This window comes from Gossypium hirsutum, chromosome D08 (assembly GCF_007990345.1).
Source record: "Gossypium hirsutum isolate 1008001.06 chromosome D08, Gossypium_hirsutum_v2.1, whole genome shotgun sequence".
Classification (NCBI taxonomy): Eukaryota; Viridiplantae; Streptophyta; class Magnoliopsida; order Malvales; family Malvaceae; genus Gossypium; species Gossypium hirsutum.
The window spans coordinates 1,563,165-1,671,776 of NC_053444.1; the positions used below are offsets into that span (position 1 = coordinate 1,563,165).

General features: G+C 32.3%; 13 protein-coding genes, 4 non-coding genes and 1 pseudogene across 19 annotated transcripts; 7 read left to right on the forward strand and 11 right to left on the reverse strand.

Moving 5' to 3' along the window:
* The first annotated feature begins 4,572 nt into the window (after positions 1 to 4,572).
* Positions 4,573 to 8,895, forward strand: LOC121220168 (polyadenylate-binding protein RBP47B'). Of its 2 annotated transcripts, none has more exons than XM_041099441.1 (8): positions 4,573 to 4,826; positions 5,829 to 6,312; positions 6,924 to 7,000; positions 7,070 to 7,200; positions 7,474 to 7,570; positions 7,861 to 8,019; positions 8,420 to 8,511; positions 8,606 to 8,895. In XM_041099441.1, the coding sequence occupies exons 1-8, from the start codon at positions 4,683 to 4,685 to the stop codon at positions 8,694 to 8,696; spliced, it is 1,275 nt and encodes a 424-aa protein (XP_040955375.1). In that variant the 5' UTR covers positions 4,573 to 4,682; the 3' UTR covers positions 8,697 to 8,895. The 2 variants fall into 2 exon arrangements, with proteins under 2 accessions (XP_040955375.1, XP_040955374.1); XM_041099440.1 differs by having other exon boundaries at positions 4,575 to 4,826; positions 6,921 to 7,000.
* A 796-nt stretch (positions 8,896 to 9,691) lies between these two features.
* LOC121220167 (origin of replication complex subunit 1B) lies at positions 9,692 to 17,061 on the reverse strand. The gene is made up of 16 exons (XM_041099439.1): positions 15,758 to 17,061; positions 15,533 to 15,668; positions 14,501 to 14,650; positions 14,259 to 14,399; positions 14,021 to 14,172; positions 13,841 to 13,940; positions 13,579 to 13,701; positions 13,318 to 13,479; positions 13,153 to 13,210; positions 12,870 to 13,048; positions 12,617 to 12,728; positions 11,852 to 11,922; positions 11,506 to 11,601; positions 11,157 to 11,233; positions 10,557 to 10,640; positions 9,692 to 10,001 (listed from the first exon to the last, which is right to left on the reverse strand). The coding sequence occupies exons 1-16, from the start codon at positions 17,044 to 17,046 to the stop codon at positions 9,938 to 9,940; spliced, it is 2,994 nt and encodes a 997-aa protein (XP_040955373.1). The 5' UTR covers positions 17,047 to 17,061; the 3' UTR covers positions 9,692 to 9,937.
* On the reverse strand, positions 14,513 to 14,590 carry LOC121220659 (small nucleolar RNA snoR28). The gene has a single exon (XR_005917878.1). It is a non-coding gene; the product is annotated as a small nucleolar RNA snoR28 (small nucleolar RNA).
* A 1,813-nt stretch (positions 17,062 to 18,874) lies between the features above and the next one.
* On the reverse strand, positions 18,875 to 27,494 carry LOC121220169 (GTPase Der). Its single transcript, XM_041099442.1, has 12 exons — positions 26,988 to 27,494; positions 26,375 to 26,442; positions 25,554 to 25,637; positions 25,142 to 25,435; positions 24,003 to 24,142; positions 23,556 to 23,643; positions 23,212 to 23,394; positions 22,844 to 23,005; positions 21,616 to 21,809; positions 21,316 to 21,466; positions 20,196 to 20,361; positions 18,875 to 19,317 (listed from the first exon to the last, which is right to left on the reverse strand). The coding sequence occupies exons 1-12, from the start codon at positions 27,355 to 27,357 to the stop codon at positions 19,250 to 19,252; spliced, it is 1,968 nt and encodes a 655-aa protein (XP_040955376.1). The 5' UTR covers positions 27,358 to 27,494; the 3' UTR covers positions 18,875 to 19,249.
* Positions 27,495 to 29,822: 2,328 nt separating this feature from the next.
* Positions 29,823 to 34,853, reverse strand: LOC121220170 (uncharacterized). Its single transcript, XM_041099443.1, has 5 exons — positions 34,655 to 34,853; positions 33,486 to 33,800; positions 32,389 to 32,590; positions 30,920 to 31,148; positions 29,823 to 30,238 (listed from the first exon to the last, which is right to left on the reverse strand). Exons 1-5 carry the CDS (start codon positions 34,751 to 34,753, stop codon positions 30,019 to 30,021), a joined length of 1,065 nt encoding a protein of 354 aa, XP_040955377.1. The 5' UTR covers positions 34,754 to 34,853; the 3' UTR covers positions 29,823 to 30,018.
* A 754-nt stretch (positions 34,854 to 35,607) lies between these two features.
* Positions 35,608 to 37,611, reverse strand: LOC121220055 (asparagine--tRNA ligase, cytoplasmic 2). The gene is made up of 5 exons (XM_041099204.1): positions 37,528 to 37,611; positions 36,594 to 36,658; positions 36,354 to 36,483; positions 36,211 to 36,269; positions 35,608 to 35,915 (listed from the first exon to the last, which is right to left on the reverse strand). The coding sequence occupies exons 1-5, from the start codon at positions 37,609 to 37,611 to the stop codon at positions 35,732 to 35,734; spliced, it is 522 nt and encodes a 173-aa protein (XP_040955138.1). The 3' UTR covers positions 35,608 to 35,731.
* A 5,980-nt stretch (positions 37,612 to 43,591) lies between these two features.
* LOC107926228 (uncharacterized) lies at positions 43,592 to 46,272 on the reverse strand. Its single transcript, XM_016857017.2, has 8 exons — positions 45,956 to 46,272; positions 45,722 to 45,824; positions 45,567 to 45,626; positions 45,108 to 45,170; positions 44,821 to 45,021; positions 44,583 to 44,694; positions 44,280 to 44,497; positions 43,592 to 43,985 (listed from the first exon to the last, which is right to left on the reverse strand). Exons 1-8 carry the CDS (start codon positions 46,054 to 46,056, stop codon positions 43,893 to 43,895), a joined length of 951 nt encoding a protein of 316 aa, XP_016712506.2. The 5' UTR covers positions 46,057 to 46,272; the 3' UTR covers positions 43,592 to 43,892.
* A 1,894-nt stretch (positions 46,273 to 48,166) lies between these two features.
* Positions 48,167 to 52,511, forward strand: LOC121220171 (protein sym-1). Its single transcript, XM_041099444.1, has 7 exons — positions 48,167 to 48,644; positions 49,710 to 49,797; positions 50,452 to 50,546; positions 50,899 to 50,971; positions 51,063 to 51,155; positions 51,289 to 51,375; positions 52,289 to 52,511. The coding sequence occupies exons 1-7, from the start codon at positions 48,286 to 48,288 to the stop codon at positions 52,367 to 52,369; spliced, it is 876 nt and encodes a 291-aa protein (XP_040955378.1). The 5' UTR covers positions 48,167 to 48,285; the 3' UTR covers positions 52,370 to 52,511.
* Positions 52,512 to 54,845: 2,334 nt separating this feature from the next.
* LOC107926320 (uncharacterized) lies at positions 54,846 to 57,829 on the forward strand. Its single transcript, XM_016857154.2, has 4 exons — positions 54,846 to 55,258; positions 55,406 to 55,963; positions 56,049 to 56,144; positions 57,267 to 57,829. Exons 1-4 carry the CDS (start codon positions 55,154 to 55,156, stop codon positions 57,300 to 57,302), a joined length of 795 nt encoding a protein of 264 aa, XP_016712643.2. The 5' UTR covers positions 54,846 to 55,153; the 3' UTR covers positions 57,303 to 57,829.
* Positions 57,830 to 58,983: 1,154 nt separating this feature from the next.
* Positions 58,984 to 64,942, reverse strand: LOC107926288 (glucosidase 2 subunit beta). Its single transcript, XM_016857105.2, has 16 exons — positions 64,693 to 64,942; positions 64,469 to 64,585; positions 64,269 to 64,364; positions 63,939 to 64,178; positions 62,770 to 63,002; positions 62,562 to 62,660; positions 62,367 to 62,486; positions 61,322 to 61,646; positions 61,137 to 61,241; positions 60,951 to 61,052; positions 60,804 to 60,861; positions 60,604 to 60,672; positions 59,934 to 60,021; positions 59,636 to 59,697; positions 59,501 to 59,552; positions 58,984 to 59,417 (listed from the first exon to the last, which is right to left on the reverse strand). Exons 1-16 carry the CDS (start codon positions 64,799 to 64,801, stop codon positions 59,355 to 59,357), a joined length of 1,938 nt encoding a protein of 645 aa, XP_016712594.2. The 5' UTR covers positions 64,802 to 64,942; the 3' UTR covers positions 58,984 to 59,354.
* A 3,564-nt stretch (positions 64,943 to 68,506) lies between these two features.
* LOC107926118 (uncharacterized) lies at positions 68,507 to 71,028 on the forward strand. Its single transcript, XM_016856921.2, has 7 exons — positions 68,507 to 68,847; positions 68,940 to 69,016; positions 69,541 to 69,675; positions 69,905 to 69,959; positions 70,169 to 70,256; positions 70,409 to 70,507; positions 70,597 to 71,028. Exons 1-7 carry the CDS (start codon positions 68,567 to 68,569, stop codon positions 70,738 to 70,740), a joined length of 879 nt encoding a protein of 292 aa, XP_016712410.2. The 5' UTR covers positions 68,507 to 68,566; the 3' UTR covers positions 70,741 to 71,028.
* A 1,731-nt stretch (positions 71,029 to 72,759) lies between these two features.
* On the forward strand, positions 72,760 to 72,836 carry LOC121220651 (small nucleolar RNA R12). The gene has a single exon (XR_005917870.1). It is a non-coding gene; the product is annotated as a small nucleolar RNA R12 (small nucleolar RNA).
* A 73-nt stretch (positions 72,837 to 72,909) lies between these two features.
* On the forward strand, positions 72,910 to 72,996 carry LOC121220548 (small nucleolar RNA SNORD24). The gene has a single exon (XR_005917762.1). It is a non-coding gene; the product is annotated as a small nucleolar RNA SNORD24 (small nucleolar RNA).
* Positions 72,997 to 78,424: 5,428 nt separating this feature from the next.
* Positions 78,425 to 82,979, reverse strand: LOC107926256 (CRM-domain containing factor CFM3A, chloroplastic/mitochondrial). The gene is made up of 9 exons (XM_016857056.2): positions 81,875 to 82,979; positions 81,025 to 81,514; positions 80,815 to 80,945; positions 79,833 to 80,183; positions 79,541 to 79,697; positions 79,158 to 79,450; positions 79,014 to 79,073; positions 78,818 to 78,916; positions 78,425 to 78,734 (listed from the first exon to the last, which is right to left on the reverse strand). Exons 1-9 carry the CDS (start codon positions 82,739 to 82,741, stop codon positions 78,615 to 78,617), a joined length of 2,568 nt encoding a protein of 855 aa, XP_016712545.2. The 5' UTR covers positions 82,742 to 82,979; the 3' UTR covers positions 78,425 to 78,614.
* A 1,223-nt stretch (positions 82,980 to 84,202) lies between these two features.
* Positions 84,203 to 86,522, reverse strand: LOC107926147 (ribosome biogenesis regulatory protein homolog; annotated as a pseudogene).
* A 3,528-nt stretch (positions 86,523 to 90,050) lies between these two features.
* On the forward strand, positions 90,051 to 90,128 carry LOC121220652 (small nucleolar RNA R12). Its single transcript, XR_005917871.1, has one exon. It is a non-coding gene; the product is annotated as a small nucleolar RNA R12 (small nucleolar RNA).
* Positions 90,129 to 91,059: 931 nt separating this feature from the next.
* On the reverse strand, positions 91,060 to 94,744 carry LOC121220172 (YTH domain-containing protein ECT4). The gene is made up of 9 exons (XM_041099445.1): positions 94,496 to 94,744; positions 94,031 to 94,107; positions 93,719 to 93,875; positions 93,552 to 93,625; positions 92,860 to 93,456; positions 92,150 to 92,734; positions 91,855 to 92,067; positions 91,626 to 91,769; positions 91,060 to 91,526 (listed from the first exon to the last, which is right to left on the reverse strand). Exons 1-9 carry the CDS (start codon positions 94,524 to 94,526, stop codon positions 91,392 to 91,394), a joined length of 2,013 nt encoding a protein of 670 aa, XP_040955379.1. The 5' UTR covers positions 94,527 to 94,744; the 3' UTR covers positions 91,060 to 91,391.
* LOC121220173 (lysine--tRNA ligase, chloroplastic/mitochondrial) lies at positions 94,497 to 104,077 on the reverse strand. Of its 2 annotated transcripts, XR_005917363.1 has the most exons (15): positions 103,569 to 104,077; positions 103,351 to 103,462; positions 103,140 to 103,248; positions 102,690 to 102,747; positions 101,662 to 101,730; positions 100,594 to 100,701; positions 99,939 to 100,031; positions 99,711 to 99,815; positions 99,375 to 99,581; positions 99,010 to 99,104; positions 98,816 to 98,906; positions 98,040 to 98,216; positions 97,160 to 97,255; positions 95,698 to 95,762; positions 94,497 to 94,828 (listed from the first exon to the last, which is right to left on the reverse strand). XR_005917363.1 is itself a non-coding variant. In XM_041099446.1 (14 exons), exons 1-13 carry the CDS (start codon positions 104,022 to 104,024, stop codon positions 97,163 to 97,165), a joined length of 1,773 nt encoding a protein of 590 aa, XP_040955380.1. In that variant the 5' UTR covers positions 104,025 to 104,077; the 3' UTR covers positions 94,497 to 95,762; positions 97,160 to 97,162. The 2 variants fall into 2 exon arrangements, 1 of the variants encoding a protein (XP_040955380.1); XM_041099446.1 differs by having other exon boundaries at positions 94,497 to 95,762.
* Positions 104,078 to 108,612: the final 4,535 nt, after the last annotated feature.

Here is a 108,612-nt window from a genome sequence, read left to right on the forward strand (position 1 = left end):
TGACTCATAAAATAATTTAATATACATAATTTAAATAAATTTTATATTAAATTTTATTATTTAATAAAACAAATTATTGGAAAATTATTAATTCCCTTGCGTAGGGGGCATTATCTCAAATAAAAACAATACATTATTGACGGGATGTAAGGGTTTAGAAATATCAAAGAAACCTTACAATTATTTTTCAAAATTACTTTTTATTTTTATTTTCTTTATTTTTTTAATATTTGATAAATTTAAGGAAAAAAAATTTGATACACGGTAAAATAAAAATAAAATTTTAGGTGATATTAAGTAGACATAGGTACAGTAAAAAGAATAATTATTTAATACAAAATCGAAATTAATAGACTGTCACATCCCTCGCTTTTATTTATTTATTTATTTTTTGTAAGTATTGATATTTGTTTGTCTTAATCATAATCATAATGTTGAGTTAGAAAACTTCATCATCTGTGAATTAAATAATTATCTTAATAAAAAAATTAATTAATTATATGTTACACAATAAATTTTAAAATCTATTTATGGGATTAAAAAAATAAGGTTGACCAAATATTAATATTAATTGAAACAATAACTTATTAGAGGTTGGGTCCATGAATCATAAAAGTTGTCCACAAATTGAATGTGAAGGTTTACTTTGAGTTGTAACTTTAATTATATGACAACGCTTTTCTTTAATTACGGGAATTGGGTGAAATGGTAAGGGTTTTTTTTTAATTTTAATTAGTGGATATAAAGCAACTTTAAAACTAATGGTCAATATTTACCCCTTTAATGAGCCTACAGAAGGTAGAAAATTAGTTATTGGACTCATTTCGGTAGATATCTTGAGAAATAAAAAATATATATTTTCTTTAAATGAAATTGCAAAATTATTTGCATGTGTCGGAAAAAGGAAAAAAACCCTAATATTTTACTTCGAACTTGATTCGGTTTTTATGAATATTATATTATGACACACTTATAAATTGGGAGAAAAAAATTTATATAATATATCTTTTAAATTTTGATATGAAACTAAAATTAAAATCAAATGTGATTTTAATTAAAATGATAAAGTCCAGATGAGAAAAATTAGGTTAAAATATGCCATAAGTTCATGTACTTTTCAAAATTTTGGAATTTAGTTCCGATGCTTTTATTTTCAGGAATCTAGTGTTTTTACTTTTCAGATTTTAAAATTTAGGTCCAACTGTTAACATTATTATTATTTGTTAAATTTGTTAGTGTGACGTTTTGAAATTTAAAAAGAAAAAACTCACCTCGGTAGCCAGGTAATTAAAAAAATAGCGTTGTAATGAACCTGAATTTAACAATGTTAATAGATGGACCTAAATTTTGAAATTTGAAAAGTAGATGAACTAAATTTCAAAATTTTTGAGAAGTACATGGACTTATGACATGTTTAACCTAAAAAGGTATGAGGATTTGGGTTCATATCTCATGATTCTCATAATATGTATATATTTTTCTACATTTATCAAAATATAAAAAAAGACATAAATACTATCAAAATAATATTTGCTTCTTTGTAAAACGAATGAGCTTTTTAGTAAATTCATAATTGAGTTGGGACCTTGCTGACGAGTATCATCGTTTTCGTCAAACTCTTAATAATAGTAAATAGTATAGATTAGATGTATTTGTGGGCTAGGTATGGGTCGAGATTAAGCATGATACTAACATAATTTATAATTGCCTTAGCTTAAATTGGTCCAACACATGGGCCTACAACTTATATTATTTTTAATTTAATATTTAATAATTTATTAAAATTTTTATTTAGACATCTCAATATTTATTTTTAATGTTTTAACATTATAGTATTATATATTACGATAGATCTAATTTTTATATGTTATAAATTTTTTAAAAATATATAAATAACATAATATAATATATTATAAATTTAGAATTTGAGTTGGGTTTAGGCCTTAAATGTTTAAACCCGAGCTTAGTCCATATTTTGAATAGGCCTATTTTTTTTTTCAAAACCTTCCTAAAATTTGGACAGACATTCGGGCTTGGACGGGTAGCTCGACTTTGAACAAGTATAGTATAAATTGATAGATAGATATTTGAATATATTCCTTAGATGCAAGGCAAACCAAGAAAAAAATAGGGAGTAAATTTGAATAATAAATTTTTAAAAGACTAAAAATTAAAATTTATCATTGTAACTTAAGATTTTATAAATTAAAAGAAATTCAACTGAAATATAACCATATTTTAGGGGTTAAAATGTAATTTTAACTATTAATTGGCTTGTAATTTTGTTATTTCTAAAAAGACTTATTTACAATTTTATCAATTTTTAGCGGCCAAGGCTCTTGTGTCACACTAAGTGCTCCAAAGAAGTAGGTAGAGTGCATTAATCCTACATCTGAAAAGAAAGGAAAGGTCCTTAGTTGTATAAGTGAGTGTACTGAACTATCTATTAGAAATGTCTTCTGAGAATAGGACAATGGTTCATTGACAAGTGGTATCAAAACAACCATTGATCATACAATTTAATGTCATTTGAGTAGCGATGACAAAACTTGAACCGTCTGATTGATTTTAATCCACTCCAAATGGAGTGAATTCTTTTTTAAAAAAAATAGTGGATGCGGTGAGGGACTAGATGAGATGGATTTTTTCTTTTGCATAGTGAGTATGGAGCGGTTATAGTAATTGCTTGCTCGATTTTGTCCCGCTCTACTATATAAAATTACAATTTTATCATTGTCTATATATAACTATTAAAATGGCAAAAATGTAATAATGTATTATAGAAAAAAGATCCATATATTTTATGCTTACATATTTTTTGAAGAATTATTTTTAAATATTTACTTGACTTAATATTGAAAATATTAAAGATATGTAGCAAAAATTAAATCGAAGTAGAGCAAGGTGATGAGATGGGGATGAATGCATTCTACATCCATGGAGGTGGTAGTGGATTTCAAAATTATACATCCATAATAGAGCGGGACAGGTGGTGGAATAAAACATGTCAAATGTGGAGCGTTGGTGAGTTTAACAACATCCACCTCTAACTCGCTCCATTGCCATCCTTACATTTGGTTATATTAATCCAACATTGAAAAACAAATTTGTGTTGCATATCCTATTAGACATTTCTTTTGGGAAGAGGGTAACAGCCCCATGATACTTGCATATCATTTTTTTATCACTAAATATGTATAATTAAAAATAAAATTTTATAGACATGATTATTGTAAATATTTTTTAAAATTTATTTATAAAAACATTTTCATGTATTAATAATGTACTAAAAAATACATAAAATTAAAATATATCTGGAGGATAATTCATACATGACATATGCACATGGTGGGGCTCAAACTTGAGTACTAAATGTTTCTGAAACTCGATCTCTATTAACACATTGGCAAAAACAAATTCTTATTAAATAAAGGGATAAAGCAACATTTAGTTCTTGAATTTGATCATTTTTTTTCAATTTGGTCCCTAAACTATTTTTATTCACATTAGTCTCAAAACTTGTCAACTTTTCTCAATTTAATCCTTGAACTTGAATTAAGTCCACGATCGATGACACGACACTATGATATTATACCACCCCATCACCTAAACTTTTTAAAAAGATTATGACCGTCAGTTTGATTTCAATTAAATAAATTATTAAATTTTTTTATAAATTAAAAATATAAAAAATAAAAACCTAGTTTAACCAACGACTCAACCATTTTTTTTATCTTGGTTCAAACAATTGGTACTGATTAGCGGGTTAATCGATTGTTTCCCTTACTCTAGACCGGTGTACTGATCAATTCACAATCTAATCAGTTTGGATTATTAAAAAAAATCCCAAATGGATTTGAACTGTGAAAATTTGAATTGATTTCATTTTAGATTAATTTGAATAAAACCAAAATATTACACAATAATTATATTTTATTTTTAAAAATTGAGCCGGATAAACTAAAGGGTAAACTATACCCAAGGTCACTAAACTATTACTAAGTTTACATTTTGGTTACTCAACTTTAGAAAGTTACAAAATGGTTATTGAACTATTCGAAAGTTTCTATTTAAGTCACTAAATTATTCAAAATTTTTTATTTAAGTCATTGGATTGTTAAGTTTTTTTTTAAAGTCTGACCAGTGATTTGGAAATGACGATTTGACGATTGGTAAAGTGGATCAGTACCCATCGACAAGTTAAAGAACATACCTTAGATCCAAGTCAATCTAACAGTTACTGCTGGTGATCGAAGAAGAAAGTTGTTTGGATTTTGATTCATAAATTTGTGATGTTCAAAGCTATTTCATGAAAAAGATTAAACCGCAAAAGAGAAGGGTAATGAGAACTTTCGATTGGTGGAGACGGTGCAAATAGAGAAGGCCATATAACAATGGTTTTAACAACCCAATAAATTAAATGAAAACTTTCGAATAATTCAGTAACTATTTTGTAACTTTTTGAAATTGAGTGACCAAAATGTAATTTATTAATAGTTTAGTGACCTTGACTGTAGTTTACCCTAAAATAAACCATTCAAGTTTAATTGGACGGGCCCGAATCGACCTTCAAAGCCTCTGTTCCAAGTCCAAACGCAAAGCTTTTATTTATTTATTTTTGTATTCGAATTGGGGGGAGATTTGTGGAAAATTCGTAAAAGAGCGAAGAGTTTCTTCAATGAATGGCAACCGTAGCAGCGCCACAGCACCACCATCACCACCACCATCCGGCGTCGCTAGAGGAAGTCCGTACGCTTTGGATAGGAGACCTCCAGTTTTGGGTCGACGAGTCCTACCTTAACTCTTGCTTTGCTCATACCTGCGAGGTTCCCATACTTTCCTCTCTCACTCTTACTTTATATATAATACACAAATTTATGTATGCTATCCATAATATTTATGGTTTTATGTCTTTCGGGGATTGGAATAGATTTGGGTGTTCATCGTTGCTTAATTTGATTTGAATACTGTACATCGTTGTGGGAACTTTTATGTAATGTACTTCGTTGCTTAATTTTGGGTGTTCATCGTTGCTTAATTTGATTTGAAATCCTAATTCGCTAGGGATAGTCTTCTCACTTGAACATAAAACGTTTTATTGAATTTAAATGTATAGTTTTTGTGTTTACATAAATACATAATTTCAAATATATAATTTCTGAAGTTTGTGAATTATTTTTTTTAATGATTTTATGGTAAACTATAGGCTAATGGGAATAATAGTTTTACTGAAACGGAGTGCTAGTGTTCCCTGTTTCGGAACATGTGTAAGTTGTAACAATTTGAAAATGGCAAGGGAGATGGCAATTTCTGGTAGCAAAGCTTTTATGTTTTAAAAAAAAAAAAAAATCTATACGATATATATAAACAAGGATGTTGATGTTGGTGAAGTATTAAGTTTTACCATGTTATTTGAAATTATCCTTTTTCACATAGTTTTAATAGAAAAATTATTACTTGAAAGTATATCCTATAAGAGCTCGAGTTCTATATCGAATTCTGTCAAATTATCAAATGAGTAGGGGTTATGGTGTATAAAAGCAATTTTGTACGTGTGTATATATTATATATATTAAGTTGTTTAGACCTCCCTTGTGTGCATTCCAATTGTTGATTCAAGCAATGATCGAACTTGTGAAAGCTCTGGTGATTTTTCAAGCATTGTTGCGAACATTCACCATATTTTGGTAAATTTAAAGGTCGGGTAGTATTCAATTTTATCATACGCTAAAGCTTGACAATGTACTCTTTTTTTGTTTAACTAAAATGTTGTAGAGTTTTATTTGATGTTACATTTGAAATGAGCCATTGTTTCCTAATTTCTGCAGCTAGTCTCGATAAAAATTATACGCAACAAGATCACTGGACTTCCCGAGGGTTATGGATTTGTGGAGTTTGTTTCTCATGCAGCAGCGGAAAGGATATTGCAGACATACAATGGGACACCAATGCCTGGAACTGAACAAATGTTCAGGTTAAATTGGGCTTCATTTGGTGCAGGAGAAAGACATAATGACCCTGGCCCCGATCATTCTATTTTTGTAGGGGATTTGGCGCCTGATGTTACAGATTATCTATTGCAAGAGACCTTTCGAGCTCATTATCCATCTGTTAGAGGTGCCAAGGTTGTGACTGATCCAAATACTGGACGCTCGAAGGGATATGGATTTGTTAAATTTTCAGATGAGACTGAGAGAAACCGTGCTATGACCGAGATGAATGGTGTCTATTGCTCAACTAGAGCTATGCGCATTAGTGCAGCAACACCAAAGAAGACCACTGGTTTTCAGCAGCAATATGCTGTGGCGAAAGGTCTTATTCCTTTATTAACTTTGACCTAAAGAAATCCCCAGCCAGATTAATTTATGTATTTCCCATCCTCCAAAATTATGTGCTTATTTTTTATCCATTGCTTTCATGTGGCTGCCCTCTGCTTGAATGTCCTATCGTTTGTTGCCATTTTGAATACAAAGGTGCATAACAAAAAAGAGACAGAACTTGATAAATTTATCGACTTTTAGAACTGGTATTTGGTTCCTTTTCTTCTAAGGTGGGCTTGATGAAGCAGTAAAGAAAGGAAGTAATATTATTTCGTACACCTTGTAGATCACACCCCTGATATCATACCTGTTTACAATTGAGTCTCCTTGCAGCTTTCTTGCCAGTTCCATGGCGATTTAAGATTTTTTATTCATATTCTCCTTGTTTGTTAGTTTAGACGAGATGTGAGCATGACTTAATATCAACAAGGTACTTATTTATGCTGGAGCTTGAATATCTGTGCCTATATCTGCAAGTACATTGCTCTTTGGTACTGTATCTGCTTTAGATATTAGATACATCATACTTGTATGTATTTAGACTTACAAGCATGCAAGAAGGTGAAAAATTGTAAAATGAATTTATTCACGGTTTTTCAGCAGCTGTATATCCAGCTCTCGCATACACAGCAACAACCATGCCGGTGCTTCCACCAGATAATGACCAAACAAATACCACTGTAAGTGAGGCATACACAAGTTGTTTCAGATTATTTCTTTCTTATTGACTAACCATCCTTCCTTTGCAGATTTTTGTTGGCAACTTGGATCTAAATGTCACCGAAGAGGTATTGAAGCAATTTTTCTTGCCATTAGGAGAAATTGTGTGTGTCAAGATTCCTGCCACCAAAGGATGTGGTTATGTACAGTTCACGAACAGGTAAAGAACAAGTGAAAAACATGATTACGCTAGTGAATTCTTGAAGTGTTCTCCACTTGGTAGTTGGTAGTTTTCAAAGGGTGGGTCTCCACTTATTATATAGCTGGCCTGTCAATGTTCTATTTCTCCTTTGACAAGATTTGGCGGACGAATATAAATGATTTAGCAGTAGAAATAGTCATGTTCGACTGCCTTCTTTTCCTCTTATTACCTCTTCCCTTTATCCAATCTAATGCCTAATGTTTTTAACATTTTATTTTTTTCTGTCTGCAGGAATTCTGCTGAAGAAGCCATACGGAGGATGCAGGGGCAAATGATTGGTCAACAAGTTGTCCAAATTACTTGGGGTAGGATCCCAACAGCAAATCAGGTGGTGTTTCTCATATATCAAATTCACACTGCGATCAATGTTATACGGCTAACTGGTTTTAAAATTTTCATGTCCCAAAGCATAAATTTTGGTTTGAAATGAAAATGGAAGAAATGCTGGTATTTTTTTTGTTAAAAATAGGATGAAATGGACAGTGGATAAATTCATGTAGTAAAAGCTCAATTGTTGTCATGCATGCATGCATGTATGTATTACGTATGTATGTGCTGGATCTTCTTATAGGTAGTTAACATACTTTGCTTGACAATATTTGGCATTACTTATTTTAGGACCTACCTGGTAGCTGGGGCGCACAAATAGATCCTAATCAGTGGAATGCTTATTACGGTTATGGACAAGGCTATGATGCTTACTCTTACGGGGCTACCCAGGATCCCTCTCTGTATGCGTATGGTGCATATGCCGGATATGCACAATATCCTCAACAGGCAAGTGATCTAGGCCTATCAGCATTAGCATTGCATCTAAAATATATTGTTTGTTACATAAAATGTGATATTTCTTTAGATCTTTAGAAACAATTTTGCATTGTAGGTTACTACACTTTCAATCATTATTTTCCTAGTTTGTCCTTGTCGGTAATTACATTAGGAATGAGCACTGCTTTATTTACGAAATGACATCGTTCAAAATTTTTTCTTTTTCTTTGGGAATCAAGAGACTTTTTCCATTTACATTACCGAGAAGCTTTGTAAGCATATAACGTGACTTGCCAACACTGAATCCGAATTAGGAACTTTCTTCAGCTATCTACTTTTCTAATTCTGAACTTAGAGATGTTACTATAGTTTGAACGAAACCTTAGTCTGCTTACAATGAATTTTACAGGTTGGAGGTTCTCAAGAAATGGCAGCTATGGCTGGTGCTGTAGAACAAAGGGAGGAACCATATGATCCGTTGGCAACACCCGATGTCGATAAGTAAGGTTTCTCACCCCTAGTTCTGTAATAAATTGTGGGTTGAAAATGGTTTCCTGGATAATTAATTTCAAGTCCATGATTTTCATTGCTATAGGTTAAATGCCACCTACCTCTCTGTTCATGGAAGTGCCATATTAGGCAGGCCCTTATGGCAGAGAACTTCCTCTATCACGCCACGAGCTTAACCATCAACTTTCCCGCCGTTGTTGTTCTTGGATTTAGTTGGTTGAATCTTCCCACAAGAGGTAAAAGAGGAAATGACAGATTTTAAAAGCTTGATGTTTTTCTTCCTACATATATGATACAATTGTAGTGCCCTTAGGAATGAATATTATTGACACATAATTTTGATTGTAGCTTTATTTTATATTTTGTTTAGCATTATTGCAGTGTTGGTAGATATAAGCTAATCTTTGCATGGTTGCATATAAGTTATTGTTGATTGAAGTTGGTGTTTCTTTCTTATAGAAAACGTTTTAATGTTGCAATGGTTGTACCATCCATTTTCGGTTTAAGAAGAATCATAAAAAGGGAAAAAGTTATAAACAAATGATAATAGAAAAATTAAAATAAATATTTAAATTAATTTGAATGATTCAAACAGTTTCTTTTTACTCGAGTCAATTGATTTTTTATTGGTTGGATTAGTTTTATGTCAATTCAATCTTTTTTTGGTTAAATTGGTTTAATTTGATTGGTCTAACTCGATTTTGACAATAATAAAAAGGAAAAAAAACCTGATGCTAAAATTAAAAATAACTTCAGATTTTTAAAATAGGAAACTAGAGCATGAACCGGGATGATTTAAAAAAAAACCTCGGAATAATTTATTAAAATATCATTTTCTTTTAAGAAAAACTTATTCCGCCTCAAAATATCGTTCCTTTGTTCAGCTCAAAGTGCAATTCAAATATCCTACTATCAATTACAACTAAATTATATCAATTAATTTTTAATCAAAATCATTATAAAGAATAATTTAGCTTAAGCTAATCAGTTCAACTAGTTAACTAATCCACATAATTTTTACATGACAAATCAACTTAAAATATCCAAATTTAACTAAATAAAGAATGAAACCAAGTTTTTACCAAATAAATAATCAATTCAAACAAATTTCAGTTAATCTAAATCAAGCTTTTAAAAGAAACAAATTCAAACCAAAATTCGAACCTCAGAATTGTCCAAACTATTTTCAGAATGTATATATAAATAAAAATTAGAAAAATGTTTCAGTTCATATCAGCATTTTTCATAATGAAAAGTAACAATGCCTCAAATTGGAACAATCTCCTCTTCCAAAGATCATAAGCTAAAACATTGCAACGACTGTGACTTAAATATAAGGAGGATCTTATAATGAAAACTGGGTCAAAACCTGTAGCTATATGTTTAAGAATTGAAATGTAATTGCAGGTTTGTAGAATCATAAGTACTTGGCCAACCATGGCAGATCCTTGCTGTCTTTCAGTGCAAAAGCAACATCATCACTGCCACATAACAAAACGAAATTGGGCTTAGATGACAGGCCGTTATTTGGTCGTGCAATGTCAGTAAACATTGTCGAAAACTAACTGATGATACGCTAACCGGTTGTCAAAACAGGATGAAATTGCATCAGATTATGAGGAATAACAAGAGATGCAAATTAGTAAGCCATAAGCAACTTGCTAGAGTGACAATATGCATATTCAGTTTAAATACTTCATCCAGGATATTTCGGCTAAAGGTAAGCACTACTGTATTATAGAACTACGAAGTCGAGCATTAAAATGGCCAATGAATTTGGTTGCGGGAAAGATATCCTTACTATTGTAAGTACAATCATGTCTAACTATCTAAAAGAAAATACTAGTGATTTGTTTTAACAGTCTTCCAGTGGTGCCTGTGGCTAAACGCTCAAGTAAATAATAACCCCACCATCAAATAATGTTGAGTTGCAGGTTCAAAATGTAGGAAAGATATAATTTGGAAATTTTTCAATGATATTTGATATCAGGAACATGGTCTAATTGCTTTTCATGAAAGTTTGCTAGAGAACTAACCTGGGAAAATTGAGCTGCAGCTTCTGCACCATGTGCCTATCACCGGCTTCACACAGAATAATTCTGCATTCTCCGAGCTTGCAGCTGCCATAAAGAAAAAGGGATTAAATATACATATATGTGTATATACATATATATATATGTGCATGTGTGTGTGTGTGTGTAAGACTTCAGCGCACAGATTAAGCCATTCTTTATCTTAGTTATTTAAGGAACATACAATATTGCAAAACAGTTGGTACGTGTATTCGACCAAATTCATCAACAAGCTTGCTTGTATTGTTAATGGTGGCAAGAGAAACAAAATCATGGTATCGAAAACAAAACTAAATAACTTTCAGAATTTCAACTATTAGGGTTAGAAACAGGCTGCTAAAGCGAATCGTAAATGGTTGCATCAATCTTCCTAAACAAAACCTTAAATGCCATGGCTTACATCATCAATGCTTAATACTTCCTCAAGTATCCCAGAGATGGATATGGAAGTACAAATATTGTCTGGCTAGTCACAGATGTTACAATATAAAGCTACCATTTTATAAACAAAAATACAAACCATATCTCTCTATATGCCTTAACAAGTCAATAGAAGATGCTTACCCAACTTTCAGAAGTGTGTCCCAACCAGGAAATGCTTCTCCATTGCTTGTGCAGAGACATGAAAATGTCATTGCCAACTGCAATATGGAGAAAAATCTTTAAGAAAATTTGCAAACATAGAACTTAACCATTGATCAACTAAGAATAGTGACAGCAGATCAACAGAATTGATGCTAAACCAGCTAGCTATATATACAAACAGTTAGATATGCTGGAGGGTTGAAATTAATGATACTTGCTATACTTGAGGAATGGAAGCTTCTAGTATCAAAGTAAGGTGTAAAGATATAGAACTACAATATACCAGCACATAAAAACATCACAGGATAAATAAGCTTTAGGCATGGACCTTTTCAAATGTGGTTTCCCCCATCCCTGTTTTGTATAGCTCATAAACCATTGCAGTTAAGAAGATTTTACTCAGTTTAGAACAGCTTTTCATTACCTGCAAAGAAATATGATTTTAAGTTATTTCATAATGATATAAAAACAGTGATGGTATCCATGAATAGAACTTATAATCTCTAAATACTATCTATAACATATATAAATCCACGACGAATTTGGAAAATTTTTTGAATAGGCCAACATACCTCTGTTGTTATATTATTGATTTTGCTATTTTAAATATTTTTTGGACAAGAAACAAAAAGATCACTAAAATTGTAATTTGCAGATGTACAACTGCAACTTACTTGGACATGAGGTGCCTGGAACATTTCCTGAATGGCTGCATCGACATCAGCCATAGTAACAACGTCTTTCACTGGAGAATAGTAAAACATATATTTATTTATTTATCAGATCCACAGCTGTGATAATGCTACTTATGAACTGACATGTAAGCTAAGGGTAAATTTAGTCATTCATCTAGAACAAAAGTTGTGCAGCTGCAAGAGTAGCAGAGTATGTACCAATAAGGCAGAAGAATTCATGTAAATATCGAGCAGTAAAAACACCATGATGCTTAAAGGCTAATAGATTTTGCATAAAACGTTCACATATGGTTCTGCCAGTCTAGAAAGATAAACTATCATCTTTTCATAAATATTAGAATCTGAAAACAGTATAATGAATTTCTCTAATAAATTTTTACATGCCAAGATAAATCTGAAGGTTTCAATTCTCACTACCACCACAGTTCTATGGGATTATGCTCATTTCTATAACCTAGTGACAAAGAACAAACTCGACACTCCAAAGATTTTCTGGTGCTATCAAAATAACCATGTCCACAATCTATCTTCTAACCATTACAAAGCAAAATCATAGGCTGTGAATTTACCTATAGTTGTAGATAAAGGTGGTACTTGACCATTAAATATTATTTTCATATGCCATTATATGACTTCATATGATTAACTGTAAAATAATCATGTTTGTATGCATGTGTAATAAGTATCCAACACCACAGCAATGGCTTTACATTACAGTTCTAATCTTTCTAGAAAGCTTATTACCTCTAGAAGAATTCACACTTGAAATTTGATTCTTCATATTATAATCTGCAATTTCAGCTGCACGCCTGCATATCTCTAGGGCACGGCGTGCATCCCCTGAAATGGCTGCTACCTGAAATATACATGTAAACTTTAACATCAAACTTACACAAGTACAATATGATTAACGGCAATAATATTTTTGGCATCAATTTTAGTAGATGAAAATAAAGAATGAAATCCAACTTTCATGGGAAAACATATGGTGACTAACCTTTCTTGAAGCAAATTCTACTGCTTGCTTTTCAAACGCATCGATTCCTTTCAAACGACTTGATATAATTTCCTGTAGCTGCTGATAATTGTAGGGACCAAAACAGAGTCTTTGAATACCCATTCGGCTTGAAATGCGAGGAAGTAACTTCTCTGGAAGATCCATTGTATTTGCTATTCCTGAATTCAGAGATCAACAATTCATATTGAGTTTTTATTCTTATCATCACCACTGTAATTGGTATAGGTCATAGTTTCAAATGCCAAAATAGGAAAAACTGTACCTATCACAATTAACTTGGAATGAGGCTTAGTAGGCCAGTCAAGAATGTTGTATAGAACCTGTAATTGAGAGAAATGCATGGTTATGGAGCTGCAACCTTTTTCAATTAAAATGAATATAAACAGAAAAGGAACTGTTAGCTTGTATCATAAGCTGCACAAATTACCGATTGGTTTCTGGTTACAAGAAGATCAAGTTCATCAATAAGTAGAATACAAGGTCGGTCATCCCCCTTAGAAATTTTCTTTCCATCTGAAAACCGTTCATTCAGTAATTGCAGAGCCTTTTTCCAACTAACCCTATGTCCAGTTAAGGCTTCATAAATGACCTATAAGAATATAGCATTTAAATATAAAAAAGGCAACCATCAAAACATTTGTATTAAGGTGAAACCATATAACTTCACAGTTAGCATATTTTATATTACTGTGTAAATATTCTCTGGTGCAGCCAACTTTAGACCATTAACCTCCACAAAACAGTAAGGTCTTATGCTTCCTGCATCAACTTCTGACTTTATGTTCCTCATTACTGCCAATACACTCATTGTCTGCAAATTCATGTGGGGGAAAAAAGAAGAAAAGACCAAATAAGTCTCCTATTTAAATAAGCTTCAACGGCAGATCCTATCAGCAAATTTGGAATGAAAAGAGGGAAAATTCTCTATGCAGAAAGGCAATGAGCTATACTTTGCCTGTTCCAGGAACACCATGAATATAAAGGCAACGCCCAAGGCACTGATCATCACATATGGCTCCTTTTACAAAAGTTGTTATCTCCTCCATTTCTCTGCATCATAACATCTTTTCTTTTCAATGTATCATAAGAAAAGTAAAAATAGAGCAAGATAGCTAACAAGTTTCACATACTTATTCCTACAAGGTAAAGACTTTGGTAATGTTGCCAACAAAAGTGTTGCTTTTGCCCTTTCCAGCTCAGTCTGCTTGTGGCACCTCACATGCTCTGGGATCATTTTTGTCCCTACTTTTTGAATACCAAAGAAACGGCCCTTCCGAGAGTTCTGTATCAATCAAATAATTGTCTAAGAATCTTGGAAGCTGCCAAACACAAAGTTAAGAAAATGAAATAACTAGAAAATATCCCTACTGCAGCCAATTGATGAGTTGTGGATGGTCTAGCATGTACATTCCTTTCATTTTCCTCTTCATATTCCATATCTTCATCTGTACCGGAGTCATCTTCCTTGCAAGAATTCCAGTCTTCATCACCGTTAGCACATTCACCATCCTACAAACAGAAAATATACGAATTAATTTCAACAGAATATTGACTCCATTTTAGTAAAGAAAACGCCACTATAATGAAAATTCAGATTTTTGACTGCTTACTTCATCATTATCAATCACAGCTAGACGCTTGAAACTGTGCCATTGAATATCATATTCATATTCACATAGGAAAACATCATCCCCTTGATCATTGGCCTTGGCGTATTCTTTGGGGCTCATGACATTACAATGCCTAATGATGGATTCCATCTGTTGTGCCAAATGTTAGAAACTTTAATTTAACAAACTCCTTAGCAAGGTTTTAAGAATCATACAGTTTTCAGTTAGCTGGAAATAAAAATCCTAGAGAGAAGCCTAAGAAGAGGATGATCCCATTGAATTAATTAAGATGTAGAACCCTGCAATGAGAAATCTCTTCAATGCTTTCATTTTATGTTTCCCTAAATTTAACTGCAGGCTCTATCTTATTTAACGAACTGTTCAAATCTTAAACCGTAGGCTATTTACTTGATGAATGACCAAAACTAATTGGTATGGCTGCTATCTTATCTGTTGAGGAAATTTAGTACGAGAGAAATCTAGGAGCTGGTTTGAATAATAAGTCTTTAGCAGAAGTCATAGACCTAACTCAACTAAGCCCTTGTGTCAACTTGACTAAACTGGAAATTGGACTGGTCCTATCATATATAAGGAGAGAATTTCATACTTGATTTTGGAAGTTTGATTCCTTGGGTTTGTCAAATTCTAGTTTTACTATAAAGGCAGCTAAGAATATACAACATTGCATACATAGTAGAGGATGACCTTTTTATTGTGGATATTAACACATGATTCTTATCTGCTTTGAAGCAACAGCATCTAAACCTTATTGGTAACCAAAATAAGATTATAAGAAGCATGTATATTGATTGAAACACGACTGCAACTCTAAAGTCATACTCAAGTAAGAAATTTCATCAAGAACAAAAGAAAAGGTAGTGATCATTTTTCCTATCATATAATCAACCAGTAAAAGGAAATTCCCAAAAGACATCAAACCATCCACACCTTCCCACATATACAATCATAGATGAACATTTCTACTCTAATAATGAATTAACATTAACAATTCAAACAGATGTTATCCATAACCTCTATGTCGGCAAAATCATTTGTCCGATAAAGCTCCCTTTTCAAATTATGAGGTTGTCTCCCACTTGCAGTCTCTTCTGGTATAATATACCAACGTCCACGGAACCAATAGCTACCATCTACTTCTTTCCACAAACTGCAAACTCCAACGAAAAAAAAATCTACCTGTTTTTATGACAGACATGAATAACCATAAAGATAAATGCAATATGTTTGTAAACAAACCTCTCAATACGGGCAGCCCATAAATCACTGGCAAGCAGCTTTTCCCTTAAAGTCCTAACCCTCTTCTTCCCCTCCGGAGGCTTCGGAAACTCGACATCTTTGCCTAATTTCCGAGCCTGGCAAAACCCACAAACCCAATCACCATCAGGAACCTCTTTCAATGGCGGCGTCAAGCACTTCAAGTGAAATCCACCTAGACAATCATCACACTCGATCATCACACCCCTCCCTACCTTGAAGCAAACTCTACACTCCTCCATTTCAGGAACCTCATCATCTGAGCTCGCGTCCTCCCTTCTCTTCACGTACACATCATCTCCCACCTCAAACTCACCCCCATCATACACCACTTTCTTATAATAAACCCGCTTCCTCCCCTTCTTCTCCTCCTTATTTACCTTCTTCAAACTCCTTGTCGCCATAGCTCTAGTTACCGCTCTTTTCTCTTCCCCCTTCTTCCTCTTCTTACTCTCCAACGCCTGAGGTGACACCGGAAAAAACGTAGCCTCACCCAATTTACCCAAATCTGGGATTTCCCTTTCCTCCTCACTGAGCTTACATCTCAAGCTTTTCCGCGTCTTTACACTCTCCTCGTTTCTCAACCCCTTTTTCCTCTTCTCCGGTAACACAACGTCACCATTCCCCTCACCCAATTTACCCAGATCTTCGTTGAGCTTACATTTAGGGCTTTTCCCCATCTTTACACTCCCCTCCTCACTCAATCCCTTTTTCGTCTTCTTACTCTCCAACGCCTCAGGTGACACCGGACAAAACGCATCCTCAACCACACCATTCCCTTCACCCACTTTACCCATTTCTGGGATTTCCCTATCCTCCTCATTGAACTTACATTTCGGGGCTCTCGGCGTCCTTACACTGGATCCCTTTCGATTATTCCCAGAACACTTCCCAATTCCATCCAAACCTTCCAAAGCTTTTCGAGGCGTGCTTAGATCTAGCATTTCATCTACTGTTTTTGAAGTGAAAGGTTGAAGAGACCGACGTGAAGATCTACGAAGGGGAAGTTGTGGGGTTTGAGGGGATAGATGAATCGAAGGAGAGGATGATTGTGATTTGACATTATTAGGGGACTGCTTGGGTTTTTTGGGGGATTGAAATTGCTTTCTAGGAGTTTCGGTTGGCATTTTTGTGTATTGTTGTTTAGTGAAGGTGACAGATCTGGTGGCGATTTTCGATTTTTTTTTCAGGGTTTTGCAGATGGGGAGAGGACGATGGGTGGTTTTTAGAGGGTAAGTGAATTGGCGGGAAACGTTGTCTTTCCCTCCCATTTTTGTATGCCCTTTTTTTGCCGTTGAAACGGTGCGTTTTGGCTAGTCGGCTTTGCTTTGGAGATTCCGTTTTGAGTTGTATTATTATTTTAATTAGTTTTGTTGTATTTTGACTAGTTAAGTGTATAGATAACCATATGGTAATAAATTAATACTGAACTAGCTGAGTTTTTTCTTTCTTTGACTACTATTTCTTAAAATTTCCTTTTGTGTGTATTGTGTTGTTTTTAGGGGTACCCCATAAGTTTAGATAATAATATTTCAACAAACCTTTCAAGTTAAATTTAGGTCAAATTGGGTCAATTCAGAGACAAAAAATCCTTTTCTATACTTATACTTAATAGATCACCCATATTGATAAGTTTTAATCACTAGAGATGTCAAATTCAACCCGGTTTTTTGAAATTTTTAATATTATTTTACAAAATTTTAAATTTTTTTCATAAATATTTTAAAAGAAAACAAGAATTTCAGTATTTTAATATAAAACATTTATGTTCATATAATAAAAATTAAAATTAATATAAAAACTTAGAATTAATTATATATTAACTAAAATATAAAATTCAATTCAATTTCAATAACCTACTTACATTTTATAAATCATGCAAATATCTAAGTTCGAGTTGATTTTAAATTTTTCTTCCAAAACCCTACTAATTATTTCAGACAATCATATTTATCTCACTTTATTTTTTTTTCTTTTAGATAAACTTTAATAGTTGTAATAGCCAGTGTGTTTTTTACGTGGGGAGTTCAAAACCATCCATTTCTTACTTTTCTTAGGGTCTGTTTGATTGATGGAATTGATTTTCCGAAAAATCATTTCCAACTTTTCCAGCGTTTGATTGGCGAAAAACATTTTCCATTTGGAAAATGAACTCCAAAACAAGGGAAAATGAGTTACATTTTAAGGAAAATGTCTTACACTTTCAATTTCCGTAAGACATTTTCCGTGCTCTCCTCTCTATCGCCTCCTTCATTCCTTCCTTCATTTCCTGTAGAAAACTGCTTCTATTTATCGATTTTCCAGTAACTTATTTTTTTAATTATTCAATACTTGTTTTTTTAACACAATTATGAATAATTTATTTGATATTAATTTTTTTCAATTTATAACGATTAATATTGTAGCTTAATAATTGAGTATTATTATAAATAAATCATTGCAATATATGTAAAAATAATTTAAAATATAAAAATTTATTAATATATATTAATATATGTAAAAACAACTTTTTCAGAAAATATTTTCAGGGAATCTGCCAAACAGCAGAAAATATTTTACACAGATTCAATCAAACACCAAAAAATATTTTCCAGTAAATCATTTTACAGAAAAGTAAAACATTTTCCAAAAATCATTTTACAGAAAACATTTTACTATCTATCAAACAGACCCTTAGTCTCCCCTACTAATAAATCCAACCGATATTATCTTTTAAAAAAAATCATAATAATTTATTTTATAAATGATGGATTTAATTATATTGATTGAACATTAGTTTAGTTCTATACGCTTTTTTTTTTTGGTAAAAAATCACAAGATTTATATTATTTAATCAATTTTTGCATTTCACAATATTCACAAACAAATATAAAAAAATAAAAATTTCAGACCATAACCAAAACACTCACTAATAGATCTTGTTTTAACAATAATCGACTTAACAAAAAGGAAAAACAAACAAAAGAACTCCTGTTGTTTGGTAACCACAAACCCTTGACCAAATCTGAAATCAAACAATATAAGGCTCCAAATTATCCCGATTGTTATTTTTTCATCCATAAATCTCGAACTTAAGACTTTACTTAAAAAAGATTGAGCTGCTTGTTAACTACGTATTGTACTGTCGCATTCTTTCGTAATGAAATAAATGCAAAATAGTGAATAATGTATAGCAACAAAGCTAACTCATGAAAACAATAACAATTGACCACAACAATCTCATAATCACTTAGCTTTTAAAATATTGTTTATATAAGATTTACAACAAAATCTGGATGTAAATACCTGCGGGTATTCAGCTCTGCATTCAAGTTTGGAAACTCATGGGGGAGTTGAGAGTTGAGACTATCTCTTATTGCTGCCATAGAGGCAAACGGATTTAGATGCCCTCCGATAACTTCTTCGAACAAAGCTCTCGAATAGATTGAAGGAAAACCCTGTTTATGTTTGAGAGGAAGAATATAATACACCGGTTCATGTTGTTAATGCTACGTTTCCTTCACGTGGAGAGAGATTCGATCTTGTTCTTGTTGCGGCCTTACCTGAAAACCATTCGAGGAAAGTGGGTCGAATCTGTTAGTTACATGATGAACTTGATAAGAAAGATACAGTATTTCAACTCTGTTATATGAACCAGGAGCAGGATCAACCAAATATTTTAATCGATTAATAGAAATCTTCTCGGTGAAACCAGATCAAAGAATTTAGGCTTTGAAAGAAACACATCAGCGTAAATATACCTAGCTTACAACTACAAGATGATAAAATCCACAAAAAAACAGCATAATCCATCTAAAATATGGAACAGTTATTAAATAGTTTAAGAATTTGGTTATCAAGAAACTGTTGATCATGTAGCAGAAACGAAAATAATCAGACTTGTTGCTAGTTGCAGCTGTAAAATAATGACCTCGTTACTGGCTAGATGTCAATAATGGCTTCTTGAACGGAGATTAGTTAGACCTACAACCTGGTTTTAAGAGTGCCTATGGCTGGATTAGGTTTTTAACATATAGAGGTTCCTTTATGGACTCAACCAATCACTAAGGGCCTGGTCTGGGATGGGAAAAAGAATGCTCAAAGAGTTGGAGCCCTTCTTAAAATCAGCTTTTCAGCTATAAGTGAGTTCTCTGGGCAAGGCTTTCTAGGCTCACCAAATATAAGACTTGTAATAAAAGCAAGCGAAGTCTACGAAGGCATGCAGGTGACAAAATCGGGCAAAGATATGAGCAAATGCATGAAATATTATACCAGCAGCTACCATTGTGCCACCAGCCCATGGTCAAAAGTGCACAGCATAGAAACGGCCATTGTAAGAAAACACAATCATGCAAGAAGGTAATTTAGCAAGCTATGTTGATAAATCATTTAGTCACACATAACCAAACACATCATCACCGTTAATGATAAGAGAACTGACCTTCGTCTTTTTCCACTTTTCTTCTACTTCGCCAAAGAAGTCGGATAGGAGTACCAGCGAACCCAGCATCTGAGCGAAGTTGCTTCTCCATATAACGTCGGTAGGTCTCCGGGAATAGTTTTGCATCATTGACGAAGAAAACAAATGTAGGTGGCCTAATAGCTGCCTGCAAAAGGAGAGATTATTGGATTCAAAGTGTCACATAAACTACATTATTCGAGTTAAAGATTTAGAACTGCAGAAGAAAAGAATTGCTCCACCAAGAAAGGGCAAGTATGCTAAACCGAAGTCCAGGGCACAAAAAGTGTCCCTAGGATGTGCTATAGGTGATTAATTGTTATGAACCAAACGGAAAGAGGAATCCGACAAGTGCATCTTCATCTATGTGCTTTTCCCATATTTAATTATAGATACTACAAGTGGTTTAGATTTTATATTATATTTAATATTAAATAAATAAGAACTAGAATTTGAAAAGGAAGAACAACATTTCTAAAAGACCAATTCCCCAATAGTAATGTATAAACGAAGATAGCACTTGAACACAAAGCTGCTTATTGTGATTCACAAACAGGTGCAGTCCTTGCAAACAACTGATAACAGCCATAACGTATGGAAATTATACAGACTAAGCTCCGTTTAAAGAATAAAGATTTCAGTCTCTTGAAACGTTGAAAGGTTCATTTGCACAAACAAATAATAGGCTATCTCATGTTGGCAGCTCCCTAGCATAGAAATGGGCGGCAAAATATTCATATCTAATAGCAGCTAGAAATCAGTTTCAAACAACTTAACAACAAAAAATCCCATGGCATTATGGTTAATGGATGGTTCAATCTGATGTAAGACTGAAACGAAATAGTTTCAAATGTTGGCACCAAGAAGAAAAGCTGAGAAAGTGGAAGTTTCTGATAAGGAAATGGTGGCAGACGAAGAGAAGATTCAGGAAAAGAATAGGTTTGTAAATGAAGCAGCTAGCTTTAGGAAAGAATGAACTGCAAAACAGCTCAAATTTGAAGAAGGTGAATCGGCCTTTATAAACATATACAGATAACAACAGAACAATCCCAATAAATAGCACCATGATATAATTGATTATTTTGCTAAGTAACAAAAATACCTGTGTGCAATAATAAACACGTCCTCTCTTGCCACCTCGTGTCCTAGGAGGGGGTTTGAATGCTATTGCTTCCCGAATCACTTGATTCAATATTGCCGTGCTAAGTCTTCTTGCTCTCTCCTTTTCAACTGTGCTAGCTGCAACAATTACCCTGAATCCAAAAATACAATTAGTGCAAAAAAGATACGAGATAATGGTTAATAATATGGTCTTACAACATCTTAACAAGTTAAGGATCACGATGCTCATAAACTCAGTTGTAACAATAAAATGATAAGATATGGCAGGTCAAACACATACTTTTCAACACTCTGACCGGTGATTGCAGTAGAATAAACAATGGGAGCCCAATCAAGCATGCGCATCTTCTCTCTAACATCTTGCTCGTAGTATGTTGCAGTTTGCTGGTTTTTATTTGGTATTGTATCCCATTTGTTTACAACAATCAGACAACCCTTTCCTTCTTTCTCTATTCTCTCAGCAATTCTAGTATCCTAGGACAAGAAGACAAAATAACACAACCGTTAACAAAATAATCAAGAGGACAATTAGGGGGCAAAAATTCATCAGATTAACAGGTCAAGACACATACCTTGTTTTATTATAGAAATATCAATAAGTTAATATGAAAAATATCTCAAAGTTTGGTTACCACTAAATTTACTTAGTACTGAACTTCCTAAATCAATATTATCTTCAATCAACTAATAGGCGAACAATTCAATTATTTATAGAAAGATTTGAAGATAAAAGAAATGGAAAAAGCATCCAAAAAGGAGCAAGAATTTCAAATCCAAGCCCATATATTGTATTCTTTTTTTCACTTTTGCATTTTTCCCCTTTTGTAAACCTTCGGTAAGAATCCATCAACCTTAATCTTTGAATTAGGAAAGGCTAGAAGGATTATATTAGTGAATATACCAGGGGTTGTACCAAAAATGAGAAGATGCACAAAGATTGACTCAAATACAAAAACAGAGTATATTCCATGATCTTCCTTGGACTTTTTGCTGAAAATTCAAAATTTCCATTGGCACCAAGGATTGATGGCATTATAAATCACTAGACTTTACCAAGAACTTTCAATTTCAAGAATCAAAGTAAGGCAGCAGCAGCAGCCACAACAATATTCTTTTCCAGTACATATATCACTGATTTGTTAATTTCCACTTTCTTCCAAGGAGAAGTCAATGATTATAGGACTAATTGGATCTTGCTTACGCTTGAATTGTTTATTGAGAAAATCAAAGCTCATGTGTCCAATTGTTGCATTGATTTGCCAGTCATTACCATTAAATGGATGACATTAATTTTCATAAGATCTCTAAATTGTTACATCTAAATCAACTTGGTATAACTTGATTTACCAAATACAAAAATCTATCATCATATTTCCATTCTATATGTTCAAGCACTGCTTAACACTGCAATATGGCTAACACTATATGCTGATAAAGGATGACAGACCAAGCATCTTGAATCCATAATATTAGTAACATGGCTTGTCTAGAAATCACCGATAGAGTACCTGTTCAGTTATGCAAGCCATGGCCTCAATGACTAGAGCAACGACATCAGACCGACGGATGGCACGGAATGCTCTGTTCACTGATAAAGCCTCAGTGGTACTACCCGATGAAGCTACAGATGCCCTTCTTCTGATCCCAGCAGTATCGATAAGCCGGAACTTCTGCAAAACGATGACCCGGGTATTAAGTTTCAGAAAGAAACTGGAATACAAAAGCAAACAGAGCTGGGGACATTATTTTTTCTTTTCTACTCATTCTTTATCTCCGGTCCCTTCAAGCATAAAAAATTTGATCTCCCACTCATAGAAGCGGAACCAAGACATGCAGGCTATCAGCTGTAATAAAGGTATTTCTGAACTAAAGAAACCTGGCCATCAGGTCCAACAAATTCTGTATCAATTGCATCACGAGTGGTACCACTGATGGGGCTCACAATTGTTCTATCCTCCCCAAGCAAAGAATTTAGAATGCTGCTTTTACCAACATTAGGTCGACCAACAATTGCAATCGAGGGGACATAATTCTCTTCCTTGTCCATATTTTCTACATCCTACAATACAATCAAGAAGCCACGTGCTTAGCAGAGAAAGCAATTGAGATTATCATTAAGAAATATAAAAATTAAGAACAGTTCCACAAAGTAAATGGAAAAGTTGAGCACAAGAAATTAAACGAAACTGTTAACAAAGACAAATCATAAAGCAAAATAACCTCAGTCTTTTTAAGCCCTGAACAAACAAGATCAAGAAGCTCCCCAGTTCCAGTCCCAGATAAAGCAGAAATAGGAATCGGAGAGAACCTGGTTTTATGGTTGAACGAATTCATCAAAAGTTAAGCAGAAGGGAAATAAAATAACAGCTTTCCTAGGTCTACCAAAAATAAAAAGAGATAACTTGAGATAACAAACATCTCCAAATAAAAAGCAATAGTCACCAGCCGAATCTTTTTTCTCAGTGGTAAAAGTAGAAAGAAAGAGGAAAATTGGAAGTGGCATGAGGTTGAGGGAGAGAAAGAGAAAGGCAGAGACAGAGCTACTCCAGTAACATCAGAGCTAAGTTTTAATGCCATGCAAACTGTAAGCTACACTCAACGCATAGCCAATAAGCATTGAGTATTGAAAACCAAAAAAATCCCAGCAAAACAGAACTTAAGAATTACCCCAATGACCAAAACTCTGACGCTTGCATGACTCCTTTCCGTGGAGATTCACACTTATTCACAGCAAGGACAATATATTTACTTGAGTAGCTCTTTCGAAGCCAGTCTGCAATCTCCACATCAGCTGCCGTTAGACCAGCCTGTTTAGTATCATACAAACAAGAACTTGGCAAGTTGAACTCTTCAAAAGATAAAGAAGAATGTATAGTTGGTTTCATTTCATATAACCAAAACAGATTGCCACCAAGATAAACAATTATCAAGGTAGATAAAATATCCTTTAAGTTATCCACCATACTGATGCATAATTTTCCTAGATTTTAATTCCCAAGTTTTTCCCTTCTCAAAGCATCTAATCCTGACATACAGGCAGCCAGCTCTCAAGACTATTTCTTCATAGCTTCTTCAAATTTTAGTTAAGAAATTTTCTTTTATTTTGCACATATATATAACATAAAAGAAAAACAGTATAGCTACTTGCACTCGGGTCAATGCTTAGGACCTTCCTTGCCTATGCCAGAAGAGATGGAGCAAACATGTAAAAGTTTACAATTCTTTGGCTAGGAAAACAAAGTCATAGTGCCTTTTTTTTGTGCCAATTCAAACAAATTGGCAGTTGGAAAGCCCAACTTCAGTATAAGTCTATGAAAAACTATAACCTTATACGTAAAAATGCACATAATAAACTTCAGTTCTCCAAGGCAGAGTTGTTTCCTAGTCACCTTTAGTGTCTAGTTAAGTTCCTTGATGCCAGCAAGCACTCAAGGCAACACATGATTCAACTTGAATGTTTATTCACTGTCTTGTTTATTTTCAAAACATTTTCTAAATAATTATTTAGCCACTCAGTTACTCCAACAACTTGGAACGTTTTCAATATTCAGTGATTTTATTTCATTAGATTGCAATTTTAAGTAAATTTAAGAATAAAATACTATCATTCCTTTTTCTATTCAGCTTAAAAGAGATCCTAAATCTCTTTTTTTCTTTCTTTCTTTTTTGATAAATCCAAAACTCAATCAAACATCACGAGTAACATGATTCAAATGTGCTAGATAAACTTTCTCGACCTTTTGTATTATTAGGTCAAAGTTCCAAAAGAAAACAATGATGGCCAACATAAGAAACAGGAAGTATACCTGCCCATCTACAAGGAATATAATGACAGATGCTTCTTCAACAGCTGCAGTAGCTTGCCGTTCAATCATAGAAGGCATCCTTGCAACAGCTGCCTCTCTAGAGAGTAATGAAATCCCATCCATGCCAATAGTTGTTGAAATAGCCAAGTCTTCCATTACATTAGCCTGTGACTTTGACACATTTAGAACTCCTCCAGTATCAACCACCACAAATTCATGATCTCCCCAGAAAGATCTACCATACAACCGATCCCGGGTAACCCCAGGTTCATCCACCACAATCGCCCTGTTTCCCTGTAAACAAAATTCATGAAAGAGTGACATTTTTGACAATCTAAAAGCATACACTTAGTTACACGTTGCCGATCATTTGGTCACTCATAAGAATTAAAGAAATATTTGTGGACTATACCCCCACAAGGCGATTAAATAATGCTGATTTCCCAACATTTGGCCTTCCAACTATTGTGACTTTTGGAAGAAGATGGTCAGGAATCTGCAAAAGGATTTAAAATTTTAGGTAAGTAGTAACAAAATTTCTAGTATATCTTAATAAGGAGAGTCCCTATTTACATCCTAAAAGATATTTATTGAACTACATCACAATAATCATTGGTTCAAAAAGCTATTTGTAAATTTAAGTATTTAACAGACACTTCAAAAATGAAACATAAGTTCATATGCCTACGCTCTCAGCTTTTCAATATGTTTCCGCCATACATATTTCCAATCTTTCAAAATTTTAAGCTACAGCATCTCAAAAATTTGAAACTGGGATAAGGCACATAGATAACTCAGAGCAACTAAAAACAGCCACGAAATATCTCAGCTTGCAAAACAGTTAAAAGCAACAGACTGGTACAACAATATTCTTTCAAGTAATGTTAAAACAGAAACAAACCAATAAAACCCTTGCATCAGTATTAATGCATTGACAGTATGTACATCATCATAAAATGGAATTCCAACCAATAACACAAATTTTGCCATGCTGCAAATGTTTTTTCTAAGCACTGAATTTCCAAAGAGCTTTAAAACAATTCACTAACAAGTAAAGAAGAAGCAACCCACTGTGACAAAATAGAAAGAAAAAGAAAAATGAAGCAAAGATAATCAGTTCTCTCTTGCAAGTTACAATCATATGGTTTCAAGTCACCCCTTCAGAAACTAATTAGCACGGTAATCATCATAATCAGGAGACAACAATAACTAAAGATAGTACGCTTTACTTACAGTTTTGGTAGCACCTTTACGCCTCTTCTGCTTTCCTTTAAACCCCTTCAGATCATCTGTCTCGTCCTCTGAGAAAAATATATATAACAATAATATAATTTTGGGAAGAATTAAAAAAATAGCAAGCAGTCAAACACAATTACGTGAGAACAGTTGTTATAATTTAACTACTGACTTAATATTTAACCAAATAAAACACCTTATTTGGCAACTTTTCGAAAATAAATAAATAAAAAAAAGTCAAGATATATGTTGTCAGGGCTCGTACTTTTTTTATTTAAAACTTCTAATCCAATAATAATTTGCTTACTGATTTCGTAATAATTTACTTACTCTGCTCATTAGTTCATAATAATTTGCTTCTGAAATTACTATATGATTAGATAAATATATTGATATTTAGATTGTCAAAATTTTGGCAGAAAATAAATACTATTGCACTAGGATTCTTAAATCGAAAAGAGAGAGAGAGAGAGAGAGAGAGAGAGAGAGGGAGAGACAAGATTTATTTCTTTAATTCAGGGACTGAATCTCAATTTTGATTAAATGTTAGGCACAATACAAAAAAGGATAATGAGAAAGGGAAAAAAAGGAGTAACGAGAGGTAAATTACCAATGGTTAATTGGCGAGATAAGGAAGTCGAATAGCTACGAACGGCATCTTTGGCTTCGGATTCAAGTGCTTCCAAGTCCAAATCATCGTCCTCATAAAATTCTTCTTCGTCTTCCTCCTCCTCCTCCTCCGCCGCCGCAGCTTCTTCTTCGTCGTCGTCTAGAAAACCTATGAATCCGTCGGAGTGAGGAGGCGGAGAAGTGGCAGAGGTGCAGCGGCAGATAAACGGAGAAGGGAGGGAGGAAACCGGCGGAGGAGAGAAATTAGAACGAATAGGTCGAAGAGGAAGAGAGGAAAGTGTGGAAATGGGAGAAAGGAGAGTGAGTGATTTAGCGAAAGGGAGCAATTGGATACTACAAAAACATGCCATTTTTCTTCTTTCGAGCTGTTTCAGACTTTCAGTATTTGAGTGTTCAAAGAAAAAAAAAAACGAAACTTCAGTGGAGGGAGGTTTGGCTTTTGGCGGTTGAGACTTTACAGAGGTTTATCCTTTCTCCCGGTTTAATTGCACCAGACATACTAAACTATAAACTTCATTTTAAATTGGTCCCTAAATTTTAAAACATTCTAATTAAATCCTAAACTATCAATATTATATCAATCAGGTCCTTCCATTATTAAAATCATTAATTTAACTATTAAATGGCACATAAAATCTTATGTGACTAAAATGAATTTTTCAAAGAAAAGAAAAATGTTTATGCATAACTTTTAAAATTAAAAACTAAAAATAAAGTAATACCGGAAAAAAATAGAGAGTAAACGATAACTTTTTTAAAAGCTTCGAAAACTTTAAATCAATAATTTTACAAAATTCGTATTCAGAATATTCATTTCTCTTTAATTTTTTTTCATTGTAAATCATGCCACAAGAGATTTGACTTTTTATTTAACGATTAAGTTAACGATTTTAATAACGAAATGATTTTATTGAGATATCACCGATAATTTGAGTCAATTTTAATTTTAGTCTCTCTTTTCTACTAAAATTAGAGGTTTAATATTTAATCTCTATAAATTGATATAATTTAGTCATTTTTTTAATATTGTTGATAATCAATTGAGAAATAGCTAAAAAAAACCATGTCTTTTACTGAATAAGTTATATTATTATAAGAATTTTTTTTTGTCTTTTTTGTATAAATTTAATAAAAACTCACATACGATAAGATTTAAACCTAATACATCATAATATTTAAACCAAAACTTCATTTGATTTATACGTAAAATTTTAATAAATATATATTTTTTACATCATTCACATCATGGTATGCTACAATCTAGTATTTGATAATATTATTAGTTGTTGCTATTAAAGTGACTGACATATGAATTTTTTTTACAATTATTCGACCACGGGCAAAATGAAAAGCCTAATAAATTGTTTAACTAATAATAATTTTGCATTTGATCAAGCAGACAGGGGGAAATCATAAAGTTAATTTTTTTTGTTTAAATAATTTTATTATAAATTTTGATTATATTTGTTATTTTTGATGTAATGCTTAGAACTACCCATAGGCCTTCCCAACCTATATATAGGAGAATAATATATTTTTACGTACTCGAACCTACATATTCCTGCATTGACAACAATACTCATATCAGCCGAGCTAAATAAAAGTTAATCAATCATATTTTATCCATGATAAATTTGCATTTGACCATTCCATCAAACTCAAGTGAAAATTTAATCAAATACATTGGACAGTAATAAATTTATATAACAATTGAATACTGAAAATAACTCTTTATAAAAAATAATAATATTAATTTAAATTAAAAAATAAATTATTTTAAATTGAGATTAAAATATCAAATTATATCTATTAAATGATAAAAAAATTTGACGCTAAATTCGATACTTCTTTCTCTTATATTAAAAAAATAATTAAAAATATGACTAAATAAACCATAATTATAACCTTTTAAAATGCGCCAAAAGTTTGAAAAATAAAATGGGAAGTGATTTATTTTGTTTTAAAATAAAAATGTTTAGCTTTATCTTTAAACCGACAAACCTTTCTCTCTCGTCAATTTTAAACTTGTCCTTTTTTAAAAAAAATAAATTGCATTTTTTATATGTTTCATCTAATTTATTATTGTGTTGAACAAAAAGAAAAACTTCTAATTTATTATTGTGTTATCTTAAATTCAAGTTTGACATACATGGATTTAAATTCATCTTTATAAATTTTATATAAAAATACAAAAAAAAAGTCAGAATATGCCATTAGTCTTGTACTTTGTCAAATTTTAAATTTAAATCCTCACGTGATTAAAATTTATCAAAATTTTAAATTGGATTTTTTTTTTGACATTGTCAAGTTGGAATTTTAATCGATAAATTTTAATAAAAAATACTTAAAAAGTTCTAACCATCCTCATTGATAGGTAAAAAAGTAAACATATTAAATTGACAAATTTTGAGAAATAAAGACCATAATGATTGGGATTTTCAAATTGAGAAAGTAAATGGATTACATTTTTAACTTTAAAGGTAAAGAGAACAACCCTCAAATTCTTTACAAGTCTATAGACTAACATCACATTTTAACCAAAAAAAAACACTCTTATAATAATAATTGGTACTTTATAAAAAGAATCGGGTTTTTAATCTTTTCACAACTGAATTGATATCTAATTGACTCGTAACACCAACTCAGCCTTGAACTTTAATATAATAGATATATATATAGATAGCTATTTCTCATAAATTAATCTAAGATAATTCAATTCAGATTATATGGCTTAGGCCAAAAAAATAATTTATAGGCATAATGCATATATAAATGAAAATATGGAATCAATTTTAACCAAAGGTTACCAAAAACATAAAAAAGCAACATCAAATATTTTAATGTATAGTTATAAACCTCTCACATGACTTAAACTGTGCCCTAGAGTTAGTTCTTTTAACCTATATTTCAAAAAAACACAAATTTAATAACCAACCGCCCTTTATTTTTTCTTCAGTTGATATTACACTCATTTAGGAACTATAATCCATCTACCAACATGATCATCGTTATCATATGGTATTATTGGTCTGATGTTGATCGGTTTCGTCGGGATTTTCAGTTTCATCCGGGGGGGTTACAGTTTCAGAGTTTACCTTGCTTTCATTTGAAAATTTGTTGTTATCTTCTGTGGCATTAACTACTGGTTGTTTCTCCATCATCCCGGAGAGAGCTAGGCTAGGAGACCATTCGAGGACGTCGTCGATTATGTTCGACATCCGTTTTTGATATCTGCAAGAGTAGTATAAAAGGGTTTAGATGTATGATGACGAATGATTCCAAGAACACCAGTCCAGAATGATTGAAACTGTTTACGAAACACATGATGTATACACACATATGTAAGTGCTTGAAGACTACAATTGTCCTCATAAATTCTAGATCGAGAGTGAAGATGCCTTTAATGATGGAAATCATGAAGCACTGTATAGGCCTTTTAAAGCACTAATAGATAAAAATACCATGGTGGCCTTTGTACTAAGAGTAGGATTGCATTTTGCCCCATCTACTAAAAAATATGGGGCAAATTAGTCCCTATACGTTAAATCAAAAAGCAAACTAGTCCTTCAATTAAAATTTTCACCATTTCTATTGTTAAAAACAGATCCCTCTACGTCAGCATGATGTACATGTGGCATGCCACATATCATTGTTTTGTTATCCCGTTAGCTACGCCAGTTTTTAATAGTACAAATAGATGAAATTTTTAATAGAAAGCACCAATATGCTCTTTGAACTAACGTATATGGACTGATAACTGATTTGCTTATTTTTTGAGTAGACAGGGCAGAATGTAATCCAACTCCTAGTACAAGGGCCTCTGCGGTACTTTTACCGCAATAATATGATCACACTGCTTTCTGGATTAATAAAAAAAAAAATCTTATGACCAAGAGCAGATTTGGAACTGACCTTGCTCTAGCAGCCTCATCAGGAGCATGATGCCTCAGCAGCAATATAACCAAGACAGCCACAATTGCATAAAACAGTCTTGCTGTCCATTTTGGACGTTCTTCTTCATCTTTTTTGGGCAAAAACCGGAACAATTCTCGCAGCGTTGCTTCCTCAGCAAGGATGTTAGGGAAGAACCAAATACGCTTTCCCAGGACGATCCATGCAGCACCAAATATTGCAGCTCTCACTACAAAGTTTGAAGTTTGAATGAAAATAGAGAAAAGAAAAGCAAACATGCAATAGAAGAAAGGTACAGAAAAACAGAAAGAACCGGTGATTTGAACAACTAAAATTGATCATGCAAACAACCTTTTAAAAACCAGGATCACAGCCAGGCAGTTCAAGACACTAATCTGTGTTAACTCAACAGCAATAAGTGCAAACATAAGGGGTTTAGCAAGGTAGTTCCATTTGTCCCTAAATTTGACCGGAAAGTTGGTTCGTCCAACATGTATCTCTGGCTCACTATTTTACTTCCTAAAGGAATTTTTTGGTGATATATTACGCCGTTGGTAATTTAGTTTATGGGGAATATTAGTGGAAAGGAAATTAACATACAACATTTCCTCTTCCAGTATAAAGTCAGTTATAGCCAATATGAGTTTTGCTATATTTTTGTGTTCCCAAAGACCATAGCTCAGTTCAGTTCCCATGTCATACGCTATTGTTATTTCAGTAGTATACACACACACGAGAGAAAGAGAGATCGGAGAATATACAATCGCTACCAATTCATAAGTTTTATATTATCAGTGACTAAGACAGATGCTTACTGACAAGACGAATAGAAACGACACAACCTACATGCACATCTGTCTTGTATGTATCTATCTTATTGGCAAGACGGAAATAACAAATGCACCATCTAGATAGAAAGGGCGCAACCTACATGCACATCTGTATTGTATGTGCAGTAACCCAAGCAAGAGAGAATTAATGTAACTGCTTACATCAAGTGGCATTATTAGGCCAAAAGTTTAGTTGCATTAACCGAAATTTAAACCTGAGCAAAGAATTACACTAACATTAGATAAAACTGTAATGATATAGAATTACAATCTTAGAATGGCACACGTGACAACAGGGTTCAGTGCCTAAAAAACAGGGTTTAAAAGTAATGTAATATTTACTTAGCAAATAAAACCCAAATGGGCAGAAAAACCTTGCTTGATAGGCAAGGAATTGTACCAACATCATTTCAAATGCTGGTCACCAACCCCAAAATCAAACTAACAACTGCTTTCTTCGGCCAGCATTTACAAACGATGTTTCTACTTTAACATAGTAAACAAAAAAAATTTAGTTTTTAATAGCATTAAAATGTTCCTAATATTGGAAAATAATTAACCAAATTACATAGAAAAGGATACAATGAATATTAATATCAAATAACATCCAGAAAAAGAAATTAATACAGAAAAACTTACATAAAAGCAAGGAGAGAATAAGTAGAAGAAGTCCCGCGCATGAGTAGAGTATTAGTAATTTGCATCGATGTGGATATACAGGAAACAAGCAGATTGCAAGAGTCAATATGGGCCAGAAAAATGAGAGAAGTGTCTGCCATAATGGCCTTCGTTTCACAAACGTCCATGCAAAAAAGGCATCATTTTCAGAGAACACTCGCTCCTGCAAAAAGGGTCAGAACCAGATAAAAGCATTAGTTTGAGGAAGACAGGTGATTCTGCAAAATAACAACAATATGGATAAGAAAACAGAGAAAGCATAAGGCAAATAGCCATAGTCAATTGCAAGAGCAAATGAATGCTGTTTGAAATGCCAATGTCAGCATTCCGAAATGCAATAATTTAGAAGCTTAGTTTCATGTGAAAGCAGACTTTATATTGTCTTCCCAAATAATGGCAATGTGTCTGCTTTGGTTAATAGTGTAATTTTGTAATAATTAAATGGTTTAATGACGAATAAAATGAATAATGCAAGTTTAACCGAACAATAAATGCATATTACTTCAAGAGCAAATATGAAAACAGCACCAGAGCATTGAAGGCACAGAAATTAGGGGGCAGGAGGTGGGGCAGGGACCATAAAATAAACTTTGTACAGAAGCAAATGACAGTGAATGTTTATAACATATAACACCTTTTGTCACAGAAAAGCATCCAAGACCACATGAAACAGAAGTTATCATCTTAATCAGACCAAAAAGAGATTCCAACCCTTGATACATAGAAGACTTCAGGTTAGAGGATAACTCAATAAGATGGAACAAGCCCCTGTGACTTAGGTTGAGAGAACATAGTAGATCAATGTATATAAGTCTAGGCCTAAAGTATTTACAAATTGTAAGCATGAAATCTTCAGGTTTATCCAGAAAAAGTTTGGACAGATCTAGTCTGCATTTTGAGATAACTCTTTAATATATTAACAAAGTAAACAATAATACACATTACATATAGACATATAGAAATTTTTGTATAAGAATCTCAAGCAGCCATACTACCTAAAAGTGAAATAAGTAAATGATTTATCAAATATTTTAATGTTACACAAATAAAATACTTACAGGAAAGATTTCTAAATGTGCAGGCCAGGTAGACAACTTTTTCTTCCCCGGACGAACAGTTTTCACCACACGGTCACACCGCACCAAAAGATTTTTTTGTAACAAATTATTGGCAATATCTTCAGTTTCAAGATCTCTATCTGATTCCAGTATTTCTTTAAGCTCAGGATGATTTTTCATAAAGCTTACAAAATCCTTCCCCCTAAAATATTCGACACGAGTTTCTTGCAAGACAGCCCATCTAGACTTCAAATCTTTATGGTCTCTAACTTTCTCAGCAAACAATTGATATACATCCTGCTTGGCAGCTTGTTTCTGGGTAGAAAGGAAATGTCACAGAAATTAAACAACAATAACATTATAAAATTCACGAATTATTATCACTTATAAAAATTGGCCAGGACAAACACATTGGAACACAAGTAACCCTCAAATTCATGACACAAGTAACCAAATGTATGGGGATATGACCCTCCAATACATGGAAAACTTGGGAAAAAAATTGAGCATAATCGTATCAAACCCTCGCATTCGAGTAAAATAAGTCCAGTTGGTCGGGCAAACAAGTACAAATCACAAAAGCATCCTAGACAGTCCAGCAAAATATATCATCACAGGTTTTTTAACCATTAGTAAGTTAAAATGCAATCATTTTTCCACCATGGAAACAACTTTTTCCGAATTTGTCTGGCAAACTTATCGAAACTAAGCCATCATAATTTCCACAATTTTACCATATCCTCTACACCGAGCCTTTCCGGAAAAAGCATTAAACGTGATCATAATTTCCCTTCCTCATTTCCCCCCTTTTAATGCTTAATATAATAAAAAAGAACATTTCAAAAGAAATAAACTAGATTAAAAAAAAAAGATCATAGAATTTCTTGCCTCAATTCCCTCACATGAAAAATGGAATGCAATAATTAAACTAGTCCCAAAAATTAATACAAATCAACATCTTATGTTTTCTTAGCAATGCAAATAAAATTAGATTTTTGTCTTCGTTAAAAAAAACGATTGTAATATCTACACTAAATTCATAACAAAAATTTCAGATCAAAACCAAACGAAGTTTTTTTTGTAAATCTAAAAAAGAAAAGCGTCAATTAACAATTCAAAACAAAAACCCTAGATCGGAGAAAATAAATGAGAAAAAGAAAATGACGAACCCTAGGAGGAGTGTCGGAGCTGGGATCTCTGCCAACATTTTGTACGGACGCCGAAGATCTTCGAGCTTTCCTCTTCTCTGCTGCTCCTGATTTCTTCATTTTTCTTTTTCTTTTTCAACTTTTCGGATTTTCTTTCTTATTTATGGGTTTTCTTTTTTCCTTTTGAGTATTCTGTTTCTTTTATATTTATTTTTCTCTTTCTATGGGAAACGCCTATTGAATAAAAATATATATTATAAACTCATGACACTAACACCTTGTTTGGTTCGCCGTAATACCCAATCCATTACGCCCCGATTACGTGCGTATTACATTACGCCCCTATTCCGGCGTTTGGTTCGCTGTAATAGGTATTACGCGCGTAATCGGTTACGCCCCTAATCCCCAAATTCCCGTGTTTTCCAATCCCTTCCCTTTTCGGTGTATTAGCTATTACTTCCGGCCTCCCTCCCCATCTCCCTGTTTTACCCTCCCTCCCTACCCGACCCTCTCCCTAATCATTTTCGCCGTCCTTTCTCTTCATCTGGATTGAATTACATCGAAGGATCTACCACTAATTTCCCTTCTTTGATCCTCTCAATCAAGGTATTCTCCCGTTTCATTCAGTCCTTTGGCTTTTTTTTTTCCTCCGTTTTTTTCTTTCTTCTCTGTTTCATTGTTTTTTTTGTTAATTTTGCTTATGTGATTATGAACACAGTGAATTTAGTGTTGGGATAGCTTTGATGTTACTGGGTTTTATTTTTATTTTTATCTATGTGTATTTATCTGAACTTCTTGCTTGTTTTTCGGGTTCAGCTGGTAGTCCACAATAGAGAAGGCATTTGTGATATTGAGCAGGTGAAAATGATTTTTTGAACTCCATTTATCTTTCCATTTGATTTAATGGCACTTCATTTTGCACAACAATGGTGAATTGGTGATAGTTCATCCATAGCCAGTTTGTTTAAAGCATCTTTAGCTATAAGATTAAGATGTATTGCATTTAGAATATCTTTTTACACGAGTTTCTCTGTATCTGAAACACAACCAAGTTGAAACTATGATCTCTCTATTTTTATGAACTTTATAGACAGTTTCTTAGTTGTTGGCTTTGCCATGAGTTCGGGGAAAAGGAACTACATCTCTGACATCAGTGAGGCCAGTCATAAGAAGAACCATAAGATCGAACCCTAGTCTAAACCCAGAGTGCTTGACTGTTCCATGCTTGCGAAGATCTTGGTACCATTCGTACTGATCTCTTGACAAGTCAAATTCCTTCATTCTGAAATCAGAAAACCATAGCAAACAAGGAAAATAGGCTTTGGTATCAATAAGGATAGTATTGAGAATAGTTCAGTCCTCAAGAATAGACCCAAATTAAGATGGCTTTAAAGTGATCATTAGAAGAATTGAGATAAACCTAGAGTTTAGATCAGGTTGTTTTGGGTTCAAGTAGTTTTAGGTCGGTTCATTCACATTTGAGATTTGGATTTTTCAGATCGGATCGTTATGGGTTTGAATCATTTCAGACCATTTCTGGTACAAGTCATTTTGAGTTCGAGTTGTTTTGACATTACCTTGCACTTAGCATGTCAAGCCGCTCTTCACTTTGGCTACCCGTAATCACTGTTCCCATCTGCATTACCATTTATCCATCTTTCATAACCAACTCAAAACCACCCACTGTTTCAATATATTTGTTTCAAGTTTTAGGCTTTACCTTGGGTACAACCATATCAAAAGCGGCCACTGTTTTTCCATCATCATTCAAGCGTACATAAAATGGCTTAACTGCTTTTGGATAATCATAAATAATCACAGGTCTCTTATAGTGATCATCAGCCAAGTAGCTGCCATTGAGTAAATGGAAAATAATAAGAACATTTTGTAGGAAAAGTCTCGTATTGTTTTAGGATATTTGCATGTGATAGTTCTTTGTTAGTAGCCAGATTATATGTACCTTAGATGTTCAGCTGTTAAAGGGACTCCCCATCGAAGTTTTGTTTCGAAAGTCTTATCTGTCACCTGGTGTTGAAGAATGAAACACTTTGATCAGACATAAGTTGCTAAACATATGGCAGTCATGTTGGCCGGCTTAATGTGGGTTAATTGCACCAAACGTTCTTAAATGATTGCTTATATTATAAGTTGGTTCTTATTGTTGAAAATGTTCTAATTGAGTTTTTAAACTATCAATATTGTATCAATCATATCTTTCTATCAATCTAGCAGTCAATTTAGGCATTAAAGGCCAATTTGGATCTAATATGGAGCATATTTAGAATATGTGGATTAAATTATAAGTTCATGTACTTATTACATGAATGGATTTTATGTGTTAATAAAGAAGATAGTGCCAAGAGGTTTATTTATTAGTTGATTATGTAGTAGTTACACAAATTTTTTCAATTTGATTCACGTGTTTTAAATATGCCAATATGCTTCATGTTAGATTTGAGTTGAGCTGATATTTAACATTCACGCTAATGGTTCGACTGATGAAAGGGCCTAAATTATAGATACTAACCATGGCAGATCTTGGGATTAAATTTTGGGGCTTAGGAGTTTAATGAGAAAATTTTAAAAACTCTCATTAATCTAAAAGAGTTTAATTAAATTTTTTTAAAAATTTCAATAGAAAAAATATTTTTCCAATATTTTGGGGGCCAAGGCCCCCTGCCACCATTTAGCTCCACCTCTTTCTTGTTCCTTATTGCTTTGATTTGGTCGAAATATCCCTTTTCTTTTATGTGTTGGAATTGGTTGATCTACTTTGGAGATATCATGTCATTATGGTAGAAAGAATTGTCTATAAAAATTATATATTGTTTTGTTTATGGTAATAAAAATCAATTTTTCATTCCTTGCTCCAATTCGAACAACTTTTCAGCAACTTTAGCTCCAATATCCAGTGCATTAAAAGTTTTACAGGAACTGAGTAATGAACTCCAGATTCCAGCATCTGGTTCATCAGGCATTTCATTTACATGTCGACCTCACCCTATGTTTATGCATTTTTATTTGTTTTAGGGTAGCATAGATAGTCAATCTTGGTTTCAGTTGAATATTTTAACTTCAAAAAACAGATTTAATGTTGGAATTATTAAATGATTAAATTCAACAAACAAGTATCCTCTTTATTGATTTTTGTTGTCTCTCAACACTTAATCGATTTCCCTTTTATCATTACAGGTTCTTTCTTCCAACACTTCTTCATCGCAGTCGTCCCCGATTTGCTCATTACAGGTTAGTTTTCCATTGGTATTTATGGTTTTGTTTGTATGTTTGTATTGCTCATTACAGCCTTTGTATTGCTCATTACTTGTTTCTCGATGGCACAGTATTTGATATTTAGCTTTGTAAACTTGTAGTCATTAAGGAGGAGTAAAATAACATTTGAATGTTCATTGTCACGTGAAAATTCATTTCTTATGTATTTATATGTACTGTTTCTGTTTGAAGCTTTCCCTGCACCGGGTAGATAAATGAGTCACTTTTAAATGCTTTATGCTATTGTTCATGATTTCTATGCTATGCTATACAACTAAATGATGTTTATTTTTACTGATATTCTTTACTGTGTAAATTTTGAATATATTAATTGAGCCCATATACTAATCTTCTTATTAGTATTTATTTTCATGCATACTTTGATGTTTGTTAACTTGGTCGCAGTAGTCTCTGTGTTATTTTAGAGAAATTACATTTTAAGTTGATCTTTTATCAGCAGAAAAGTTTCCCCTGCTTCTATTTTAAAATTATAATTGTGAAAGTGTAAGGAAGTTTTTAAAATTAACGTATATATATTATGATAAATAAAATTATACAAATTTTACTTAAAAAGTCAAATTTGGCTGTTAAATTAATAAATTCTATAGAATTCTGAAATTTTAATAATAATAATTTTTTGATGAAAAAATGCTAAACATGTATTTTAAACTTGATACTAGACAGCTAAGTAACAATTCTTGTAAAAAATAAGTCCTCTTCAAAGTTAATTATATTTTTACAAAATGAAATTACCATTTAAAATGTTATAAAAGTTATAAAACCTTAATTAAACTAATCATCAGTAATTAAATATACTCTTTCATTATTATTTGGGTGATTGATAAAGAAATGAAATTAAAGTTGCAACGATATCATTTAGTCGTCTAATTTTTTGCTTCGTGTGTTCTAAATTTGTGCTGTTTATTTTTATTCGATAATGTGTAATTGCAACTTCAATTCTTTGATAGTGTGTTCTAATTTTAAAATGTTGCAGTAATGGCTCGTCTGCCTTTAATTGCACAAAGTGTGAGGCGTAAAAGAATTAGTATTGCTGTGACAATATGGTTGGAAATCTGTAGAATCGCGGTTTGGTTCTTATTTAGAATGGGTGCCAGCCTTAGCCTACATAGACCAAGGATTAGGGTTATCAGCCAAGTTCTCCGCAAGAGTTTTTTAATATGAAACATGCCTCAGCACGTAATGTCATTGAAAGATGCTTTGGCTTATTAAAACTTAGATGGGGAATACTTAGGAGTCCATCGTTCTATCCTGTAAGGGTGCACAATAGAATTATTATTGCATGTTGTTTGCTCCATAATTTTATTCGAACCCATATGAGTAGTGATCCCATTGAAGCGGAGGTGGGAGAAGGATTACCTACAATTAATGTGGTGGATGACGATGAACCGAATATCACAAATATTCATCCATCGGATGCTTGGGCTACTTGGAGGATGGAACTAGCCAACCAAATGTTCGATGAATGGCAAGCATCTAGAAATTAGTTTGTGAAACTTTTGTGAAACTTTTGTATTTATTTTTGTATTGTACTAAAATACAGAAATTATAATATAATTTCTTCTAATTCAGCTTGTGTTATAATTTTAAATTTTTTGTGCTATGGAACTTTTGATACTTGCAAATATTCAACTTAATTACTAGATTTTATAAAGTGTTGACCTTTTGAATCATGATATTAAAATAGTAATTAATATAATTTATTTTTTTTTTATTCTTAAGATCATTATGTCAGGTGTTCCAGAATCAAATGCTCAAGCTTCTCGAGGAAGCAAAAGAAAATGGGTTCCCGAGGAAGATGCAGCATTAGTTTCCAGCATGGTGGACCTGCACAATGTTGGAACATTTAATGCTGATACCGGGTTCAAAGCCGGTTATTTGAACGAGTTGGAAAGAAAGCTACAAACGGTTTTACCAAATGCAATGTTGAAGGCGAAACCTAATATTGAATCAAGGATTAGGTTACTTAAAAGGGAGTGGTCAATCGTCTACGACATGCTTAATGGCCAAAACAATAGCGGTTTTGGTTGGGACGAGCATAGGCAGCTCGTTGTTGCTGAAGATGCGGTTTGGGAGTCCTATTTAAAGGTAAGATTATTTCAAGTCTTTATTATATTATTTTTACCAAACTTACGACTAATATGATTTCCTCATTTTTTTAGAGTCACAAAGAAGCCGCCCAATTCAGATTTCGTACTTTCCCTTACTATGACCAGCTTACTACCATATACGCAAGAGATCGAGCAACTGGGAGAGATGCTCAAACAGCTGCTGATGTTCTTGAAGAAATACACGCTGATGATGAACGTACTACAGATCTGAATGAAGAGAGAAACACATTCTATGACTGCGAAGCTGACGTCTCTTTAGATGACATGGATGTTTCTGGTACGGATCCACGAGGAGATCGAGACCAAGGGGGTTCCTCATCTTCAAACAAGAGAAAGAAGAAATCTGATGCTCGTGATAATATGTTTTCTTCATTTAATGAGGCTGCCACTTTGTTCGGGGAGAAAATCCAGGCCGTTGGCGATCAAATCAGTAGGAGTTTTGCCTCCGAGGTGGTAGTTCAGCAGAAGTCAGAACAACATATGGAAGAGAGAGCTTCAAATTTATATTCAGCCTTATGGTCAATTGAAGGTTTAACCGACGATCAACGATATGATGCATTGAGTAAAATTCCCGACCATCCAACTCAAATGATCGTTTTCTTTAGTTTACCTTCAGTTGCCCGATTGGAATGGGTTAGGAGATTTCTTTCTTACCATTAAATATCAATGTTCAAACTTTTTGATGTTGTAAAACTATATAACATATGGATTTTAATGTACAATTTCATTTTCATCTAACCTTTTCTTAATATAAGTTAATTATGTTTATGCATAATATAATTCTCAAGTTATATATTGATTTTAGTAAATTCATATAAGAACATTTTATTATTAAGAATTTTATGAAATTATATATCACTATATAATTATATTAATATTAATTATTTTAAATTGTATAAATTCATATAAGAAAATTTTTATTATCAAGAATTTTATGAAATTATATATTATTATTAAATTATATGTAATAATTATTATTTTAAATTATACAAATTCATAAACTATAATCATATTAGTTATAATAATTTTAAATTTTATTAAATCATATATTTAATTAAATCATATTAGTTATAATCATATATTATGATTTGAGTAAATTCATATAAGAATATTAATTATTAAGAATTTTATTAAATAATATATTTTAATTATATTATATTTAATAATAATTATGTTATTTTATATTTTACAGTATCATATTTAATAATATGGTTTGAGTAAATTCATATAAGAATATTAATTATTAAGAATTTTATTAAATTATATATTTTAATTAAAATATATTTATAATAATTATGTTTAAATATGATTAAATTATTTATTATTGATATTAATCTTATTAAAATTTAAATAAAATAATTTACCAAAACAAATTTCTGCTAATTATTAAGAATTTTATTAAATTATATATTTTAATTAAAATATATTAAATAATAATTATGTTTAAATATGATTAAATTATTTATTTTTGATAATAAATAATCTTATTAAAATTTAAATAACAATAACAATAATCATTTACCAAAACAAATTTATGCTAAGGGTATTCTGGTCATTTTACTTTTCTCCATTATGCTATTACACCTCTATTACATTCAACCAAACACAGTTTTACTATTACGCCTCTATTCCATTACATTCAACCAAACAGTTGATTTGCTATTACACCTCTATTCCATTACACCTCTAATCCAACCCAATACACCGCTAATCCAATACAGCGAACCAAACGTGCTCTAATTTTTTATGCCCAATAAAGAGTATTTATTAGACTTCAATAATATATTTTTATATATTATAAATGATTAAAAATTAAATTAAATCATTCTTTGCCGGGTTAGTTTGAATTTTTAAAAGCTATTAATTAATTAAAATAATTGTCCAAATCAAAGTCGATTAAACCTTAATTGAGTCTATTATAATCGAAAATTGCTTTTTTATTTGATTCTTTTTTATCCATATATTGTATTTGGCCAATTTCTTGTGTTCTTGTTGTAGACTTGTAGCTTCTATTGTTTTCAACAACGTATTGATTTAGCTATGTATATGCCGACACTTTATTATTGTAAACTGGCATTTCTCAATATGGGATCCATGTATATCAAGGCACCTATTTGTATAGGTGCAAAATTAATATGATTTTATATTTTTTTATAATTAATTGTTAAATTTATTAATATAATTGTATTTATTATGTATGTAAAATTTCAAGTTAGCTCAATATCTCGATTATATCGATTTAAAATACCGTTTATATTAATATATATTTAAGGGTTGAAACCATTTTACATAAAACAAATAATTAAAATATTTTTTATTTAAAAATTGAATGTAACATGAAATTCAATAATTGGATTATAAAAAAAGTTATAACATTGTATAAGTAGATCCTTTCTTCAAGGATGTCCATTTGGTTTGTTTGTTTTTTAATAAAAAACCAAATAAATATGAGTTATTTATATTATTAAAATTGAACTTTCTTTTATCCGGTTAGGTCATTTTTTTAAATAATAAATTTATTTATTATAAAATAAAAAAATATCATTTTAATTGCTAAATTATAAGATTTGTCATTAACAATGTTGATTGATTTTTCGTTTGATCAATTATTAATTTATAAAATAAATAATATGTAAATTAATTTATTGTTTCAATTGGGAGAATGCATTCATGGCTACATTCGAAAACGAATCAAATGGTTACCTTTAAAAATGCACTAATTGAAATGCATTCGAATTCATAAGGAATGCATTGCAAGTGTTTGAGAATATGACCCATAGAACTGTTATAACTTGGACTGCCGTCATATCAGCACTGAAATGCATTGCAAGTTGTATGATCGATTTACTTGGTCGAGCCAGTTACCTAGCAGAAGCGCTCAAACTAGTTAGTTGGATGCCATTTCAGCCGAATGTAGCTAAATGGGGGTTCTGTTCTTGCTGCATCTAATACTCATGGTGATGCTGAGCTGGGAGAGTTAGCTTTGCTCCATTTGGTACAGTTGGAGCCTTGGAATAGTGGGAACTATGCAATTTTATCCAATATAAATGCTTCAGCTGGGAGAATGGATAAGTCTGTAATGGCAAGGAAGATGATGAAAGACAGGTGTTCGAAAGGTGCCAGGTCGGAGTTCCATTCAGGTGAGTAATAGAACTCATGAATTCATTGCAGGAGATACATCACACCCTAAGTTTGGTAGAATACATGGAACCCTATTCACCATGAATGAGCAGATGAAAACTGCTCAACATAATCCCGTAAACGAATTCGGTGAGCTTATGATGGAACTGCAATTCTGATATCGAACCACCATCGGTAAGTGACCGCGCTTCATTTTGATGACGTCCGTGTTCTCAGTTCAGAATAGTGAGCAGGTCGACTAAAGGAGTGTGCATCTAAAGCAATGTAGTTAGTACCGTATGAGCTGATGTATCATTTTTGCTTCGATACTGATATGTAACACTTAGAAATGAAACAACCCTTATAAACTTTAGATTACCTCAACACATCAAATAATTCAAAGACCATGATATTTTAAGACTAATATAAGAGACAATTGTTGCCAGAAAAGACTGAACATCATATTATTATTATTACTTCCTAGGACTACAAGATAATTCACATAAACCAAGAAATAAAATTTGGATGGAATCCTTAACATAGATGAATAAACAAACATATGGAACTGAGTTCTTAATCATATTGCAGAAGGAAACTACTTAGCTCTAGATGCCAAGCTTGTGGTGCTTGTTTCAGGTCATGGATGATCTTGTGCAGTTTCAAAGAACCAATTCGTAGATACCATAAGGACAGAAGCCTTATTACAACATAAAGATGCTAGGTTGTACCAAACAGACAGATCAATTTTCTTGGGGTGCCTCGAATCTTGTTGGAGTATCAATGCCCATCATGCAGCAAAGGCCTGATACTAAGATTAAAAGCAACACAATTCCCTGAAAATCATGCAGTGCGGCCACATAAGGATCCCTCTAGGCATAATATAAGCAATAAGATATGGACGGAAAAGACCAACACTGAAAGAAAAAACGCATATTGAAATCCATATGACCACATCACAACACTCGTGACTACAAAAGCATTCTGAATCCAAGAAAGGATTAGTAAACACTGAAACAATAAGAATGCATTTCCAAATCCATATAACCATATCAGAACACTCATAATGGAAAAGCATTGTTGTTAGATTAGAGGTAACAGAAATGTGGAGGGCAAAGACAAAGACTTACAACTAAAACTCCCTCAAGGAGTGATGATTTTAGCTTGCAAACCTCATCGCAGACTTTGGGACTGGCTGAACCATTCTTTGCAGTATCATCAGCAAGAAACCTTTCGAGCTCTCTATAACCGGGATAGTGGATGGACTTAAAGGGATCGGAAACATAAAGGGCTGCATATTTTGCCCCAGATTGCTCCACAGAACTCATGACTTCAGTCAAAATCTCACCTGCATATTTAAATAAAACAACACGTGAATACATTTTAGAGTAATCAGTCTTCACTAAGATAAGACATGTGCTAATATAGCATACTCTCTGGGAATGGTTGGTCAAGCTCTTTCAGAGACTGAAAGCCTCCATGGCATAGGACAACCAGATCAGTCTCCCCCTTTGTTCTCTTTTCCATCCTCGAAACTAGATGATCCTGTTTATTGTTTATCAGAAAATTGTAAAGGAATTAATAAGATGGAGAAGACAAGGTACTGATCATTTCCATAATACCACATTTTGTATTGATGCATTTAAAATAAAATTTTTGAAGTTGATTTACATGGACCGAATGCAAGTTTGCAAGTTTCTGGAAATCTCCACCCTCTATAGAGCACGATTCCAAAAATGCAACATTAGCAACTCCCAAACCGTGCCCACAGGCTTCCTTAAAACTTGAAACCAACAAATTCTCCATTGTTTCCTCCTCAGAAGTAGCTACATATGGAAACGCCATTGAGAAGTTGGTCTTGGTAAAAGAGTCCTGTTCAACAATATGAATCAGTGACGAAGAAACAGGGAACCGGAATCCAAAGTAATTAATACCCCAACTCGGTGAAATCTAGTCACCTTAAGCAAGTTCAAAAGAGCCGGATCTGCATGTTTGTTCCCTGCAACATCTGAAGAGTGCAACTACAAAGAATAAAAGCAAATATCATAAGTCACGTGGACATGAAAGTTAGCACCAATTGCAGCTTACCACAATGCAACAGTGAACTTCAAGAAATGAATAAATATTTATCAACATCATAACACGAACATCAACAAGAATTGTTGTATTCATATGCTAAATAGTTCCAACTCATTGAATTAGATTTTAGATTTCAATAAAATAACATAGCGAATCTATGCCACTGCAGTACCAAAAGAAGTAAACAAATTCACTCTGCAAAATACAACTGAAAAGGGAAAAAGAAGCAGCTAAATACAACTACTATTATTTTAATTTTCCATGTTGTGGGCAGAGGTTTGAAAAAAGGATGCTTAATTGTGAAGCTTATAAAATAATATACAAAATTCCAACATTACCTCTCTACCAACAAAAACAACGGCGAGATCAACAGGGCGCTCATTTTTCCTCTCGGAGCACTAAAATCGAAACGGATAATCGCAATTAATCAACAAAATCAACAAATTTCAAAAACCATGGCTATAATACTGAAGGGGAATAAAGCTCAAATTACCAGTAAGTCAGACCATCCCCCTTGAGAAAGAACAGAGTTAGCTAGATCCTTTGGAGACATGATCTGATAATTTACAGATTCCTTCGATTCAACGCTAGAGAAACTGCAAATCACAAATAAAAAATATTCGAAATAAATGAGATCCCAATTTACAAGAACCCTAAACTAGAAATTTTCAATTCTTTTACAAAATGCTTCAATGAAATCAAAACTATGAAGAAAAAAAAAACTTACCCAGGAGCCCATAGAAAAGCAGGCACGGTGGATGCTAATGAAATCTGAGCCGCTGCGATGAAACCCACCATCATCGCCACCACAAATATCTTGAAACCCATCGCGATTATTCCTATTGTGTATTTTCAAATCAATCTTTCTTTCTCTGTAATCTCCAAAAATTTGGATCCAAGAACAATCCAGTCAAAATTCACTAATTTTTTTCTTTTTCCTTTATAATCTGAATAATTTGATCTGATCAATTCATATATGTGAAGATGGTGAACCGGATTTTCTTTAGCACTAAAAACAACAAAAAAAGGAAGCTGCAGTTTAACGGTTCAGATGGGCTTGGTTCGGTTTAGTTAAGAGTTTAGACTTTGGGTCATCGGCATTTGGGATTTGGGATTTGGGCCGTTCATTTGTTCGGTTTAGTTTGACCCAATATATATAAAAGATAAAGTATAGGCCTAATTACGAATTTCATCCCTTAAATTATCAAAATTTGGTCCTCCTACTTTAGGAAAAATGTTAATACGGTATTTGGTAATTAAGTTTCACTTTAATGTTCAATTTGATTTGACGCATGAGTTTGACTTAAATATTCAATTTAGTACATGAGTTTTTTTTCTCGTTTAAATGTTCAATTTGGTCCTCCTACTTCAGGAAAAATGTTAATATAGTATTTGGTAATTAAGTTTCACTTTAATGTTTGATGCACGAGTTTGACTTAAATGTTCAATGTAGTACCTAAGTTTTTTTCTCTCGTTAGTACCTAAGTTTAGTTCAATATTCAATTAGGTATCCGGGTTTTTTTTTCCAATTATGTACCTATGTGGCTATTTTTTTATTATTTAACTATTGCATACCTTTCAAACATTCATTGGACCAAATTGTGTCATTCGATTTGTGTATCAATTTAAAAATTGAAGCTAAACTCATGTACCAAGTTGAACGTCGATGCTAAACTCTAGTATCAAATGATATATTAACGCTTATTGAGTAACCATGTTAAACCGTACTATTGAGTCATTGTCCTTGAGATTAACAATTCAATATAGCGTGTTTACCAATAATTAGACTAACATTACAAATTTCAGAAAATATGGTGACTAAATTCTGACAATGTAAAATAAAGATTCTAATTTATTAGCTTTTACAAATTTGATAAAATTCATTATTAGACATAAATTATAAACGAGAAATATAAATCATGAAATTAAAAATGTGATAAACCTTTAAAATTGCCGATAAATTTTGATTTAATATTGTGTGGATTTAAATTTATGTAATTATATATATAATTTTGATTTGATTTAATTATATATGATAAAAGTATTTTGATTTCAAGCAAATATAATTAATTGTATATGTAAGTAGGCAAAAGAGGGTAAATTAGCAATATATGTCGATTTTGGAATATAATGAGCGAAATAGATCGAAAATAGACTGATTTTAGAGAGAGAAATAGAAAACGCTCGCTGTAGAATGCGTTTTGTTCTGATGTGTCTGACCACACTATTTACAAAATGTTTAGATGCTTAAATATTGTTTTAAACTTTTTTTTATAAATCTAATTAATAATTAATAAATATATTATTTTCAAGTTTTTTAATTCATCTTTTTAATTAGTAACTCTTTTATTTATATAAATAAAATAATAAATATGTAATTATTTAATAAAAATATTATATATATTATGTTAAAAATAATTTTAACTAATAACTTCTTTATTTATATATATAAATTAATAATTATGTAATTATGTAACGAAATTATATATTTTTAATATTTATATTCGTGTTAAATATATTTATTCTTTAAATATATTAAATATTTATTTTTGGTTATGATGATTTTTAATATTATAAAATTAAATAATTATGGCATAATTTTTTTAAAATATTATATTATATTATATTATATTATATTAAATGTCTGAAGTTTCGTCAATTGAATCTTCTGATTAAATCAATTAAATAGGGAATCGAATGGATACAATTATTTTAAAAAATTGAACTGCAACCTAACCGAAGCCATGAAGAATTCTAGCATTTACCTTATCGAAACATGGCTTCAAATTTGTTGATGAAATTAATTGAAAAAATTACTCTGAAAATATACGTTTCGAGAAAAATCAAATTATAACAAAATGAACTGAATCAGTAAAAATTGAATTGTACAGGGATCTTTTATAGAATTTAACCATTCTGCTTCAGCTTAAAATGGACTACTGAGGGCACTCCACTTCAGTTTTGCCCGCCTATCCTTCCACTCATAGCAGAGGCACAGCCATAAAACATAATCCCATAGAACCAAAGTGGTCTGTGAATTGCCAGTGACAAAAAAAAATGGCTCTAAATTCCGCTATACTTACCCGTAAATTCCCTCACTTGTGCCATTTTACGGGTTTTTCTTCCCAAAACGCGTGCCTTCCTGCAGGTGGTACTAGGTCCCCCATTAGAGAGTCCAAAGACGGTTCCTATCCATGTCTTTCGAGTTCGAACCATCGAGCTGTTTTTAAGGACTGGGGTGCTCGCAAAACGGGAGCTGGGCAGTTGGGTTTGGATTATTCACGTGTGTCAGCAGTTTCGGACGGTGGGTCCGGTGGAAACGGTGGGTTTGGAGGTTCCGGTGATGGAAATTCTGGTGGCAAAGGTGATGGGACTGGTAATAATGGAGGAGAAAGTGGTTGGTCCTTGCTTTCATGGTAATGAACTAAAAGCCTTGCCTTGCTTTTTTAAATTTGTAATATCATTTTGCTATTTTTCGAATTTTCTCTGCTGCAAATTGATGGATGTTTTGAATACAATTATCTAAAATGCTTGTCATTAAAGGTTTCGTTATTAGGCTGCTCGATATACATGTTTTATCTGGCTTAAACTCACAATGCACTACATGTAGGATAGCTTGGTTTAGTGACGAATGTAAACAAGCTGTAGAACTAGAATGAAGTAGATTATTACTGCTGTTTCAATGCGATGAAAGTACTCGGTAATGTTTTAGAAGAGAAGAAGAAGAAGAAGAAGAACAATGAGAGGGAATGTTCGATAATAGGGTAAAAGAATTTAGTAAAACTCTAGTCATTTAGATCCTTCATCAGTAAGAAATAGTTTTACCATGTCTGATAACAAAATTGGTGGTACTTCATGTTTCAATTGTTCAGTAGCTTGTTCTAGCTTTGGTTCCCTAAGGAGATAGTATCTACCTATGCTATTGATAGGCTGCATAAAGTTAGTTTGATAAACATACTTGTTTATTTGTTGAATTGAGAATAGTTCTAAAGTGGGATGTTATGGAGGTAGATGATTGGAAGATTTTAGATAAAAACTTACAAAATCTGTTTAATTAGTAATTTACATTATTGACTGCCAATCATCTGTGTTTAAAGCCATCATTGAGTTTGCCTATATATACACATACACATACACATACATAAACAAGACTACCTATGTGTATGATTTAGGACACTTGGCATGTTGATTTTACATTCTGTCCGATTTTTGTTCTTAAAGGTGTTGCTTAAAATTGAATAACATGACCATAAGAAACTTTTAAGCTTTGTATTTTCCTGGACAAGATTATGCTGATTGCTTAAAGGTATAATACTTTCTCATTTATGAAGCATTTGTAATGGTTTCTTAGAAAATTTACTTCTTCTTGTGAATGCTGGTTGAGGAGTGTTTGTTATGGTGTTATGGAACTTTCACAGGACTAGTACTCTAAACTACTACTCTGGCTTGGTTCCAAAGTATTTATGTTGCTTATTTAACAGGTATTTGGCTCTTCTAGCAAAACATCCCGTGTTGACAAAAGCAGTGACATCTGCACTTTTGACTTGTGTTGGAGATTTGATTTGCCAAGTAAGTTTCTAAGTTCCATTTAGAATGACAATGCACTATGAGTAATTTCCTCCTTTTTCCTGGTTTTCCATCTGGTTTTCTAGTTTCACTTGATTTTATTTTCTTTGTTGAGTAAACACAACAAAACGATTACTTTTCCTTCTTCTTTTTTTTTTTCAATTCAAAGTGCCGTTTTTTGTTAAAAAAATGTATTTTTGAGAAGCAGTGTTAAGAGTATAGTTTTATCCATGTCAGAGCCGTTGTTGTTGAATAAAATAGGCAAAATTGGTGATTAGTAAAAAAGAACTTGTGCTATCATCTTGCTGGTTGAAAGCAATGGAAACAGTACTTTAATGTGTCTTCCCTAAGGAATACGATGGTTGTGTTCATGTGCTATTGGTTACGATGTAATGAAATAATAGTTTTAACCATTTGATAAGAATTAAAGCTGAAAATTAATCCGAAAGTGGAGGATATAAATAGCATGAGAATGTTTTCTGTCAAGAGCAAAATAGCAAAATTTTGGGTTTTCCTTGTTTTATTTTATCCTTTATTATTAAGGCAATTGTAGTTTGCTATGTTTGAGATATAAATCTCTCAGTTAAATCATATAGATTATTGTATCTTTTTAATGCAATATTAGGCATGACTTGACATTGAAAATTTTGGTTTCAGCTTGCAATTGATCATGCGCCATCCCTAGACGTGAAAAGGACATTTCTGTTTACACTATTGGGTTTGGTGTTAGTTGGTCCTACATTGCACTTCTGGTAATTTTCATGATCTATTCTTTGTTTGTTTAAAATGAATCTCTAGTGCTTTGTTGTTTTGTTAATGTGGCTTTTGGTTTTTTACTTATATTGTTTGCTTACATTTCAAAATCGGATGTCTTAATAAATCATCCCCGTTTTTATCGAAGTTATTATGGAAGAATTTTAATAAGTGGATGACTTGTACTTTCGGGATAACGCATTTTGGGGCATCATATGCAAAGTTCTCTTGTATTTATTATGTTTCTTAGACAGTTCATGATGGAACCATGCTTGTTTTAATTTAAAACAATTCGTTTTTGCATTTGAGATTATTTTTCCGTTTTTCATATATTACTCGGTAATTTTGCAGGTATTTATGTCTAAGTAACTTGGTAAAATTGCCTGGAGCATCAGGTGCTATCTTGCGGCTTTTACTGGATCAGGTAAGCTATCTTTCGTACTAAATCTGCCAAACGTTTCTATTAGTTCCTTTGGTTTAAGCGTTTCTACTAATTCGTATGCAACATAGTGCAGTTTATGTTTTCTCCTATCTTTATCGGAGTTTTCTTATCCACGTTGGTGACACTAGAAGGAAAGCCGTCGCAAGTTATACCCAAACTTCGACAGGTGGTCTTAATACATTGGCACATCTCTAACCTTAAAATATTTATACATTCTTTGAAGTTGGTTTTTGACATTTTCATTTACTTTCCCGGGTTTGCATTCTCTCTCTCACACATATTTAAACTTCACCCTGTAGGAATGGTTTTCTGCTGTTATTGCAAATTGGCAGCTATGGATACCTTTCCAATTTCTCAACTTTCGGTTCATCCCGCAACAGTTCCAGGTGATCTTTTTTTAAATTGATCAGAATCTATTACTATTATCATTGGAAGAAAAACTATTGCTGTGCTGTTTTATCACAAATGTCTAATACAATTTCAATAGGGTTATTAAACTCGCAACTTAACGTGCATACTTCGTTACATAACTCAAAAAATTAACATGATTTGTGTATTAACTGTTTATAATATAACATCAACCTACTAAATAGCTTCATGTTGTATTAATTGGTGGTAGCATTTAGTTATACTTAAGAAGAGAGCCTTTTAAGCAGTTTGTTATTTTCAAACAATTCGTAGATTTTAGTTGTGTTAAACTGTTATCGATGAGTTATGAATCACGATAAACAAGTTTAGGCAATATAATTGTGGTTGTCAATTAGGGTTAATGTGTTGAGAGGTTGATTATATCTAAGCATTTTGAATGCGACTCATGTTAGTGGTTCTCAGTACATACACTTTGAAAACTTTTACTTGATGTGCTCAATTCTTTTTGGTTTGATGTTTAGCTGTCATGTTAGTATTCCATGTTGCTCGGACTCTTCTTTTTCTTTGAAATACCCATGTCCGATCCTCGTGCGAGACACATGGATATGGAGATCTGACCTTCAAGGATCCTCCAAATATATGAAAAAAAGTCTAACCATACAAATGTCTGATACTCACACCTGTGTCCAAGTAACATAGGTAGTATTCATATTGTCCTAAAACAACTGTACTCATTTCGATCTTGATGTCCCATGAAGCTGAATACATTGAATTGACAAATGCTTGTTTGTTCTCTTGGTTTAGGTTCTAGTTTCCTTGATTCATTACTTTAAACCCTATTTTCTAGATTCAGTTTAAACATCTCTTTTCCGGCTGGTCAATTTCTTTTACATGTTCTAACTGCATTGTCGGTGGTTCGGAAATTTTCAGGTCCTTGCTGCAAATTTTATTGCTTTGGTTTGGAATGTGATTCTCTCATTTAAAGCTCACAAAGAGATATTAACCAAGTAAACTATTGCTTGAGTTACAAGTCATGGCTTATTGTAACGATAGAGTGCATGCAGGAGTTTAGTTTTCATTGTAGCCATGTAATACAGTACTGATTTTCAGTTGTATTATCAATTTTTTTGAGATAATAATTTGGATTGAGCAAGTTTGAGTTCGAGTATTTTAATACTTGATTCGAGTGACTCTTGATTGAGTTTTTCTTTTTTTAATATAATTTTATTAAGACCGAAAAAAATCAATTCAAACTCGAGTATATATACTTGAGTTTGTTTTTCACAAGTAATTAAGCATGGCTGAGCCTAATTTAATGAGCTCAAATAGTTTGATTTTATCTCAAATTGGATTTCAACTTTAAAATTAAAATTTTTAAGCGAAAATTAAAATACGTCATAAGTTTCTATACTCTTCATAATTCAAATTCACCGCAATGTTATTTTGTTAGTTATGTTGTTATTAATTGAGTTTTTTTTTAAATGTCACATTAACATTATATTGCTAATTTGCTATTAAGTAAATATTTTTTTATTTAAAATGTCATATTGACAAATTAAAAAAATGTTTTAATAATGTTAATATTTGAATTTGAATTTGAATTTTAAAATTTTGAAAGTACGGAACTAAATTCTTGAAAATAAAAATAAAAATATTAAATTCTAAATTTGTGAATAATACAAAAAGCTATGGAATATTTATATTTGAAATAAATTAATATTTTTAAAATAATTAATATAAATTAAATATTAAAAATACTATACAATGGTTCAAAAAGAATCTTATACAAGCATAATCATAACATATTAGATGTATAGTTAATGTACCATTTTGGTACTTGAATTTAGTTTTAAAGTTAAATTTAGTACCAAATCAAGCAACATTGAATTTAGTTTTAAAGTTAAATTTAGTACCAAATCAAGCAACATCTTGTGGCGTTTAACATTTGTGTTATTATTAAAAAAAAAGCTCAGGATCAAATTGAATGTCAAAGCCAAAGTTAGAGGAAATCATTTTATAGACTCTTCCTACCACATTATTCATGATCCCTTTCTAATTTTTCAACGACATTTTAACAATTTATTCTGTGTCATTGATGCATAAATTTGGTAATTTTTTATCCTGAATCTCAAACTCCGAACTCTGAATCTTGAATCCCAAACCTTGAACTTGGAACCCTAAATATCAAACTCCAAACACAAAATCTTGAATCCTGAATCTCGAACTCAAATCCTGTATCATAAATTCTAAACTTTGGGTTCGATGTTCAAGGTTTAATGTTTGGGTTCAAGATTCAATGTTCAAAGTTTTGGGTATGGGGTTCTATGTTCGGGATTTAGGTTTAGAATAAAAAATTATCAAAATTATGTGTCAATTACATAAAAAATTGTTGAAATATCATTGAGTAATTAGAAAGAGACCATGGATGATATAATGTAAGGGTCCATAAAATATTTTTTTTCAAACTTAGGCACTAATTCGAGGCCTAAAATCCTCAAAGATCAAATTGAAAAAATTCGGATAACAAAATGAATATTGAAACTAAACTTAGATACGAAAAAGAGTAACTTAAATATAAATCATATTTAATATAAAATTTAAAAGTATTAATATCCAATATAAATAGGGTAAATAGCACCCATGGTCACTTTTGTTTACTTCAAGTTACGTTTTAGCCACTTATGTTTGAAATGTTACGTTTTAGTCACTTATGTTATCGTGTTGTAATATTTTAGTCATTGAGCCATTAATTGTCGTTAACGGTATAACGGTAAGCTAATGTGGTGCATTAAATCATCATTTCAAACAAAAAAAATAGGTTAAATTATACAATTGGTCCCCATAATCTTTTTCATTTTGAGCAATTTAATTTTTTCTTTTATGTTATTTTAACTTTTTTTTTCATTATTTTTCATTCTTTTCTGCTTCTCCCTCTATTTTCCTACCTTCTCCATTTCTTTCAACATATCAGGAAGTCGAATTGACAGTAAAGAAAAAAGCATGGTATGAGTTTATGGGTTTTGGTTATAGGCAATGATGGTTTTCGACTTATTTCTTCACTGCCAATTTGGCTTCTTGATATGTTAAAAGAAATGGAGAAGGTAAGAAAATAGAGGGAGAAACAAAAGATAATGGAAAATAAAGAAAAAAATTAAAGAACATAAAAAAAATGCTCAAAATGAAAAAATATGGGGATCGATTGTATAATTTACCTTAAATTTTTTGTTTGAAATGATAATTTAACGTGACACGTCAACTTACCGTTATACTGTTAGCGACAATTAATAGCTCAGTGACTAAAATGTTACAACACGATAACATAAGTGATAAAAATGTAACATTTCAAACATAAGTAACTAAAATGTAACTTAAGATAAACAAAAGTGACATGAGTGTAGTTTACCCATATAAAATTACAAATGGCATAAACTGCAGCTTTGATTACTTTCTATTTAGATGGCAGATAAAAGAATAAAGAAAATATTAAATAATTAAATAAAGACTGTTCATTGCATCATTCGTCAACCAAAAATCAGAAAAAAAAACATAAACAAAATTAATTCCTTAATAAAAAAAGAAAAAGAAAAAAAAAGAAAGAAACGAGTTGAATCATTGAGTGTATTTGATCCAAGAAAAACATAAATTATTTATTTGGTTTCGATGTAGTCCCGCAAAAAACCAAAAAAAAAAAAATAGGGGGAAAGGAAAACGCAAAAGTTACAATCAGTTTTTATATATTTTTTCGTTTAGAATTTGTTGATTTTGGAGGCAATCAAATTGGATGAATTGCTGCAGATGATGATTTGTTGTTGCTCTCAGAATCTGAGAGATGCGTTTCAAGCTTGTCTTCGTGATTATGATAAGCTTCTTTATGTTGCCGTCATCCTCATTTACATCCAAGTAATTTTCTAACCCTAATTAGCATTTTTAGGGTTTTTTTTTTATAATCTTTGATGGGTTTCTTTTATTTATCTTTTTATAATCTTCGATGGGTTTCTTTTATTCTTTTTTTATAAATATTGGTTGATTTTTTTTTCTATTGATCAGATTGGGTGTGCCTTAACCGGATCCCTCGGCGCATTGTACAACGGTGTGTTATTGGCCAATTTGGGCATCGCCTTGTTTGCTTTGGTTGCCATCGAGAGTGGTAGTCAAAGCTTGGGCCGAGCTTATGCCGTTTTACTCTTTTGCGCCATTTTGCTTGACATTTCATGGTTTATCCTCTTTTCCCATGATATTTGGAACATGTCGAAAGAGACCGACGGCGGCGAAGAAGGGGAGAGCCGTGGAATGTTGTTTATTTTCTCGGTCAGGTTAACACTTGCAATGGAGATGGTGGGGCTTTTCGTGAGATTATGGTCGTCTCTTTTATGGATTCAAATATATAGACTTGGGGTTTCAAATGTAGGCAATCCTTCTGATCTAAGAGACCCTGATTTTGATTTGAAGAATGGTTTTCTAAGCCCTTCAACCCCTTCCAATCCCTTACTTAGACAGTGCTCTCATAATGAATCTGATGATGCTTTAGGAGGTGCCATTTATGATCCTGCTTATTACTATTCTCTCTTTGAAGATCGTCAGCAATGTAATCGAAATTCTTTTACGGTATATTATTAATGTAACCCTTTCTTTGCTTATTCGTTGACTTTTGTCTATCAGTTTTAAGTTTTCACTTTCTCTTCTTTGGCAGGGTCATAATAATGGTGTTGGTGGAAGTGGATCTGCTTCAGGTGCCGAAACTTCTCTGCTAAAGCCATCACCTGTTAGGACTCATCTGGGTATTGATGTAAGCATCTTTCTGTTCGTTTTCTTGGATATTTCTATGACATTGTCACGCGTTAGAACTATTCTATACTCTTTTTTCTAGCCATAGGTCCAGTACATTTGATTGTTATTATGAGTCCTTTTTCTGTGAGGACTATTTAGTTTTTACGTCCTTTCTTGTCAACCAAGGGACTTAAAGTTAAAGATTGACATTCTATTTGGTGAATCCTTATATAGAGAAGTTTTCTACTTATTTGGGTGTGATTGGTGAAAGTTATTGATGTTACCTCTCTTGATTGTCAGTTTGAAAAGGAACTAGATTTTGTCTACCACAACAATGTAAAAGAAATTTTACAGATTCTGTCACATATCTGATAGGATTTCATTGATTTTTGCCATCTATTCCATACCCGAGGAATGTTTACAGTGTTGGTATAATAGTATTAGTCTGGTGATGCTGGTGATTTTTGCGTGATGACCTTTGTTAAGAACTTTTAGTGGCTTTTTTTTTGGGGGGGGGGGGAGGCAGGGCATTTGTAAGGATGGGAAGGGGAAGGGGAAGGGGTTGTTCGAGATTTGAACCCTACACCTGATGTCAATCGGGACTTGGAACCAACACAAGACCTTTGCCACTACAGCAACGACTCGGTTGACTTAGTGGCTTGTTTAATCCCTTTAGTTTATTTCTATTATGCATCAAGAGAAACCAAAACGTAAATAAATAAAAATCCACTGCTTGGAACCTATCACTAATATTTCTCCATTCCATTCAGGACTGATACACACACATTCTAGTTAAATTATGCAGCTCTAACTATTAAATGAGTAATGATCTGTTAAGTTTGGAATGTAGTGAGTTACATGCTTGGATTTTGCACTGCTGTTGCTGCTTTTCTTGTCTGTTTTTCATGGATTTGGCTGTTTGCTGTGCCCTGTCCCATGATCTTTTTAATTTGTTTTCTATGGTGATCCGTAAAAGCTTTTTCATCATCAACTTGAATATGAAAGCTGTTAATTATGGATCAATAGCATGCTTCATCTTTGAATAGCATACTTCATGTGGGTTTTGTATGCCCATTGTTGGTTTCCTAATTACTATTCTGTTAAATCATGTACCTTTACCTGCCAAGCTCAACCATTGCAGGAGGAGAATGGTACAAAGTTGCCTCAAACTGTTTGAATCCGGGCATTATATCTGTGAAAAGCTGAGCTTATCACCATCACTCACATGAACAAGTTGTTTCGAGGCATCTTAAATTTTTTCGGCAGGGCAGGAATGGGATTTGTACAGGTTCCTACTTTGTCATTCTTTTCGCAGGATATAGCTGAAGGTCTTTCGAGTTAGAAAAAAGAAGGCGAATGGTGTGTTTAAATCCTGTAAGAAATAGAGTTAAAAAAGGGGGGGGGGGGTTTTTGAGAAATGTAGTGAATTTGTCATGTTATAGATAGGTTGGTTTCTTAGCACAAAAAGGTATAGAGTTGTTTGTAGGATTGTGATGTCTTTTGAACTTGCTTCTTCTTCTTCTTTCTTTCTTCTCTCTCTCTCTCTCTTCTTCTTCCCCCACCCCACCCCCCCTTTTTTTTGTTTTTTGTTTTGCATATTTGGCTTTTGTTGCCTGCTCTGCTGCTGCTTTAGGCAAATTTTGTTAAACATTCTTGAAGAGCCCAGATTTAGGGTATTATATAATAGTTGGTTCATATTCTTTACAAACCAAAAACCCATTGCAAAAACAATATGCAAAATATGATATGTGGCCTAAATTTAATGTTACATCGTTTTATATTTTTATATTTATTTTTTTTTAAAAAGGAAAAATATATTTGGATTTTTTTAGTGAGAAAATACTAAAAGAAAAAGTCTCCAAATTTTATGTTCTTTTAATAAGGTTTATATATATTACATCCAAACAAATGTTTATCAATTGCTTTTTTTTTTTGAATCAATTATCATTTGCTTTGTACATAAATTAAGGGGTTATTTTAGCTTAAGATGTTAGAGTATAAGTTAAAATTTAAGGGTGAAAAAATACAAAAAAGCATTTGATTTGTACTTAAAATGGGCTATTTGATTTGGGCCTTAAGCTTAATGGACTCAATATAATTGAATATAAACTTAACAATTATTCAATTACAATGCTCTATAGTGTGTGTATATATTTTCATTTTCGGTTAACATTCGACACACCGAGTGTGTCATGTCATCTTTTATATATATATTATGATGTATTATCACGAAAATCCTTTCAAATTTTCACTTGCATTATGCATTTTTTGGCCAGATGCATTATTCATTTAGTACCAAACTTTTTATGCCAACACTTGTGTTCCAAAACTATTCGAGTTCGATTGAACCAAAAAATGTGTCTGGCTCGAATAGCTGCTGAGCCTAACGCATTTTACTTTACTCGACTTGACTGCTACTTGTTCTGGTTGTTACTGGCTACTAGTTGAGTAACTACTGATTTTTGGCTGAATACACCATAGAAATGCTCCAATCCTATGTTCCTTCCAACTCCTTATTTTTCTTTTTAAGTATCCATATTTGGCATCCATATCCCATCACGGATAAAGGGACATAATAATCCAAAGACCGCCTAAACATATACAAATACTTGGAACAGATTGAACATATCAATATCTGAACACCGAGAAAACATATCCCCATGTCCTATTTAACCCCATGCTATTACTTGTTTTGCAGTTACTCCCTGCTTGCTAGTTGCTACCCTTAACCCTTTTTCACTCTACTCAAGAACCCTAACCCTACAAATACAACATTCTATTGTTCAAGGTGACTTTGAACCTCGTATTGCTGAAAAATAAAATCAATAATATGGCAATGAGATCATTTAGACAGCAAATGATCAAAGAGAAACCATAGGTCATTCAAATTAATGCCATCTGTTATCATTCTTATTCTTTTATGCAGAAATTCAAATAAGTATTGAGGACCAGTTAATTTTCACCATAGTCAGTTCAGCTCAACCTAACAAATATAATCGTACCTCACTTCATCTATGTGATTGTAATGTGAAGCATACTTCCCTATGAAAATTTTTTTCAGGAGGCTTCCTCAGATTTCAGATATCGCTTGAAAATCTTCTCTACTAGCTCGAAAAGGCCACATTCTACATCGCTTCACAACTAGGATCAAATTGATTAGTGTTCTAATGATAGATTTGTTATGGAGTCAACAACCTCTAACCATGTCTGAATCTTCTATCCGGGTTCCTCAAAGTTCATCATGTTCCTGAGGCTGCTCTTTGTTCGACAAATCTAGTTTATGTTGCAGCTCCTATCAAAGTTAAGATTAATCAAACTGTTTAGATTACGGTAGAGTATTACATCACTGAATCCATTACAGAATATATGTATTACCTTCAGCTTATCTTCCAGGCAGACAGCTGGAGTGGCCAATAAAGCAACGTATCTGCCATAACAAACTAATTGTTAGGAGGACATGTACATACATGCATGGATGCACAACACACACATAAAAGGGGAGAGACTTACTCGCAACGGCTTGGTTCATCAACATCGGTAAGCTCATTTTTCAAACCGCATCTTAATTTCACCTAAAAGGAAGAACACGTGTAAAGAATTCTAGAACAACTACATAAATTAGATAATCTTCACAATTCACTCTTGTACTACTTTTACGTACAACTACTTGTGTAATAGTCCATAATAAAATTGGAAAAATAGAACCATTTAATTAAGCAGTGCATTCATTTGAAAGAAATATATGTGGACATGAGTTCATCAATTAACAACAAATCAGAACATGAAAAAACATGTAATGTAACAGTACCTTCATACTTCGATCTGGACCATTCCAGCACTTATCTCCATTTGAAAATACCATCATCTTGTATGCGTCCTCAAATTTGTCCCAACGCCTAGAAATCCACCCCCCCCAAAAAAAAAAGAAAAGAAAAGGAAGAAAAGAGTAAATTAAGTGACATGAAACTTCTAAAATTCTGTTGAAAGAAACTATAAAAGGAAAAGAAATGCCTACACGCCGTCATCCATGCACACGGGGACAAGCACAATACATGATAGCTTATAAAACCTATATTACTTGTTGGGGTGAGTGTTAAAAACAAGTATATGTTTGACTTAGGTGGTTTCATTTAATTTTCTGAGTTTTTTCATATATTTGGAGAGTTGGAGCTCAATAATCATGTTTTCATATATTAGTAGGCCAAGGGAACTGCAAGGCAAATGCAATAAACATCTACCAATAGGATAACTAAACAAACAAGAATTCATTCTCCATACACTAGTGGGGAATATGTTATACTCCATAAACAAGATTAAGAAGATAACGGCAGGTGTTTATTTATGAATTAATTATTTTTTTAATATTCATAAATATATCTATTAGAACACTTGCCACCTTCTAAACCTGTTCATGGGGTTCAAAATGTAAGAATTTTCCTTATATCAATTACAGAACAAAATAAATGCAATAAACCTACCCTAAACGGGTTGTCATGTGGCCCTCCTCCTGAGAAGCTTGTTTGTATGGGCAGACTTTGTAAACATACCTGAAGCCAAAAGTCCCGGTCAAAAAAGGTGAAAATAAATTGGAAACTGTTACAGCAATAATTTTGTTTGACAAACTATATAATTGAGTATATGATAACTGGACAAAGTACTACAACAAGGAGTTCGTAACTTGTTCTGCTTGATCTCAAAACAACGATCATAGAATGCATAGAACTCCTTCTCCGGTCCTGTAATATTAAACACAAATTCAGTTTATAGAAGCGAAAGCAAAACGATTCATTTTCACCACTTGACACTGAAACAGTTCACTACATACCAAAATCATGTTTTAGCTTTTGTGTCAAACTTGATATCCTTGATTGTATTTTAGATAACTTGGCACTGGATTCATCATATTCCTTACGTACATGAGCCGCATCTGACAAGTCAAACATAAAAGGTTGCCCATTTCCATATGCTCACTTAAATTTTAAGTGGAAAACAGTGGGAGTTCAGCATGTACCTGATATATTTACTGGAGTTTTGAATATATTAACAGCATCGAGAACGTTCTTAACTGTCTTTTGTATCTTCTCCAACCAAGATGGATCACTTGAGGGACTTGTTTCTAACAACATATTTAACAGTAAGCTCAGTGATCGCAGTAGCCACCTTAAATGAAATATTGACCAGAAAAGAATTGCAAACCTGGCAAGTAAGGTTCATCATCTAAGTCATCTTTGTACGAAGTTGTATCATCGTGATTCTCCTCTTCATAACTCTCATCTGGTTCATCTTCTACATCATCATCTCTATCATCTTCATATTTTGCAGTGTCCTCATCACTATCAGAAGCATAGTTGTCGTATTCTTCTTCATCATGTTCATCCTTGGGCGTTTCTTCATGGATGTCATCAGTATCAGCTTTTGCTCCCCCTTGATTCTCAGTACCTTCTCCAGTCCAACGGGAAGCAACAAGGCGACCTAACTCTTCCCTCGACAGTCCTTCTGTAGTTTCAGATGCGTCACTCTCCTGCAGACACCAGACGGGAATTATGCAGACAAACAAGAAAGTACCTCAGAAACTTGTCAAGTTCATGCATCCCCAAACTTATACGAAATTTCTTGTGCTGCTTCTTATTCTAAAAAATACACCTGTTTTAATAAATGTACTCAAGTAAAGGCCTTAAGAGAAAACTATAGTTCACAATTCATGTACATTGAAAACCAAAAGTAGAATACCACCAACGGTTTTTTTCATCCTTTCACTCTTAGATCCTTTCTTTTATACCCTAGAACAGAAAATTATAAAAGCTGCTACTTGATATGTAGGAATAAAGAGTCTATAAAATAACCAAACATATTAGCTGATACAATGGATCAGAAATTAACCTGCCTCTAGCCCTCTACTTCAACTCTACCATAGAGACAATTAAAAGAAACAAATTACAAAGCCGGATAACATCTTAATAATTAAAACTGAAACGCCAGCTTAACCTGTTTCAGTGCACCGTCTTTTGTAATATAATTATTGTTAAATTTATTCTATAGTGCAACCATGATCCTTGGTAAGATAGACCAGCCATTCAATCAAATTTTCCAACAACAAGCTTTGATTTCTTATTTTCAAAAAGCAACTTAAGAGGGCTTATCCTCCAAACCCAATCTCATACCCATCGTTTTATTGAACTATAGCCTAATATCATATAAGCTTTTTGGCGAACAAGAAAGCCTAGGGAGTAGAGTAAATTACTGCTTTCTTGTCTTCATCAGGTGATACTTTGCTACCAGCATCTTGATCAATTTCAGTTGAAACAGTGGAATCATCATTATGTCTGGGTGAAGCAGACTCATGCTTATTTTTCACCTCATGCTACAAAACAACATAAGATTATGTCATTGTGGAACTAGAACCATGTGAAAACACCATTATATTGTTTTAGCATACCTCCTCTTCCTTATTAAGAGGAACTGCTTCAGTTTTGGAAGAATCACTTGTTTCAACTTTGCTTGTTGGTTCGCCTTCATTCTCATCTACATTGGGGTCCTGCAAAAGGTTGATAATGACAAAGGCAATGAAAAAACAAACAGAAGAAATAAGATGCGCACTCATGTAAATACACTTCAAGAGAAAATTAAAAAACAACCAACCCAACCTCATTTACAAAAGAATCCTCAATGTTACCAATTTTATCATCATCATCAGTACTTTCTTTGGGTTTGTCTTCACTGTTCGCTTCTTGCTCAACTTTTTCATTTTCCACCTTCCCTTCCTCCTCAGCTTTCCCATTTTCTCTTAAAGCTTCCTCTGCTTTTTGTTTCTCATTTTCTTCCTTCTCTTTTTGCAACCTTTCTTTCTCCTCTGCCTTCTCTATCTGTTCTTTACGTTCTATACAAGGTAAACAAATAAATTATGTTGCAATAAGCTCAAATATTAACAGGTATAAGATCAAGAAAAACATAGGCACAGTTTGTGGACACTTAGGTGAATTTTGAACAGCACATGGATGAAAATTTGATAATTTGAACCCTCAACAGACATACAATTTAAGTGCTATTTAAAAACCAAAAATTATATGGTAATAATGTTTGATATACAATTAAGTTCTGTACAAATATTGAATTGGTTTCATGAAAAAAGTGATACAGAGTCTCTTTCTATATAGATTGTCATTACAATGGTTTGAAAAAGAAAGAATTGAAGATATTTTTATTAGTTCAAAAATATCATGTTGTCAGACAATAGAAAAATTTGACAGCTTCTAACTACTTCACATTTTCAATACCTTTTAACTTAAATTATTCAATTATTCAGTACCCTCGAAATTTAATTTTAATGCATTATACATGTTAAGATTAAGGGTTGAATACTTTGAGTTGATTAGGATTTGGAGCAATTTATAAATGCACATTATAAAACTATATCCGCTTGTATCAAGGACACATAATATTCAAGATTTAGTATTGTCATAACATTTACTATACACAAATCCTTGATATCTTTTGCTTAACGGATAGATGAGAAATACAATGAAATAGCCAATGAGTTTTGGGAACAAAATCTTGTTTCAGGTAAGCACATCTCATGCCACATGTGAAACTACTTACCTTCTTCATATAACATTTTACCGTCACTGGTCATGACCATACTCACATTATAGACAACCTCAAGAGAAAAATACATTATAGACAACCTCAAGAGAAAAATAAACACAACACTTCAACAAACAAATGCAACCCAAATCAGACTAAGTATAATATTGTCACATCACATCCACAATGATAACACAACGGGTATGAAGGAATCTTCAGAAGTAAGTGTTACCTTTAAGCTCTTCAACAATGCCCTTCAGCAATTTCTCCTCGTTTTGAAGCTTTGTTAGGTCAGCTTCATCTTTAGCTATTGCTATCTTAGCCTGTTCAATTTCCTTAATTCTCAATGTAACCCCCTCCTTATAAGTATTGATTTTTTTCACCAGCCTATCTCTAGCCACTTTACCAGCCTCCCAACATGCATTGGGACACTTCACTCTTCCATCATACTCATCACTCCCATCACAACAATCTGGAAGATATATATACAATCAATGAAAAGTAACTCAAATTGAGGCATATAGAAAAACATCACCCATTTCCACTAATGCAGTTAACTTACCGCATATCCCATCATTGACTCTGGAAGAAAACAAGAACAGTGAAACATGTCCAGCATTTCTGCAGTAGAATTTTGCAGTAGGGCAAGCGGATGTACCTATGAGAAAGCAAATAAAGGTTAATAAGAAGAAGATAGCCCATATAACATTAAACCCATTAAAACAAAGGTGAACCCGAAAGGGGAAGGAACAAAAAAAAAACCAGGTTCATCGGTGCCATCAGGACAATCGCAGAAATCATCATTGAGCTGAGATTTGGTGAATTTCTTGGATCCGTCTTTGCATTTAATGCTATCTGATGATTTGTAGTAATCCTCATCTGGGTATCGTTCATAACAGCAATTGTTAGTATAATTAAGTAAAAGAATATGAGAATCAGTACTGGAAATTCATTGAAAAGATCATTAAAGAAAGATTGTTAAAGACCTTGAGGAGAAATTCCAAGAAAAGGGTGTTTGGGAGCTGAAGAAGATGATGATCTAATAAATGAAGCTATGCAAAACAAAAGGAGAATGAAAATGGAATATGATCTCATCTTTTTTAGTGATCCAATGCAAAAATGTTCTCAAATCTATCACAAAACCAGTCAGGGAAGCGCCACTGGTCGTCGTTTACAAGTTCCTACTGGGTCTGCCGCATTGGGATTTTGCCAAGGGCTTAAAATTAAAGGAGGTGATTTCCAACTTCAAAACGGCGCCGTTTAGTTCATTAAATCAGATGTTGTCTACCTTGGAAATGATTTAAAATCTAAAACAATTCCAATTTATTGGTTAAAAAAATGTTTCCAATTTGAAATTAATCCGATAATTTAATTATGTTAAATTAAGTATAATTTTGGTACAAGTCAAAAAAATTTTTTTTTGGTGAAATGAAAACATCAATTATATAAAGCAACCATTAATTTTATCCTCTTGTAGTAAATCTAAAATATCCCTAGGAGCCTCATCAATAACTTGTAAGCTAGATTTCCAATTCAAACTGAGTTTAGCAAGACGATCCGCTACCAAGTTTTGATTTCTTGGTATATGCTTAATCCTCCACTCCCCTTCTGAATGCAAGATGCGAAGAGTCCTCCGGAGTACAGTGATCCGTGAATCTTCCATATTCATATTATTTAAGATCTGGGTAACTTCAAGATTATCAGCCATGATAATAATTTGTTTGTAGCCCTTATTAAGTAAAATAAGGATACCATCTAGAATGGCCCAAACTTCAGCTTCGAACGGAGAACACACGCCTAGGAATCTGTTAAATCCCACTATCCAATTTCCATTCCGATCACGAGCCACGCCTCCTGTTGCAGCATAACCAGAATCTCTGGCCACAACTCCATCAGTGGATAAGAACACCCAAGTATCATCTAGATTGACCATCAAGGAAGAGCTCTGCTTGTTGTTAAAGTTGTCTCCAACATGAGAGATGTAGTTACGGCCCCAGCAGCTAGAAACTTTCACCACTTCCGATACTGTCCAAGAAATATGTTGGAAGATAAATAGGTTCCTGTTCTTCCATATACGCCAAGCAACAAGTCCAAACAGGCAAGACCACACGAGACCATAATCTTGCAATCTTTCATGAAAACAAAGGTTAAGAATAAGCCAATCCTGAAAAGAAACAGAGAAAAACCTTTGTTTTAGCTGATTTGGAATCACAAGTCGCCACACTTCTTTCGCAGGAGGACAATCCCGGAGAACATGAACCAAATCCTCAAATTCGTGACCACATATAGAATAGGAACTGCAATGACTGAATCCCCTTCTAGCTCGTTCCGAATTTGTAAGAAGTTTTTGTTTGAAAGCAAGCCAAAGGAAAACTCTTCTAGCTCGTTCCGAATTTGTAAGAAGTTTTTGTTTGAAAGCAAGCCAAAGGAAAACTCTTACTCTTTGATAGTTGATAGTTGATTGTCCTATTAATTAATTTGTCTAATTGATTCTTTTAATTGTTTATTTAATGGTAAACTATAAAAATAGTCACTTAAATCCATTTGGACTGACATGTCGGACTCTCGTTAGGGAGGTAATAGAGTTTAATGGTAGAGTGACCACTTTGTAACAAAATGATAATGTAAGTGACTAAAACGTAACATTTCAAACATAAGTGACTAAAATATAATTTGAGACAAACAAAAGTGACTAGTTTTATAGTTTACCCTTTATTTAAAAGTATTTGGTAAAACTTAGTTCATAGCTGAAAGCTGATATGTGTAAAATGATAAAGTATACCTATTTTTATTTAATGATATATAATAATTTATTAATATGCTTAAAATAATTCATTATTTTGATAAATTTATTTAATATTACAATTTTTCTGTAATAATAAATTTTAACATTATTAATAATTTTAATTTTAATTAATATTTCTAATATTTTATTAAAAATGGTTTATACTAATAATTTTAATAATAAATTTGTAACTTATAAATATTAAGTAATTAATGTTTTATAATATAATATGTGAATATTTTAGTAATATTAATATAAATATCAGTATAAAATTGTTTAACTTCATTCTAATTTCAATGTAACTCATCCACTCTCATTCTTAACTTTAAGTTTTAATTAGAGACTATTTATAATTAAATTTATATGAGATAAATTTTAGCTATGAAATGACAACTTGACTTATTCAAGGACTCGACTAACCTTAAACTTGAAAGTTCGCTTAAAATATAAAAAAGTTTAGACAAAAATACGAGGATAGAAAATAGGTTTGAGTAAAAAATTTAAGCTTATTTAAAATATAGGGTAAGGTTGAGTTTCACAATTCAAAACCCGAGGTCAGCTCAAGCTGTCCTATTTTGTATTTTTATAATATATTGTTTAACTTATTTTACATAGTATGTAATATATATCCATAAAATTATATATAATATAGAATGCTATCGTGTAAACATTAAAAAATATGTTAGTTGTTTATGTTTAAAATTTTAATAAAAAATTTATTAAATATTAAGTTAAAAATAATATTTTTTGTCGGTGGAGTATTAACTCGATTGGTATGAACATTGTTGCTAATACAGAAAGACATGAGTTTGAGTGCGTTGAAGCACACTATCCATCTATTTGAAGATTTGGAAGGATAATGAGTAGTTTTAGACAAAAATAACAATTATGATTAGAACTTATAATAATATTGTTTAATATATATTTAAAAATAATATAAGTAGACTCAATAGGATTTGATTTAGCCATTTACAAATATAAACTAATTTAGATAAATTTTTAAGCTCATATTTTGGCCGGGTCGGATCATGCATAAGCAAATATAAAGTATGTTGATATCATAGATAGGGTTTAGAGTTTTAGTACAATACGCTTTGATGATATTTTGTAACAAAATATAATTTATGTTGTGTTTTGCTTTAATGAGAACATTATTTCAAAATAATGTATCAAACAACATAAAATATTTTACTCATAATAATCTAAAACACATTTTTTTCTCCAAAAATCAATTTATTTTTTAAAAATAATTTATTCAAAAAGTTTTTTAGTTAAAAAAAAGCACAACCTAATATTATTCAATTTATTTCTCATATTTTAAATAGATTTTATTTTAAACATTCTATGTCACTTCTAGTATATTTTTAATAAGGAATGGAAATGGACGGTGAACTATGGGATATATTAGATATTTGGGCATAGGCTTAATCTTTAATGCTGAATTGTGGGGGTATTATTGACGGGTTAGTTCTCATTCAAAACAGGTACTATGATGGTGTGTTGATACAAATAAATAACTTGGAGATGATTAAAGCCATTCAAGATTTCTCTTCGTCGAGTTCAAACTCTGCCATTATTAGACGTATTCATCACTTACTCAAGCAAGTAACAACTCTGCTCATAGGATTATTATGTAGTTAAAGTATTTTGTCTGTTTTACCTTACCAAAATAAAAAGCACAACAATCAAATTATAAATATGCATTCGAGGTATCAACAACTTAAATCTTCTACGTTAAAAACAAATTTTTGAAGGACTATTTTATTTTCTGACATATTATATTCATGTTTCCCAGAAATATTTATAATTTAATCCACGTGTTACAAATCATTCTCAACTTCATATTGTAGCTAGCAATTAATGCTTGAGCTAATCGATAGTCGAATGATACTTTAAGGATTTAATTTGAATTTTTTAAAGTTTTGGACCAAATTTAAATATTGAATCATAATTTGACCACGTACGATGCAATTAACCCATAAATAAATACAAAGAGAAAAAAAATATCTTAAAGTGTAAACCAAAACCTTCGAAGTAGAAGATAGAAGAGTGAGAGCAGCAAGCAAAAGAGAAACATGGAGGGAATACGGTCTAGCAGCGTTTTAAGCTGTTACTACTCTTCTAAAACCCATTTCAAATTACGCCGTCAACCGTTGGAACATTGCTTTTTGAGCTTGCCGCCACCGCCGCCGCCGCCTCGGCACCCTGCAAGCCGCCCCAAAGTTCGAATTTCACTTCCTTCCATGGCCCTTCAGGTCCAAGACCAACAATCTTTTCATAAATCCAAAGAAATGCTGCCAAAAATAGACAAAAGTGGCCGCTTTTGCAGTCCCAGAGCCGCCCGGGAGCTTGCTTTGTACGCTTTCCTTCTCTTTATTTTTTTTCTAGCTTCTTTATATTATTTTTTCAAATTTCATTGAAATTGAGATTTGGTGTTTGTTTGAGCAGATTAATAGTTTATGCCTCGTGTTTGCAAGGGTCGGACCCTATTAGGCTGTTTGAGAAGCGAATTAATGCAGCCAGAGGTATGTATTATATGGGATACCGCCAGTTCTTAAAGGTTTCCTTTGGTAGTTTGGATTTCAAAGTTAGTGTAAATTGTGTGATCAAATACATGGAAATACAAGTATTATGAATTTAAATTTATGAATTTGTTATATTGGATGCTTATTTAGGGATGAATTTGAAATACATAGATGTTTGTGGATTGAGAAATTATGGCATCTTATCTCTAGCTGAAATTAGTAGTGTATCAAGGATCCACTTGAATTGAATTTAAAATTCTATTTAAGTACCCAAGTTCAAGTCTCACCGTGCGCATTTGTGCATGTGTGGGTTTCAGTCCTTATTGTTTTTGGTTCTTTGTCCTTCTGTGCGTTGTAATGATTTGATTCTGCTTTGTAGTTGCTCGGACATGGACTTGTATATGTTAACTAATTTATGCATAAAATGTGTAGTTCATTGTCACTCTTACAAGTTCATCATTTGGAACTTAGCATAACCTCGCTTTAGCATATTTAACACTTTTTGTCTTTGTTTGTATTCAAAGAACCTGGCTATGAATTTGACAAGGCTTCGTTATTGCAATACAACCACATGAGCTTCGGAGGGCCTCCGGTCACTACACATTCTGTTGAAGAAGCAGATGAGCTTTTACGCAGCGATGAGCAGGATTCCGCCATTGGTAATTAACCACCAAATGTGTTATATCTATGTTTTTATAGGTCCTTATGCTTTTCCTTTATGCGAAATGGCAAAATAAGCCCTCACTCTCACTTAAGTCTGTACTCTTTTGGTTGCAACCGGTTAATCACTCTAGCTATTATTTTGATTCACTTAAGCTGAATTTCAATGGATAGTGTTGATATGGCTAACCACCTGGTTTAACTGACAATTTTGCAATTGTATTGCAGAGGCAGAAGTTCTTTCAGCTCCTCCAAAGTTGGTGTATAGCAAGCTTCTTTTGAGGTAAACCATAGACCTCTAATTATCCAATGCATTATCATGTATTCCTCTGATAAAAAAAAATTGAGTTAGTATCCCAGTTCTTCGAAAACTATACTCGACAAAATAATAAAGTATTGGTGCTGGTTATTTGTGTCTGTGTGCCTGCTCATGGTTGCACAAGATCAAGAGAGACTGTGCTTTCTAGTTGACCTCTTGTTCCTTTGGTGTAGTTTCACAAGGAAGCTTTTGGTTGCAACTGTGGACAAATGGGACAATCATGTTCTTGCTATTGATAAAGTTGTGCCATCAAATTGGAAGGTATGCTTACGCAGGTGCTGCTTCTATTGTTGATATTTGTGTATATTCTGTAGGCTTTTGGCATGTAAATTCAATGTTTTAAAATGCCCGTAACTCCCCTCGCCCTTTAAATACCCATCGATCTTAAATCCGTACATATTCATTCCTTACAGAATGAGCCAGCTGGTAGGATTTTGGAGCTTAGTATTCTTCACTTAGCAATGTCAGAGATAACCGTTCTCGGAACCCGGCACCCCATCGTCATTAACGAGGTATCTCTCTTTTTCATTCCCCCATTTCCTGATTACTACTTAGGCATTAGATTTCATGCTTAAAAACATCCACTGCATGTTCTTCAAAGGCTGTTGATCTTGCGAAACGATTCTGTGATGGGGCGGCTCCACGAATAATCAACGGGTGCCTACGGACCTTTGTGAAGGATCTTGCCGGGACCAGCACGGCTCAGACCTCAAACTCAAAACTGGAAGTGCCACTTCAAGTATGAAAGTTAGTTCATTTAAGGCTATTTCTTGCTTCTTATTGATCTCTGGGTTGCCACATCACTATGGTTTAGTCTCTGAGTAGTGTAATCTTCAGCTCATTTGAGTGCTTCTAAGGTGGCTTGAGTTATAGCATAGAAAGATGGAGAGAATTAAAAGAACAGATAGATTGTGGCAATGATCAAAATATTTGACAGCTGAAGAATTTTGTATATGATTATGCTGTAGTTAGAATCTTTATATGTAAAACATAAAATGTTATGAAATATCATTCTTAAAAATGTTACTCAGAATTATTTCTTATTTATTTATTTAGTCCTTTTAACTCAGTATTGAGTAGTTATGGTTGGACACAACCATAATTTACAAAATTGAAATCTTATGTTATAAAATTAGACAATGTGATCTAACTTTTGAATTGATATTAAAATGAATAAATGTGTATATATATAAGTTGCAAGACTTTTTGAAAACGTTTCAGGTTCAAGACAATTTTTGTTCGGGTCATTCAAGTTTGAGGTTTAACTTTTTGGATCAGTCATTACAAGTTCAAATCATTTCGGATTTTAGTTACCACAGGTTCAAATACTTTCAAGTTATTTGTTTAAGTTATTTTAAGTTCGAGTTCGAATCAGTTTATGTTTATGTTAATTTAGGTTCTGATTCAAAAATTATATAAATTATAATATCATTCGAATTCAAAATTTTACTCTATCATTCGAATTCAAAATTTTACTCTATTATAATATTTTGAAATATTAATCCATGTGTCGTAACGAGTATGAATTACATATATTTTATCAAATAAAATGTTTGAGTTATGAGCGGCTGCCAAATAAGTCTGGTTCACAAAGTCGGGAGCATCATGGTGGTTCACAAAGTCGGGAGCATCGTGGTTGATGGACTAAATTGCAAAGATAATTATGAAGTTATTTTGCTAGTTCAAAAATTTCTCTAAACTCAGGCTTATATATATATATTATAAATTAATTTAAAACTTAAATCAAAAGAAAATATTTTAAAATTTATTTTAACCTAATGTCCTTGTAATTTGAGAAAATGCTTTTATTTGATATTTTCAACCCCATCAACTAATAATTATTAAATTCATTCAGTTAAGTTGTATTATTTTTAAAATTTAATGCGAAAAATTCAGTTAATGGATTAATTACTATCATTTATGTCAACTGAAAATTTAAATTTCGAAGAGTATATAAATTTAGAATGATTCAATTAGAGAATATAAACTAAAACTACAATTGTACACATAGTACGAGACCATCAATTGGATTTAACTGAATAAATATAACAACTATTGCTTGAGTCAAGATTAAAAATTTAAAATTAAAAAATATAAAAACTAAAATTAATCAAATGAAAATACAATTATTAAATCCACAATTTTTATAAAGTATAGGAATTAATAATAAAATTTAACCTAAATTAAATAAACTATAAAAAAAAAGAAAAACTTTTAAAAATAATTTTATCTTTAAGCTATTTTGAATTAAATAAAGGAATTTATAGTTTCTCAAAAAAAAAATACATATTTTAAAAATCAAGATAAAATTATGCGCCGTCATCCAAGCCCAAACAAAAAGCCCAATCAAAAGATAAGAATTAGGGTTCTCTGATTCAAAATTAGGGTTTTCCTTCTCCCTATATAACGCTTATACTCTGGTCATACCTCAACAATTCTTTGAGGGCTCAGTGCCTTGAACAGCTTCTCTCTTGATTTTCGTATTTTTTTTTCATTATTTCAGCCCAAGAATTATACAAAAAGAAAAAACAAATTTCTTGAATAGATTTGTGATGAAAGGCCTAATAATTGCAATCCTTTGATCTTTGTAAATGGGAATGGATCAAAGGATCTATCGTTAGGCCAAAGCGATGGCGTTTAGTATACGCAGCTTTCCTCTGTGTATACTCTCCCTTTAGCTCCGATTATTCTTCTTCCTTTGGGGTTTATCGGTGACAAGGTAGATACATCTTTTTTATTTTAAAAAAAATGGAGGAAAAAGAAAAGGAGGATGATGAAAACAATCAGACGGATTCCCATTGATTTTTTCTATGAGAACATAACCAGCTACTTCTGACTCTTTGAATTTTTCCTCAAATTTTATTCTATTTTTTGGTGAAAAATATGGTTTTATTAAATAAAAAAAATACAGTATGGCCTGTGATGTAAGAAAATATTTGCTACTCTTGATAGTGGTTTAAGCCATTATCTGATGATTATTTCCACCAAGATCTCTGAGGCCTTTTTTTTTCAATTAATTTTGTTTATTATAGTTGAAATAAATTTATTTTTTATTTTTTGATATGGTTTTTGTCGTGTGAAATTAATTTTATTAGATTATTTGATAATGAAAATGTAATGATGAAATTGAGATAAATTGAATTATTTATTAAATAATTTATATTTTTCTAACAGGTTCCATAAACCCTAAATATTTAAATAGGGTTCAATGGCATCTTTAATCCTTGAAAATTATATTAGATTTTTTATTATATATTTTAGGGTTTATAATTAATTTTTCAATAATGAAGAAAGTAGTAGATGTGATGTAAAATAAATCAAATTTGATACCTAAATATTTGGTTTGTTAATTCTTACCAGTTTTTCCTTCGCTTTTGGTAAATCAAAAAGTAATTTCTGACATTGCTAGAGAGGAAATTAGAAAAACCATGAACTCTAATGGTAGATGCTGCAAATTCCATTCCCAATTATCATATTTTGATTAGGTATGTCTATTAGGCGGGTGGGTGTGGGGTGCTTCCTCTGCATCCATCTTTGACAAGAATTTTTATGCCCATTTTGTCCTATGATTCCTTGTGGATACAAAACCTAAAACCATTTTTGCCTCGCGGCTTGCAAAAATAAATCCGTTCTTGTTTCACCACTTACGTTGGTACCTTGGGCCACCTAATCTTCGGTGGAGATTCTTTGTTATACTTGTTTGGCGACTAGAGGTGTTTATGGGTTGGACTCAATTAAAAATGTAGGCTTGTTTGTTAGGTCTTGGTTGAGTTTAGCTTGAAAAATAGGTTTTAAAATTTTGTCTGGATAAAAATATTAAAATTTAGATTTGATTTGGTCTGTCTATATTAATTTTTGTATAATTTTAAAAAATATATAATACATTAAAATAAATATTTTTCAAAAAATTGAAAATAAATTTTAAAAAATATATAACTTAACAAGTAAATATTTTTAAAATAATAATAAAATTAATAAATGTCTTTATAATAATAATAAAATTAATAATAAAATAAATTTTATAGAATATTTAAATAATATCAACAAAATGATAATATAATAGTAAAATAGTAATAAAATTATATTAAAAAGTAAATTGTTTTAGTGAATTTGAGTTGGGCTTGGGCTTAAAATGTCTTATCAGAGATCTTAAAATGTTTATTTTATTTAAACTTTCTCACATTTTGGCTGGGCATTCAGTTGGGCCAGGTAGTCTGACTCATGAGTAGGTTTATCTGTGATTCACTTCATATAATATATTTTTAAGTAACAGTTAAATAAATATAAATAATATTTTAATGAAAAAAAGTTTAAAATTTTAATTTTTAGATTCCCATTGTGATATTATTTTAATTGTCACTGTTTAAAAAAAATTGTTTTGGGAGAAAATAAAATAAAATTTTTACATAATATTTATATACAAATAATGTTTTAAATAAATTATAAATGTCTTCAAATGTAACACAAATGCAAAAATTAAAAATTATTAAATTAATAAAATAATATTAAGATAATTATTAAATTAAAATTTTATAAATATTTATTTTATAAATATGTTTATTATATTATGCAGAGTGGATGGGAATGTGACCGGTATAAGGTCATAGTTATGCTTGTCCTATCACTCATAGTAGGTCCTTATGAAACTTGTGCATTGATATTTTTAATTTTGATTGTGCCTCAAATATTTTAATTATATTTAAATTGTTATAAAATTGTAAGCAATGATAACATCATTATTTTCATTACTAATTCAAAATTATGAGATTTTCACCACTTATGATTTCTTGTGGGCTATAAATAGATTTAAGGACCGAAGTGTTTATTGTTACACTTAATTACAAGTAAATTAAAATTTTAACTTTTAACCTTTACATTATCGAGAGAGAACAGGTGAAAGATAATAGTTCAACTATTATTCTTGAACTTCGAACATGAAACTTAAAATATTAAAAATATTCAGATCAAAGAGTTTAATTAACTATTGTTGCTTGAGCACTACCCTTTTGTGAAAGATAATGATTTAGGGACAACAAAGTTGGGTGAAGTGAAGCTGCTGTGAAAGATAAATTATAATTAATGCAAGTCACAATTTATAAAGGAGCTGATTAAATATTTGTTAGTTATAAACCAATTTTCTTTAGTGCATGAAAAGGAGTAGGGATACACTTTAATGTTATATAAGTGGTTAAATATAAGTGAGAAAGTATTATGAATTGAATTATATTTGATGGTAATGAATGTCGATAATTTAATTGTTTTGAGTATAGTATAAATGAGTATGATATGAATTTTTATATATGATATGAGATGTGAAAATGGTATGAAATTTTGAGATGTGAATATGTAGATGGTGTATAAATGGAACATTGGTTACTCTAATTGTTCGAAAAGAGTCGGATATAGTTGACATGACATAGGATTAGATTGGGTACGAGTTGATACTTTGATTATGTTCCAATGATGCACTAAGTGCTAGTATAATATGATAGCGTTGATGCTTATATTACTTTGGTTATATTTTGATGATACACTGATGTGCCAGATTGGTGTGTTGTCACGTTTTGGGCTTTATGGTTTAATCGAAAATGAGCCTATCATGAAGGAATTAATTAGGGTGGGAATGGGCTAGTTACGTTTGTAAAATCTTACATGCAAGAGGTAAATAGTTTGGAACATGTATTGCCACAATTGTAATAGACATATAACATCATTTGGGAACTGCCAACAGGGGATTTAATGAAAGTAAATTTCGATGTTGCTTATAACCAGATAACAAAGAAGACAATAGTTGGTATAGCAGTCAGGAATAAGGAGTCGTTATTGATGGCAGCGGGGACTCACCCGTATGTGTGGCAAACTCAACGGCGGAAGAGGCAAGGGCGTGTCTTAGTGCCGTAGTTTCGGCAGGGAAGTTAGGTTTTCGGGAAGTAATTGTTGAGGGGGATGCATTGACTGTTATTAAGAAATTTCGATTGGAAAGGGATGTGATTCAAGGAAGAATTCGAATCCAGTAGTCGGAACGAGGACTATGTACAAGGATATGGAAGATTTTCTTTTCAAGATGCTAGGAGAGGAATTTCGATTGGAAAGGGATGCGATTCAAGTTCTCAGTAAACCTTCATACGAAATCATATATCATTGTTAATTGAATTTTAAGTCAATATTAGATTTGTTTAACTGCTAATCAAGTTTTATTTTTCAATATGCAGATAGATGTGGATACGACATGCAAAAGGTATGGAACTATGAACAATGTCCTCGTTTTAAAGGATCTTAAGTTCGTATTAAACAGATATGCAATTACTAAGCTTTGTTAGTGCAATTTATCGTGCATTATTTGGGCAAATTAAGTTTCTATTGTTATTTTATTATTGTTCATTAGCCTTTTAATGGTGGTTTACATTGCGAAATATGATAATCCTGAAGGTTTTCTTAACGTTTGTGAATGACATTTCTCTATTTACTATGGTATGTTTGAACTTGTTAGAACTGATGGATATTCCTTTCCTCTCTCTTGACTTATAAGAGCATGGAGAAGCTTCTTGACCGGTCGATGTTTACTTTATATGTGAATTTTAGTTTACCTTGTTTCGATGTTCACTTGCATATGAAGATGAAGAAGAAGAATAAGATAGTTTCCAGTTTCTTCGAAGAGTCGTGAAGGAATATAGGGCTACAATGAAGGAATATTATAAAGCTATAAGTCTTGAGTTTTCAAAATGTCAGTCCTTTGTATCTGCACAATGCCACTTTTCTCAAATGTCCGATGTTCTTTATACGATATCAATCCCCTTTATATTCTTAACTTCTATATGTTCATTGTCAGGTTGTTGATGCTTTTGTTAAGGGGGATCAAGATCAAGCAAACAAAATTCTCGAACAGGTAACATATATGCATGTTTCGTAGATACTCTTTGCTTCCAAAAGGATCGAGATACAAGTTAAATTAACCTATTTTTCCTAGGAACTTACGGATAAAGTAGATAAAGAGAAGTAAACTGAGTGAAAGGAAGTTTTTCCAATGCTAAGCTTTGGTGTTAGGTGTTCAACTTTGTTAGCAATGCATATCTAGCTGTAGGAGCTTTGTTTTTTAATTTAAACTTAAAAATACGAGTTTCGATAGGCATTCAGTGTTAGGTAATTGGGTGTTAATATATAAGTTAAATGACTCTAATAAAGGATTTTGGTGTGGCGTGGACAAACTTTTCAAGAAAAGGCTCACCAAGCAGATGAAGAATCTAATTACAGGAGTTTTGAAACTCGGTTAGCTTCTTGTTCTTCGACCATGTTTGCAGAAGAACCTTGTTGATTCTTTCATTCGCTTTCACTCTCTATTATCGTTTTCTCGGAACACCGAGATAGAAGAAGAAATGTTGCTCGAGTTGCACGATCATGGCATAAGGGACGCAATCCAACTTTAAGTATCACTTATCTTCACTAGCCAGCATCCTATGTAACTTTTTGATGCTGTAAAATTTAACATATAGATTATGACGTATAAGTTAATGACATCATGTCACTTTTTGTTAATGTATGAAATTATGTTTGGATATAAAATATAATTCTCAAGTTATTTATTACTTCTAATCTTTTGCTTTTTAGTTTAGAGGATAATTAAATTATTTGTTTCGCTAATAATATTCTAGCACATTAGATATGCATTGCAGTTTAAAAATAATAAAGTAGGTTGTATATTATTTTTTTTAATACTATATTAATTCATATTTTAATAATAATTATATTAAAATATAATTAATTATTTATTATTTATTATACAATTTAATAATAATCCTATTAAAATCTAATAACAATAATTATATTAAAATATAATTAAATTATGTTAAAGTACTTCGGTCATTTAAACTTTTTTCCATTATAGTGAACCTAAGAAAAATAAGTCGACCATTAACGCCTTGATAAAGTAAGTTAGGATAAGGGCTAATAATTTTCAGTCAATAGAGTTTAGGTTTGTACCCCACCAAGGGAATCAAATGGCGCACACACTAGCAAAGGAGCCTCGTGTTTGGGTAGAGGAAGCTCTGAGGTAGGTGGAAGTAGCGGTAGGAGGGATCAGAGGGCCATGCAAGTTCGGGACTGAGGTGGGTTTTTTGACGCTAGAGAAATGGTTCATCTTTGGTACTCTGAGGCGGCTAGATTAGCAAGAGCATGATAATCGTTGAGATGCCATCGTCGGTGAGGATGGGGAGAGGCGCTACTCGTTTTTTCAAACTGCTGGTGATTGTTTGTAGATTTTGTGGGGAGCCGTTTCATATAATTTATGTTAGGCTTCTTTTGTTTTTGTTTTTCAATCTGGTTAGTGTGGTTTTTCTTGCTTTTGTTGTCTTGTTTATTTGGTTTTTCCTTTTTGTTTCCTATAGCTGCAATTATGACACCGATATGCTTGACCAATCGGTTGCTTCGGTGGGTAGGTGTAATTATTTATTTTAAAAAAATTTGAAATAATAACCACGACAACTTTACCCTTAAATAGATTACATAAAAATATAACCCCAAAACTCACTTTATTTTTAACCGTATTACATTCTTGATTGTTGCTCTTTGACACCTGTTTTCACCGCTTCACCGGTTTGTCTCTTAGGGAACAGCGGATTCCATTCATGACTCCTGGTGTTGGTTATGGAAAGGGAAATTTGTTTCTAAATGAAGATCATCATTTTCTTCTTCTCCATCATTTTCACCGTCATATGTCCCAAGATATGCCTCATCTCCTTCCTCCTGTAAACCGCAGAATATTTTTTTTTGTAAGAAAAACAAAGCAGCAGAACAAGGCAGAGAGAGACAAAAAAAAAATTAAAGACCTCGGTGTCATCATCATCATCATCATCACTAGGATATGAAGAATCTAATCTGTCGTAGAATTCCTCGTCTCCTCGGGCATCCATACTGTGCATTTGATCCTATCAAAGCGCATGCAAGGTTAATGCATATGTATTCATGGTCACACTACTGAACCAAAGAAGAGAAAAAGCTAATATGCTACATAAGAAAACATACTATTTCAGATCTTAGTTTCTCCACTTTAGCCTGCAGAGCTGAAATATGCTTTACAAGAGCCTGTTGACAGAATGAGTCCTTTTACAGGTGTCTGCAAATTTAGAAGGTAAAGGTGGAATATCAAAAGCGTAAGGAACATGGTACCTCGCGTCTTTGAAGCTCAATTGAACGTGCCAAAGCCCTCCTCTTCGTTAAAAGATTCTTTGGCCTTATTGTAGAAGGTCGCTCATAATCCTTTCCTCGGTAAACAATTATGGCATATCCTTTGGAGATTTTATCAACTGAAACCAAAACTCCACCACTTTCAGCTTCGAGTGCTATTGCAACCTTTTTTACCTGATCAAAATTTTTAGCCTTCATGATGATCTTTACCAATTCCCTGTATTTCCAGTGCAAGTGCATGTTTTCTATAGTACCATCGAAAACTCCACGTCTACCTGAAGCAAAAAATTCAATTCCCATAAGAATCTTAAATTCTAAACAGGAAGACTATGAATCAGTGATAAATGTAGCTGAATGAGAGATACCAAGAAGTAAGAAAGCTTTCATCCTTAACCCGAGCTTGCGAAACATAAACCTTTCCTCATCAGTTATACTTTCTGGATCTGCCTGCCGGTCAGCTGGTTTTAAATAATCCTCAACCTTAGATAAAGCTCGTTCAGCTTTCAATAGCTTTCGCTCAGCCTGAAAGGCAAATATTCTTCATTCAAACCTATTTACCATTTAAATATACAAATTACAAGTAATGGTAGTACTCAAGAGTATAAATCTAAGAAAAAATGCACCAAAACATAGTGACTGAAGATTCAAGGAACTCACAAAAGCCAGGTTCTTTTCAAGTTTCCTGACTAGGTTCGCATGCCTCAAGATTTCTGCTTCCTTCAACACTTTTTCCTTATGATGATCATCCAACCTCTTTCCCCATCTAGCATCTGCATCCAAAGTTTCTCCGAGGGTACCTGCAGCTCCTGATTGCTCAGCTACTTCAGTGCTTTGTGCAAACAAAGCTGACGCTCTTAACCGTGCCTGCTCCTCCACATCTTGCAGGGACTTGGCCAATCTTTCCCTTTCCAATAATGCTTCAGCAACATCTGCAGACAAAAAGTTCTTTCCCCTGTAGAAGACCAAGAAGTCTTTGTTTCTAGAGAGAAGAATGCCCCCTGTCAATTTCTGAAGCCAATCAAAAGAAGTGCATTATCAACTGTTCAATCTGGTATTATCAGAATCCAAATAGTTGAACAAAACATATTTATGAAAACTGATATAAATGCCAGTAAATGTCCATATCACCATGGATTAATACCAGGATTTGTTTTCTTCTCAAAATATTTAAACAAATACTGTATTACTTATTCAGCCTCAGGCAAGTGTATCACTTATATATTCTTATATCAAATAATGATAGCCAAAACAGAAGAAATTAGGAAGTTCGATAAAGTTGTAAAGTACAAATTGAATTGTCATGCTTATTTCATATTTAAAACTGATTTTATTCCTCATGGCTCCAATGGAAGGACTTCAAAAACCAGACTCCTAACAACAGAAGGCAAGTTCACAGGATAGCTAGACAAGGTCCACTAACATATCCCCATTAGGCAGAATGGCTTCAACACATGCTGCGTGCTTGAAAAGAAAACAAAATAAACTCATGTATCATTATTTTGGGCATGATTAAGCACTTAATCCAATAAATATACAAAAAGCAAAGATGCTTTCCCTAAAATGTTCATAGCTCAGGGGACATAGACAAACCACAAAGAAATAGGATAGGGAAATGCTTGAGCAAATGAAGTTTAATTACCTTGAGATCTTCAGCCATTCTCTCACTAGTAGTCAGTTGTACTCCTCGTTTAAGTGCAATCTTTGCAATAGAACTTTTTTCCCACAATTTAGTCATGGCCACCGCCAGACCTTGGAGTTGCCTACTTCTACCTGTGAGATGTATACTTCATTAGACATTCAAAAGACCCATATTTAGATCACACGCAGTGACCCAATAAATGTAGCATACCTAGAGCAAAATGTGGAGGAAGAACTCTGGCAAGTCTCCTCAAAGACGTTGCTTCCTTTACCCCAAGAGAAGATCTTACTCCATAAGGAAGTACTCTAAATGGAGGCTGATATCCAGGAACTATTCCAGGAAGCAAATCAGCATCAACTGGTAACGGGTCACATCCTGGCCAATCTGCATACCTGGGACCTAAGCCCTCTAACAGCTTGTCTACTTCATCCTCATACTTTATTTCTGGCAATGGCTCTGTATTTTTATGCTCCTCAGTAGCAGTTTCGGAGTTAGTTTGAGGTGGAGCCACATCTTTATGAGGCACCAAGTCGGATGGATCCTCAGTTTTATCAGACACCAGGGGTGATGAATATGTAGACATCTCATTTCTCTTATATATTTGTTTGTTCAGGTGCACTGAAGGAACCTCATAACTCACACCTCTATATAAAGAAATGGACGTCCCAGACCTCCAAATTACCAATCCTCCAGTTTTTCTCTGTACAAATGAGAAGACAAAAAAGCCAAATTAGAAAACAATAGAAAACTAACTTTTTATACTGGTTCAGAAAGATGAATGATAACATTCATACATGCTATTGTCACCTAAAATTACACTATTATTTATACTTTATTTTTGCAAAACAATCAACATGAGATCATATAATTCCCCAACCAGAATAAGCATGGAGTAAACATAGCATTCAAAGATGTACATACATATTCTCAAAGAGGTCCATTAAGATTCAATTGTTGGTGAGGACTCAAAATATATACTTAATCTCATATTTCCTACAACTTTTACAAAAAAGAACAAAAAAAGTACAACAGAAATAATGAAAGTGGATTAGAAGCAAACCTCCAATATTTCATGCATCCTTTTCATATTAAGAGCAGGTGCCCCCTCAACCTTTAACCTCACAATTTCCATAGTCTTCCACTTCTCATGAATTGTATCAACCACTTCTTGAGTAACACCAGCACCCTTAATTCTCATTTTACTCTTTGTCCGAAATGTCAAGTTCCTTAACCTCCTAAGTTCAGACTCAGGCAGAGTTAATTCAGCCAATGAAGCCTTGTTATCTACTCTTGCTGTCCACTTCCCTTCTTCCTGTTCTTCCTTCCTCTTTTCCCATGGAAACATTATTTCCCCATCACTTCCAAATTCAGTTTCCATCCCCAAAGGTGACTCCTTTGAAAACCCACCTCTAGTATTTGGTAACATTCCTTCTTCCACATAAAACATATCCTCAATAGACCCTCTTTCAATCACTTTCCTTGGTTGTTCTTCTTTCTGCTCACTTTCCTCTCCAATGTACCCAAATTTCTTCAATTTCTCCACTATTTTCTCCATTGTACTGCTGCTGCCGCTCCCATTGTTATCACTCTTTGAATAAGATAAGCTCCATAAATTTCCATCTTTCCTATAATTGAACACTGTTTTCGGCGGTTTAGGCCCATTTCTTTTGTGGGTTTTGTTCCAATTATCTAACCAATTACTTGAAAAGGTGGGAAAAACTTTGGTTTTGCTTTCTGGGTTTGTGTGAATTTGTGCGTTTGAAGTTATGGCATGGTTATTAGCACAAAAATTTAGGGTTTTGAGAGGGAAATGAAAAGAACTGTACCTGAAAAAAGGGAGAGGGAGGCCATGGAACCTGGAGAGAGAGGTTTGAAATGAATCCAAGAAGGTTGTTTTCGTTGTTGTTGTTGGATGAAATAGAGTCATTGATTAGATGAAGAAACAAAAGGAAAAAAAAAAAAAAAACAAAGGATTGGGTAATTTAACAAAGGGTATTTGGATTAAAATTTTGAAGAAGGCTAAGGATTTCAAAGTAGTTTCATGGGGTCTCTGACTGGAAGGCTTAACTGCTGAAACATGTTATGATATATATTATCCATGGCTGGCGGGGAAGAAATATCTCAGGTCTGTTTCGTAGTTTGGGTTTCTTATTTAAAATTAAGTTTTCTTTTTCATTTATATATATTAGTGCTTAATATTATTTAAGTGGTTAAATATATTACTTAAAAATAAAATAAAAGAAATAAATTAGTTATATAAAATTAATATAATATATTTTCTAAAATTTAAAATGATAAATAAAATATATCTAAATGTCTTATATCAATCTCTTAATAAATAATTTTTAAATAAATAATTTACAAATAAAATAAATATATAAATTGATATTTTAATCATACTATTACATATATATTAATTTAAAATAAAAATAAAATAAAAATTATAAAATAATTTAATTTTTAAGCTAGTATAAATAAAATAAACTAATATAAAAGTTTTCCAAATAAACTTAATATATATTTTAAGATTTTATAAATATATATTATATATATTAAGAATAATATTGAAATCTAAAGTTCAAAGTTTTTTTATTAATAAAATAATTTTATTTTTATAAATGATTTTTAAAATGTTTTCAATTTATATATAGTTAGTATAATATAATTAGTTAGTGTTTGTATATCATGATTAATACTATTCATAGTTGATATTATTGTCTTGAAGTTAAACACTTGGTATTATTCTATCACGACTAGAGGTGTTCATGGGTCGGGCGGCCCGACCCGGTCTGACAGCCCATCCGAAATATGAGAGAATTCAGGTAAAAATGAGGCCTGTTTAAAAAACGGGTCGAGCCTCGGGCACCACTTTTTTTTGCCTGGGCCCGGCCCAAAATATAATAAATATATATTTTTTAATTTTTAATTTTAAAATAATTTTAAAATACTTTTTTTTATTTTTTATTTTTAAAATAAATTTTTGGTGTTTATTAAAAAAATGTGTCGGGCCGGGCTCGGACTTAAGAATTTTTTCTCGGGCCAGGTATGGACAAAATTTCAGGCCCATATTTTGAGTCGGGCCAGGCCCGGGCCTAGGACGCTGGCCGAAATTTTTTTCTAGTTTTGGCCTGACCCATGAACACCTCTAATCACGACATATGTTGTTTGCTTTTTCTCTTTTTTTTTTCTCTTATTGATTTTTTCTTTTATTGTTTTTGTCATTCATTTCTGGTGATTAATAAGGAAATCGAAAAGAATCCAATGAAATGTTTTACATGAAATGGGATTCTTTCAAGAATGAACTTAGGGAGGGGAGGTAGAGTAAAAATTAATATAATAAAAAATTCTGATAAGGTCATTAATAAAAAATACTAATAATTTTATTAGGCCTTGCCTTTCTTTGAAGATCCGGGTCCTTTCTTTGCACCCTTCTTATGAAGTTGCTTTTTGGGTTTCAACTTGTTTGAGGTTGATGATGATTTCCCTTCTTGATTCTTTCTATTTCTAGCTTTCTTCTCTTTTTTCACATTATGCATTGTAACATCATGAGAATAAGACTCAGATTATCAACAAATTGAATTTACAACCAAATACATGGCTCAAACCTACCTTGTCAAGGTTGAGTATCTCATGCGAATGCTCAGAGATTAGCTTGTTTAGAACATTCTCAGTTTGCTCCTTCTCCCTCGAGCCTATCCCTGACCCTTCAACAACTGGTAAGAACTGAACGAAAGAAGAGAGCATGATAATGTAGTTAATGAGAAATATTTACATTGAAACACAGGTCAAGAGGCCCAAGAGTTCAAACCTTGCGATGCTTTCCTTGCTTTTTAGCAGGCTTTTCTCCTGGCAATTTCCTATCAAATTTCCCACCACAGGCTGTAGATGTAGCAGCCATCCCAGCTACATTCCCCAATTCATCTTTAGTTACTTTCTTAGGTGGAGCCTAGGTTCCTGTTATGGACAGAGCCGTAGCAGCAAGCTGAACATGGCTGCAGCAAACTACTTATAGTTAAATCAACTTAACAAAAACATAACACATAGCCAAATTCTTAAACTGATATAAAATGATAGCAAGGAGTCTGGCAACAATCGGAAGACTCAACCAAAGATCTATTTTATTTAATGCAAGCTTATTAAAGCGTCCAAACATCCTCACGAAGAACTCGGAAGTTTGGACGAAAATGATGCTTATAGAAAAGAGATCGAGCAACCATCGACACCCATAAGCATGATCTGCAAAATCATAGGCTAACCTTTAAACTGCTAAAATGACATAAATATTAGGGTACAAGGGAATGCCATCAAAGAATGGGAATTGCAGGTTGGAATAATAGTTCTACATATATTCAAAGGATGGGTAAAACCTTGGCAAAGCACCAAGTTTTGCAGCTTGTTTCAAGTTCTGGAGGCGATTCTTCTCTTGCTTCTCAACCCGTTTCTTTTTATCATCTTGTCTTTTAGGAAAAGGATCCTCTCCTGGCTCTAGAAAAAACAACAATCATGGTCAACACAATCAAACATGTCCAATATGTTCTGTTAGATGCTTGTAAACTTATGAAGTAAAGGTCTACCTATTACATGATATGTTGTGTTTGTAGTAATTAAAAAGTCCATTCGATACTCCCCATCAGTCATCTTGGCCTCAAAGATGGGTATGTCTTTATCATCATTGACACTATCATAACCAAAGCGACGCTTCCATGTACCAGTCTGTTCATCCCATGCAACTTTGTCCCTTTTACGTTTCTTTATACCTACGGGATATTCCAAAACAATGGAAAATGAGTTTGCATTCTAAAAGAACCATGCAAGTAGGATAGGTGAAACGAATTACCTTTCTTTTTAGCAAACTCCTCCCATTTTGTAGGAGGTTTAGGCTTTGGAAGCTGAAAACACAAGCAAATAAAGCATTTCAGTTCTCATGGCAGCTTATCAACCAAATAAAACATTGCTCATATACACTAATATAAAATTCAATTTTCAAGAGAATTAAGTAAAAGGCCAGGCTTACAGGCTTCTCCCTTGGAAGCTTTGTAGTTGGAGGAGGCAGCTTAACAAGGGGCCCATCTACATCTTGGGATGAAGGTAATAAATTAAAGAGACTATCAGCAACTACTTGAACTAACTTGGTACCCTCTTGTAAACATTCCTTAACTAGTTCATACCTAAACATATAGAGCGGCAATCAAAATTCCACATCTTTTACAGATCAAATGAGCAAAATAAAAATCTGCAGCTCATGCTTAACCAAGTTTGAAGGAAATAAGTATCATAGTGCATAGCTATTCGATTTATTTTAGAGCTCCAAATCATCTTTGCCCCCAAGAAATTTCTCATCATTCCAATAAAAAAAATACCCAAAGAGAAAGACGAAAAATACCCATATAAGAGAAGATCTCAAAAATCAAACAATTACAAAAATAATAATTATTATTATGAAGGAACAAAAGGGGCAAGCCTGGAAGTGGGGAGGGAAGGAAAGTTGTGAAAATGGTTAAAAGCGAGGAGATTTCCCACTTCAAGTTGAAAAGGGTTCTGGTTCTCCTCCATCTCCATCTTCAGCTGGCGTTGGTATGTGTGGTACTTGTGTCGGAGAAATCAGATTAGTAAAACACAGCTGAAAATAAATTTAGAGAAAATATAGTTTTAAATCTAATTGTAATATCTACAATTTTTTTAAAACCAACTATAGGCTGGATCATCTTTAAAGCATAAGCCTTCACTTATATCAATTGATATGAGTTGCATATCTATAGTCAATGACTAGCTCAGTATTTAGGTAAATCACACCATCAACGTCTCAAGTAAATTAATTTACAAACGGATTTAGAATTAATTAATCTTGGATTTAGTCCAATATATATCATTCGACCAATGAATATATCTATGTATCTACTCGTGGAGTCAACTGCTCCAATGGCCAATACTAGTTATCTTTCCAATTGGAATTATAGACGACATAGTAATCCTTCTCAATATTTAAATCAAATGCTCACTTTAATTCTTTTACTGTATTATAGACTCCTTTAGATTATCTACTGAAGTAACTTGTTTTTCTCGCAATGTAAACGTTCTTATAATAGCACTTATCTTCAGTTTGAACTTAGACAGTCCATGAGCTAATATTTGTTTCTCACAATTTCGCTATGCATGCGAAATATAAAAGACAAAAAATATAAAAAAACATAATAGTGAAATGTGAAATTAACTTTATTTATTTATTCATCGTACAAATAAATAGAAAACAATTACATGTTTACTATTATATAGACACATTTTCTAGCAACCTTATGATAGATAGATGATGATGCCTATTGTTGTTGAAGCCTATTGTTGTTGAAACTCCACTAGCCACCGAAAGTTTATCTTGGAAAGTGGTTGACTTTTTTATTCTTCGTCAACTTTTTTATTTGTTTCTGTTTTGAGATTATTTCAAAATAATAACGATATCATGAGTCAATTTGGACCCATGTTACTTTTATATGTTTTTTATTTGTTTTCTATTGTTTAATAAGTCTTCACTTTTAAAAAACTTTATATGCTCTCATAACACTTTTTTTTAGTATTATTTTTGCAAGTGATTTTAGAGTTTCTGTCACCGTCATATCCAATTTGGTGAATGATTGGTTATATTGTCGATTTTTGCTCGTCATTTTGGACCATTCGAGATTGATTTTCTTATTGGCGTTAAGTTCTTGCGATCACTCTAGATATGCAATGCTTGAGTTGTGACAGAATCAATTGTCAACGTGTCATAATGTTCTATTGTTGGTGAGATTGAAGCTTTTGTTGTGTTGATGGAGGTTGTATTAAGTTTGTTTACTATTTATTTTTATTTTTTAAAATAATTTTCCTAATCTAACTATATATAGAAATTGTATTAAATTATTTTATTTGTATGGTGCGTTAGTTAAAATTCTTATTATACACATGTTTGGCACAAATTCAAATTAGACATGTTCATGGGTCGGGCTACCTACCTAGGCTTGAAGCCCACTCGAAATTTGGGAGGGATTGGGCAAAAAAATTAGGCTTGTTTAAAATATGGGTCAGGCTTGAACATTCAAGGCCTGAGCTCTGTCTAACTCGATCTATTTTTAAGTTTATAATACTTTATATTATATAATTTATAGCACATTAAAAAATCTATTAAAACAATTTTTTTAAATAATGTGAGTGGGCCTTAATTGGGCTTGAGTTAGTCTTTTGTAACTATGGGTGAGCTTGGGCAAAATTTTAGATCTATATTTTTGACCGAGCCGAATTTAAACAAGTATAAAATATATTAATATCATACTTAGATTCAACTTGAATTCAGCTCAATCCATAAGTCTCTAATTCAAACTGTGTTACCTCATTTTAAAAAATATATATATACATATATAAAACCAACATGAAGTAAATGTTTTATACCAATTTTTACATGATTAACCTTTTTAATACCTAATTTAAAAATAAAACAGTTATATAAGTTTTTTATAACATAAATAATTATATAAGTTGATACAAAAATTAAAATTAAAATTATGAAATAATTTTTTAAAAATTATTTGTTTTTTAAATTAAATGAATTTAAAGTTTCTCAAATAAATCTAAGTAAATATTTTTAAACAATTTTAATTTTTAAAAATAAATCTAAAGTAAATTAAATGAATTTTCAATAATTAATTATATTTTTAAAGCTATTATAATTTAAATGAATTTAAAGTCTCTTAAATAAATCTAAATAAATATTTTAGAAATCCATAGTTGAGGACTTAAATTTTTAAGCTAATGTAAGTTAAATTAATTTTAAAATATAAAATATAAAAAATAAAAATGAGTATTAAAGTTGTTATTATACTACTAGAAAAGCGCCATTATTTATAAAAATAATACAAAAAATAAAAAAATATCAAAATAATATAAAAATATTTTTATTTACCAAAATAATACAAAAAAAAACAGTTAAAAAAAACCAAACCTGAAAGAAGGGCCTGTCACAGGCGGCACCTTTGGTGCCTGTGGCTGAGGCGGCACCAATTGTTTGTATTTTTTTTCGGATTTTATTAATTTTAAAAAATATATTATTTTCTATTTTTTTATTTTACATTATTTTAGTACATTAGGTTTGAAATGTATTAATTTAGTGTGTTTTTAATAAATTTAAAAAAAAAACCTTATTTCAACCCTTTGTTCGTATTTTTTTCTTGAATTTTATTAATTTCAATAAAAATATATTATTTTCGTATTTTATTAGTTTACATTATTTTAGTACATTATGTTTGAAATGTATTAATTTACTGTGTTTTTTAAATAAATTTTTATTCGTATTTTATTCGTATTTTTTTCTCAGATTTTATTACTTTCAATAAAAATATATTATTTTCGTATTTTATTATTTTACATTATTTTAGTACATTTTGTTTGAAATGTATTAATTTACTGTGTTTTTAAAATAAATTTAAAAAACTCTTATTTCGGCCCTTTGTTCGTATTTTTTTCCTGAATTTTATTACTTTCAATAAAAAACAGACTAAATTAATTCATTTCAAACATAATATACTAAAATAATGTAAAATAAAAAAAATTAAAAAATAATATATATTTTTAAAAATAATAAAATTTGAAAAAAAATATGAAAAAATAGCCAAAATACGAACAATTAGTGCAGCCTATGTCACAGGCACCAAAGGTGCCGCCTGTGGCAGGCCCCTTCTTTCAGGTTTGTTTGTTTTTTTAACTGTTTTTTGTATTATTTTAGTAAATAAAAAAAATATATTATTTTAATATTTTTTTTGGTATTATTTTTATAAAATACCCGCTGAATTGTAATATTTTTTAATTAGTTGATTAAAACAAAAAAAATAAAACATACCCATAATTCAATAGTAATACAGTAATTACCTAATTTAAAAACAAAAAAAAATTCAAAACTGAAATAAATAAATAAAGATGATAAAATTTTTAGCAGTTATCCAAGCCCAAATAAAAAGATGAATATTAGGGTTTTCTTCTATAAATTAGTGCTTGTTTCTAAAGTTTATATCTCTTCTGGCTGGCTCGGTGGCTAGAACAAGTTACTCCTTTTTTTTTTTTTTGGTTCTTGATAATTTTTTTATTTAAACTCAATTAAAGAAAAGAAAAAACAAATTTCTGGAGATTGATCGCAGCTTTCCTCTTAGGGTTTATCGGTGACAAGGTAGATGCATTTTTATTTATTTATTTTATTTTAAAAAATGGAGGAAAAAGGAAAGAGGATGATGAAAACAATCAGACGGATTCCCATTGATTTTTTTCTATGAGAACATTACCAGCTACTTCTGACTCTTAGATTTTTTTCCTAGTCTTAGAAAAAAATATTTGCTACTCTTGATGGTGGTTTAAAGTTTAAACCACTATCTGATTATTTCCACCAACATTTCAGAGGTTTCTTTTTTCAATTAATTTTATCAAATCTGTATTGTTTATGATCGTTTTCTGGATTTTTAAAATTAACTACTTGGGTTTTTAATGAATTCGTTGGTTTACTAATTTTTTAATAAAAAATTAAGCTTATTTTTTGTGTTGAAATTAATTAATTTCTTCAAAGTGTCTTCATATAATTTAGTCAATTTTTTTAAATAATTTTATTATATTACGAGAGTAAATTATTATTAATTTAAAATTTTATAAATCCCAAAAGACGAATGCAAAATTCTATTTTAGAAGGGCTAGAATAGAAGATCCAATGACGAGAGTTTTGGCGGTGACTTTAAACTGCAGTCAAAACGTTGCCGTTTCTTCTGTGAATGATCATTCATTAAGTTTTGGTTTAGTGGTTTTTTTATTTAGTATGTTAATTTCCCAATTTAATTTTTTTCTTTTTTGATCTAAAGATCTGATTATTTTGCTGGTGGGGTTTTGAATTGTTGATAGTAAGTTTTAATTTTTAACACAAAATTAATACATTAGTTTTTAACACTGAATTATTGCGAATTTAATAATTCGGATTAAATCGGTAACACCAGTTGTAGCCTTTAATACGATATTTCGTATTGGATCTAGCTTTTAAAATTTTTACACTAATGTAAAATTCCCTTAGTTTTAGCATTCCACGTATGAAACTAGTAATGTATTATTGAAAATTACGTCTAAAAAAAACATATGAAAAGACGTAGAAAGAAGATCGGTATTTGCACCAAGTCTGTAATCCAAATTTTTTTTATTTTTCTTTTTTGAGAAATCAACATGCTTATATAATAATAATAATAATAATAATAATAAAGAAACCACCACTTGAAATAAATAAATAAAAACCTAAAACCCATCCTCCCTAAGAAGAAAAACGGTCAAAAGAAAAACATATCCATCATAAAATGACTTATGGATTCTTAGAAAACCCTACACCGCTTGCCTGCAACCCCCCCCCCAACCCCGCCTTGGATTATTCACTTTATATCCCCTTGAAGATGGTCCCATGGTACCGTAAAATCTATAATAAAATTCTAAAGCCAGTAAAAAACCACCAAGCATTCATTATATTTTACAAGACCACAAACACATCCCCAAGGGGATTCATAGAAAATGTCAGCAACCGTTTGACAAAAAGTTCTTCACTGTTTTGGGTATCCTGAACCATCTTCTGAAAGAAGGCCGTTCGAGTGAGGAATTGGATTGGCTTCTTTGATCAAATCACCATTTGTTGTTGTTATATCTTTCTTTTCATCTCCAGGCTTTTCTTCCCATACCTGCAATTTTGAGAATCGATGCGTGCAAAACGGATTAGTTTTATGGATGAACAAACATGAATTTATCAGTTGTAATTTGTAAGAAGATTCATATCATGCCTGCTTTTGCAACTGATGTTTAGCCTTTTTCTCCTGAATTGCTTTCTGGCGAATCTCGTAAAATTCGAAATCGTCTAAAATGCAAGTTTTGCTGGAATGCTCCTTGAAGATTTTGAGCAACTTAAGCCCTTGATCAAGCTTGATCTGCGCAAACCAAACAGAGATTACCCTCGTAATACGCAGTAAGTAGAAAGAGAAGGAAAAACTCTACTTAAAAAACGAAGAATACCTCTTGCGTATCCCTGCTATTTGTGACGGGCTTATTCTCATTGTTCTCTAGGGTAATGTGCTTCAAGGAATTATTAGGTACATCCTTAATAATGAGCCATCTTACTGGGAAACAGCCAGTCCATTTGTCTTGTTGCCAGAACTCCACATTCTTTTGAAAATCAACCGCCCCTACCATCTCGGCAATGCCGACAAATTGCCCACTTGTATTGACCTATAAGAAGTTCAAAGGAATTAAGCAAAGCAAAAACTAAGAATAAATTTACCCAATAGACAAGATGCAATAAGAGACCAACCGAGAAGAAAAGAAATATAGGGCAGTGACCAGATTTCTGCTGAGCTTCCTGGTAAGCTGCATCAAGCTTTTTGTTACCATTTGGTGTGCTCGCCCAAACATTGTACTTGATGCTTTTATGAACATCATCCTCGCTGTATGATTTAATAACAAAGAACTTGGCATCGTCATAATCCACAAGGAATTCTTCTAGGTTATACTGTTCACGGTCTGGAACAACATATGCCTTTTCCTCATGCTTGGTTCCATCTGAGGGAATATTTTGCCCCTTAGTAGATGCTGTGATAGGTGTTGCACCCTTTTGGTTCTTAGGCCCCTTAGCCCTAGGTCCCCTGTTCAATTCATTAAAACCGTCCATGATATCATTGCCTGAACCAAAATAACCATTGCCCCGTCCCCTTGGTCTGTACTTGTTGTCTGCCAACCAACCCCTTTCATTTGTTCGCAAATCATAACCATTAGATCCAAAGCCCATTCCAGATCTGAATGTGGTCCCATACTGGCCATATGGTTTGTTTGGGTACATTCTATTGACATAACCATGAGCTGTGCCCATGCCGGACATTGTCCCAGGGTGGTGCAGTCCCTTTAAATTCAAAAGTATGATGATTAGAAGCAAAAATTCAAAAGAATATAACACCAAGAGAACTAAGAAGATCGCATAACATAACAATACAAAGGAAATTCTTTGAAAAGCCAAATCATGCATACCATGTAATTAGAATTCGATCTGAAGTTTTGATTCCTTGAAGATGGAAAACCATTTGCTTTTGAAACCAAAGAGTTCATTGCAGGGCTTGAGACGGGCCTGTGCTGCCCATCTGAAAACATAGAGCCATCAAGCCATGGGATAGGAGATCGAAACCCATCAAAACTGTATCTTGGATCCTGATATCCGGAGGTTGGGACACTTCCAGGTGGAGGTCCCCTTCCATAAGAATTATTGGTATTAAATGAGCTGGGGTATGATGGTTTTATTGCGCCTGGACCATTATTCCCCTTCACACTGCCACCATTGGCAACTCCATTGGAATTTGAGTTCGGTGTTTCAACAGGTAACGGCTTCTGATCAGCAGCAGCAGAGGTCAAAAGCTCACCATGGGATGGAGCAGCAGGGTTTGGCGTGAACGGACCACTGGTTAGAGTCATCGGCTGGAAGAAGGGAGGATACTGGTAGTGTTGTGGACCATACAATTGACCATCATTCCCCAGAGTCGGAACTGGGGAAGCTGCAGGTGAATACGGTCCATATGGTGCATAGCTGTAACCATGATGATACATAAGAGATCCATTGTCCCCGTAAACCCCCTGAAAACGTAGTACATGGAGATTCAATAAAATTCATGAAAGATTTAGCAGTTAATAGTAACTTTGAGTACAAGGAGAACATGAAAAGGACTTACTGAAGTCATGTCAGCTCCATCTGGATTTAAATATTGTGAATATTCATCCCACTCATTACCGGTGCCATCAAAGCCTGCAATATAAATTATACATACATGAATCCAATTCTAGCCCTGATTAATTCAGCATAAAAGATGCAGAAACAAAGGAACTGCTCGTTTACTACCTCCATAGTAATACGCAGATGGATAACCACTAGGAATATAGCACATATTCGGATCCATAAAATCCTGTAGCAAAGGTGTTGTGGATCTGTCAAACGTCGGAATTTGGGTATTCCCAGTGTTGCCTGAATCAACAGAACCATACTGATAAACAGAAGGCTGCACAGAAAAATAAATCAGGCATTTAGATATCCATTGAAATTCTTGCAACAGAACGAACATAGATCTGCATACTTTCTTCCATGATTGAATCGTCCACATCATATACAATAGTTTTATCCATAATTAAAATAGAAGTAGTAAAAGGAGATTACCTTCTTAGTAGGCTCAGGAATATCGAAGGGCTTTGCCTGTGAATCTATAGTCAATTTCTGCAACAGCTCTGCTGTTTCTAAAAGGAGTAAAAGAATACAAACCTTGGCAACTTAGAAAAAAATTCCGAATCTATAACGTTCACAACTCAGAAATCGCCGAAATCGCCACAAATATTCTTAAAGATTGGAAAGAGCAACAAAGAACAAGTTAAACAACAAATTCAATCATATCAAATCGAATAACAACATAAAAGATAAATTACCAGAAACAACCAAGCAAAAGAAGATCAAGAACCATATAAATGAAGCAAAACAGCATCTATCTCATAAATTCAAAAGAATATGAATCGTGAAAGCAACAAATTCAAATCGAAAAGTGCAAACAAAGTACAGATCTAAAAGAAAGCGAAACCAAAAAAAAATTCATAGCCGCAAAAAGGAACATAAACGAATAATTAAGGATACGATCTGCAGGAGGAGCAACTGTAGGCGCCATTAACAACACTTAAAAATCTCTAAACCCTAATAAATCCCAAAATCTCAGATGTATGGGGGTTTTAGAAGACAAAAGAGAGAGAGAGAGGGATAAAAGAGAGGGCAAAAGGGAACAACACCAGTTACACTCTCAGCCTCAAACCTCAGCCACAGCCGCCGCCGCGTCAGCCGCCAAGAGAGAGAGAAAACAGAGATTTGGGGAATTAGGGAAAAGAGAGCAAAAGAGGAGAGAGTTTTTGAAAATCCAAATCCAGTGATTCAAATAGCACCACGAGGGCTTTCTCGATTTTCGCTTCTTCTCACCTAATCAAACCCCTTTTAGTTCACTGTTATCCCACGTGGCGTTATATTATTCGTTTATTTGCGTCATCGATTCGCATTCTATTGGTTAGTGCTATTATTATGGTGACAGTCGGGGACGATTTTTTTGTTAAGCAAACCGTGTGTCATTGGGGGACAAAATCCTTGTGAAACCCTAAATTAGTAATTACATTGAAAATCCTAATTGGAAAGAAAATCTTATCCAAAAAGCTAAAAAGTATACAAAGAATCAATTACTTTTATTATAAATTAATACATTTATATTCTTTTACATAAATTGAAAATCATTTTATTTTATTTTTAATTAATTAATTCCCATCTATTTTCTTGATCCTCAATCTCAGTTTGATATATTTTGATAACCAAATTAATTTCACCTCCACTATTTTAATTAATTAAATTTTTATCATTTTAAATTAAAAAAAAATACTTTTTTCAGTTTTATTATTTTTTGAAATGAACTTTAATATCATCAAAAGTCTTTCATAAGTTAAATTTATCTAAATAATTATTCTTCTACTGTTATACAATTATGAGTTCAATGTTTTTCAATTATAAATCATGAAAATTTTGAACATGTTAGGCTTATATGTTACTAGTTTTTTATTTGGTTACACCCCAAATAATATTTTAAAAAACCTTAATATACTTTCACTTAATATGTCAGTTATTTAATTAATTATTATATTTTATATATTGATTACGTTTTTCTTTGCTGACTTAATTTTTTAATCTTAATTAGTCTTCTATTTCTTACATTTTAAAATTCAAATTTAATTGCTAACATTGTTAACCCTTTTTATAATAAATTTGTTGACGCGATATTTAAAAAAAGAAGAAAAAATACTTACTTGATAGTTATTGTATTTAACGGTTGCTGACACTGTTAAACTAGAAAAATGATATTGTAATAAACCTGAATATAACAAAAAATCTGAAAAGTAGTACTAAATTCTTAATAAAAAAAATACATAAACTAATTTCTAAATTTACAAATAGTACGACGTTTGAGTCATAACTTATTTCGAAAGATAATCTCTATGAACATTATTTTTTTCATTTACAAAATTTAAACTAAAAGAAAAAAAAACATCATATTTCTTGCCGTTACCTATTTATTTAAAATAAATTTTATTGATTATTCAATTAAGAACAGAATTTTTTTTTACATATTTTTAATATTTCAGTTATAACATAATGACAAAAAATTCCAGTCCTAAGAATTTAATAACGTCACGTGTTAAAAAGCTAAAAAATCAACCCCAAAAAAAATCTGTTTTTTTCATCATTAAATTAATGTTTTCCATAGGACCAAAGATTAAAATTAAACCGACAATACAATAAAGGGTCTTAAATTGTGAAAATTATGATTTCCTGCCGTTTGATACTAATACGGGCCAAAATCCAACTAGACATGAAGGGAAAAAAATACTAAAATTACATATAAATTTTAATTTAATATATAATAGGTTTAATACATAAATTGGTACCTAAACTCAATATTTTTTTCTAATATAGTGCCTACTTTATTTTTTAATGCAATATGATATCTGTATTTGACAAGACTTATACATTTTGGTAGGTAAAGTGTTAACGTTTAGTGTTCAATTTGAATTTTGGAGTTGATTTGATGAAAAGTCAAAATTAGCTAATAGTATTAGCAATTTAAATACAAAATTAAACAAATTCACAATCAACACTAAATTTATTTTATTTTATTAACAAAATCATGAAAAATTCAAACCTAACAATATTAGGAATTAACTTTTCATCAAATCAAACTTAAAACCTATCGTCAGATATTTAAGTACCAAAATATGTAGCTATTGTCAAATACATGTACCAAACTGGACAAAAGAATAACACTAACACATTAGAAAAAAGCATCAAACTTAGGTACCAAATTATATATTAAACTTATATAATATAATACAAGAATTTAGATGTAATCCAATTATTCATATAAAACTTTTATTTTAATCTACTTTTCACGTATCATTAACACAATACGGACACCTACTTATTATAAACATAAACAATTATATTTAAATTTCAAGAGTTATTTCTTTAATGCGTTGATGCTTTTATAGGCTAAAAATTGCATAATAACACCTTTTGTTGTTCTTAATTAAGATTTTCATTTTAAATGTTTATTGTCTTTAGCTTTTAGTGTTCCTATGTATAATCGAATCAAAATTAAATTATCATTCCATAAACACTACACTGAATACTCAAATAAGGGGCTATAAATAAAAATAATATAAGAAAAGGGATGTTATTACTCTAGTTATAGTTCAAGTAGCGGCATCCTACCGGTTACTGTGAAATCTTTAAAACGGGAAAAGCAATGACGTCTCGGATGCTGGCGGAATCCGTCAAGAGCATCACCAACCTGTCGATTCCAAGTCCCTACAAACAACCATTTTCGAAGTTAGGTTTTGTCAGCAACACATGGTAATTATATATGAATTCCCCCACTTCTGAAACTCAGAACAACAGTGCAATAGCATATAAATAATACACATGGACGGACCACATTGCAACCAAAAAGCTCGTGCAGCCTGCATAGGGAGGAGCAGTCCAGTTGGTTCGGTTAAAAAAGATACAAAAACCGACTTGATCAACTTAGGTCTTAACTGACCTAACCAAACTAACTTCAACACCGATCAGTTAAAAAGGTTAAACCAAATTGGGCTGGCTTTGGGGTTTTGGATAAAAAAAATTATATATACATATTTCAATATTAGAAGCCGGCTATGTAAGTTGGTTTGGTTAAAAAAATTCATAATCGATAACTATGCACTACAAGACCACTTTAATCATCATAACCGACTCAAGCAAAAGCCAGCGGTTAAGTCGGTTTGAACAGATTTTCGCTCACCCCTACCCAGGCATAAGACTCCCCCTGTAAGCAAGGTCCGCGGAAAATCTCAATTTCCGTAGCCTTCCCTCCATTTACAGAGGGAACCCTGACCAACCGGATGGACCACAGTGCAACCATCTTGTGTAACATATATAAATGCATGCCAGCAACATGGAAAACTTATGAGCATGTGCAACAAAATGAATCCAATCCAAAAGTAGAGGTCATAACTCATAACCCAGCATGTGAATTGAATAGAACTGATTATTTTTGACAAACTCAACGACGAAAAATAAATGCCAATATCTGCAAACAAGAAGACGAGTGTACCATTCCTGAAGCCGGAGGCATTCCATATTCCAAAGCAGTAAGAAAATCATCATCAAGAGTCACTTCATACATGGAGTCCTCATCTATATTCTTTTTCTCTCCTGTGCCATCCGTGACTGAAACAGCTTCTGCTCTCTTCTTGTTATGTTGTCTTACTTGCTCTTCCAGGCGAGCTCTCTGCCGCAGTGGGAAACAAATGATGATATTTTAGATTTCAAGTTAAAACCAAATTGAAAGTCACTGTTCACAAGAACACTAGCAATGATATCTCATAAATTATGCTAAAAGAGACTTGGTAAGACTCTTGAACCATGCTTTTTATCTTCAAAGCCACTAAACGAACAAGCGTCTCAAGAAAGGGAAGTGTACAGGCTGTGCTATATATGAACCCGCGATGCACCAATCACATCACCTGTTCCAATCCATTCATTGCCTATTCATGTTACTTGTTGGAAGCTTATCACATAGAAATAACAATCTAGTAAATAAGATTCATAAGCGCAAATAGACTTTTCTATCATCAATAAAAGTATTTTAAAGTCGCATCGATTTTAAGGGGCCATCTTTATAGATTTGATGTCAAGTTATTGACACACTTGCATAATTTACACTATAAGTAGAAAAGAATAAATCATTACTACTTGCCCCAGACCAACTAAAAACCACTACCATGACTTCTGCTGATGGTTTAAATATCCGAATACAAAGAATAAGCATCTCTAGCATATTAAAGAAAATGTCATTCTCTAGCATATTAAAGAAAATGTCATTCATACCTGGTCCAAAGGATCAGTCAACTCCGAGAATGCATTGGCCAGTTCACGACCACATATGAAGAGTTCAAATCTCTCAGTCAAACCTGCATGCCTATTTTCCAGAGAACTTAGAGTAAGTAATTCTGAAAGTGAAGACAACAATATAAGCAAATTCCTACATAAAATTGCACCAGTTCCTTGTAAAACTTCCATACCTCCGGTGAGGTTTGGCAAGAGGAGATATTTCAATGGGATAGTCCAAAACAAATGTAGGTTGCAGGAGCTTCGGTTCAACAAAAATTTCAAAAACCTGAAGGCGAATAAATAAACCAAAGGCTTATTGCAAGTTGAAACTAGCAGTGAAACTTAGGTTGCAAGCTGAAGAAACTCTGGGCATTACTTTATTGTATTTTTCAACCTTAGGGTGAAACAGGAATTGCATTTCCTTGTGTGAAATTTATTCAGTTTTTCAATCGCTAAGAATACTTTCATTCCTAATGTGCAAATAATTTTCTGTTGCAGCATTTTGCAATTAACTCTATAAGGAACTAACATTCATGGAACATTAATGAAGACTGACCTCATTAAGGAGGTGGCCAAGTGAAGGGCAAGCTTCAATGGAAGACTTGTCCTTACTATCGAGACCAAGCCCAACTGCCTTCAGAACAACATCTTTAGCAACTTTAAGATCATCTTCCAATTCAGTGAAATCAACCCCAGTGACTTCTTTAACAAGATTGTGCATGGTTTCCCTCCGCCATGGCCGCTGCAACTGTATCTCAGTCCCCTGTATAGAAGGCATACATTAGTAGTTTCAATCTGTTCCAGACAGATAAAAATTTTTTGAAAAAAAAAAAGATATTTTGAACTTCCAGAAATGAAATTAACTATTTTTATTAGCCATGAGATGCACTACCTGGTAATCAATGGTGAGCTTTCCATTAACTTCAAGAGCACATTGGGTCACAATTTCCTCGGCCATGTCCATCATACTCTGATAGTCTGAATATGCTTCATACATCTAAAACCAATTAAAAAGATGATGATTATCAGGGTTCAAAAATACAAATTTTAATGCTTAAAATCATATGAAGCAAATTTGCACTACCAAGCACACATCAGCATTTGATATTTTTATAAATACCTCAATGGTAGTAAATTCAGGATTATGACGAGTAGAAATGCCTTCGTTTCTGAATATCCGACCAATCTCATATACTTTTTCAAATCCCCCAACCTGTTATTAGAAGATAAAATATTGTTAGCAGTATAAACTTAAAAGCCAAACAAATATCAGAATCAGACGTTAAAGATGAAAGATAAAAGAAAGGGGGAAAAACAAAAGAATAAATCAGTATCATCAAGGGTGCAAGCCACTCTCTAGGCATTAGAACCCTTGTATTCCCCAAGGCACAAGGCCCAAAAAAATTATTTAACTCAGTGAAGGCACAATATGTATACATGTTCGTTTTTCTCCGTCTGTTTGTGTATCTATTATAAGTTAATGTTTTAACTTGAAAGAGTGGTCTGGTTTATTCCACAAAAAGATAAAAATTTACATTTTTTTCCACTTCTGTATGACCCTATGCCTAGTGTTGAACAACCAAGTATTGCAAAGTAGAGAGTTTGAAGTTATTCCCTTTCCTAATAATTAGCACAAACTCCTCAGTCTCATCCTAGGGTTTAAATACCTGAAGCTGCAAAGCCTTTTTTATTATTATTGAGGAATCAGGCCGGAGGGGGGGGGGAATCACCAAATTTTGCATGGAAAATGGTAACTAAAATGTTTAGGATCTCACCAGCATTCTCTTCAAGTGAAGTTCAGTTGCAATTCTTAGATAAAGATCCCTTCCAAGGGAGTTATGGTATGTCACAAATGGTCTTGCTTCAGCCCCACCAGCTGCTCCCTAGTTGATCAAATTAATTAGTTGAGTTCCCCGAAAACAGTATTGCTTTGGCACCACTAAACAAAGTAGAAGTAAATATATAATGCATTAAGTACTATAATCATAGATTTTATGTATCGAAAAAAATTAGTAATATATAATTTTCAGACAAATGCAAAAACTTAAGTGACAACTTTTTTGAGTGTCTTCTGAAATGTTTCCTATATGAAAATGAAGCAAAATGTTTGCATGAAAATTAATCACATGGAAAAAAGAATATCTTCAAAGCCTCTAAGAAGAACTCAGCTCCTCCATAACCCTGAACTTCAACATAACTTTTTAGCTCAATCAGTTGACTTCCTCTCATTGTCCCACCTATCATACTTGCAGCAATATGGTTCCATAACAAGAAAGGCATTGATCGAATGCTGGCTGCTAATTTTAGTGCCCATGTGCTTCTTGATTTGCATTTGCCAATTTTTGTAGATCATAGATGAAAGAGACTTTCACTTTTTACTGTTTTTGTTGTTTTCTCTATGCATTCCTCAAAGCAGTAAATACAAATTTATTCCAGCAAAACATTTTATATGTTAACAACCGCACAAATTTAGACTGCCAATTCTTTTTTTATGAAAACGAAGATGTAAATTATTTCGTTTTTCAAAAACCAAACAAACCAGTCAATTTTTTCCTTTGGAGACGTCTGCAAATTAGTTTTACATATTGCTCTAAAGAACAGAGAAGAATTTAGCCTTTTCCTAAGTAGGCTTTTGACATTAAAGATAGAAATTTTAAAAGATAAAGAGCTATGTGAATTCACATCTCCACCTAGAAGAACTCACATTTCTTTTGCCTAGTAGTGTTCAACAAGAAAAAGCTTGAAGAAGTCAGATGAAAGGTGATTCAGTCAAGAATCAGCAAAATATGAACCACAACAAAGAAAGGCAACACCCAGGAAAACCACGAATTTTATTCACAAACCTGCAGAACTGGAGTTTCAACTTCAACAAAACCTCGAGATTCTACTGTCTTTCGTATCTCCCTCATGATCTACTATAAGAAAGGTTATTAAGAATACAATTTCAAAGTGTCAAAGCTCAAATCACATAGGCACCAGAAAAACAAGACCTACACACACATGAACATACATACATGTCAAGCAATCCATAACTTAAAGCCATTTAATCAAGTTCATACAGTTCTAAATAGACAACCAGATGGTTCAAATATTTTTCAAGTCAATAACCATCATTAATGAGGAAAAAGAATCGTCACAAAAAAAGTCAGGAAGTAAATGCTTTCCTCCAAACAAGAATTAGTATTTTACTAAAGAAACAAGCTTGCTCAAGAATAGAAAAAATCAGACAAAAACAATAATTATACAAGTGGTAAAATCAGAAAGCTAGGCTACAGTAGAAAATTGGAGAAAAGGTTTAGGTTTGGATCAACATCCATCTATGACACTTACTATTCATTTGTTACAAAAATTCGAGAAATGTTAGTGCACATTCAAAAAGCAAGGGTCTCGGTATAAATACCTGGTCCACCATTTATTGCTCAACAAATCAGGCTATTAACAAAATATTACCACCTACTAAATTTTTTGACAAATTTCTGCTAAAACCAATGACTATATGATTTTCACCATGACTAAGACAAAATTCTGCATGGTTTACCTAAAGCAAGAAAGGTAGAATATTTGAAGGAAAATGAAAAATGCACAGCATAATAATTCCTTCTACATAAGAATATAAACTGATATAATGAAAGAGACCAACCATGTAAACCAACTTATATGTAGTTTTATTGAAGATGAAATACAATATACCCTAAAAGAACAAGAAATTCTTCCATGGTTCAATGAGCAACCAGATGGTGATTAGAGTGTAAAAGTGACTCCATACAGTAGAGACACAATAACCAAATGATTAAAATGTCACAAAAACAACCTGATAGCAAGAAAAACAAAAGGTAATTTCAATATCATTCTGAATGTGGAAATACATCACCTTTGCTCGTTTCCGGAATATGTCAGCTACTTCAGGATTTGCAATCATGTCAACATACCTAAACATGGGAGGAGGAGGAAATAATGGTCAAAGGGGTGAAACATTCCATCAATATCAAAACAAACGCCAAGAATAAAACATATAAAGAACAAACAAATCCCAATGGGTTATATTCACTTAAGTAAGAGTTATGATTTAAAAAAGCCTCCTTGATGCAATTACTAATGGCTAAATTAAGGATATTAGTAACGCAATGGTATAAAAAAACTACTGATAATTATGCTTAATAAAGACAAGTGAGGGGGGGGGGCAAATATCCAGCAAAATAAATTGAGGATCTCAGTAGGACGAGATAGATAGGAAATATATGTTTGACCGAGTGCGTTATAAGATGATTCAACATGAATATCAATAAACATAAAATAGAAGATGAAGTTAACAAGAAGTCACCTTTGACGGTATCGCTTATCAATGTCGGTTAAACCATGAAACTTGTCCGGCAGTGGAAGTAGTGATTTAGTAAGGATTGAAAAAGAATCCACCTTAACAGAAAGCTCCCCTGAACAGTGGAGCAGAAAAAACTATACAATAAAATACACTGATAGAGATTAAAATAGAAGCAACAATGAGAGTAAATTCACTGTAAATGAAGTAAGCTCACCTTTCTCAGTCCGCTTGATAGAGCCAGAAGCACCCAATATATCACCAATATCAACAAGTGTCTTTAACTGCTCAAATTGATCATTCAAAAGCCTTTCTTTCTCACAGTATAGCTATAATCATTTGATAGAAATACAATAATCTAACAATGTTAATGAATTATAGCAGAAACACGACAGATTATAACTCAAAAAGGGGAAAAAAAAGAGAAAAAAAAACCTGAATAGTGCCGGAATCATCTCTTAAAGTGAGAAAAGCAAGCTTCCCAAAGGCTCTACGAGCCACAATTCGGCCTGCAATAGAAACATGGTGGCTCTCACTATCCAACTCTTCTCCATTGTTTAGATCCTTGTATATTTCTTGAAGCTCCTTAGCACTGTGACTCCTATCCCACTTATAACCGTACGGCTCCGTCCCTTTGCTCCGCAATTGCTCTACTTTTTTCAGGCGGATCGCACGGACGGCTTCACGGTCCGAAGTGTTAGTGGAAGTGGATGTGGAGGTGGAAGCGCGGCGGTTGCGAGAGGGAAACCTTGTGTTGGTGGCGTTGGCGGCGGCGGCGCCATTGTCTAAGCAGCGGACTAGGCCAGAGGAAGTACCTAATCCAAATAGTTGCCTCAAATTCGAAGGCCTTGCAATGGATGAAGATAACCTCCATACCTTCAAGCCCTCCATCTTCAAATTGCGTTATGCTTTTTGCTGTTATTACCAGTTTACCACTACTACCACGCTTCTTCCTCGTTTTATCTGCTATTCCATCTTCAAACATTTTCCTTTTTTCTTCTTGGTCAAATTTCCCATCAGTCCCTGAATTTGAATGAAGTTTTAAATTTAATCCCTACACTTAAAAAATTTAATTTAATCATTCGTGTTTAAGTCTCACCATTTACAATTGCAACCTGTGCGATGATGAATTTTGTCTTATTCTTTTATATTCTTCATGCCTTGTATTTTGTACTAACTTGATAATACGTTCTAATTACTTACATTTATATTTGCATTTTACCGGTGAATATACAAATACAACTTTAAATAATATGTTATATTTTCAATCCCTTTATAACAGCTTCATTTATCTGTTAAGTTTTTATCTGTTATAGAAAAGTGGTTAAAAACATATAAGAGCCGCATGAATTATTGTTTTTATGCAAATTTTTATTTTACATATTTCCACACGATTAATTATAAAGTGGTTAAAAAACGTATAAAAGGTGCATGAATTATTGTTTTTATGCATTATTTTATTTTGCATTCTTTCACACGATTAATTATAAAGTTCATAAGTTTATGTTGTTTTTAATTCATAATAGAATATTTAATTAGAAAATTTAATTGTATATTAAATTTATATTTTTAATAAAATATTATTCATATTTTTTATGTGAAATTTAAATATTTTGTTGAAATAATATTATAATTAAGATTATTTTTATTTAAAACATATAATTAATATGCTTTCTTATATGAAATATTTATAATTTTACTTAAAATTTTAGACAATATGTTATTATAGATAACTAATTTAATGAAAAAAAGTATTTCGTAATTATAGATATTGTTGTTATAAGTGAAAAAGTATTATATAGCATTAAAATAAAAAATAAAAAAGTTATTTTACTATAAACTTGGTTATTGTAGTCAAATATTGTTATAGCGGCTGACGGTTAAAGAGAAGGTTAACTATAGTTTAATTGTTGGTTAAAATATGCCATAAGTACGTATACTCTTCAAAAATTTAAAATTTAGTCCTTATACTTTTTTATACAAAGTCTAGATTTACCCATAACCCCTCCTCAGTCCTTATATTTTTATTATTAAGAATTCAGTCTCTCTAATTTTCAAATTTCAAAATTTAGGTCCAACTGCTAACATTATTTGTTAAATTTTGGTTCATTGCTACCAAGTGATTTTTTTTTTCAAAATGTGATACTAAAAAATTTAACAGTAATAACAATTGGACCTGAGTTTTAAAATTTTAAAAATAAAAAGACTAAATTCTTAAAAAAAATAAAAATATAAAAATTAAATGCCAAATTTATGAAAAAGAAACCATAACATATTTTAATCTATTTATTGATACCATTATTAATTTTCATCAAAATTATAGTTGAATATACTTGTGTGGTCATATTTAAAAATTATACACTATTTATATTTTCAGTCAAAAATTGAACATACTTCATAAAATTATAAATTGTTGAATTCATTTTTGATATAATTAGTTCAAATTTAGAATTTTAATATTATTTATTTTAATTTAATTTAATTAATTTCAATTTATCAGTTTACATATTTCACTTACATTTTAATTAATTTCTCCAAACTTTTTAAATTTATTCAGTCTTTAAAAATGTACACAAAATATATGCTTCTTATCAAGCCAAGCTTGAGAGCTATGTTAGGCCTTTTTGACCATTCTCCTAATCAGGCCAGGCTGAGTGAGGCTCAAACCAAGAAATCTGTCCAAAAAATTCGACCTATAATCGATTCGGGTTTTGAGTAGTAAATTTTTTTTGAAATCGAGTCGTGGTGGATTATAAATGGGACAAAGCTAGAAACTTTTATTAATGACTCAGAATTAAATTATAAATTTTTGGTGGTCAAATATAATTTAATCATTGGATTAATTTATAATTTTATAGTTTTTAGATGGGTCATGCAACAATTTTACCATTTTAGACAAAGCTAAGGCCTCGGTTACGATGTTTACCTAAGCCCAAAGGTTAACATGAAATTTTAAAAGATTTGTACAAAAATTAGCCTTGGGAATTGGGTTTGGGTAAAACTAGACCTGTCCATAAGGCGGATCACTCGACCCGAAAGCCTGCCCAAAAAGTAAGAGGTTTTGGATAAAATATAGGCCCGAAAAATGAGATTTGAGCAAAAAATAAGGTCCGTTTGAAAAACGGGTCAAGTATTGGGTAAGACTTTTTTGGTCTTGAGTGGGTAAAACTAGACCTGTCCATGGGGCGGGTCACCCGACCCGAAAGCTCGCCTGAAAAGTGGGAGGGTTTAGATAAAATATAGGCCCAAAAAATGAGCTTGGGGCAAAAAATAAGGCCCGTTTGAAAAACGGGTCAAGCATCTTGTAAGACTTTTTTGGTCTTGAGTGGGTATGACCCGCCCGAAAGCTCGCTTAGAAAGTGAGAGGGTTTGGATAAAATATAGGCCCGAAAAATGAGCTTGGGGCAAAAAATAAGGTCCGTTTGAAAAACGGGTCAAGCATCGTGTAAGACTTTTTTGGTTTTGAGCCCGACTCGGCCCGACTTGAATATGGCAAAAAAAAAAGCTGTTGATTTTTTTTACTGTTTTCTTACATTTTTATTGTTTTTATTGCTATTTTCTTGTTATTTTTTCATTGTTTTGCTATAATTTCAGTATTATATTGCTACTCTTTTGTTGTTATTATTTGGATATTGTATAACTCGATCGAATACTCACCCCTACCTCTAAAAGGAAGAGGGGAAGGACCCTTACCTGCATTAAGTTTTGTTATTGGACCAATAAATTATTAGCATATTTAATAGATAATAGATAAATACCCGAATAAACCTAATCCAATAACCCAAAGTTGGTTAATCAAAAAAACTAATCAAATCAAAATCAGTTCGATTTGATCAGTTTTTTTACTTAAGTCGATGTCGAGATAAAATTTAAAAATTTGTATTTAAAACAACTGAAAATTTAACTTCCAAATGGGTAAAAATGCAAACTTTCCAAATACTTTTGAAATACTAATAATATAAGTACTAGAGTAATAATTATACCTTTTTTGCAATTACTTTTGAAAGTCACCTAATTATCACTTTAGACTATGAAAGGGTTTAATTGAAATATTCTACAATTCATTGTTTTGATACCGAAATAGCTGAGAAAATATGAGACAAACTTTTTAGGTCAAAAGCTTCACTTTTTAATCTTTTTTGCCATTCTTAATATATCACTAAATCAAGTCAAGCAAAGGGCAAGATACACTAAGGTCTTCCATTATACCTTTAATTAAAAAAAGGTTTTCACATCTCACCTAACTCAATTGACTTCAAAAGATTTTTGTACTCTAATTGCACCCAAAAATATAATAATAATAAATTAGGTTAGGTTTTTCAGATTCAAAACCATTGTGATTAACAAAAAAAAAATAATTTATTTTAAACAAATGAGATAAAGATTTTTTTATCTAATATTAGAGGTAGGAGATGGGGTAATACGGTTTGAACTCGTGCTAAATGGGTGTCTGGCAAGAGTCAGGGGCGAAGGCAGAAAAGTTTTGAGGTGGGGCCGAAATTAAATAATTTTACCATTTTAATAGCCTGTATCTTATAATTTTTAAAGGATTAAATCAAAATTTTTTCATTTTGGGAAGGTCAAAGTGCAATTTTACCATTATAAATTTAAAATTTTAAGGGGCCTAAATGAAAATTTTATATTTTAGGGGGGTCAGGGCCCCTGCCACCCCCTGGATTCACTACTGACGAGAGTTTTAATCAATACTCCATTCAAGTCAAGACATAAATGACATAACAATAAATTTAACTGTCAACGTTTACATCTTTTGTCAAATTGGCTTTTTATTCTTTTTTTAAAAATAGAAATACTGATTAAAGTATTAATTTATGTATATGGCAATCCACATGTGTTTTATGCTGACATGGCACTGGTCTTGTATGCCATGTCAACAAATAATTTAATAATTATAAAAATATTAAAAAATATATAAGAAAATAACTCAAAATAAAAAAAATCATAAAATTAGCATGAAGTACACATAAATTGTCATGTGGATCGTCGTTTAAAATTTTAACATTTTAGTCAATATTTCATTAATAACATAGCAATTCAACTTTTTTTGAAATGTTGATGGTCAAATTGTCTTTTTCAAAAGGTTTAGGGCCAAATTTAGCTCCAAAAAAGAATAAGAACCAATTTGACAAAAGATGTAAAATTAAGGGCCAAATTTGATATTATACCAATAAAAATATGTAAAAAAATTAATATTGCTATTAATTATCATTAGTTGCTCACTTTGAGCATGAATTTTTTTGAATATTAATATTAATTATAGGTTCTTATCATATTTGCTCTTTTTGATACTATGCTTAAAACTATCCATAGCCTCTCCCCAACCCTTAAATAGAAGGATAATGCACCTCAGCGCACTTGAACCCAAGTCCTCCTACATTGACAATAATACCGATGCTAATTGAGGCAAGACTGAATCAACTATTCACTTTGAAAATTAACTCTAACAATTTTTGTTTTAGAA

What these genes read in the sequence shown, in the direction of transcription:
- LOC121220168 (XM_041099440.1), top strand. Translation starts at nt 4,683, where the DNA reads ATGGCAACCGTAGCAGCGCCACAGCACCACCATCACCACCACCATCCG. An exon ending in GCTTTGCTCATACCTGCGAG is followed by an intron (nt 4,827 to 5,828) that starts GTTCCCATACTT and finishes TAATTTCTGCAG; the next exon opens with CTAGTCTCGATAAAAATTAT. An exon ending in ATGACCAAACAAATACCACT is followed by an intron (nt 7,001 to 7,069) that starts GTAAGTGAGGCA and finishes CTTCCTTTGCAG; the next exon opens with ATTTTTGTTGGCAACTTGGA.
- LOC121220167 (XM_041099439.1), bottom strand. Translation starts at nt 17,046, where the DNA reads ATGGGAGGGAAAGACAACGTTTCCCGCCAATTCACTTACCCTCTAAAA. An exon ending in TTGTAACCAGAAACCAATCG is followed by an intron (nt 13,211 to 13,317) that starts GTAATTTGTGCA and finishes TCTCAATTACAG; the next exon opens with GTTCTATACAACATTCTTGA. An exon ending in GACACACTTCTGAAAGTTGG is followed by an intron (nt 10,641 to 11,156) that starts GTAAGCATCTTC and finishes TCTTTATGGCAG; the next exon opens with CTGCAAGCTCGGAGAATGCA.
- LOC121220169 (XM_041099442.1), bottom strand. Translation starts at nt 27,357, where the DNA reads ATGGCATGTTTTTGTAGTATCCAATTGCTCCCTTTCGCTAAATCACTC. An exon ending in TATTCCTTGTAGATGGGCAG is followed by an intron (nt 24,143 to 25,141) that starts GTATACTTCCTG and finishes GATACTAAACAG; the next exon opens with GCTGGTCTAACGGCAGCTGA. An exon ending in TTGTTGGACCTGATGGCCAG is followed by an intron (nt 23,006 to 23,211) that starts GTTTCTTTAGTT and finishes ATCGTTTTGCAG; the next exon opens with AAGTTCCGGCTTATCGATAC.
- LOC121220170 (XM_041099443.1), bottom strand. Translation starts at nt 34,753, where the DNA reads ATGAAGAAATCAGGAGCAGCAGAGAAGAGGAAAGCTCGAAGATCTTCG. An exon ending in CACATTTAGAAATCTTTCCT is followed by an intron (nt 32,591 to 33,485) that starts GTAAGTATTTTA and finishes CCCTTTTTGCAG; the next exon opens with GAGCGAGTGTTCTCTGAAAA. An exon ending in GATGAGGCTGCTAGAGCAAG is followed by an intron (nt 30,239 to 30,919) that starts GTCAGTTCCAAA and finishes CTACTCTTGCAG; the next exon opens with ATATCAAAAACGGATGTCGA.
- LOC121220055 (XM_041099204.1), bottom strand. Translation starts at nt 37,611, where the DNA reads ATGCCTGATGAACCAGATGCTGGAATCTGGAGTTCATTACTCAGTTCC. An exon ending in TTAACAGCTGAACATCTAAG is followed by an intron (nt 36,484 to 36,593) that starts GTACATATAATC and finishes ACTCAATGGCAG; the next exon opens with CTACTTGGCTGATGATCACT. An exon ending in CTTGACATGCTAAGTGCAAG is followed by an intron (nt 35,916 to 36,210) that starts GTAATGTCAAAA and finishes TTCTGATTTCAG; the next exon opens with AATGAAGGAATTTGACTTGT.
- LOC107926228 (XM_016857017.2), bottom strand. Translation starts at nt 46,056, where the DNA reads ATGGGTTTCAAGATATTTGTGGTGGCGATGATGGTGGGTTTCATCGCA. An exon ending in TTGTTTTTGTTGGTAGAGAG is followed by an intron (nt 45,171 to 45,566) that starts GTAATGTTGGAA and finishes TATTCTTTGTAG; the next exon opens with TTGCACTCTTCAGATGTTGC. An exon ending in CAAACTTGCATTCGGTCCAT is followed by an intron (nt 44,695 to 44,820) that starts GTAAATCAACTT and finishes AACAATAAACAG; the next exon opens with GATCATCTAGTTTCGAGGAT.
- LOC121220171 (XM_041099444.1), top strand. Translation starts at nt 48,286, where the DNA reads ATGGCTCTAAATTCCGCTATACTTACCCGTAAATTCCCTCACTTGTGC. An exon ending in TTATACCCAAACTTCGACAG is followed by an intron (nt 51,156 to 51,288) that starts GTGGTCTTAATA and finishes TTCACCCTGTAG; the next exon opens with GAATGGTTTTCTGCTGTTAT. An exon ending in TCATCCCGCAACAGTTCCAG is followed by an intron (nt 51,376 to 52,288) that starts GTGATCTTTTTT and finishes GGAAATTTTCAG; the next exon opens with GTCCTTGCTGCAAATTTTAT.
- LOC107926320 (XM_016857154.2), top strand. Translation starts at nt 55,154, where the DNA reads ATGATGATTTGTTGTTGCTCTCAGAATCTGAGAGATGCGTTTCAAGCT. An exon ending in TCATCCTCATTTACATCCAA is followed by an intron (nt 55,259 to 55,405) that starts GTAATTTTCTAA and finishes TCTATTGATCAG; the next exon opens with ATTGGGTGTGCCTTAACCGG. An exon ending in GTAATCGAAATTCTTTTACG is followed by an intron (nt 55,964 to 56,048) that starts GTATATTATTAA and finishes CTTCTTTGGCAG; the next exon opens with GGTCATAATAATGGTGTTGG.
- LOC107926288 (XM_016857105.2), bottom strand. Translation starts at nt 64,801, where the DNA reads ATGAGATCATATTCCATTTTCATTCTCCTTTTGTTTTGCATAGCTTCA. An exon ending in TCTTGGAATTTCTCCTCAAG is followed by an intron (nt 64,586 to 64,692) that starts GTCTTTAACAAT and finishes AACGATACCCAG; the next exon opens with ATGAGGATTACTACAAATCA. An exon ending in TTTGAGATCAAGCAGAACAA is followed by an intron (nt 60,673 to 60,803) that starts GTTACGAACTCC and finishes TTTTGGCTTCAG; the next exon opens with GTATGTTTACAAAGTCTGCC.
- LOC107926118 (XM_016856921.2), top strand. Translation starts at nt 68,567, where the DNA reads ATGGAGGGAATACGGTCTAGCAGCGTTTTAAGCTGTTACTACTCTTCT. An exon ending in GCCGCCCGGGAGCTTGCTTT is followed by an intron (nt 68,848 to 68,939) that starts GTACGCTTTCCT and finishes TTGTTTGAGCAG; the next exon opens with ATTAATAGTTTATGCCTCGT. An exon ending in TATAGCAAGCTTCTTTTGAG is followed by an intron (nt 69,960 to 70,168) that starts GTAAACCATAGA and finishes CCTTTGGTGTAG; the next exon opens with TTTCACAAGGAAGCTTTTGG.
- LOC107926256 (XM_016857056.2), bottom strand. Translation starts at nt 82,741, where the DNA reads ATGACTCTATTTCATCCAACAACAACAACGAAAACAACCTTCTTGGAT. An exon ending in TTGAGCTTCAAAGACGCGAG is followed by an intron (nt 79,074 to 79,157) that starts GTACCATGTTCC and finishes TTCTGTCAACAG; the next exon opens with GCTCTTGTAAAGCATATTTC. An exon ending in AGAAACTAAGATCTGAAATA is followed by an intron (nt 78,917 to 79,013) that starts GTATGTTTTCTT and finishes GCGCTTTGATAG; the next exon opens with GATCAAATGCACAGTATGGA.
- LOC121220172 (XM_041099445.1), bottom strand. Translation starts at nt 94,526, where the DNA reads ATGGCGCCTACAGTTGCTCCTCCTGCAGATC. An exon ending in ATGGAGCTGACATGACTTCA is followed by an intron (nt 93,457 to 93,551) that starts GTAAGTCCTTTT and finishes CTACGTTTTCAG; the next exon opens with GGGGTTTACGGGGACAATGG. An exon ending in GATCGAATTCTAATTACATG is followed by an intron (nt 92,735 to 92,859) that starts GTATGCATGATT and finishes TTGAATTTAAAG; the next exon opens with GGACTGCACCACCCTGGGAC.
- LOC121220173 (XM_041099446.1), bottom strand. Translation starts at nt 104,024, where the DNA reads ATGGAGGGCTTGAAGGTATGGAGGTTATCTTCATCCATTGCAAGGCCT. An exon ending in ATGATTCCGGCACTATTCAG is followed by an intron (nt 103,463 to 103,568) that starts GTTTTTTTTTCT and finishes AAATGATTATAG; the next exon opens with CTATACTGTGAGAAAGAAAG. An exon ending in CTGAATTTACTACCATTGAG is followed by an intron (nt 99,816 to 99,938) that starts GTATTTATAAAA and finishes AATTGGTTTTAG; the next exon opens with ATGTATGAAGCATATTCAGA.